The sequence below is a fragment of the Anas acuta genome, chromosome 1 (genome assembly GCF_963932015.1).
Source record: "Anas acuta chromosome 1, bAnaAcu1.1, whole genome shotgun sequence".
Classification (NCBI taxonomy): Eukaryota; Metazoa; Chordata; class Aves; order Anseriformes; family Anatidae; genus Anas; species Anas acuta.
The window spans coordinates 180,777,274-180,902,190 of NC_088979.1; the positions used below are offsets into that span (position 1 = coordinate 180,777,274).

Consider the following 124,917-nt stretch of genomic DNA (forward strand, 5'->3'; position numbering starts at 1 on the left):
TTGTACTGTACAGATAGTGCTGTCATTTATTTCCTTGAAAGTAGTCACAGATATCAAATAGAGACCATTAGAAAATTTTGCAAGCTCTGGGCTTTTTATAACCAGACCTGAGAATATGTTCCTCTCCATTTTGAACACATGTGATTCACTTAACTCTGTGTATTTAGATATCCCATCTAAAGACTCAAATATAAAAATAAAAATAATGCTTCAGTACTCCAAAACCATGATTACATAAAATTAGTGACAGCTATAAGAAAAAATACATTAATATATATATATAATATATATATAATAAAATATATATATGAAAATATACTGAGTTCTCTTTCATATATTTTTGCATCTGAATCACATTTTCAATCTTCCTGTATGTACATGAAAGCTTTCAATTACATATCCATTATATTGTACTTCAAAACATATACTGAATTGCTCTGCAAATTTTTCCAATTGAATCAGCTATACTATCGGCTGGCATACTGTGATATCCTGGACAGCCTGATGGTTAGATAGAGAAATGCATATTTCCTTCCTCTTCTTTACATGAACATATGTAAAAGAAGTTCAGAAAGCATTAGAAAACACAAGATGAGGTGAAGACAGTGATTTCAAGGTCATTTTCAGAAAACAGTCTTATTTTCCCTTCTTTTATTTTTTTATTTGGTGGGCCAGGCCTGTTGCATCTCATCGTGATGTTTGTACATGAATGAACAGAGCCTTTTGCTGCCCTTGCAGATGACACCATGCAGGCTGCAGCAGGTTTCGTGGTTCAGCTGAAGAAAGTTTATGCTCCATTAAACCACAGATAATGGGAAGTCTGACATTGGGAAGCAATTCTGAGTAATTATACACAGTTTACTTTCAAATTTCATTATCCAAAAGCAGTTCCTAATCACTTCTGTAGATACAGCTGCAGATACAAAAAAATCAGGAACTATAATGAAGCACCTGTTAGACTATCACACACAAAAGTACCAAGCACAGCTGGGGCAGATTGATGAGAAACAATAAATTCTAAAGCAACTGGTAAGGATACTTAGGAAATAAAGTAGATTAATATTTACACAAAGTAGAAATTAAAGGACTTGATGGTCATGCCTGTTGTCCTTTACTAGCTAAAGGGCAGGAAAGTTCTGAATTACAACATAATTGAATTTTTTGAGCAGTAATGAGGGTTGAAAGCACTTGCCTTGAGCATATTAGAACTATAAAAATATGCCTAATTTCTAGGCAGAAGTCATTAACTTGGTGTCAAGGTTGTAAATAAATCGTTCATTCAAGAGGGAAACTCAATACTGTGTGCATGATTATAAACAGATATTTATGACGCTGCAGCACTTAGTTTTACAGCTGTGTTTGCGAGTTCCTTTACGCTTCATCTGGGGAATCCTTCGCATACCACAGCCACAGCAGCCAGCAGCAGTTCCCAGCCCTCCAGGCCGCAACTCAGCCTGCAGGACAGGCAAGGAAAGACAGAGGGAGAGGCAAAATGCCCAGCACCCCTGCCAGGGGTCAGGACCTGCCACTTCACATTGCAGGGGCTGAGGTTCTCCATTCAGAGCTCCTGGTGTTTGTGGAGGCCTGGGGGCACCTGGGCCCACAGGACAACATGAGGTCACACTTCGCAGTGTCCCAGTAAAGAGAATCACTCCTGTTCCCACTCCTGAATGGGGCTGGGAAGAGGGTGCCTTGCCCTACACTCCTGGATGAATCCCCAGGGATGTCTACCACTGCCTGTGCTGTGTTTAGGGATTGTCCCCTCCGCTTGCATGAGTAGGGCAAAGTATGTGTTCTCAGACACTGCACTGACCCCATTGTCACTGGTGGTTACTAAAGATTTTTGTAGCTGTTGAATCTCAAAAGATGAGATTCAAAGTAAATTTTCAAATAAATAATTATTAGCACAATAATAAACTACGTGTGTGAAGACCATGAAAAACACACACACACAAAAACAATCCCTAAACAACCTAAGCTATTCCCTTTTTTTTTTTTTTCCCACCAGCCCTTTTACATGGTTTAGGCCTGTGCTATTACAAGGTTGCTGAGATGTCAAACCTCAGCTACTTGATAACTCGCCAGTTTAGCAGAGTTCAATAAGTTGGGGACAGCCTAAACCCTGTAGACTTTGGCATTTTGCCTGTGGCTACACATATTTCAAACCGCAGCCACCATGCCTTATGCAACAGTGTATAAACGCCACAGCTGTAGTGATATAGCAAGAGTAGGGTTTCCAAAGCTGAAAGACCCTATGTAACAATGCTGCTGAAAGGTTTAGGGGGGTTCAAATACTCCAGTGCCCAGTCCAGCCAAAAAAAAAACATGTTAGAAAGAGAGATGGAGTGGATCACTGATGAGATGAAATAAGAAGGCAGTTCAGGAAACAGGTAACATGTTAGCAGATTAAATTTGGTATCAGTGATGTGTTTTAGAGATTGAGACTTGGAATGCACAAGGACTTTATATTATTCTGAGATGCAAATCCAGTGCCTTAGTGTGCTGTTGTGATGTTTTATAAAATAGCTGTATGTCTGAAGAGAGTGTGCTATGTGATGGCTAGAAGAAGACGCGACAAATTTAAAGAGGAATGGACAAAAGAAAGGCTTGCAATGTCACAAGGGTTCCCAGACACGTCCACAAAGAAGAGAAAAAGTAACAAGGAGATGACACAGAAGAGATACCCAAGATCCTGAACCTCATGGGTGTGCACGTATTTCTCAAGATGCAAATGATAAAATAGGAAGTTCAAAACCTTGGAAAAATAATATTTTTTTCTCACACACACACACACACAAAAATGCTCTTTTTTTCACAAATTAGATTTTCCAAGACATAACTAACACTGAATATTTAATGCAATTCAAGGAAAGAGCTGATGTTCATACAGATAACAAGAACATTCAGACTTTCTACAGCTAACCCAAATAAAAATTTTGGAAGTTACATAAAACCTGCTACTTTGAAATGACCTGTAACCATTTGACATTAAAATGAACCTTTATTAATGTATAGATCATCTTCTCACTAGAGAGCTTCTAGCACTTTCATTTTTAACACTTGGTATGCTCACCATCAGTGGAGAGGCACAACTTTATGTGAGCCTTGGGTTACTCAGACCACAGCTGTACAATTTTTTATAATTGTATTTTTGCTGATCAAAAGGTAGAAAGTGGGAACAGGCCAAGGATTATTGATGAACAAAAGGAGAAATGCTGAGACAGAAGAGATGAAGTTAATACACTGAAACAGGTAAGATCACTGAAAATGGGAGAAAGAGTGAGTAAGGAATGATCTGAATCCCATGCTTGGGATGTGTTAACTGTTATCATTAACTTGAAAGACTGTGAACTTGAAAAATTAGGGTATTCTGTCTTTCCTTCCTATCACCACCATGTTACAGGTAGCAAGTGATCACAACCATTCCTGTAGTTGTCAGCACATCGTTCTCTCCTGCTGCTTCCTACGTTTCCTCCTTTAGAAACTGAGCTCATTGTTAAATTCACACCTAAGGCTCAAGGAGGCTGATGACTGGACCAAACACTTCAGAGATCAGGTGCATATCACTACCTAGGTGAATGAAGGTATAATTAATTGAGTGTCTGGTTTGTACCGTAAGAGATGCAGAGTAGATTCTCCTGATTCAATCATTATCCTTACTCAAAAGGTAAGTAACTCAACAGACATGGAATTAGCAAAGAAAAATGGAGGTTCTAATTGTGTTTTTGGTGACGGTGTATTATCTGACACCTGCAAGTTAAATCTCTCTCTGAATATCAGTTCTCTCATCACAGGATGGCAATAGTTCTGTGCATGCCACTCCTGCCACTGTTATGAAACACAACAAAGTTATTGCTATAAAATTAGTGTTGTGTAGAAAATGTTAACACAAATTAGCAATTGGAACAGGAGTATGGACTGGGTTCTGGACAGCATTGCTCCATGGGGAGCAGCTCCTTTATCCACTCTGTACCTAAAATACAGCATCACACATACACGCGAGCACACATACATGTACATGGTATATTATCCTGCTTATCTCAGCAACCTACATGTATGTATAAAGCACACTTTCACAGACAGCAACAAAACAGTTGTGTTACACCCTCAGGGAAGGCTGACACTGATTTAGAAACTACATACGGAGGACTTCTTTTCCCCACTGATGTCACTCAGGTCCTTGAGATACTCCTTCGCTTGCATTCTTCTTCACTTGGACTATTTTTTTCACCAAAATACATCGTTGCCTCCTAGAAGATCTGCAACACTACCAAAAGCACCCCCTTCCTCTGATCTCACAAACGTTGTGTAAAATACACAAATAAATAAATAATGAAAAATTTTAAATATCACTGTTCTAAGTACGATGAAAACATTAAGCAAACTTTCTACCAGCAGTTTCATTTTTCTTAATCCTCACACCTTCTAGGACACGTCTCATCCTCCTCGAAACAGCCAGATAAACTTATGGAGGGCATAAAGGTGCACTGTTACCAACTGCAATTTTATGACTAATTTTAATTTTCAGTAGTAAGTGGGATGTGTGTGAAGTCTTTATTAAAACCTGTATTTCTTTTCCACATCCTTCACACCCTTCTTAGTTATGCTTTGAAGCCTTATCAGCATTCTTGTGGCACATTTTAATTGATATTTTTATGCCAAAAAAAAAATTCTCTCTGGAGTAACTCTAGATAATACCAACACTTACACTGTCCATGTCGGAGAACAGAATTTGTCAGCAGCACTGCAGAAGAAACCTGGATCTGCTTCCAGGATCCCCCAACATGTGAGCAGATCTGAAGAGCTGGTGTGGGTATTGGTAAGTGCAGTCTCCAGACTTTAACCACGGGGAGCAGCAGACGTCAAAGCCAGACTGAGCCTCCTCTTCCCCAGCCCCTGCTCTCTGGCAGCACATCACTGGTAGAAGCAGATTGCCAGGAGATCTGCTCTGCAACTGCTGTAGCAACTGTCATCCAAGTTACTGGCTCCAGGAAACTTTATTGGAGAGTTTAACTTTTTTCTGGATCTCTAATAGGTAATGGAAAGGACTGTGAGAGGTCTGCACTTTCCTGGCCTTCCCAGCCCTGCTTCTCCTTTTTTTTTTTTTTTTTTTTTCATGTCCAATCAAATAGAAAACATGGTTTTGCACACTGTGTTGTGCAGCTATTACAGAGGTGATTTTAAGGGGTGGCTTTGAAATCATTACATGTGTTTATGAGGTCTCTATCTGGCACCACGCAGTGGATGCATTTTAATTGCTGTCACAGTCATTTGTGAGCTCTGCACACCAGGTCTGAATTAGCCATGGACTTGAACACTTTCAGGCTACACATACTAATAAATAAATGAATAAATAAATAAATAAAACAGTGAGAAAAGCATTAATATCAACCCTCTGGGCAAGAAGCAGGTGGGATCTGGGGGTGTTGTATGGGAGAAGGGACACCTCTTTTCCTCTTTAACTTGCCCTTCTACTGCCAGCTGGGTCTTATGGAAGGCTTCAGACTTGTCTGCTGAGACATCACCTCACAGTGAGATGCTATGGTGTAAGGGCACAATGCATCAGGAGCACAAGAACCCTGACATCTCGTGTCTTCCTGCACATTTCTGCTTTCTCCTGCCACCCGAGGAGGAAGGGCTGGAGGCAGAGCAGAAGGCACAGGCAGGCTGGGGTGGGCCTGGCCTCCAGGTTCTGTAAATGCTGTTATATCGATGCCCCCTGATCCTGGCAGCGTGCAGAGCTGGGAGATGGGACCTGAGGCACCATTGAGGTATTGCCCGCACTGGTAAGCAAATGCATGGCAGGTCACAACTACTGACTCAGTGGTCCCTGTGGGTCCCTTCCAACCTGCAGTTGTCTAGCACCCATGACCTTTACACCAGCTTCAATGCTCTGCTCGTACAAGATACTTGGAAGCAGCCTGGGAGCTTCTCTCAGAGGAGCTTGCTGCAGCCAACATACACACACCGTGATGACAGCACCCCATGCTGAAATGGTGCCAGCTTCTTCTGTGCACAGGCTCAGCACCTTCCTGGCTCCCAGCGCTGATGGATGTCATCATGCAGCCAAGTACTGAGATGGACTGAAAACATGTTTGATGATTTAGAGGCATAATTTGTACCACCAGACACAATAAATTTTACTGCTGAAGGAATGATCTGATTTAGTGATTATGGGAGATTTTTCTGTTTGGAAGATGGGCTTCTTTGTTCTCATTTCATTAAGATAAGAGGATAAGACCCCCACTGGTCAATAGGATCCGTATGTATAGGTGGGATAATGCTGTATGCTATATTGTACTCAAATTTTGAAGCCTGTGTGGGGTGTCAGTATTTCCAGGAGAAGGAAAATAATTTGAACCAAAGGTGTTTACCTTTGGAGGTATTTGTGTCCAGTAAACAGGCCAGCAGGCCTTGATTATGATGACAACACTGGCCACTAGCTTTTAAAGAGATATTTGGTCCATCTTCCGAGCACATTGCCTTAGAGTGATCTGCTTATTCACACAAAGTCTGCACAACAGACTATTCTTCTTTATCTAGCAATGAATCAAGAAAAAAAAAAAAAAAAGCTTATCTGTAATTGACTCTGTCAAGAGCACATTCATCATAATTAAGAAGTAGATTAGTAAATGTCCAGTCAGATGAGACATATTTCCTTCTCTCTCATTTTTTTTTTTCTTTTAACAATAGTTTATTGTCTTCTCTTTAAAATCGAAAAATATAGGTGTTTTTTTATGAATAGGCAGAGACAGCCCCACCTTGGACAATAAATGCAAGATAAGCAGCAAACAAAATTTATCTTCCCTGATTTGTAGCAAATTTTGATCACCCAGGCTTGGCAATTGACCTTGTGTTGGACTCTGGCTCATTGTGTCTGTACCAAACACATCGCTGCCTGTGACGGAGGGAATGGTCTTCCAGAACAGAGGGCTCTGAGGGCACCAGAACTGCCATGTGTGCTGCTCCTGGTCAGAGAAGAGGGTTTTGTTGGAGGGAACAAAGGAGAGAGGTGATGCAAACGGCAGACAGGGAGATGGGGGCAGCAGGAGGGAAGAGGCTGGGGGTCCTGCTGGGAGGCCAGGCTGCAAAAGCCAGAGAGGAGATGCAGGGGCTGTGTGCAATGGTGGATGGCTTGAAAGGGAATCATGGCAAGAGAGGCAGGTGGGGGATTAGGGCAAACACACAGAGTAATCCAAACTTCTTTAAATCAGATGTTTGTGGAAAAACGTGGTTTGTTGCCAGCATCCAAGAGAGAAGTTGAACTGGATGATGTCAAGAGGTGGCTCACAATTTGTATTCTTTAGCATCCAGACTGCAACTGTGTCACTTTACACCAGTGTATGATCAAAAGGTTTTCTTAACTACTTCTTGGGTATTGAGGCAAGAAATATAGACAAAATCAGATACCAGCATATGGGATCCCAACAGAGAATATATTTATGATATCATATATAAAATATGACCCAAATAGGATTGGAATTTTTGAAATCAATATTTTTCTAATTTAAATCTTATTTAAATTGTTATTAGAATATAAGATTCTGCAGCTTCTAGACAAAAACTCACATATAGGAATTTAGGATCAAAGGCTTCAGACTAATTAAAAAAAGAGAAATACAGAGGAGAGCCCAGTTAAAAGAACTGGCAAGAAAAAAAAAATCAGAATCGATGATAAATGAACAAAGTAGATCAAGAAGGCAATAAGAAATACACTGCTGTTAGATCAGGGCTTTGAATTAACTTGAGTAGGTGGAGCCAGGAAGCAGCAAGGATAAAATGAACCATGTGTCCTGGAATAATTAGATAATTCTCTGACACAACCCACACAATTTTGGCTGGTTCGGGCCTGTTTCATGGCTGGTCCCTGTGTTGCAGCATGGTCCTCCATCCCTCTCCCTCACTCTGGACTGAGTTTCTGTGCAACCACAAGCAGATGTTCTCCAGACTGAAATTCAGAACAGAGAAACAAGCTGCATCGGAAGGTTTAAATAGCTCATGGGGTCATATGGAACATGCCCAGAGCTGGCGATGCTTTGGAGACTCTTTAAGAGCAGGCAATTGAACCCAAAGTAGGACGGAGATGAGGTTTTATAGATCTGAATGTACCTCAGCCAACACTCTTAAAATATGTCAGCACATCCATGGGGAAAAAGACAGGGGGAACACATTTGTGTGATTATTTCTCTACACGTTGTACTCCTAAAATCATACACATCTGCCAGTCGAGATGATTGATTCTGCTTTTCACTTAGAGCTCTTGTCAGTCAACAAGAGCTATTCTACTAATTTACGACTTGTGTCAAATCCAAGCCTGTACGGAGCTGCCAATTTCACCCGGTTTGTTTGCAGTGCAGGTGTTTCACTCAGAGGGAAGCAGCAATACACCGTGATCAAAGAGGGCTTGAAAGGCCAGAGTGCCAGCGGCAGCCCTGCATCAGGCTGCTGGTGCGAGCCTCACTGGCTTTTAACGTGACAGTCTACGCCAGCAAGTAGCAATTATTGAATTAGGAGTTGATAGGACTCGCACTGAAGCTAAGAGCTAGGACTCATGCTGCTCTAGTGAATAGCGATGCTGGATCTAGAGCCAGCTAGCTAATGCTGCTGAAGCATCAGGCAACATAAATAAAACTTGTGGGAAAAGTTATGGTCTATGAGCATCAGGAATCTGTGCCCCCTCTGCTTTCTGGGGGTGACATCCACGCAGATACCAAGCTTCCTCTGCCGCGCCTGGAGCCCCGCCGGCAGCCCTGGCAGAAGCTTCAGACCCCGGAGGAAGAAGAATCGCCGTCGGGGGGTTCCGGGCAGCCTCCGAGGGGCTCCGGGCAGCACCCCCCGGCCTGACCCCGGTGCGGAGCAGTTGCGGGGAGTTTGCGGGGCGCAGCGCGGCCCCCGCTCTCCCGGCCCGCCCCGACCCGCCCCGGCCCCCCCAGGCGGCCAATGCGCGGCCGGGGGAGGCCGAGCCGGGGCCGGGCGGGGGGAAAGAAGCCACCAAAGGCAACTTTCTCACCTTGCCGGGAATAAAGCTCTGCCAATGCTTCCCCAGCCCACCGCCCGTCCTCCGCGGGAGCGCCCTCCGACGGCCGGGGCTCCCCCCGCGGGGGGCAGAGCCGAGTAGGGGGCTGCCACTCGCCGCCGTCCCCTCGGTCCCTGCAGCCCGGAGCGGAGAGGAGAGGGGCGGAGAGGGGCGGAGAAGGGCTGGCTCGATGCTCCGGCCATGGGGCGCGTTGCCCCCCTCGGACGGTGCCTGCTCCGGGCGGCGCTGCTGCTCGCCCTCTGCCCCGGCGCCGCCGGCGGCACCTGGACGTGAGTAGCGGGGCTCGAGAGGGGGCTCCGCGGCCACGCGTGTCCGCAGGGCCCCCGTGGCTAACCGGGGTGTTTGTGGGGTTGATCCCGCAGGTGGCTGGGCATCGCCGCCTCCGGCGGTCCGGAGAAAATGGGGTGCCCCAGCCCGCCGCTGAGCCCTCGGCAGCAGGAGCTGTGCAGGGAGAAGCCGGAGCTGGTGCCAGCCATCCGGGAGGGAGCGAGCCTCGGCCTCCGCGAGTGCCGCAGCCAGTTCCGACACGAGCGCTGGGACTGCCGCCCCCCGCCCGCAGCCTTCGGGCAGCAGCTCAGCAGCGGTGAGTGGCCCCCGTCTCCCCCCCATGTGTCCCCTTGCATCCCGCAAGGCGACCCCGACCCATCCCGGAGACACCCACGCGGGACTCGATCTGCTGTTGTCCATCCCAAGGTGTCGCGACCTGTCGCGGTGGGTTTTTGCCCATGGCTCCCCGGGGTTGACGGTGCCTTTGGGTAGATCTACCTAGCTGTGTTGAAACGCCGTTCTTCTTGGACTGGCGGCTTGGGTTGTGCCCTTGCGTGTGTCGCGGTTGCTAAATGGCAGTGACACACACGCACACAGCATTTCGGAAAGGTCCCTCGGTTGCAGGTAAAAATCTGCTGGTGGCACCAGACATACCAGGAGTTACCTTAAATCCCACCATGTGCACTCTGCTAGACAGCACTGCTCGACACCATGAGCCTGAAGCTGCTTTCATTGCATGAGCTGATAAGGAAAATACTGAAATTCATGCAGAAATGGGGATGTTCTGTTCATATCGAGTGGTAGGATCAGAGGCTGTGGTTCTGCAAGTTTCTTTTGAGCGCTCTGCTCGCTGATTTCAGCATAGCCATTGATGTGAGCTTCATCAAATATTGCAGTGCCCCATTTTTTTTTTTTTTTATTTTTTTTTGCCATCTCCACTTTATACTACAGCAGTGGGGAAAAAAATCGTATAAACATAAAATAAGCTATAAAAAGTGATGCACATTCCAAAAAAGGAAAAAAAAAAAAAAGATTCAAAGGTTTTTACTCTCCTATATGTAGCCATACACACTGCGTTAATCCTAGCCATTGGGAAGAATTGTTCCTAAAGACCCGCAGCTGAGTGACACTGCTATGCCACAAAGCCTCACTGGAGTGTCCTGGGAAGATTTTATGATGGTACCTGTATCATAGACTGACACGAACAGGAGAAAAGAACAAGAACTTTCTTGTCAGTGAGCAGGAGCTTTGGAGACTGGAAATACCAGGTTGTTTTTACAATGGTGAAATTTTAGCTACAGTTAATGCAGAGGCATTGATTTTAGGTTTGCTTAGAAAGTGAGTTGTGCTCTTTGCCACACTATGCCAGAAGTTGCAGAGAGGCTTGAGGCCCAGACAGGTACACCCATGATTCTTTGGGATTTAACAGGAACAGATGAAGGTTTTTATACTGTAAGCTTTGTCATGTCCAGATTATCGTAGGCAAAGCACATGGCCAAAATATTCTTGTGCCATCCTGATTTCTGCCTGGTTTAAGAATCTGGGGGCTGTTTGCAACATTGTGAATTACTACAACCTCAACATTTACTAAATTTAACATGAAATACATTTTGGCCCTGTACCAAAGTACCCCAGGATCATGGTGGCTTCAAGATTCTCCTTCAAGATCTGAACTAATTTCTTCATCAAAGTAATATGAGCAGTCAAAAGCAGAGTGGAGAGTGAAGGGTTCTAGGTTTGGGTGGGGTTTTGTTTGTTTTGTTTTGATTTGATTTGATTAAAATTTAATTGGCTCAAAAGTTTCTGTGTCAAATAAAGTTCCCAACCAGATTTAGAAAGCAGTTACCAGAAATTGCATAGTACTGGCAGCCAGAAACAGCAAAATTAATAGCATGGTCACATGAATAGTCCCTAAAGTCTTTTTTCAGATGTGAATATCTACAGCTTTAAACAAGTTCACAACGCAGACCAAGCCGTGACGACTTTAAACTCATAACCTTTCCCTTTTAATAATACTCTGGCTAGTAAAATCCATTTCTCCAGCTTGGCCAGGAAGGTGATCTGAGGCGGCTGTGAGGCAACATGTCCCTGTGTTGCTTTGCAGGCACGAAGGAGACGGCGTTCATACATGCGGTGACGGCGGCGGGCCTGGTGCACGCCGTGACACGGTCCTGCAGCGCGGGCAACGTGACCGAGTGCTCCTGCGACACCAGCCTGCAGAGCGGTGGCTCAGCCAGCGAGGGCTGGCATTGGGGCGGCTGCTCAGATGACATCCACTACGGGATGTCATTCAGCAGGAGGTTCCTGGATGTGCCCATGAGGAACATAACGGGCAAGAATGGGAGCGGGCTGGCAGCAATGAACCGGCACAACAACGAGGCTGGGAGGCAGGTACGTGTCGCCACGAGGGCGCGGGAGCCATCGCTTGCTTGGTGTTGGTCATAAAATAGCATCGGCCGAACACGGCCAGTCATTGACCACAGGCACAAGTGGCAAGAACCACACTGACACCTCCAAAGCAGACACATAAAAACACAGAATCAAAGGTGGTTTTGACTGAGTAACTAAACTCCACAGGTTAAAATAAAATCCACAAAGTCCAAGTTAGATCCGGAGTGCTGATCAGGGTAATTGCAAATAGGTGGTTGATATTCCATAGCAAACTTTAGTGAGTCTTCTTCTCATAATAATAATTGAATATTTTTTCTCCTTATTTTCTATAATATCCTGTCATAATCACAACCTGCATTTTTAATTCTCCCTAATGGTGAATGAGCAGACACATTGGACACCCAGTTGGGATCCACAGTTTGGGTCCTCATCTGAGAGTAGAAGTCTAGAATCATTCAAAGAGGAAATCAAGATTTAACCTTTTCTTTTAAAAAGGATGGAAATGACACTCCCAGGTTAAAGTAGCCCGCTGGTTAGGGCACTCATCATAGAAGTGAGAGGAGGCAGGCTTCAGACAGCTTTTCTTCTGCCCAAGAGACTTCAAAGCCTCAGCTACAGAGGAAACGCTCCTGCCATCAAACATTGGGCATGTGTGTGTGACGCTGGGTTCTTCTGTGCTGGTCTGCAGAGGAATAAATGGGGCAGAGAGAGACAACATAGGGGATGTGAGTCCGTAATCTGGTGGCTGAGGCTTACATCTGCAATGGCAGAGACTGGGGTTCTGGTTCTTCCTCTAAAATTAGTTTCTCTGCTTTACCTTGGAGTTTTTAACATTGTACTTGTTTCATGGCTCTCTCTGGCCCCGCAGTTCTTTAAAACTGTTCAGCTCGGTGACAGAGATATAACTAAAAACAAGAAATGGTGACTCTCTGTTTTTGGGCACACATCTTGATCATACTTGCTAGACTCCTCTGTAAATGTAATTTCAGAAAAAAAGCATGGGTGGTTTTTACTGAAAACATCTCTCCTATCAGCCATAGTCTGGGAATAGCCACAGTAAGCCACCATATCCAAGGGAGAGCCTTAGATACCATTGCAACCTGTTTTAAAGTAAATCTGCTTTTACATTTTATGAGGTAATACATATTATTTAATGTATTTATATTAATGGGAAAACAAGATCATTAAGAGACCAGCCCTTCTCAGACCTGAAGGCCTTCTATGCAGACAGGCTGATGGAGCTGGGGTTGTTCAGCCTGGAGAAGAGAAGGCTTCAGGGAGATCTTACAGCAGCCTTCCAGTGCCTAAAGGGGTCCTGCGGGAAAGCTGGGGAGGGACTCTTTGTCAGGGGGTGTAGTGATAGGGCAAGGGGGAATGGCCTTAAACTAAAAGAGGGTAGGTTTGGATTAGATTTTAGGAAGAAATTATTTACTCAGAGGGTGGTGAGGCATTGGCACAGGCTGCCCAGAGAAGCTGTGGATGCCCCATCCCTGGAGGTGCTCAAGGCCAGGCTGGATGGGGCTTTGGGCAACCTGGTCTGGTGGGAGGTGTCCCTGCCCATGGCAGGGGGATTGGAACTGGGTGATCTTTAAGGTCCCTTCCAACCCAAACCATTCTGTGACTCTATGAAATAAACTTTAAAACTGAGTATATGCTGAGAACAGTTACTTTGGGTTTAATTAGATGCCTGTCAGCTAAATCATCTCTAAGGAACAGTGGTTGGTATTGTGTAGTAGGGGACGTTAATAATAGGAACAAGAGATTACGTGGTTATTTCCTTATGGAAAGAGCAGAGTTTTTAATCACATTTGTAGAGAAGAGGTAGCTAAGAGAGGAGAGAATAATGTCCATAAAATAATCTCTCTTCATGTTTTTTTTAATATATGATGCATTTTTATTTTAATAGTCATTTTTATCATTAGAAAGTGGATGAAAAGTCACAGTGACATTTCAGCCCAGTCCTGCCAATCTGCATTTCATATGCACTGAGACTTCATTCGTATCACTCAATCCAGAGACTGATGAAAAACACTGAACTCCTGGAAATAAGTCAAACTAAACTACGAGACTGTTGCCATTTTCTTAGATCAGTGTGACAGTGGAGATGTGGGGAAGCAGTGTGAAGCATCTTCAGAGAAAAAGAGATGTTATTTCAGAGTTCAGGTGGCAGGGACACAGGTCTTTTTGAACCCTGTTGTCTCTTCTGCCTCTAGTTTTAGGTTAGCAGCAGCAATTTGCTGTCATCTTGCCTTCATTGACAACATTTGCTTCTGTTCTCCTGCACCATCTTGTGCTCAGGACTCATTCCTGCACGGGCTGGGCTACAGCTGCCTCCCGCAGGTGTGCCCGCCCCACTGCCTGAGATCATGTTCTGTGGACTCTACCAAGGAACTGTTCATCTTTAATAAACAGGACACTTCCATCCCCCTAGCCTAGAAGAGAAACTTCTCTTTTGGGATTGATTACTTTAAAGTTGGATCAGCTCCCTGGTTTCATCCACTGTAGCCCAACAGGGTCCTTCAGGCCCAGAGGACGCTGTAGGATTTCAGGCTTTTCACAATACTGAACTCTGCAACAAAGCAATCAGAGTACACTGTTTTGGGCTCAGTTGGTGCACACGATGCATATTCTCATTCCTTTTCCATTACACTTTCCTTATTATTATTTATTTTTATTTTTTATTTTTAAAAACACCCACTGCAAGTCTGAAGGATCTTAGCTCCAGTCATTTTCTAGCAATGGTGTATTTACTGTTCATTATCTTGGATGAAAATATGCAGAGTATTTAGTCAGCTTCTGTGCATGAGTATTTTGTAACTTAATAGCAAACTGTAGGATAAAGCAAATATTTTAACCATCTTACAGAGTGAAAGAGAATGTTTATTGCTGGTACTTGGGATTTCCAACAGCGATATCACAGAAGTAAAGTTTAGCAGAACTCTTGATTTTTGTAGATTCAAAATCCTTGACTATGTGATGTTGGAAAATGTTGACTTTCATGTTTTGGGGCTTACAGGAAGGATGTTTTGCAATATATTTTGGTACCTTATGACCTTCTGTAATAAATACTATCATGTTCCTGGTTCTGTGTCTTGCAAGAGCAGTCTTCCAGGGACGATACTTCTGTATTTGTTTGGAGTAACTCATGGAACTGGTATGAAGAGAATTCTCTTGTTCTTTCCCTATTTTCATACTAAATGCTATTTTATACTTCTACATCTCATAGTTAACTCTAAGATAAAACAATTCTAAATGAGTACCGATGCTTTGACTGAGTCGTGCACTGCTTATGGTACTAACCTGAAGCTCAGAAGATCCAGATTTCATTCCTTATTCTGCCAGGAGATGAATGGTCATCATCTTTTGGCATTGTAATAATCAGGGTACTTAGATATGGATATGTGAGCCATCTTATATAAAAGGACAGGTGAGTCAGGCACTAGGGGTTGAGTATTCTTCTAGTAGTACCTACCCTTCCACTCACGGAAGAGTTTCTGTTCAGCTACACACTAGTGGAAATGTATTTGATCTTCAGCACTTGTATTCCCACATGCAAAAGATTGGCTCACCAGAAGGTTTATTTTTATAGGTACTTGTGGGTTGGCACCAGACCCACTAACAGCCTGCAACTGTTCTTAAGTGTTGTACCTCCATTAGGACATGTGCTCATCTTCATGAAGTTCCTGCTCTCTTCTACCAGTGGCTTCAATTAGTCTATGTGATGGCAAGTGTAGGCTTTAACTGCAAAACAAGTAGTGGCAGCTCCTGTCTCACAGCTGAGAACAGTGCCTGCAAACAGAGAGCTTCATTTGGAGTTATTAAGTGGGGATTGGCATTAAGGGGTATACAGACTACTGTTCCACTAACACGGTCCCGAGCTGAAGACAAATCTGTGTTTTCTTCCCATACGCCTGTTGTAGCTGCACCTTCCCACCCCACGCTGCTCCCCCTGTTAATTATATCAGAACAGTGAAAGGAAGTCTGTTAAAAATGATCGTTCTTTCAGATTAATTTTTAACACAGATCAATGCTGACCACTGTGTCCAGTTCATCACTTAACCATACACTCTTGTGCCAGCACCATCACAGCCAGGGGCAGCGAGCAGCAACCAAGGCAAGAAGAACCACTGCTGGTGGACTCAGGGTTGAACCTGATACTTGTAGACCTGGCTCAGTTCAACACTGACCATTATCGCAACCAAAAGTCATTTTAGTTTCATGACCATCCTAAGAAAACTGGAAAACTGTCCCAGCCCGCACTGACAGACACATCTATCCACTGTGTGTGATTAGCAATGTTCCTCCTAACTTCTCTCTGAAGTTTTGCTGTTTAGGGAAACTCCTGTCACAGTATCTCATGAATAACTGAAAAGACTGACCATGTGAATCTAATGGTGTGGAACCAAGCACTTGTTGGGGAGCCAGTTTAGAAGTGTCTCTGTGCACCAGTGAGGCACCAGCGTGTGTTGCAACCACTTCCTAGCAGAAGGCTACACTGGCTCTGTAGGCACTGTCCTATGTTTGTTTCCAAGAACACAGCAAGAGAAGATTGCTGGTCCCTAAATTTTGCCAGATGTTCAATTTGGGATTTTGTTCATTACAGTTCATGGGACAGACTGAGATCCAGGGCTCTCTTCTGTGATCAGCCAAAGCAAGATGTCAGCTCCCAGTGCTGTCAGCAGAGATGACCCACATATGTCCAACCAGAAAATTTGCTTATCCTTGCAGCTGGGAAGCAATAGCCTGGGGTTATGCACATCTGTGATGGCACCATCAATTGTTTTAAAGTGGATTGCATCAAAACTTCATGCAAGGAGCCAAAGGCACACAAAACAGGAATGCAGATGTTTGCAACTGCTGTGGATGTTCCCAGTGACTCTACAGTGCAACCACATTTGTAGTACTTGCACTGGTCCAATCTTCCATACACTGCTACTAAATGCTGTATTTTTATATTTTGACATTAACCTAAGATTCCAACATCATTTTCCACTCCTGTTTAGAAACTAATTCCTTTTAGCTTTCATTATGTTATCCTCAGAAAAAGACTTCTGAGTGTCACCTGCTGGGCTACTTGCCCACATGGAAGTAACTCACTCATAGCACCTAGCAGACATGTCCAGTGCTTCCCCAGACAATTTCTGGATCATTCTGCCTCATCCAGGTTTTACTGTGCCTTATTCTATCAGACCTGAAAGTACTATTTTTTTTTTCTTATTTTTTTTCCCCACAAACCAAACTGTGCGTTTTTCCCCTGTTGTTTCTTCCCTATTTAACACCTTGTCATACCACAGAGAAGGCAAGGGTTGTATCTGAATCTCTGTAAGACTCATAGCACAACATGGTTTCAAGTTACTTTGAGACTCTAATAACTTGCCATGATAGAAATAAATAATCATTATATAATGGAAAATACTATTAAATCCCTTCTGTTTGTAAATTATATGTAATATTTGTGTTTCAATATTGTGTTTCCCTTTTCCTTGATACTTTTTAGGTTATATGTATTCTAACAAAGGTTTTCTGTCTTTGGATGTCAAATTCCCATCTGCCTCAGTCACTGTTATGCCTTAATGATGCGTATTCTGACTACCCAGTGATTTCCTTATTGATAGATTCTGAAGATATGAACACAAAGTCAGGTCTGTCTCTTAAACAGAAACTAGCCTGTGAAGGAGAGGAGATAAGCATCTGCAAAAATTGCTGCTAGTTGATTTGCCACTGAAAGAGTATGTGTGTGCTTTGGGGTGAGGATCTGCTTGTTGCACTGGTCTTCCTTTTCACAGGATAGGGAAAAGTCTCCAGTCTCAAAAACAGTCCACAGCACTTGGAAATATCTCCTGCATCGGTGCATTACTTCACCAGATTTCTTTGCAAGAGCTAATGGCTGTTTTAGGTCAGGGTATACACCTGCTGTTTCTTACTAATGGTTCTTTGAATGCCTCACTTGTTTGGCTTTCATAGTAACCTCTACCAATAAGTAAGTCCTATTCATTCACCAAAGATGTGACTCCAAGCAAACACTTTGGTCATGTGTATTTTTAATAATGTTTGTAGAGTTACATGCAAATACCTACATGGGGTTGTGTCAATATCTCTTGGGCAGAACGCTCTGGGAGGCCTCAATTCCCACTGAAATCCATGGACTTAACCATGTTGGACTCGTCCCAAACTTCAGTGACCACATTTACCTTGATAAAAAAATAAAAAATAAATAATCTTGGCTTAACACGTGGAGCAGAAATAGCTTCTTTGATCTGCTCCATGTCTTGACTTGCTCCAAAACTTGGATGTGCTGCCTGAGCTACAAATAAGCCAACAGAGCCTTGAGTTTATTTCTGGTCATGGGTAACAGCAGAGGGTCAGGAGGCCTCTGTAGACTTGCATGGCTCTGTTCTTACTGCAGGATTGGGACTCAGGAACAGGCACTAATTAAACTTATTTTTCTAGGAAAACTAGAGGAGGGTTTTAGATTTCTTTTTTTCCTCTTTCCTAAAACAGTTTGAGGAAGGCAGATTGATGATGGTTAAAATCCGTGGAGGCTGTGGAGGAAGTGAACGCTTAGGATGAATTTTAATAAACAGCATCAAAAGTTTTTTTATTTTCTCCCCTCTGTGGGAAATACCAGTTCTTTCACAGAGGAATAATTTGAATATGCATTGGCTTTGCTGCATGAAAAGTTTGAAGAAAAACTAAAGTTCACTCCTTCTGCTAAATTACCCAATGGCCTTTATTCTGTAAATGAAATGTGGGGTAGAATGTTAATAAAACAGCATACAGTAACATAGACTCTGCACACCACTAACCAACAGCCCTTATGAGTCTGTGGATGGCCACAAAGGCTACAGTTAATGGAAAGGTAAAACAAAACAAAACAAAATCACGATACCTTCTCCTTTGCTATATCTTGCTTGTGATTATTTTTTTTTTATTTTTTATTTTTCCTAACTGGAATGTGGAATGTGTTACAAATCTAATTGTATAATTTTATATTATGACTATTAGCTATTCCGGAAGGGAGTATTGATTGTCTGCTGACTGACTGAACCATTATGTTATATACTATATAACATAGTCTGATTTTTGGGTGGTCCTTTGTGGAGCCAGAATCTGGACCCAATGACCTTTGTGGGTCCCTTCCAACTCAAGATATTCTTATTCTATGATTATAGTCCCAGATAAAGGAAACTACTGGTTGTTTACAGATTCCAGTTCTTTGAGATTTGCTTTCATATAAACTGTGCCAAAATTCTTGTGTGTTGCAAAAGCTGAATATAGGCTGCAGATTCCCACTGTTAGCTGGACATTCATTGTACAGTCCAGTGCTTGCATCCATCAGGGCATAGTCGTGTAGCCTAAGGGCATTTAAACACTGGAAACCCATGACAGTACCAGTGTGCCTAAATTAAAGGAACAGGGATGGAGACTGTAAGAAGCACGGAGGTGGTTCAGCTGCAGAGGTGATCTGAATCTACCTCTGCAGAGCTATAAGGATAGGTATTCCATGGCCTTTCCCCGCAGCTCAGAGACGTGGGCATCTACCTGCTCTCCCAGCATGAGTCTATTCTCGGGCACCTCAGTGGCTTTGACTGCTGATCCATGCTGGTCACACAGGCACTTCTGAGCAACCTCAAGCCATTCCTGTCACCTCAGCTACAGACTGTGTTGGGACTGTTTAGAGGTCTTAGTGGTAGCCCAAAGGCACCCTTAGAAGATGTCATGGATAAGCACAGTACATCATTTCCATCTTAGGAACAGTGCTGTTACCTATATTTTCCCTACTTCCACTCCCATTATTCAGTGGTCAGAGTGAAAAAAGAACACATTGTTTTGGGTATTTAGGATACTTCGGAAAGAAAATATGGCCAGAAATAAAAGCTTTAATTATTCTGATTACCTATTGCTCAGTTATGGCAAGCAGCATAGTGCACATGCAGAGCACTTCTGGAGATTGATCTTTTGAGCATTGACACAGGTTGCTCAGAGAGGCTGTGGAGTCTCCCTCCTTGAAGATCTTCAGAAGCCACATAGACACAATCAAGCAAGCTGCTTCCAGTGTCCCTGGTTGAACAGGGGTTTGGACCAGATGGCCTCCAGATGTCCCTGCTGGCCTCAGACACCTGTGATCAGGCTTCTCATACTGGAGGTTCAGAGGTGGAAACCTCATTCATAAAACGTATCTTTCTATGGCCTGTCTTCCCAATCAGTGCAATTGCAATGGCAGCAGTAGTATTAAATACTTAGAGACATCTGGATTACTGATATTAACCCATGTTCCTAATGAGAGAAAGACCACATCCAAATGTTGTTCTCCATTTGCTTTCAGGCTGTAGCAAAGCTGATGTCAGTGGACTGCCGCTGTCACGGTGTTTCTGGGTCCTGCGCTGTGAAGACGTGCTGGAAAACCATGTCCTCCTTTGAGAAGATTGGCCGTTTTTTAAAGGATAAGTATGAAAACAGCATACAGATATCAGACAGACTGAAAAAAAAGTTACGCCGGAAAGAGAAAAGCCAGCGAAAAATACCGATCCAGAAGGAAGACCTGCTGTATGTGAACAAATCGCCCAATTACTGTGTAGAAGATCAAAAGCTGGGAATCCCTGGGACTCAGGGGAGGGAATGCAACCGCACATCGGAGGGGCCCGACGGCTGCAACTTGCTGTGCTGTGGGCGTGGGTACAACACCCACGTGGTCAGGCACGTGGAAAGGTGCGACTGCAAGTTCATCTGGTGCTGCTATGTGCGTTGCCGGCGGTGTGAGACCATGACCGACGTACATACCTGCAAATAAGGTTAAGCATGGAAAACGGAGCCGGATCACCCTGCACTGTGTTGTACACAGAACTGTGGCTCAAGCAGCAATTGCTGTTACCATGTGGGATTACAGGGGATCAGCCTCAGGGGGAATGGGAGCTGCCAAACCAGGGGCAGTCCAAAAGTTTGGTGTACTCAGCAACTGAGTGAAGAGCAGTCTGCACGCAGGGACAGCAAAAACAGCAAGAAAAGACTCCTGATGGCACATCTGAACTTCACATTAGAGTTAAAGTCTTTCTAAGTCTTGAATAGCTCCAACAAGAAGCTCAATGTGGTCGGTAGGTACATGGAGAAAACTCAAGGTTGTTAGCTGGAGAATGCAGGGCTTAGAGGCTTGTAAGACACATCAGATAGATCCACTGGACAATTCATTTCTGCAGGCCTTGCAAAAAAAGAGCCAAAACCACAGCTACAGGTTACAGAAAATGTTCAGCTGTTCACCATGAAGCATTTCCTTTGTGACTGTTCAAAAAGCTGTTTGCATCATATACAGAAAAGCATCTGGTACCCAGGAATGTGTGCCTGCAGAGGTGGGCACTGGTGGGATGGGAGAGGAGGGTCCCTTGGCCTGAAGTGGGCTGTGTCTGGAGCAGAGGGGCTAGAGTACAGTTTGGTGAACATTAACAGTGTGCCAAATAGCAACCTCAGGATTTTGTGCAAGTTGTCTTTCAAATGCAAAAAGGACAGGTCTGAGGAGGGACTGAAACAGCTTGGTATCTGAAGGAAATATAGCCCCTCATGGGTATTTCCTCAGTACCTGAATGCACAGTTTGCGAGTCAACCAGTCATCACCCCACTGCTGGACTGACTGCATGTATTAACCTGCCACATTCAACCATCTTGCTGGTGGTTCACCACCATTTTCAGTTAACCATACAAGATTCAGCCCAAATAAATCTGTCAGAAAATGAAAGATTTTAAGAACATTGATTGCTTTCTCTTATAAGAGCTAGAACTTTTCATTAATGTACTAGGTAAGTTCAATGCACAATGTAATTTAAGGATTGGCTCACACCACTAAAATATTTACTGTTATTGATAACATCTTCCATATGTTGGCTTAATTTTATTTTACATCTGTGAAAGGTTGTTTATTTTTATGCAATGGTATACTTTCTGGTTTAAGAAAAAAAAATTCTGTGAAAGGATTTCTGTTGTTTAAATGTGCAAAGACCTATTTTTGATAAGACAAGAAAGTTTATATTTTGTAAATATTTAAATTATGCAAGTTATGTAAAACGTTTCCAAAACAGATGTGATAAGATTACAGCGTTTGACATTTGCTGATTAGATATTTCTTACTATTGTAATAGTTTTTAATTGATTTTTATTTGCATGTGCAGGGGGAACTTAGAGGATTACAGACATGTTCTTTTTCTTACCATCAGGATGGTTATAACTATTGTGGTTAATACTGAAGAGAAGTGACTCACTGAAGAGAAGCACTTATTTGGCGTTTTAAATGATCCTTTAATTACTATTCTGTACAGTTTTTTCTGTTCTTTTAAATCCATTTTGCATACAGTGAAATTCTGACTCCAGTGGTAAGTGGCAGTACTCCCACCGACATCAAGGGAACTGGCTGGGGGTCACAGTTCCACACTAGTGAGCAGTTTTTATAAATAAATCAGCTTAGAGGTTTTGGTTGGGGCTTTAAAAGTCACTTTTTTGCAAAAGATTCCCTGTCACTCTTACTTGGGTGTGTAGGTCAGGAGCGAGCAAATAAAATCTTCTGTTCTGTGGCTCTTTGCTACCTTGTGTGGAGAATCAGGAATAGAAGCCCTTTACCTGCTGGGGACCATCCCTGCACCTTCTGGCCCAATTTCTCTTCATTGACCTAGCCAGATAGGTTAGCTATCTGGCCTAAAGCCTAAAAGCCCCCTGCTATTTATGAGAAGGGTGCCAAGCATGCCTATTGCTGTCACAGGAGGATTTGACAATCTCCCTGTGAAAGCTTGGATGGGGAGGACACATGAGGAGGAAGAACCTGAGGAGGACTCATGAGCCCTTGGTTATGGCTGTCTTCCAGAAAATAACCCCACAGTCACTACAGGCAATTCTGCAATGGGCCTGTGAGCCACGTGGACGTGCTACTGGTCACTGTAGATATGAGGTGTCCTCTCAGCCTGTCCTGCATTGAGCTGCTGGCAGACACAAGTGCCTCAGTGTCCTATGTGAGACTGCTCATAACTGTGCCTTAACAGAGATCAGTACAGAGCTTCAGCATGGACATTGAGATTGTCTCTTGAAGCAGCACTGATCTGTGCCTCAAAATTACCTTAGCTTTTAAAATCTGGCCTAAAGTTTCTTCCATGCCTGATCTCTGAAGAAGGGAAAATCACTTATGTACTTCTTAGTAGGCCTTAACTTCTGGCAGGGAGAGAAAATGGCCATGGACTCCTGGGCATGAGGTCAGCTTCAGGGATTTGCCCAGGAGAACAAATCTCAATAGGCTGTTTTTATGGGTCAGAACAGGAAAGGCTCTCACCTCGGCATTGCACTGAGGAGTCGGGCAGTCACAACTGGGTCAGCGCATTCAGGGTGTCACTCACCTGCTTGGATAGCTCCTATTTGAGGCTGCAGAGCAGTCAACTGGATTAATAATAATAATAATAATAAATGTAATTAATAAAAGTTTGTTGGTTTTTTTTTGTTGTTGTTGTTGTTTTTTTCTGGTTTGAGGGGAGGAAGTTTATTTCTTTTTTCTAAGTGTGATAAAAAGCAACAAAGAGAAGTGGCAACGTGGTTTATAAAACTATACATAGTTTATGAGGGCTACTGTGTCTGGACAAATATGTGTGAGGGATTTGAAGCTTCAGGGGCAACAGAAGGACCCAGCTTGCCCCTGGGGAAGTCAAAGGGAGCTGTTTTGTTGGGGACAGTGTTACCGTTTCTGCATGGAGGGCAGCATGGTGGTGAAAGCAAGTGGGTGCAGTCAGAGGGGCCCTGCTTAGCCCTCAGCTGCACCCACATCATGTGTCTGAAGGTGGGGGGGGGGACCAGAAGCAGGGCTGAGTGCATGAGGAGCATGAGCCCCTCTCTGCCTGTAGCAATTTAAACTGGTGTTTAGGTTAAGCTCCACTGTAACTAACCTAAATTACATCCATAAAACCAGTTCTGTGTGGGCTGGGCCTGTAAAAGTAGTTCTGGGCAGGACCAGGATATGTTGCTCTGTAGTACTGCGTTGCTCTGTAGTAGCACCAGGGCCAAATAAATTATCTGACACTGCAGTATTTATTCCACAAAACTGCCTTCATTCCTTCCACACTCTGGAAAGAGTCTCCCCTGGGTGAGAGCAAGAGGAAGAACTACATATAAGCCAGCAAGGCTCCTGAGCTTTCAATTGGGGGCCTACACAGGACATATGTGGTTCAGCTACTTTTGTGGGCATATGCCACTGAGATGGACTTCAATCACTCCGTTTGATACTGTGTTTTGTTGTTGTTGTTTTTTTTTTTTTTTTCCCAGTGCTAGGAAATGACAGATATATAAAACATAAGTGCAAGGTAAACATCAACAATTCACCTTGGTCATAGGGACATGCCCTTTGGCTGGGATTTCTGAGGAAGCTGGTATGTTTGATTTCATGGGAGGTAGCAAACAATTTTAGGGCAGTTTCCCATAGAGCAAAACTGTCATGGTTACATCACGTAAAGTGCTGAAGTGGTACCAGCTCACTCTCCTGGCTAAAGTTTATTAAACAAACGTGTAAAAGGCTCATACCTCTGTGGCAGACTTTATGCCAAATGAGGCAGTCTTTGTCTGACCCTGTAACATATTGTAGATATCACTTGTTCTCCCACTTCTATAAGTCAGTCATTTTAAACTAGCAGGGTGGAATAAATGTTATTATTATTTTTTCTAGATAACCTGCCAAAGATGCTAACTGTGATTCCTTTCCTAACTGTATCCTGCTGGGTGACCCGGAGTACCCCAGTCCACTAACACTAGCAACAGTGCATGTGGTGTCATGACTGCTTCTTGTTTCACACACAGATTTGCAATAATGATGTTTAGGATTTTAAATAACCTCACATTTTTTTTCACTTTTGGTGAACTAGCACAGTGTATTTCATGGTCAGGTGATAGCTAACACCTAGCTGAGAAGCAGGGCTTTGCACCTCTGCCTCCAATGAGCATACCTAAGGAGGGGAAGTAGTAGCAGTTTTCTGACTCCAAATGGGAATTTGTGGGCAAAGGACTTGTTCATAGTCACTTAAAAAATCAGTGACAGACCTGGGTATTTTTTTTTTTTTAAATAGGTAGGTCTCCTGATTACGAACCTAATGCTTCAGCTATCTGATCATTGCATTTGCTTCTCAACTCATATAGTTTGAAATCTGTGGTTTGCCAGCCAGGACTACACAGAAACCCTCCCAGTAGTGGCTGCTGGGCCAGTGCTGCTGTAGAGCTCAGTGCAGTGTTGAAGGATAGGCAAAAACTACAATAATCAGTTGGATAATTGTGTTTCCTAAACATGGACTCTTGGGGTTTCTGTTTCTGGAAGGTGAATATGCTTTTTTCCCTTCATAAATGATAAATTCATCTGAAGGGAATGACATTTGTGAACTCCATGTTAAATGAATGCTAGAGATAATTAATGTTAAATTACTAACTAATACGAAATACTAATGCTAAAATACATCACACTAAGCACTTAATGCCTGTCCCAGGTTCCTCTGTCACACTGAACTGACAATGATGTAATCCCACAGACAGCTCTGTTAACTAATGGATGGTTTACTCAGCAGAGAATGTGAAATGACAATTAATCCTCTCTGGCCACTCTGTCAGCACTGCAGGGCTGAAAGCGTGGTGGCAGACAGGGCTATGACGCTGCGATTTATTTCAGCCACCAGATAACACTGCCTGGTGAAGCCTCCAGCACAGGCTGGAAGCGGGATGCCAGGGCTGATTTCTGTAGAAGGTAGCTGCCACCTTGTTTGTGCAGCAAAGCAGTGTAATAGAGATAGGGTAGCTAAGATGGACACACACGTGGATTTTAGATGCATTAATTGAACTGGGAAAAGATACAGAGATTCATTACAAGAGTGCCATATACCTTCTGAAATGCCTTGCTGATTCCGAGCCAGCAAACAGGCATGCATCCTCATCTCAGCTAGATGATCAGAGCCTATCTCAGGGTTTGGCCGTGTTATTTTCCTCTCAGCCTTGCTGTTTTTGTGACTATGCAATGTAATTTTAAATGAGCTGCACATTTCCTTTGTTAATTCTTCAAAAATCTTTTCAGCCCTTATTTTGATATTTTATTTTTTAAATATCACATTTTATGTGCACTAGGATGTCCCAATTTAAATGCTGAAACTTCTGACTGGGTAAGACTTCTATTATCATTTTCTCCAAAGTCCTGAAAAAAATACATTAAAAATGTATACGTATTTTGTTGTGGAGCAGAATGACACTTTTCATAAGCACTTTTCTAGACCAAAAGCTTGATACCACACAAGGGGTTTAAAAAAATATAATAAAAGACTAAGTATTATTTATGTGGCTGATCATTTACTGTCTGTGATGAAAGGTCGATTGTGCCTTGTGCTAGTAGCGCAAAACCAGCTGATGGCTAAAACATCTTTCGCACAGACCAATCAGCCCCATAATCCAAGAAATTAACTTGACACTATGGTATCTCTGTGAACTAAAAAATATTTTGACGTTAGCACACTGAGTTTTTAGAGAATCTATAAATCATTAAGAGAACCAACATGCAGAGGACATCAAAGTACAAATCAATGTTAGTTTAAAATGTACTAATGGGATTTAAAACAAAATAAAAAACAATTTTGGCTAGTCATTGCTGATTATGCCAACGGGAGCAAATACAAAAATTGCCTGAAGCTTAGAGAATAAAGTTGTTAACTTTTATACTTGCTGATTTTGGAAAATTGACTGTGGTTTCACAGCTGGTTTGCCTGCTGGGTTGGCTGAGCACGTTCTCACCCTCCTTAACCCCATGCTGCCCCCAGCCCCTGGATCAGTTTAGCAATATGTTTCATGGAAACACACCACAAACAAGAACTTTGGCTGAGCCTGGAGCAGCAAACTCAGCTACAACACACCGATAAGGACTTGGGGAGGTGACCAGGAGCAGTAACTTTTTGAGCTGACTGTGCTAACAAAGTCCCACAGTTGCAATGCTAAGAAACCAATCTAAGCATCTTACATTGTAATGCAAGAGGAATGGTTAATCATCTTTTTTGGGCTGTCTCTTGGGATCAGAAAGTTAATGGAGAGGATGAAGTGATTTATGTACATATTACGTAGTACACAATGTGCCTGGACTATTACAGTGCTCTATGCTGATCCCCACCCCTCTCCATATATATGTAATAAAGCCTTGAAACAAAGTTTTATTTTCTACATGCCCCAAAGGATAATAAACAGGTTATCTGTGTTGTGCCACATGCGTGTCAGGCGCTTTAGAGAAAATATGAGAGTGCAGATATAAAAGCCAGAAATCAAGACATTACCCACTGATTTTTCCACTTGGAAAGGATGATTCAGCTGCCAAGATCTGGAACCTTGAAGGTGTACTGATAAAGAAAATGTTGAAATATAATTAGAAGATAATTAGCCAGAAGGGATTGCTGTATCACAGGAAAAAAAAATGCAGGCTATGCCCCACAGAAGACAGCACTCCCTTCCGCCACCATCCATCAAGCTCACTGAGGAGACGTGATCCCGTTCTAAGCTGGGAGTGCCTTTTTCATGTCAACAATGCTGTGTCCTGCTATGAGCAACACCCTAAGAAATGAACAGACATTTATTTCTGTGGGAACAAAATATTACAAGAATGAGATCTTAAAAGATAAATGCAAGATTAAAGGGACTGGGTTGTATGTCCTAGTACGGAAATGGTAGGGCCTGGAAGAAAATAAAAAGACGATTTCCTACCTAGCAGGACAAAGATCAATTTTTAGTTTGCTAAGAATTAATCATTAATTTTCAGCAAAGAAGGTTTTATAATGATCCAAATCTACCTAGATGGATGCATAAGCAAAGGAAGAATACCTGAGGAACCTGATTTAGCCTGGGTCTATGAAGGATACATTAGATCTTGGTTGTAAGGATGAAAGGGACTACTACAAGAAAAGAGAGGTGAAACTACAAGTGGTTTTAAGCTAGCCTGGTTCTAAGGCCAAAGTTAAGGTCATGAGAAATTTAATGAAACATCTCAAGTAAAGCATGTTCTCTCTCACCATTCTTCATTTTTTTGTCCATGCTGCCATGCAGTTCTTCCTCCACAGAAGGAAGAGGCAGCAGCAGGAGGTGCTTGAGCCCCAGTGTTTGCTCCTTTTTGGTACGCTGGTCAGACGGCAATGAGCAGGGTCCCTCATACCTTCAGTACAGCATTGGAAGCAACTGCCATCTCATGGTATTACATCTGAGACTGAACTAGCTGGGACACTTCCATCTGCAATGGGCTGATAGCCAGGAAAGCTTCCCAGCAGCTTCCAGCCTGGGCTCCACCCCAGACAGTTTCTGTAGGAGCTACAGAGTCCTTCCCATCTGCACACAGGAAAGTCAGTCAACACACACTGGTAGCATTACTTTATTTCCCCTCCCAATTTATCCACCTGGCTTCTAAACTGCAGCTAATCCAAACAGTTTAGGGGCCATTATGTACACATTAAGCATTTACAAGTCTTGTCAGCATCTGAGGGAATCAAATGCCACATTAAGACATCTGGAAAGCACAACATGCCAAGCAAAGAGAAGCCTTTTCTGAACCAGCACTTGGGAAACTAAAGTTGTTAATCCCTCTGCTCTTTCAAGAAAACAATGATCATGAAAGACGCTAGGGAAGATGCAGAGGGTATGTAAAGGCAGAGATCCTCAGCTTCTTTCTTAAGCCTCATCTGTTTCACGTAAAACACTGATAGTAGAGCAGTTGAGAGCTGTAGCTTGCAATGAAGTCTTCAGGAGGCTTGGATCCCAGCTGTGCTCCTTGGGCAAAATGAAGTCACAGTCTTCTCACCCTCTTCTCACAGCTGCATTTTTTGAGGCAGACATGCTCCACATCTTTATTTCCTTCCTTCACTGCTGTCGTAAACATGCTGTAGATGTTCCCATCAACTTGTGTAGGAAAATACATATCCGGGAGCTTTGTCACGCAGATACCTTTGCATGAAGCTATTTGTACAAAATGCCTTCATCCTCACACCTCACAACATCCTCCCACAAACTGTAGAAGACACTAGGGAGGCCATAGAAGTAAGCTTCCTGCTTGGTCAGTTAAATTAAATTTAATTGCAAGGTGCATCCATCAAAATCACAAAAATCAATTGATTTAAGGGAAAATTACAAAAAATAACGTTACCAGTTTATTGTTTTAAAAACTGTTTTTAAATGTTTTGTGGCAGGTCCACCTTCAGCAGGTTAAACAATCAGAATATATTTACTTCCTTCAGATTGCTGGGGGGTAAAAAAAGGCACAAACTTAAAGATGAGGGCTAAAAGAGGTCTGATTTCAGTTCTGTTTCTTACCCATTTCATTTTGCAGAGGAAATCTGAACTTTTTAATTTGATGGATGAAATATGCACTGACATTCAAAATCAAGAATAAAGACAATAGTGCAAAGAAACTATTAATACTTGTTTTTTTGTTGTTTTTCTCTTTCCTTAAGACCCTGCCAACTACCTTCAAATTTTTTTCCATTATTATTTTGGACAGCAGCATAACCAATGTATTTATGTGAAAATCCCAGGACTTAGGAAACCAGTTTTTCACAATACCCTACTGTTATGAAATAAAATTTATTTTCTGATTGATAGAAATGAGGGTTTTACTTTATTTGATGACAAAGATATACATGATTTTGACACATCCTCCTAAACAAGAAAATCTGAAAGATTTAACAAAAACAATTTCACCATAATAAGGTGCTTTTATTGCTGTTCTACATTAAACTTGAGGGAAAACCACATTATTTAACAAGCTAGTTAAACATACAGAACAATTCAGAGTCCAGACTTGCTCTGATATCACAGGTTATTTGACTTGAAAAGCAATTCCCAATATTGCTTGAAATTTTTAGTGCACACATCCATCTCAGAAGACATCAATGGTAACAGTATTCGATCGCCACTGTTTTCAGCTTAGGCTGTGGGTACCTGAAAAATCCTTTGTGGTTTTTGTGCCATGGTACTAGCTAGAAGTTGTTGAAGATTGTACCAGAACTCATGGCATGAAACTTCAAGAGATTATAATCTATTCTGTGACAGCCCCTATTTCTTGAATACCAACACTTTCAGTTACACCATGCTAACTTGGTTTCAGTGAAAGCTCAGGTGGGCCATACTTAAAAGAAACTGAAGTTTCCAACAAAAGCTGCTTTCTGACAGCTCTGATATGAGCTAAAGAATAAGGCCACTTCAACTTGGTCCATTTTTTTGCTTTGAAAAAAAAAAAAAAAAAAAAAGAAAATTGTCAGTTAAGTTTGAATGTTACACATTACATAACCTTAGATACAATGCTTTTGTTAATACCTCACTGTAAGCACAAATTACCTCAGTTTACATTAGATGTAACATAGGCAGTAAAGGTTCATAATGTTGTACCCTGAAAACTGCTGCTAGAAGGCAGACACTATGGATACATTTACTTTTGTTTTCCTCCTAGTAAAAATAATTCATATTGTGCTTTTTGTGGCATATCTGTATTTAAGTATCATGTTTTCTTCCTTTGTTAGAGTATTTGGTTTTGGTGGGGAACTACAAAATAAATTTCTGGAGCACTTGTTATTAGAAAAACCAATTAGCTTCAATAAAAAGTGATGCTGCCACTAAAAAGGCAGAGGATAAAAAAAATTAAAGCTTTTTATTAACTTATGACTAAAATCTACATATTCCACAAAGGTTATATACTCACAGCAATATTAGAAGACAGTACATTTGTCAGGATCTATTTATTATTGGCATATGCAATTTATTAGCCAGTTGACCTACGAGATATTATTTACCATAGGCAAACTAAATACTGTGCTTTTAAGAAACCTGTTTAGAAATGATTTGATGTTTATTTTGAACATATTTACAAAAAGGATTTTTATGTGTTAGCAATAAATAATCCCGATATTCAAAAGGTCAGTGCTCATGCACACACTGACAAGATGGTTGCATGCTTAAAAATATTATTTACAGTACAGTCTCCTTCATAGCCCTCTCTCTAATAACAGCAGAAAGTGCATTTTCTTCCATTTTAATTCTTCTTTCCTTTTGTTTTGATTTAGTCTTGCTTCTGAGGGATACAGCCTTCCATCTCAACAACTTCTGGCCAGCCTTCATATTTGTTTGTATCCTTGTTGTTCTTTATATGCTGTAAATAGAAAATATCAACCTACTGTTAATGTGAAGTCACTTACCCTGTTGCTTTACGCATGGCTTTAAAAGACACTTCTTTGTAATTATTTTCAGGAAACAGACAAAGAGATGATGTTAGTATTAACCTCTTGTGCTTTTTAAGTATCATCAAATACAACAGCCTCTCAGTACTCTCCACGGAAAGTTGAAAGTTGCTTGTTCAGACAAGTATATGCTAAAAACAGGTGAATCTGACTAGTGAAAACATTTTTAAAATTTATCATGGATGTTTATTCAGCAAGAGAAACAAGCAAGGAAAAGATCAACTGCCAAGAAAACATAAACCACTAGGTTTAAGTTAAATAAGAACACTAAACTTACAGGGCAGATTTTATGAAAACTACATAAGGCTGAATTTTATTTATTTATTTATTTTAAATTAAGGCTTTTCCAAGAAGCAATCATCTGCTGCCAGGTAAGACATTACTGCCTCCAAGAGTTTGCCATTGCTCCTACACTAGTTCCCAGTCCCTTGAAAGTTGGCAAAAAAGAAAACAGGCTTGCTCTCCAAGTACAAAGCTACCTTTACTGGTAATTAAAGGCAGCAATGACATATGTTGAATTGCAGCTATTAAAGTATGTGGATATGTTTAGTTTCACAAGTTTTCCTAGGCAGCAGTAATTTCTGACAGAAGAGCAAAGTGAACAGCTGGGAACACGAACACCTTAACTACAACTAATCTGTCAGAGGTTAGCAGGTCTAAAAATGAATGTTATGCAGTAAATTTTGAATTATCAGTTTAATTGAATCCATCAAAATGAATTAATCTAGTTATTGGGTTACTAAAACCCACCCACAGAAGATTTTTTTCTTCTTATTTGTGAATCATGATGGAATTATTCTGCACATTTAAAAGGGGGAGACTAATCAAGGAACAAATTTGAAAATAACACTGTGTGCCACTACTGCAATATCTAATTTGAACAAACTCAAGGCATTTATAAAACATTCTAAGCCTTTATTAATGTAGGCTGTTGAATTCCACTAAGTTATAGAATAACAGACCTGTTCAAATGGACTTTTAGTTTTAATTCCTTTTCCACCACAGAAGACCCAGTTGTCTCTAAAGCCAAGGTTAGTGATGGACGTGCTTCCCAATTCAGCAATCAGTTTCCGTGCTTCCTCATTAAGCCTTGAGCAAAACAGAGAAATTCAATATGTAAATAAAAATACACATTCTCAGAGCTTTCACTGTTCAATGCACCATTTAGCTTCAATCTGGTTAAATATAGTTTAAGTAAGCCAACACCGGGAAAGATCTATCTTTTAAAATCAGATAACGATAGTTTTGAAATAAGCTGATCTTATGAGCTCTGCTCTTTGATATTATTATCTCAAGCAACCAGCACACAAACCTATCAGTACACCAACAAAAGCCAAGAACCCTATATTTTCAAAATTTATACATACAACTCAAGGAATTTTAGCAATTCTCTCGGCAGCTAAAAAAAGTCAACCTTTAAAGTAAACACTGTTTTGCAGACTTAAGTTGAAGCCTAGATAAAACACGAGCTCTCTTAGGTTAAAAGAATGACCTAAATGCACAAAAGAAGTTCTTGTTTGCTCAAGGCAAATAATTTAAAATTCAGAATGCTACCCCACAGCATGGTTCAGTGCCTGTAAGTCTATGTAGGATAATACAGAAGATAAAATTATTCTGTAGGAGACAAAACCTCTAAACAGCAGCTCTTTATTTCTTCCTACCAGTTACTATATTTGCCCGATTACCAAACATCACACACAACTTCTGATTATTACTACTTACTGAGATATAGTTGTGTGACTCACCTTAACAAAAATGATAAAAAAATGATTACTTAATTTACTTTGGAGGTTATTTGTACCACCCACGCTTCAAGTTTCCACAGCATTGGTGCAGCTTATACTTAAATAAAATCCACAACCTCACTTTTTTTTTTTTTTTAATCTTTTAAACATGATTGTTCTTCACATTTTTAGTTACTTCCAAGCACTGGCATTTATGATTAATATCAAGTTTCAATGGCATGGTTTGGGCTATTTTTGCAATATTACTAACGAGTACTTCCTGGCTATCAGGAAGAATGGGTCTTCCTTTTTAGCTTTGAAAAAACACCAGCTGAGACACGATTATTGAAACAAACTTACTGTACTTATCTAAATATTAAAGAACAACAATAGTTGGAGATCCAGCCTTGTGATAAAGAAACATTAAATAGTTTTCTTCTTCCCAAAGTAGTGAATCTACAGACCCTTTCCACCATTTACTGCAAATACCACTCATTTCAAAGTCAGGATTTTGTCATCAGAAAGCTACTCCTACAGCAGAAATAAGTTGTGGATAACAAATTGCATCAAAAGAGGAAAAAGAACGTACAGAACCCATTAAAAAGTTAAATAAGTCTAAAACAGGAGGAAAAGAAAAAAAATCATTTTTCACTACAAAAAGTAATCCTTTTGACAGTATGACTTAAGTATGGAATAAATCTATTCTTTAGATCTGTATTGTAACCCCAATACAAATTTCTACAGTAATTTTACTACCTATTCCAGAAGATCAAAGCTGAGAAGGTTGGAAGATACTGCTGAAAGAGTACTAAAACCTCTTATGATATGTCTATTGTCTAAACTGAAAAGCTTGATAGTTGAACAGTTCCAAACTTTGAGGCCAACAAGCGTGAGGCTCACACCAGTAAAATCTCGGACCTCAAAACAGGAAGGGTACATGTAGACTTTGTAGCAACGGTCTGTGAACATTTTTAACTACCACACTCTGTCCTGGAGTTGTTCTGATAAAAGTGCTGGATGAAACAGACCAATTTCCATCAGAGGGTGTGTTCTCATAGCCATGTCCCATTTGCCCTACACTGTCTTCTTGTTGCATCAACACCTTTTCTCTGAGGGGTTAAAAAAAAAAAATCAGCATTTATGATTTGCAGAAAACGCTTGGGATATTTCTGCTAATATGCCTAATTTTATAGTTTATTGTTTCTCTGTTGTTAGGGATCATGAAAGTATAGAAATAAATCTATGTAAATATCACGTTGGGATCATTAAATGAATCAGCTGAAAACATAGTTTACAATCCCATATCTTGCAAGAACAAAGCTTTATCAGAAGTGGTTGTGTGATAAAGAATGCTTGTTTTTTCTTTTTTTTTTTTTTTCCAGGTACAAAACAGCATTTAAAATGTTAAGCAATATTAACTGCATAAATTTATGACATACTTGGTTGCACCATCATCATATGTTCCCATTAACACTATGGTTCCATCCTGGATGGACTTAAGAAATTCAATAAATGGTGCCACATCTGGAAAGAGAACACAAAAAAACCTCACATAAGCACCAATCATTAGATATATTATAATAACCTGCAACATCTATTTAATTTAGACATTGCTAAATTAATAATTATTATTATTTATAATTGTACATTTATAACAAGATCGTAAGTGTGAGAAAGATAAAATGCACAAGGAAGAACTCTCATTTTATATTAAGGGTTTCATCTATACTGTGTAAAGACATACCTGCTAGTGGGAACTACTCAGGAGAATGAGCAGGTGTGATTAAATGCACCATTCTCCTCTTCTCTCTCCCCATCCCCCTTTGTGTTTCTCTAAAGTGGCATTCTCCTCACAATTATAAAGGCTGAGGTCAAGCTTAAACCACCACAGCAAACAGAGCCTAGAGGGGGCACACACAAGCACATGCACACAGTCAGGTTGCTTCTCTCTAACCAGCTAGGATAACTGCACTTACCTCCTCCCCACATATCAAAGAATTTAGTGTCTAATGGTTCTCCTGTTTTACCTGAAGAAAAAGAAATACGTGGTTTAATGAAATAGCCAAAGGTACTTCACAGACAACATGCCCAATTCCTCTTAATGACTGTCAGAAAAAGTGCTGAAGACACTCTATAAATCAAGTACTTCTATCTTTCATGAAGATTTCTCCTTAAACACTACAGCCATTTGTGAAAAGCTAAGAGGGGGGAAAAAAAGATAGAAGATGCAAACTGATTTTACATCAAGTTAAACATAAAAAAAACAACACAGAACACCCTCAAGAAAGAGCAATAAAGAAAATGCACTTAGCTTTTTTTTTTTTTTAAAAAAAAAAGTTCTTTTTGCAAAAAAAGAGTACAGTTATAGTTTGCTTTTAGTACCACATAGGAAGCAAGAAAGATCAAAATTACACTGCATGTTCTGCTACAAACTGGAATTTCTTAGCCCATGTAAACTTTTAGAATAAACAGAGAAGAAAGTGGGTATTGTATGTTCATCACCATTTTTACTGCACTGTCTACAACGTCAGTATTTGATGGAATGTAGAGTTTTGTTTTTAATAGATACATCACATAAAATCTGTAAGACAAGGAGAAAGACTGGCAGCTATATAATATGGAACTGGGAGGTTTGTTTTTGAACAGACTGAGACAATTTAGGAGGGCAAAATAGGATTAAGTGAGTATTGTTCAAATCATGTGTTAGGTGATATAAACCTAAGTACGATCCAAAAATAATATGAATTTATATTGCTGTGAACTGACAAAGTACTATCTTGCTGCTACAAGAAATTGCTTCCTACATATAAAGGACAAAATTGTCAGTACTGACATTCAGTTTAGCTTTCAAGCTGACACACAGGTAAATTTATTAATGGAAGTTAAGAAACCTGAATATATAACATGGATGTATTTGGGGACAAGATCTCTATATATGGAGTAATAGAATATACTGATTTCAAACTAGGAAATAATGAACTGTCTTTTTCATGTAGTAACACTGTTAAATAGGTTTCACTGAAAACAGTATGAGAAGAATTTGGTGTACAGAATTTTATTAGTGGTGGCAATATACAAATTCAAGAGACACACCATTAGAAAGTTATCTGATGTATCGCTAAAATAATGACAATGGAACTCTGCATTATTACACATTTCCAGAAACAAAAATGCTCTAAGTTTTTCTACTTTCAAACTGTATACTAACAAAAACATGTAAGTACCAAAATTTGACGTTATCTCAGTGTACGTATGCTGAATACTGCCTCTTCTCTTCCTCTTTGTACTTCATCATCCCTTAACAGGGCCTTAAATTTCAGGAAGAATTTTAAAATGAAGACACTGCTCACTTAAACATCACTTACCATTGACCAAGGCCACATTTATTCCTCTGCCAACATTATTTTTAACTCCACTCATTAAACTGAAACAAAATAAACAATTTAATTTGTAATAGGACAATCTTCTGATATGTAGTATTTCAATTTTAAACAGGAACGATTAAATCATAAGATGTGTATCTTAAAGACCATGTGCCCATGAGTACTTAAATGAAGCAAAGTCTCCTACGTGCCTTTACGGAACCACTGAACTGAGAATGATAGATCTAATGTCCCTAATTGTACCCACTTAGCTTGAAAAAAAAGATGATTAAATGCTCAAAGTATGTGTGTATTAAAAATGCCAACAAAAGTAAAGTGCTATCAGTGCAGTTAATGAAATTCCTTGAAGTTAAGGAGCCTGAAACATGAAGAACAATTTGAGGGGCTTAGCACAGTCACGTAACCAACATTTTATGCTTTTTTTAAGCATAGGATGAACATAATCGTTAATGAGTTTAAAAGTTAACTGAACCAAAGTATTTAAAATGAATACTGCAGCATCACAATACTAAACAAGAAAGTCAGTGTAGACATGTTTCCTGTGACAGACAAAAGTAACTAAGCCCAAGGGAAATAGTCAATATATTGATGGGACTTTAAACAAAAAGTGACTATAATCTTGGAGTACCATTAGACATCCCAACAAAACCACCACAGTCTACGACAACAATTACTTGGCCAAACTCAGAGCAGAAAAGGAGCTCAGAAAGTACAGAGACACTGTGAAATGGCAGCTGTTCAGAGCTGTAAAGAAGAGCTAATGGGAATGTTAAGACTGTTAGCTACGGTGCCTTGGGCCATGGTGAGGGTACCACTCCAGTGAGAGGAAGCTCACAGATGATCTCATTATTTTTCACTGGCACTGTATGAAGATCTCCGTTCTACCTACAGGCCCTAAATATTCCAGCAGTTCCACTTTGAAGCTAGGACTAAAAGCATTAACATAAGCAAGGAGAAACAGGAATAAGGGTTAAAACCCTATGAGGACAGTTAAGAAATCTTCAGCTCAGATTTAAGAAAGCATTTCAGCATAAGCATACTGGAGCATATCTCATCAATTCCAAACACACTCTAACAAATGTGTTAATTCCTTCCTGACCAGGGCTGCTTTGACTTCCCTAGCTTGCTCTAAGAAGGGGCTGGCAAGCTTGTACAACCCTTCTATCTTCAAAACTTTTATCAGGTAACTTCTTTTGTGGCCACATGATTTTCAGGTCATGTCTGAGCAACTATTCAATGTTTCACAAGGACTGCATGCTTGCACACACCACTGCAACATCCCATACTAATTCATTACTCATCCCATACTAATTTGTTACTCACCCCATTCTAATTCTTTACTCATGAGCTAGCAACAAGAAATGCTCTGTTACAAAGATGATGATAGAACCTTCCTCTCTGATGGTGTCTGTTGCACTTAGGATGAAGATACAAGCCAAAATTTAGATCAAATTCATACAGACAACACCATATCTGGGACAGACTCAGTATCAGCGATTTCAGAGAGGCAGTGAATGCCCACTAGTTAATGGCAACTCTTTGTATGGTGGCTTCAGTTTTATAGCAGTAGTAATCGGAGATGAAAGATACCATATTCTTTTGTCAGCCCTCTAACATATCATCTGCCAAACATTTGTGATTAGAAGAGGACTTGTAATTTTCTTTTAAAATATGGAATTCAGTTTTGGTCAGTAGGGAGTTACAGAAGCATTTTAGCCGCTGGAAGTCCATTACTTCTGTGATCACATCATTTTCACATCATGTCTAGGCATCAATTCTAAGCAACAGAAACATATGGCAAATAGACTGAAAAGAAATAAAACAAAACCAATGAAGTTCTGAATGCATTCCTTTGGTCATAGAAGATGGATTTTAGTTTACTAAAAAGATTAAGAACTTAGTTTAGTTTTTAACTACGATTCTCAGTAAATAAACTGAAGTCAAAAAACTTCCAATACTGGGTTAATTAGGCACTGAAAAACCACACACACCTAACAGCTATGATGGACTTCAGACACCAAAAAATCCTGCAAATATGAATACCAGAAGTAAAATAATTATTAAAGGTGGATGCTGTAAGATCCTGCTATATGGTTACTGCGGCATAAACATGGAACTGGCTTCTTTACAGAAGAAAAACTGCATGTTGCTAGTAAAGAGGTATAACACTATTGCTCCTTTTAAACCCATCACATAGCAACCACAATATTTAATATTTTGACAATGACTGCAGTATATTATTTTTTAGTTTGGATTACGCCCTTCCAATACAGAAAAGCAAGACCATAACTGAACATCTACAGAGCAGAGCTCCCACCACAGTCCAAAATATCTATACAATAAAAAGGAAACACTGAGCACTTAAACGCACTCCCAATTACACTAGCAGTTTCACTACTGTCAAACTAAATGACACCCTTGTTTAATACAGAGCAAAAGCCTATGCTGTAAATATTACAAACAATTTATGAAACCTTGTTCCTGCTTCTGTGTCTTGGAAGCACAAGGAAGAATATCAAGAAAAATTCAGCAATCCCGACTTAACCAGAAAACAGCGTTTTGCAGGATTGTCAAAAACATCGCTACAAAAAGAGCTACTAAAAATAAAGTAAGTCCCTTCACAGTTCTGAGACACTGCTTTACACACCTGAGATGGCTTGTGTGCTGTCACAAATACTAGTGGGTGTAATGTGAATGCTTTCTCACAGGAGGGCAGTAGTTTACCAGTTTTAGAATTCTTCCGAAAACTCACAATCAAGAAATGATGTCAGCTTTTGAACGAGAAGTCAAATGTATTATGAACAAAGGAGAAGATAATATAAAATTAATCAATCCTGCTGACGGACACTTCAATAGACTTTAAAAATCCTCCTCAGAAGGAATTAGCAAAGCTTTTTGCCAATTGAAACAGAACTTAAGACCCCAATAGTTATGCAGTAAGTTGTACACCAATATTAAAAGAATAGAGGATTTCTTGACAGTCACTATTTTTCATCACTTGCTTCAATGAAATATTCATATTGTTGTTCATGTCTCCCCAAAAAAATCTCTCCTTAGTTAACCAGTAAGCAAGACACTTAAAAAGCCTACAGTCCTGATGTTAAAATATTACTTGCAGTCTCATAACTTTTCATCAGTGAATCACCCTAAATCTTTGCAGATATTAAGCTTCCTAGCAACCAGGCTGAGATGCTGGCAAATTTTGGAACATGAACAAAAAAATCTCTCTGCAGGGAGACTGGATAAGATTTTCCAAGGCTGTAAAAGGAATGAATGCTACGAATGAAGAGAACCAAGCAGCTAGAAATAGTTTTTAGATCACATAAAAATATTTTTTTCATTTTATTTTAATTAGAGAATAAAGTGATAGAAAATATAATCCAGTACTTACAGATTTTACAGACCTAAACACTAACTGATCGCTTATCCTATTTATGAGTTTTGCTGTTCACAGAAATGTTGCCATTTGCTCTAGAATTAGTGCTGACTGCTGTATGTGCTATCTGTACCACCCTGTACTTACATAGCATGGGCTGAGAAACAGCTAAACTGGGGTAGTTTAAATGTAGATGGAAGGCAAAGGCTGATTATTAAAAAAAAATGTATTTATTACTTCTGACAATGCTAACAGCATGTCTTTGCTGCCACATGTCATTCAAAATTGAGTGGATAGATTATATCATACAAAATGGCATGCTGTGGGTGACAATGAGCAGTAGCAACCTAAGAGCAAAGAAACAGAGTCTAAAAATAAACATTAATATTCTAGTTATAAGGATTACCCAAAGTTATTCAGTTAAATACTCTAGACATAATATTGTTAACAATACTGTGTTGAAACTACTGTTATTAGAAATACAGGGCTTGAATATTTTTTCAAACAGTTCCTTTCTTCAACGAGGCTAAGTGCCAGGTCCTGCACCTGGGGCACAACAACCCCATGCAGTGGAACAGGCTTGGGGAAGAGTGACTGGAAAGTTGCCTGGCAGAGTAGGACCTGGGAGCACTGCTCGACAGCCAGCTGAACATGGGCCAGCAGCATGCCCAACCAAGGCCAACAGCATGCTGGCCTGCATCAGAAATGCCAGCAGGACCAGGGAAGTGACTTAGCTCTGGTGAGATCATATCTTGAGTACTGTAGTGAGTGGCCCAACGCAGAACACAAGAAGGATATTGAGTTGTTTAAGTTTGTGCACAGAAGAACAACGAAGCTGGTGAAGGAAGTAGAAAGCAAAGACTTATGAGGAGTGGGCTGAGGGAACTGTGGTTCTTTAGTCTGGAGAAGAGGAGGCCAAGGGGAGACCTCATCACTCCCTGCAACTACTTGAAAAGAGGCTGTAGTAAGGAGGATGTCGGTCTTTTTTTCAGGTGACAAGCAATAAAACACAAGGAAACAGTCATAAGCTCCACCAGAGGAGGTTTGGATTAGATGTTAGAAAGAATTTCTTCAGGGAAAGAATTGCAAGCATTAGAATGGGATGTCCAGAGAAGTGGCAGACTTCCCATCCCTGGAGGTTCTTAAGAGAAATGTGAATACGGCACTACAGTACATGGTTTAGTGATGGGCTTGATTGTTCAGGTTGATGGTTGGATTAGAGGTTGAAAAAGACCTTCAAGATCGTAAATGATTCCAATTCATTTCACAGTTCAATTTTTCAGTTTAATTAATAGTGCTGATGGTAACTAACTACCAATCTTTAAAACATTTTTTCCTTTTGAAGAAATGTGGTAAAGAAAAGTTGAAAATATGTTCTGTCTCCGGTACAACATAAACAGGTAATTTAAAAGATGACTTGCAAAAGACAATCCACAGCAGTTTTAGCTGATTACATTCAATTAGAAGTACAAAGAGTAATTACTTAAAAAGACAGTTGTGCACTGAATTACAATTACAGACACAAGAACAAGTTACTTGGAGGCAACACTGTATCTAACTGCGTGAAGTCTCACTACTCCACCAGTCTCTAAACCTAAAATAAATGGTTAGCTATCTTGCATGTATTAAAATTGCATATATTTCAGCATTTACTGCAGAGTATTAAATGTGTTTCATCAGAGATTATACTTCATTATAACTTAATTTTTTCATGTGGTCATACTGTAGGCAAAACAAGATCTGCAAAGAATCACTTAAATTAACGATTTTGTGCGCAGAGCAATCCAAGGCAAAGGTTGAAAGAGGTATTTTAAGACAACAGGTAAAAATACTTACACATTATCTTCTACACAAATTTTAGGTCCAACTACATTTGCTGCTCCACTTGCCATTTTGAACGCAAAATGCTTTTCAGGACAAGCTTTAGAGATCCCACATTTGTATCTTGGAGGTTTTGTGGCTTTCAAAAGAAAATAAAACAGAATTTTAGAGAAAATCAGGAATTTAGGAAAATCAGGGAAAGAGGAAAATTACTTTCTGATTGCATTTGAAGTGTAATTAAGACTTTCCAAACGGAAAATTCAACATTCTTTCTACTATTAGTGAAAGCAAGTCACAGCAGTAACACATGCACATGAATACTCACAGCGTGCAGCTGCATCCAATGCTGATCTAGCTGAAATGCAAAAGAAAGTTTTACAAGATGTTACTATTAAAATGTCATCTGCTATAAAATATCCTATAAATTTAAAACTTTTCAATGCTTCTATAAAAATAGATTGGTTGAAATGAAGTATCAAATACATATGAACACTATGTTACAATATAAAAGACATTAATCTTTACATGGTAGAAAAATGAAAATAGTCAGGGAACACATTTAGAAGAACTATCTTAATTTATGGATTGCTGATTAAAATAAAAAAACATAGAGATAAAAACTCAGAACAACCAGGGATCTGTGGAGGGTGGGTGCTGAAGTGAAAATAATTCCTGTCTTGCAACAGGATTTGAGCCAGTCAAAATAAGTGCTACAAATCAGAACCTTCACAAGGATGTGATTCTTTTCATTCAACCCTGCAATTCTGCAGTTTAGGTGTATTTGAACCCTATCTTTCATGACTCCCTTTCTCAGGATGGGAAAGGACAGCACACATATCTACAGTTCATCTGTAATACGTAATGACACCTCTCTTCAGTAATTATTAATGATGCCACTGGTGACCGGTTCAGATGTATGTCCACACTTCAGTAAGCCGTGTTAAACAGCATGAACCCTATCCATGTGCCCAAACTGAAAAGTCCCTTTCAAGATTTGGTTCAAAACAAATACCCTTAATTTTACATCATCTAAGCTGGTAATTATTTTCTGCACAGAACTCAGCACATCTGAAATGTTTTGATTATTGTGCATGGCAGTGTAACTACACAAACAAACAAAAAATCCCACCCAAAGCACAGAATTTTGAAGTGCATAAGCAACAGAAAGGCAGAGTACAGAATTCCCGAGATATCATTCAAGTCACAGTTTACAAACCCAGACTGTGACTGTTATTACCAGCAAGAAAAAAAAAAAAAAGGGTGAAAATGTGTGCATACTTGGAAGGTGAGAGAATCAAACTGATTAATGAAGTAGGTTAAGTTCATATGGACAATAGTATTAAAATACTCAAAATTCATAAGAGCTTAATTCAAGCCTACAGTAAAAGAATATGCTATTCTTGATTACAGCTCAAATAACTATTAACAGATGGTAGCAGTAAACAGGGAATTATCACTTACCAAATATGTGTCCTAAGTTTGCTTCCATTTTTATTTCCAACACTTGAGATATGACATAAAATGTCAATAAAAATATTGCTACAACTACCACCAACTTCGCAGCACCTATTCAGAAGTGGAGAAAAAAACAGTTTTTAAAAAAATTATCTGTAAATGACAATAATAAGTTTATCAGAATCAACTACATGTGAAATTTGTATAGTGTGACATCAAGAGGAATTCAGAAACACAATGAGGAACTGTGGACTCACCAAACAGTAATCTGCATAAAAAACAACATCATGATGTAAGATGCAACTGAGCCACTTCACCAGGTTGCTACATCAGATGAACCCTGCTCTCAGCCATGAAAACTCTCCTTGCTCTTTCTCCAATCTTCACGCCTCTCTGACATCATGGTTTACCAACACGCCTCAGCAACCAGGAGAAACCACATACTTCTCTGTGGAAACCCAGCTTAACAAGATGAACTTAGCTGATTTTATTGGCTGCTGTCCAAGTGGAAAGTCCTGCCCTCTCCATCCCACTTCCCTGTTCTTAGCCCTGTGTTTGCTTCTCACTGTTCATGAATACTCCCTTTCTTTTTTCCCCCCTCACATTGAGATACCTCAGTTTTAACAGATAAACCAGAGTGAGGGATTAGGGATCTGCTGATATAACATAGCTTGTCTCCCTTGGTCAGTCAGGCCTGAGCATTACGTAAAAATAATAATAAAAAAAAAATTACAGGCCTTCGACAAGAGTTAGAAAACTTTAACGATCTAATTTAAAAAGTAATAAAAAGCAGTTCCTCACCCCTGCCCCTTTTAATATGTTATGGTCTCAGATGGCTTGAAATTTTAACAAGCTTAACTTACTCCAGTGCTGAGCAGTCAAGCCACCTCCAAGAAAAAGAGCTGGAAGAACACAACCACAGCGATTTAAATCTGAAATGGAACCCTGCCATTTTCTAACATCATTTTCAATATATTTAAAAAAAAAAATCTTAGATTCTTGTAAATTAATGACTGTCAGAGATGTTAGGTGAGGAAGTGTCTGCTTTATCTCACCTTCCTGTCTCACCTCAGTATGTCAAACTGTTTGAAAGAAGCAATACTACGGCACACTTTTATTCTCAGATGGCCATCCAAATAAACTGTTCAGAAAAAAAAATGCACTCCTGCAATCTTAGATGAGGCTGTTCAGAAAAGCTTAAAATAGACAGATTACTCAGCCTTCAGAAGAATTAAAGTTGTTAATCAATCCTTCCAAAGGCTAAAAAAGACAGAATAAGAAAAAGACTTTGTTTGCTTGCAGTTTGGACTTCCTCTCCCATTTCACATGTGTGAGTTTATACATACTACTATGTTGGAAAACACAGATAGAAACTTAATTTAAAAACATTACACTGGAGCTCCAAAGATAAATGCATTTGAAGGGAAACAGATGATTGGAACATAAACTAAGAAGTGGAAAAGAAAGGGCTTCAAAGCAACATTTGCTCAAAAAGACAAGATGGTACCAGATTTTGGAATGAGTCACATAGCGAGTGGTACTTGAAAAGCATGCTGTTTCAGTACATGGTAGGCGAGATGAACAAGTACTCAGTATGAGTATTAACCTTCCTCTCCATCTATAGTCTGACCCTTCCAACTGAATTTTAAGCACTCCCTTTAAGTGGGAGGTAAGAAATCTCCTTGAATATTCGTGTAGTATTTGAACCAAAACAAACCTGTTTGCTACAGGTTAAACATTCTATATGAACCGTCATAACTTTGTCTGTAGGTTTTAGTGACAAAAGTAGTTAGCTGGAAGACAAAAAGAGGTTGGGGAAAGTCAACCATCTTCCAGGTGATTTGGCAGTCTTCTAAAAATCACAGTATTCTCCCAGTTCTTTATCAGCTTTGCTTTAACAGGTTGCTCACAGTTATACTTACTGATATTCTGTAAGTACACTGAGTAACAACAACCTTAAAAATCAGGGCTAGTTTAATTCATCAATAACATTAACACGCAACCCTCTTGGAAAAGAGGATGTCGCTGTTTCCTAGGAAAGCCAAAAGGTGATCCTTCTGCAACACAACCACCACTACCACTTTTGATTAAAGTGCAGTGCATCAGAACGCAAATCCCACTCAACTGCCACACAGATGTAGCAGGCTATTCTACTGCAAGAAAGTGTCTAAAATAATATTTTCTTATAGTATTATCTTTTAATAACAGCTGTACCTTCTGTCAAGTCAAATCAGCTTCTCAAACACTGTACTGAAGTAACACACCTCTACTAAAGGCTTTTTATAGCTTTCAACCTCCTCATCACCATTCAGGAAGCCATTACGTTGTAGAAGTGCACTGAACTTTTGGTTGCAGTGTGGGGCAGAGAAGAAATTGCATAAGCCATCAATTGACCATTTCCTTGCTCCTTCATCATCTTACAGTTAGCAGCCAAGTTAGATCAGATCACGATATCGTAAACTGTCACTGCAGATCAGCTGAAGGAAGTGTTGTAACCAGCTGTTTGCTTTTAAACTATCCCAAATTCCAAAACAGGTTCCGGTTAAATAGAATAGCAATGCTTGTTCTGCCAATTATGCTTACTTTAAAACCTTATATTATCATCACAACTTGTTACTGCTGTCTACAGCTTGTTTCACAAGTGACAAAAGTCTGATTTCAGCATGCATGCTTACCTGCTATTCTCATCTTTAATCTTCAGCCAGGAAATGGTACTAATGCATTAAAAAAGCCACCTATGGGGGGGAAAAAGAAGCACACCATTGCAATTAGAGCCAAATTAGCACTTTTATGAGGAGTTAACTATAAAAACACCGTGGATTTTCTAACCAGTAGTGATGATTGCACAATATAGTTAAATCTTCATACTAACAGTAAAGAAGAGTCATGATGGATCTCTGATGTATCACTTTCATTTGTTACTCCATGAAACAAGCCATCTTAAAACCATTACTTTCGTTTCATCAAATCTACTACAAATTATGTTCACTTTCAAGCCTTTAATCTATGGCATAAGTATTTAACAGAGCTGTATCTAAGCAGTATTTGATTTCTTAAAGCTACACATTAAAAGCCAGCAATTGATCTGCATTGCTCCAAAATCCTATTGACTTTTTGATGTTAAGTTGCTATTTGGTAATCTAACATAACAAACCATACCTTGGAGAGAAAAGATATAAGCACTTGGTTCTCTGGGATAAGGCATTCAATGGAACTGCAAGACCCATGTATTACAGAAATGCAGTAACACATCTGTCACTCACAGCAGCATCCAGGAGATTCACGTTATGGCCAATGGTGGCAGAAGCAACAATGCTAGAATTGACTATTTCAGGGTAAGCTAAAAATCATTGCCTAGAAGCAAAAGCAACATAAGTACTCAAAAGTTTCTTGTTAGAAGAGCTTGCCACCGCATGAAGTCAAAGATGCCACAGCCTACATGGGCTCTCCTCAAAGACTACCACCACCACCTCCTCCTCCTCAGCATCCCTTGTGCTCTGCCTACAAGACTGCTGCTGCTCTCTCTGGATGATAACACTGTCCTCAGCCACACTAGGCCCAAACCTCACTGAGCTGGGATGTCTTCTGTGCCAAGCCTCCCCTTACTCCTGATTCAAGCACAAAGCAAAGCAGCTAACCGCTGGGCACCCGCAGTGCTGACGTGGTATCTGAGCAAAGCACGTATGGCGAACACCATATGGTCTTGTGGTCTGTCACGGTAGCCTACCACAGGGCCACTGGAAACACTGCAAAACCTTTTACAATATTTAGATAGTTTAAGCATGTAAACATTTATTTTTTAATGAACCAAAGTGAGATTTTGGTTGGAAGCAGAACAGTTCAGGTAGCATACTCCATCTCCTCTGTTATTATGATCATAAGCAAGGAGAGCTCTCGGTTACTTTCAGAAATCCATGAGGCATTCAGACACGGAACACTCTGTAATAGTAAAGGAAATCTGTTTCTGAATTTGCATTTTCACAGAATCACAGAATTTCTAGGTTGGAAGAGACCTCAAAATCATCGAGTCCAACCTCTGACCTAACGCTAACAAGTCCTCCACTAAACCATATCCCTAAGCTCTACATCTAAACGTCTTTTAAAGACCTCCAGGGATGGTGACTCCACCACTTCTCTGGGCAGCCCATCCCAATGCCGAACAACCCTTTGGGTAAAGAAGTTCTTCCTAACATCCAACCTAAAACTCCCCTGGCGCAACATTAGCCCATTCCCCCTCGTCCTGTCACCAGGCACATGGGAGAACAGGCCAACCCCCACCTCGCTACAGCCTCCTTTAAGGTATCTGTAAAGAGCAATAAGGTTGCCCCTGAGTCTCCTTTTCTCCAGGCTGAACAAGCCCAGCTCCCTCAGCCGCTCCTCGTAGGACTTGTTCTCCAGACCCCTCACCAGCTTTGTCGCCCTTCTCTGGACTCACTCAAACACCTCGATGTCCTTCTTGTAGCAAGGGGCCCAAAACTGAACACAGTACTCGAGGTGCGGCCTCACCAGAGCCGAGTACAGGGGGACGATCACCTCCCTAGCCCTGCTGGTCACACTGTTTCTTATACAAGCCAGGATGCCCTTGGCCTTCTTGGCCACCCGAGCACACTGCTGGCTCATATTCAGCCGACTATCAACCAATACTCCCAGGCCCTTCTCTGCCTGGCAGCTCTCCAACCACTCCTCTCCCAGCCTGTAGCTCTGCTTGGAGTTATTGCACCCCAGGTGCAGGACCCGGCACCTGGCCTTGTTGAACTTCAGACAGTCAACCTCAGCCCATGGGTCCAGCCTATCCAGATCAGTCCAGATCATTTTACTGCATAAGTGATTGCACTTACTGCAGTAAAAAACTATTGGCATTCACTGATGACGTTGCATCACCTACACTAAGGCTGAACTTGAAAACACGTAAGAAATCATCACTTTAATTGCAGTAGCTGTCCCGCACCCACCTATCACAAAACCTGCAGCATCCCTAATGCTCTGCACTCCTATATTGTGATTCTGAATACCAAAAATACTATCTTTAGAAATTATTTGAAACATGAACAAAAAGTCAGGAAACACAAATCATTTGAGAAGATCACCAAAACCAAATGCAGTAGTTCTCAGAGTCTATGCCAGGGAGGAAAACCTGAGATTATACAAACACTTTTTCCTTCACTTAATCAGAATCTCTAAGTTCAATCATTGGTGCCCAGACCCTCTTCGCCAAAAACACCATCATTATGATTTAGTACTTTAAAAAACAAAACAAACAGCTCAGCAGAGAAAATAAAAAATAAAAAAAACAAGAGATCAAGTATAGAAATATTTATACTCCATGAGAATTTGAAAAATAAGTATCAATGTAAAAACTGAAGAGCAGACAAGTGTCTTTGAATACTAAGGTTATAGTACAAGGGAAATTTCATAGCATACTACGGACGCAGTATATCCATTTTATTTATGCCCACATATATTCTATATTCTACAGACACTGAATCTTCTTCCAGTGGAAGACTTATTGTATAAAAAGGTATAAAGGACCATGGCAGGGCATTTTACACATGATATACAATGCCTTATTTCTATAGGCCTGCACAAGCAGAATCCACAACATTCATCTTGCTTCCATTTCTGCAGTGATGTTACACTGTTAGAGAAACACCTTCAAGCAACAAGACAAATGATTAAAATCAGGGCCCAACTGATATTAGAAACTCATTTAAAAGTTCACATACAGAACTATTCTAAGCTCTCTTCTCTTCTCCCCCCCCCAAAAAAAAAAAAAAAAAAAAAAAAGAACTAGCTCAGACTCAGATGCACAGAACCAGCAGAACCAGCAGCAACAACCTTCTTTCAAATGCTTTAGAAATTAGCTTAAAATCCCACCACCACCAAAACAAACTAAAATAAACTAAAAAACACCACCACTGTTTTTGTCCTTTTTGACACAACATCCAATCAAGCAAGGACAGTAGAATTACAACCGAAATATCTTGTGGCCTTACAAACATCTGATAATGTAAGTAATCACTTTGTTACTATGTTAACAGGGCAGCCAACAGGCCCCTTATTTACCATGTTTAGCACCCAGGAGGTGCAGCCTACATGAGGATGCACAGGCGGGTGAGTAAAGCAGATCCCTTTACAGAAGTGAGAGACAGGGGAGCACCGTGAAACAGGCAACAGAAGGGATCAACAGCTCTAAAAATGGGGGTTTGGGGATGCACTGTAGTACACGACTGTGAAATGTGGAATTTGTTTTTCTTCAGATTTTCCTCAGTGCAGAACTCATCAGTCCATCAGGCAAGGTACAAAACTGGAATGGTGGAAAGATACCAATAAATCCCTCACATGCAGTACCGAGGTTCATGAAATAAAAAGGTATCTGCAGAAGAACGTAAAACCAGTGCTTTCAGATGCTGGTTTTTCTCTGCTTCATGACAAAGGAAGTTATTATTTCCCAGGGTGGTGTATTGGAGTAAGGGGTAAAAACTGCAAGTTTACATCTACCATCCAGGTGTCCCAACAGAATAAACTCTAGTTATAAATAGTGCAGTCACATCTCTGTACTTGGCACTCACCCACAAGATGAGCACCACTGTGATTTCCCCATATTCCACTAAATTTCTAATATTCCTACTTTATCAAAAGGAATCCTGTGCAACTTGTAATGATGCCAGAGGAACACGCTGTCCTCTTCCTATGATCCCACTCAGCACTAACGGTGCGGATGTGTCTTCTCTTCACAACAAACACATCTGTTGAAGACTTTTTCCTCTTGTAGGGTCTAGATGACATTACACTTCAGCCAAAACCAGGCAGTCAGCACAGCTATGAGGATAAAAATCCAGCATGTAAAGGTGAAATACTGAATGGTACAAAACATGAGGGGAATGCTTTGTTAGTTAAAGTGATGCAAAATTTTTCTCTGAACTGACAGAGTATGATGTGCTCACTGAAAAAAAGTAGCAGAGAAACAGCAACTGGGCAGGAAGTTGGTTCTGCCGTATCTGCGAGTTTAGAAACCTCTTCCTTCAGCACAGAGCAGCGCATGGCTAACTCAACCCCTCTAGAGTAGGAACAAGAAGATAGCTCACTGAACTGGAGAAGCCGAGAACTTACAGGTTATAAACATTTTCTGAATGCCGGCATTTCATTGACCAGCACGCCGCATGGAGCTGTGCGTCCGTCATGCAGAAGAGAGCTATTTATTCTGGCTGCAAAGTACTAGGGAGTGGGTATGCAGAAAGACAGTTGGGAGCTGAGGTTACTGGTTGCTTTTTTCTCCTCCACACCCATCCTCGTGGATTGCACTTTGACCCATGGCAGGGGCAGTTTCCAGATGTTGTGATTTCCAGTGCCAAAGCCTTCCCAAGCAGCAAACTCTATGGCAGCAAAAAAAGCCAGACAAAGCTTGACATAACAGAAGAAACAAACATGAAACAGCAGCTTACAGAAAAAAGGAAGAGAGTAAAGCGCTTTCCCCAACTTCATTTTATTTTACCACTCACTTGGTTTCAGCCTTCAGTGGATTTCTGGTTTGCTGCTCCACTGCTTGATTAACTTGGGTGGGGATGACAGACACAACGCAAACCCGATGAGCTGAGGATATGTATTGACTTAGCTACTGCATACGTGCTTTTATATGAGAATGTAGCTTCGTTCAGTGGAGCAGCAGATAGCTGCTTTTAGAAGTAACACACCTCTCTTGAGTAAAGTCTGCCAGATACTCCACACGTGGAGGTTACAATATAACTTCATTTAGGAAAACGATCAGCTTACATTCCTGCCAAACAAATTGTCATCGTGCTTTATTAGCTGATATACAGTTTCCAACATGCAAATTGGATTCTTTCTGTGTTCATGTATTAGATATGGTAATCATATCAAGCAAGCTGTTTGCTTCCAAGAATCAGGGTGTAAAAGGAAACAGTGTCGAGTACAGCAGTCATTAAAATATGAACAAACACATAGAGGCACGCTGACAACGCTGAATGAAGTCCAGGTTTCTGTGCTGAGATGAAAGAATTGACCAGACTGAACTGAATTATCAGCCCTGCTCAATGCTCTTGCCCAGAGACAAGTGCTGTGGAGCGCATGATGCAGGGTACATTTAGGCACAGCCTCTGCCCTACTTACTGTGTTTTAAAGCTTTGGCCACTTGCAGTCTACTGCTGTTTTTAAGTCTTTTTTTTTGTTTGTTTGTTTTTTAAACAGGATTGCAATAAATGTTCTTGATGAATAATACGAAACAAATCAGTCTACTTCATTCCCATTTCCATTAGCAATTTGATAACGGGTGTAGATAATATTTATGAAAGACACAAGAAAATAGAGATGAGAAGCAAGAATTTAGAAGGTCACGATAATTTTGAATTCTGAGCATAGTAGATTAGAAGAAGGTCCAAATAAATCAGCAGTGGTATTTAACAAACCAGAAAGCAACACACTTCAAAAAGGACATCAAGTGCAACTAAAGAGGCAGCAGTAAAGAAAAGGATCTGAAGGAATATAGCAGCTAATATTAGGTTCGATGATGTGGGACTGCTGCAAAAACGGAACTGCTCGTTGCGAACTGCACCAGTAGGACTGCTGTGTGCTAAACAAAAAGCAATTATTGTGCTGTGCCTACGTGCCATCTAGACTTTTCGTTGAGACCCCGTATGTATTTTTGTCTAAATTTATCTTAAAGCATAATCCCCAAATGGCAGAGTCTAGATAACCGTTACGTGACCTAAATAAAACAACTAAAGGGCTAAAAGAACCAGGTTTGCTTTGCAAGGAAGCATGACAGCGAAGAGAGGAACACTGAACAGACACCCTTGCCTCTTACCACCAAGGTAGAATTTAAAAACTGTTTTAAGAGATGCTGAGATGGACTTCTTAATATCCACCCACTGCTGTCTGCCTAATTGTAGACAAAATGATTAAAAAAAAGTCCTAACTACAAGGATAAACAAGGAAAAGAAGATTGTGAATCATCAGACAACTCCAGAGAACTGAGAGAAAGGCTTCCGTAACCGAGGTAGTCCACGAGGCGCGAGTTAATGTCCCATTCACTATCACCCCCATATTTCTATCCGCTTATATGCAAATCTGCGCACAGATTTAAGTAATACTAAATGCTTATCAACTTGAGATGCTTTGAATTAAATTCAGATGGATTTTTTCTCTCCCCTAAACAGTACTTAGAAGATTGTAAATTTTTGAAAATGGTCAAATAACATTATCCCTCTTTTTATCTACTACATCTGTCAATACGCAGAGCATTACCAAGCATATCTCAATGCTATCTATAGTGTTACCAAGTACACTGAATGACAATTAGATAAGCTTTCAAAATTGATTAGTACTAAAGAGAAAAAAAAAAAAAAGGCTTGAGCAGTTTTTGTTTCTGAGCCACAACTAGATTAGGGTAGTGTTTGCTTTCTGCAGCACACACCGCCTTCCTCAGCACTCAGCAGAGGCACGTCTTTTCTGCCAGAAAAAATAGAAGAAAGCCATTTTACTTTTTCATACCTGGCAAAATTCAACCAGTGAAACAATGCTTTGTTTAATCCAGCCTCTGTTAATAGGTATTTCAGTCTGCTGTCTTCGAGCAGTTCTGAACGGTGGTGGTTTTCTACCCAAAATTACAGTGATTTACACAGTGAATCTGATATTTCAGGGATAGCGTTAGCTATTCTTATCTGAGCCCTGGTTTTAAACCAGTGGTTGAGCCAACCTGAATTATACGCTGTGAACCAAACAGCTGAGACTGTAGAAATCATTCCAAGTCTAAATTGGAGAAGGAATCCAAGCTTCCAGTATAAGTTGTATTTAAGTACAAGATGCATTTCCTTACCAAGATGATTGCTTATCCTTCTGCTAGAAAGAGGACAGCTTTTCTGCCACCTTTACAAAATTAAATGAATCTGAAACTGAACTTACAGCACTGAGTGGCAGACATTGAAAAGCATTATATCTTCAATAAGTAACTACTGAGTTTCAATTTTACTGTATAATCATTCACCATTTGTGTCTTCTGATAACACAATCTCTGTTCTGAGACGTGTTGTTTTTTTCCCTACAGTCACTCCTACATTCATAGGAGTTCTTCATGATTATGGCAGAACTCCACACTGGCAAAAGGTTTGTCTACACAGAACACCTTCTGGACTTGTGGATTAATATATTTTTTCTCCTTAGAGACAAAAATTATCACAAAGTGCAGTTATGTACAAAAATAATAGCTTCTCCTACAAAAAAAAAAAAAAGAAAAAAAGACACCATCTTAATTGTATTCTTCCATATACGTGTAAGATTCAACTTGGTTTTCAGACAACACTGAATTAGACCCAAAATGTTTGGTTGTTAGAACAAGATTTTACTTTACTTCTGCCAACAGCAAATGAAACCCAGACAAGTTTAGCACATGAAGCCAGAACTTACTCCAAAATTAAAAACAGGACATGCAAAAGTAGCAGACTTACCTATGTTGCAAATACTGGTGTGTGGTTTCACTTCTAAGAATGGAAATACACATGAGAAGAAATGTGACTCTGCAGGAGTGTTTTGATACCTGATGTGCAAAACAAACACTTCCTAAAGGAGGTACCAAATTACTGACCATGCACGCTTCTTCTGCTAGTGGCATCAATGCAGTACTTCCATCTTAGGCAATGCACAAACCTCAAATCTCAAACAGGAAAAATCTCCTGAACCCTGGGAAGCCTAAGATAAAAGTACTAGGGCACTCTTCCCACTAAGTATGAAAGTCAACCCATGTTCCTCTTGAAATTAAAAGAGCCTCATAAAACAATCTGTTTCCAGAGCACTAAGAACTGACTATTCTCAATCTGTACTTTGAAGTCTCTTCCCAAATATTACACAAAATTTACTGGGCCATATATATGTCTGGTTTTAGTTATGGCCCCTAAAAGCCATACTATTTAAACACAAGAAAGTCAACTGTCCCTGAGCTGCTTCTCTTCATTAAAGAGAATATTAGCTCTTGTATTTCAAAGGGTTAGATAAAATTACATAGAGAAATTCAGATAAAGTTGTCATGGGCAAACTGCTGAGCCTCACTCACTTCCTTTCAAACTTCACCACAGAGAAGTGCGTAAATCTCAAAGGAGTTAAAAGAGAGAAGGCGAATTTTAACATTTTCTTCTCTCAAATGACAAACACACTATTTTGTAACTGAAAAACTGCTGCAATTGCCATTTCAAAAGTCCCAAACTACTGATTTATTGTTTTTGTTGGCTTTGGTTGTTGTTGTTGTTGCTGTTTTTATATATATAAAAAAATCACTACCTTGACTTCATAAGACAACAACATTGGTACAATCTTTCCACAACTGCAATGAGGAAATAAAACTTAGCAATGCTTCTATCAGATCACCACGTCTCACTGGAGACAACATGTTGCCGTAACACATATTTCAAATGTATGGCTTTCACATCTTCCTTTCAATTAAAAATATATATATAATCTCAAGCCTTTTGTCAGAATTCTGCCATGTAGGGGGACTCTCAACAGAACTTCCATACAGAAAGGTTATGGGTCGGAAAAAAAATTCTCATACAAATGAATACTATGAGTTGATATAACCACACAAGACTGCCACAGAAATGCATCTGAGGCTATGGTTACAGCACAACACTTCACGCTGGGGCCTGTTTTGAACAGAGCTACCAAGAAAGCAGAACAGAAAATCATCATCTTATGGGCGAGATTCATATACTGCACAGAATACCACAACAACCTCACCACAGAGCTGCACATCGATGCTGCAGACAGAGCCCTACAGGGAGCTCCTAAATATTTCACGAGGCAGACAGCACCAAGGGTAATGACAGCAGCAAGGGACACTACCACAATGCTGCTGACACAAGAAAAGAAAAAAAAAAAAAAAGATACTACTAATCATTTCAGCTCCTTTAACAAAAGGTCAGCATGATCTGAGGAGGCTGGATGTTGGGGAAGAGTTTTAATAACCTTTGCTCAGTAGAAAGCTGGGATGTGTCTGAGGAAAGCACGCCAAAGTGACTGCCACGGCCCTGAGTGCTGACGGTATCTCTCCTTCCTCTTCCTCTACGGGATAAAGAAACCCCTGCTCCACCATGGAGCCCCTTCTCATCTTCTCACCTGCCAGGTAAGGCTGCACTAGCTTTGGCCCTTTGCCGCTGGTCGAGGGGAGCACCCTGCAGAGAAAGCGTCAGGTGTGGGCTCTGGGGAGAGGGTGCAGCACAGTAGGGCTAACATGCAGAGGCGTTACAGCAGGCCTACAGGCCCCACATGCTGGTATCTCGTATGGGAGATGCCTGACTGCTGCCAGCCACCAACCCGCCCCTGCACGGCATGCTTAGAGCCACAGTACTCCTGCAGTACAGGTGAGCCCTTGCTGCCGGTCCATATTAGCACTGAACAGACCACCACTTGTGAAAGATGAGGTGGAACACGCTTAAAAACAAGAGGAAGTCAGTTATGTGGTCCCTTATGGCTCCATACTGACTCTCTTCTTCCTGTTCAAGATACAAAGAGACAACAAGACTAAGGGACTAGAGCAAGGATCCATGACCTAGATCCTGACTGGGTGAAAGCTTCCACCTACCAGTACCAAGCACACAAGCCATAGGCAAAATGAATTAATTTCACATAAAAATAAATCTAAGGGAACTGTACTCTTTTTACACGATATATACACTGTGTATTTTAATACTTAGTCATCAACAGGTGCACACCACGCAATCAGATTCAACAAGGTCATCATCTACACTTTGAGATTTTAAAATCTAAGGATCATCATCATAGCTTTGAGCAATATGGGAAAAGGTGAAGTTATGTTGGATAGGAATTACTGCATGTCGTCAATTTTTCCAAAGGTGATAACATGAAATAAACATTAGCTCATTTGAGGAAGACTATGCCTAGAGGACAGAAAGGTGCTTACCACTCACTGTGAGCTTACCACTGAGACCCTACACACAGTTTACACAGAGATGTTGATATGCAGTCCATGTATGCTGTAATAACCCTCTGAAATGCAGTGTTGTAAAGAATTTCTTTTAAACACCTCTCTGGAACATACTATTATAAAAGAAGTTCTCCAATTATTACAAAAACTCCTGTAATAAACTTCTGCTTGAAATGACTCAAAAGCAGTTTCAAAAGCATTCAGGTTTCACTGATGTTCAGCTGAGCAACAAACTAAAAGCCACAGCAGCTTCCTGAACTACCTCACCTGGTACTTGCAAAAATATTGGACTGATCTGAAAGCAGAAATAAACGTCTGGGAGCAGGTCAGAAGCTTTCTAATGGCAGTAGTACTAGCTTACACCAGCTTAAATGTTTGTGAAATGATGACAGGTATCTGATGATATCAAACAGATTAAGAAAAAAGCCTTTGCTGCTAGCAGATCATTTCTCTCTCATTGAATAAAAAAAACCCAACAACAACTGTTGAGAGGGTGGGAGAAGCGACGGAAGTCAACCAGCCACAACAAGAGAGTGTCTTACAAATAGAAAGGAAAACTGTAAATGTCACCTACGCTAATTAAGACTTTAACTGGACTCTCATGACATTCTCATGAGAACTACTGTGCTTTTGTACATATAAACACACTCTGCAACTTTCTCTCATTAAAACTGACTCAGCAGCTCTTTGGACTAAATGCAAGAGAGTTTGCTCCAGCGACTCCCTCTGTCCTGGTAGTCCTTCAAAGCTGCTTCACTCTTCCATACCCTCTTGGCACTGAACTGCAACAAGAGTTGGATAAAACTAAGTTGCAGTTCTGTCTGCAAATGAAAATACAAATTAGTTTTGTATGAAAGAAATATGGTGCTATATATTAGGAGTAAAATTACCCAAATTGTACTTATTGATAGCTCACTGTGAAAACTTAAGTGTGACTGAATTTCAATAAACCTGGGTAAATCAATATTCAATACTGGCATTAATAACCTGGGCTACTAAATAGCGGTATGCTTTTTAAATTTGTAGATAAAATTAAGTCACAGGAAGATGCAAAAAAAAAATCAACAAATAAAACAACAAACAATAAATGAATAAAGGGCAGAATTAAAGACACAAGTTATGCAAAACAAGACTTATTTCCTTCAAGAAAAAATAAATCTAAGTCCTCCCAGTATCCATATACCATTAAGAAAACCATGATGAGGCTCTGCTTGGATTCATGGTTAGACACAACTTTTTAGAAGATGAAGTTGGAAGCCAGGAGCACCAAAGCATTGATTGTAAATGTCTGAACATCCATCCAAGTAGAAAGTTCTGGTATTGAAGAAACAAGGTTTCAAGCACCACTAGCAGTTTAAAGTTATTTCCTCCTCTCCACTACCATGTCACTAGGCCTCAGGTCTGAATAGTACTACAAACCACAAAAATTTAAGAGATAAATTGGGTTTGGTTGTCAAGATGCTACAGACCCACTCATCATTTCTCCAGCCCCGGTCATGTCATTTCGCTCACTACGGAAGAAGAAAGCTAACCTAGTAAAAAGAGAATTAATGTATTTCAACCAGTTTAGCAGACAACTTTTTGGAGTGGTAGGGAGCAGAATACATCAGCAACAGGTTGCTAGATTTGCCCAGCCATCTCACAAAGTAAGACAGCAAGATTCTCGACATTATCACTACATTTTTCCTGAAGTAAACCTGAGAATTTATGAAGTCTTGGATTCAGATAAATATGATACTTCCCTGCAAGATCCTTCTAAAACACAAAACAACCAAAATAATTCCAGTGCTGCTGACAGCAAAATGATTGTCACAGGGTTGTACAGCAGGCCACTGGCAGAGAAAACATGCAGCTTTACAATAATTATACCTTAAATCCTAAGCTTCCTTAACAGATTTTTGTGGAAAAAAAATGAACAGACATATCACTTCTATTAGAGCTTACAGAAATACTGATCACTGATGTAAGCAGTAAGACTTGCAGTCCTTACACTCATGCATCAGCTGAATTCACTGGGGCTGCAGATTTAAAAAGTAGAATTTACACAGAATATGAATAGCAACTTCTACTTCAATAACTTGAATTTTAAGGAGAAAATTATCCATTATCCACTAGGATATCCATTTAAAGAGAAAATTATCTCCTTATCCACTAGGGATTCATCTTACAGACACCTAATTTTAGGCTACAAGGAAACCTGTAAGCAAACTGGTATTTTTGCAACTTACACAGTACCAATCTGTTTTGTGCTCTTACAACAAAAAAAAAAAAATCCATCTTCCAATCTTCCATATATTATGCTAATGTTCTGAGTAAAACCACAAACAAATTATCTGGTAGCAACTGCTCACTTTTTAAGCATTAGCTTGCCAGAGTTTCATTAAATTTAAACTTTCTATATTGTCACTCTTTTCTTAAAGCACTGAGAAAATTATCTTTAAATGTAGAGCTTCTATGCCCTAAATCACTCAGGCCGCACCTAGAGAGGCAAGACAGTAATTTGTGGGCAATGTGAGGCCACTTCATTATTTCACTCTATATTCTGCACTCTTCCTGGGTGACAGGGTCAGGGCTGTTGGAAACAGAATGGCCTGCAACAAACCAGGCTTCTCCTCCATCCTTAAGTGATTAGATGTTATTACACAACAATACTAAGCTATTAACTTGTTCAGAGTCTGTATCAGGCTTAAAGCAAGTTACAAAACTTGTTTCGCACACAGACAACCATGCAAGCCAAGAGATCAAGATCCCTTCCTACTGGACAGAACTGCTCTCTGGCTGGCACGGGAGGGGGAGCGTGCTAGAGAGGTTAACTTGTACTTTGAGCACCTTCAAAGGCTTTAAGAAAAGGAAACTGTGGACAAGCGTTAACCAGCTGTTTCTGTAGTGTTCTTTCTTCCTAAATGATTCTATTATTAGGATTTAAAAAAAAAAACGTTAGAAGGATCTGTCAGCTACCTTCACCCACAAAGAACCACTGTGGGTTCTAAGCCTGCGTGGAGTTATGGGGCACACAAAATGCTACAAAGAATGACTTATTGTATATATTTATTAATATATGTATAAACAGTACATTATATAAATATATGTAATATTAAAATATGGGTATTTCACATAAGCCTGGAGTTATTACACTGCCACTTAGCCCCTTTTAAATGTGAGAAAATAGAGAAAGAAGGGAGGGGAGTTACTCATCCTGTCAGCCGCTCAGCAAAAACATGACCGAAAGTATGACAGCATTTACCTACTGAATATGTGTAAGACAACTGTGTTTGCCGACTTTAAAACCTCAGAAGCCAGAAACGAAAGGAATACAGGCTCCCCTCCGCCAACCTGGTCAGTCTGTGCCTGGCTCCTGTAACGCTGCACGTTAACCGAGAGCTGAGCCTTGCAGCTCATCTGCCAACAAAGTCCGCGGCCCGATACTCGAAGGGAGAAAAGAAAAAAGAGAAAAGCGACACCTTCCCAGGCGCTATGCCCTCGGGAGGCTGCCCCGCCGAGACAGCAGCGCCGAGCCCAGGCACCGCGGCTCGGTGCCGGCTCCGAGCCCCCAGTACGGGGCTGAGGGCGGCCGCCAGCGCTGTCACCGTGTCCCGCAGCGACACACACGGCGCTGCCACAGCGGCCACAAGCCCCGAGTCCGGCGGTCCCGCGAGGGGAGGCAGGGAAGGAGGAGAGCGGGGAGCGAAGCAGCCCGGAGCCACGGAGCCGGCAGGGGACGCAGCGCGGAGAGGACGGGGGAAGGGGGCAGGGAGGCTCCGCCAAAGTTGCACCAACGGGGGAAGCGGGCGAGCTACCGGGACCACCACCACCACCACCGCCGCGCCTCGCACAGCCCCGCGGAGGACGCGGGCCCCTACCTGGGCTGGGCGGCCACGGCCACGTCGCGCAGCCTCTCCCCGGTCCCGCTCAGCGGCCGCGCCGCGCAGGCTGCCCCGGCCCGCCCGCCGGCGACGGAGCAGGAAGCCGAGCGCCGCCGCACAGGCTGAGGCTGAGGCTGAGGCAGAGGAAGGCGCCGAGGCGTCGCGCCCGCCCCCTGCCGGTGGCGGACTGGGGCCGCATGGCGCCGCCCCACAGCCGCGCCCCAGGACCGAGAGGGGCAGGTGGTCGGGGAGGCGAGGTGCTGCCCGTCAGGGAGCGAGGCTGCCCGTCCCCACAAGGCCTGCAGGCTGTCCCTACAAGCACTGCTGCCCGTCCCCACAGGGCAGGCTCCTGCGGCAGCCCAGAAGGGTCTCCTCAGGGGGCCAGCGTGGTGAGGCCGAGGCTGCTAGGAGCCAAACCTAGGGCGTGCTTTGGAGTCACATGTGCCATGAGGAGATTTGGAACAGAGAAACCGTAGTTGGTGTGTTGTGGACCATTTTGCATATGCTCAACTCTTCTTGACTACAACGTTTTGGATAATTCAGTGAAATTCTGTATTCAAAAAAAAAAAAAATCCCCTACATCTGTACACCCACAGACATGAATTTACAAGGCCAAGTGAAGAAAATGTGTTAGGCACATCTGAAATATCAGCCCAGTGACACAGTCTAGGAGAGAACAGGGAACAGTCTGGATGTCTGTTTTCCTCTCTGTCCCAAAGCAAACACAGTAATCATATCTTCTGAGATGGAATCATGGAATCACAGAATCACAGAACAGCTTGGGTTGGAAAGGATCTCAAAGATCATCTACTTCCACCCCCCTGCCATGGGCAGGGATGCCACCCACTAGATCAAGTTGCCCAGGGACTCATCCAAACTTGTCTTAACACTTCCAGGGATGACAACTTCTCCTGTCAACCTGTTCCAGTGCCTCACCACCCTCTGAGATAAGACATTCCTTCTAACATCTAACCTAAATCTTTAGTTTAAAGCACTCTTTTAGTTTAAAACTACTCCCCCTTGTCCTGTCATTATCTGTCCAAGCAAAATGTTGCTCTCCGTCTTTTCATAAGACCCCTTTAAGTACTGAAAAGCTGCAATGAGGTCTTCCTGTATTGGAAAGATGTTATAAGGTCACCCTAAAACCTTCTTTCCTCTAGACTGAACAGTCCCAGCTTTCTCGGCCTTCCTTCATAGGAGAGCTGCTCCAGCCCTCTGATCATCTTCGTGGCCCTCCTCTGGACCCACTCTAACAGCTCCACATCCTTCTTGTGCTGGTGACCCCAGACCTAGATGCAGCACTCCAAGCAGGGCCTCACAGTGGCAGGGCAGAGGGTGACAATCCCCTTCCTTCACCTGCTGGCTCCACTCCTCTGTTCATACAGCCCAGGACGCAGTTGGTCTTCTGGGCCGCAAGCATGCACTGCTGGCTCATGTTGAACTTTTTGTCCACCACAACCCCCAAGTCTTTCTCTGTGGGGCTGTTCTCAATGAGTTCTTCCCCCAGTCTGTGCTCATGTCTGGGATTGCCCCGACTCAGGTGCATCATCTTGCAAGACTTGATGAATCTCTTTAGGTTCACGTGGGCCCACTTCTCAAGCCTGTCCAGGTCCCTTTGGATGGCATCCCTTCCTTCTGTTGTATCAACCGTACCACTCAGCTTGGTGTCATCTGCAAACTTACTGAGGGTGCACTCAATCCCACTGTCTATGTCGTTGATAAAGATACTAAACAGTGTTAATCTCAAGACAGACCCCTGCGGGACACCACTCCTCACCAGCCTCCACTTGGATATAGAGACATTGACCACCACTCTCTGAGCGTGGCCTTCAAGTCAACTCTTTATCCACTGAATGGTCCACCCATCAAATCCATGTCTCTCCAATTTGGAGGTCAGGATGTCAAGTGGGACCAAAGTGGGACCATGTCAAAGGACTTACAGAAGTCCACGTAGATGACATCAGTCAGTCTTCCCTTATCAACTGATGCAGTTACTCCATCATAGAAGGCCACTAGACTGGTCAGGCACAATTTGCCCTTGGTGAAGCTGCTGCTGGCTGTTTCAGATCACCTCCTTGTCTTGCATGTGCCTTGACATTGCTTCCAGGAGGATCTGTTCCATGATCTTGCCAGGCACAGAGGTGAGGCTCACCAGTTTGTACTTCCCTGGGTCCTACTTTCTACCCTTTTAAAAATGGGAGTCATGTTTCCCTTTTGTTCAGTCACTGTGGACTTCACCTTACTGCCAGGAATTCTCATATATGGTGGAGAGTGGCCTAGCAACTACATCAGCCAGTTCCCTCAGGACCCTGGGATGCATGTCATCAGGCCCCATAGACTTGTACTTGTTCAATTTCATCAGGTGGTCTCGAAACTGTTCTTCACTTAGAGTGGGAGGGACTTTGCTCCCCCAGCCCTCATGTACAGGCTCAGGGAAATGAGAGACATGAGAAGCCTGACTGGCAGCACAGACTGAAGCACAGAAGTTGTTGAGTATCTCAGCCTTCTCCATGTCTGTCATTACCAGTTCTCCTTTCCCATTTATCAGAAGGAGAGATACCTTCCACCAGACCAGGTTGCTTAAAGCTCCTGCTTTCATCCAGCCTGGCCTTGAACAGCTCCATGGGCAGGGCATCCACAGCTTCTCTGGACAACCTGTTCCAGTACCTCACCCTTATCCATCATGTAAAAATTCTTCCTTATATCCAATACAAATCTACCCCATTTTGGTTTAAAATCATTGTTCCTTGTCCTATCACTACAGGGCTTGGTAAAAAGTCTATCTTTCTTATAAGCCCCCTTGGTATATTGAAAGGCTGCAGTAAGGTCTCCCTGGAAAATTATGATAAATCCAAATTTAGTGTTATAGAACAGAAAATGTATTTTCTACTTTAAAAAACAAATAAACAAAAAAACTGTTAAAATCCTCTGATCAGTAGGACAGACAGAGCAGATCTAACTGAGTTATTTCAAAAGAAGAAAAGGTAAATTCCTTTATCTGTCCTTAGCTATGCTCTGTGGCTGCTGTTTCTTTTTCATTTTCTGTTTCTCTTTCTTTTTCTTTTGGTGCTGTTCTTCATCAGGCCCCACCACGAGCTGTTAGAGGCAAGGAGATAATGCTGGCAGGACACTAACTGCTTTATTTTCTGGAATAAGATTTCTGTTGATGTAACTCCCTCAGCTGGACTGTTGCTGCGGTGTATATAGAAAGTGCTCAGGCAGCAGATAGGCAGACTCAATTACATTATTGTCAAACCACAAGGAGAGCACTTTTACAAAATCAGTGTGATACTTCTCTTCTTTGTAGAGAACAGAGCCTCAGCTAAAATATAAGGCATATCACACATCATCAAAGTTAGGTAGACAAAAGGACATTTCTGTGTCTTATTTTAACCACCTCTGGTCAATATATCTTTCTTTTAACAGGTTTCAAATAACATACTTTGATACCAACTGCTCCTTGGTACAGGATGGTTGTTTGAACATCAGCCAAGTAATTTCTTCAGTAAATTCTCGTAACCATTGAAGTTTCAGTCATGCAGTAATCTCAAAATGAGCAAAGAAATACCCAGTGGGTGGAACATTGCTCAAGAAAATGAGGACTTTATAGGTTTTATTTCTAAATGTTTTAAATAGATATATCTTAATTTGTCTGTTCTTTCAGTGTTTGATATACAAAATCCCACCATGTTCCCCTGACTAGATATTAGGTGGCACTGTCTGCATAACAGACTCCTGAAGTCACCATGTTAAAGGAGATTGGATCCTCTGATAAGTTAATGTTTGCAGTAGGAAGAATCATGCTAAAAAGATAACGTAAATAGCAGTATGAACTTATCAAAAGAAGAAATCATTTTATAAGCACAATAATCAACACCTCTAACTACATCTTTATCATGGTCAAATAAATAAGTAAGACTTGAGAATGGTCGTGATTAAAGAACAGTAATTATCTACCTGACTGGAAAGGTGTCACAACTCACAGAAGGTGGAGAGTCACAGTCTTGCCATTCAGCAGAAATATGTCAGCTGGCAGGAGCCCAAAGAGGAGAGATTGTTCCAGACCCCACAGTGTCTCAGGGAGGCTCTAAGTACAAGTGTCTGTGGATGTGGTTACATGAAACCTAGACTGCTTCATGCACAGTGTTGTGATGAACTGAAGGTAGGCTGCTGTTAATGACTCATTACTGAAGAATCACAATCCCTCACCGGTAAATCAACCCAGCAGCTGAACGTACTGATCTTACAAATGCAGCCTGTGCATGAATGCTTTATATGATTTGGTGTAGAAACAAAGTGCTTCTACATTCAGCTTGTTACCACAACTACTGGCATTAGGGGGTGATTTTTAAGTAGCACATGACCATGATTTGATTCCAGTGAGATGTTCTGGGCATGTACAAGCATCACTGTGCCAGAGATACCATTCCTACTTATCAACAAAGCTTCTGCATGAATATTAGAGGAACTTGTGCCAGGATTAAGCAACAGTATATCTCATTTATGAATTAGGCTGAAAGAAATTTGCTTTCATGGTTTATACTGCTAATCTAATCAAGCCTCTGTTGTATATTGGTTCTGATACAATTTTGCTGGTGTTTATGATTTATATGATTACATTTTCCTTTTTTTTTTTTCTTTTTTCCTAATTTTCCTGATAATAAAATAGCTGTGGCCATTAAGTACAAATAAGGTCTATACCTACAAGGGTTTATTTTGTTTTTTATTATTGTCTGTGGTGAATTAACCATTTTTTGCTCCTGTAGATTGAGAAATTGATTTATAGCAGGGTTACAAAAGCAAACACATTTCATAGCCACATAGGAGGTTCTAAATGCTACAATTTTTAAGATCCACAATGCTTATATATATTAAAAACTATAAAACAACAAAATATCTTATTTTTATAATTTAAATGTTAAATTCCAAGGGGAAAACAACAACAACAACAAAAAAAAACAAACAACCAAACAGCAACAAAACAAAACAAAACAAAAAACCAACAGCTATACTCTAAATATTTATTTTGCAAATGTCAGAAAGTAAGATGTCTTAAGAATTTGGGTACATTGGGTCTGAACAAAGATGAATTTGGTGGCCTGAACTGAAACTCATATCTCTGATGAATTTCTTTGCTAACATATATGGTCTTGCATTTACTTTCTTGCATCTCTGTTAGCTGCTAATTTTTACTAAAAGAAATTATACCGTTGCACTGTGTTTTGTTTTGTTTTAGGAAAATGAGGATGTTGCCTTCATGTAATTACAGAAAGGTTAAGCAACACGTCTTATTTAGCACCTTAAGGCTAATGGGGATAAATGGAAATAAGGTAAAATACAAAAGCAAATCATTTCAGATTCTTTGTCTTCAGGCTGTTGCTTGTTGCCTCTGGCAGTAGATGTTCTGCTAATCCATCATCAGTCTTGATTCTCTGTTCTGGTATGAAGACAGTTCCTGGTGGCTTCTTAAACATTTTACTGTAAGCTTAAACTTTACATTTATGTGCTATAAAACTGATACTTCTGCCTTAGCTGATCTTTCCAAGCAGTTCTGAATGAGCCAACCTTGGACTGCTCTCTGGAGCTTGGAATATCTGTGGCAAAAAGTTACTTTTCTTAACACAGGAGCATGATCATAGGAAACACTTATTTTCACATCTGATAAAATCAGAATAACGGTGCAGTCTTAAATAAATAAGATGGACATCCTAGACAATCTTTTAAATGTTGGGGGTGGGTGAGGGGGGTGGAAGGGGAGTGGAAGAAGAACAAGAAAGCTATGCAGAGAATGCTCCAGGCAGTTTGTCTTGAAGCAACTGGAAAATGTGATTTTCACTAACTTGTGAGTCACTTAACTATAAATAGAAATTAAAAAGCACAACATGAAGCCCACTCCTCTCCTCTCTCCTGCCTCTTACAAACAGACATGAACAAATATGGAAAAATCTTCCTTAAAACAATGTTTTCTTAGCTTTCTAGCTGGCATTGAGTTTCCTGTAAAAATCTGAGTCTAGAGGATGGATTTGAACATCTCCAAAATCGCTCTTGCCACTGATGCATTAATCGTGATCAATATTTCACATCCCCATTTTTTCTGTAATAAGTCAAAATAACTCCATGTCCAAGCATTCCCAAAGTTTCAGAGGAAATGTGGATGTAATTGAGCAAAATTCCACTGGAGTCAATATCATTGCAACTGTTTAAATAATGTCACATTTAGACCACAGGGTTTCTTATTTCATTTTCTTCCCTGTGAGTGCATCTAGTGTTTTAACTATTCTACATAGACAACAGTAGAGACCAAAGTCTTCTGTAAATTATATCTGTAGGATAACGTAAGGGAAACCTCCTGTGCTGTTTGTTAAAGTACCTCAAACATTACAAGAGCTACTTCTTGTATGTGATGACTTATTAACTTATGAAATACAATGTTCTTGTGAAATCAGCCAGTTTGGTGTCAGCAAAAAAAGGATATCCTGTCATTTAGACAGACGATGTGGAAGGTGGTCATTTTTGTGGTCATATGGGACTCATAAATGTTTATCTTGACGTCTGGTACATAGCTTATTAGTGCAGTTGCAGTGAAATATTGCTGACTCGAGGTCTTAGAAGCAGTGTATAATGAGCTGCAGAAGCATGTGAAATGTTCATGTGGTGTTAAAGAGAAAAATTGAAAACTTTTGTAACACCTCCAATGTGCAGATGTGGAGATCTTGTGGTTCCTGCCTACAACATTATCAAATCTTATCAGTCCCCTGAAGAGCTTTGGAAGTCCTAAAAAAGCACTACCCCCATTTTAGATGAGTAGCATCTGAGGAACACTGCAGACTGAGATTGTACCCATTCAGATCAAGAATAAGCATCACCAGTTGGAAATTGTAGATGTCCTGAGAGACACATTACAGATGGTGTTCATGAGTTGCACCATGAAAGGTCATGACCTGCACTGAACTTCTTGCATTAGTATCATTTTCCACACAATGAAACTCCTCCATCTACAACTCTTCCTCAGAGCAAGAATATAAAGTTTGCCTCTAAGTTTATAATGATTTATTTCACCAAGATACTGTTTCTGTGTGTTTGTTTTTGTTTTGTTTTTTTTTTTTTTTTTTTTTTTTAATACTGTTCTGTATTTTCCTTTTTTCTTTTCCCTACAGTCACCTTATTTAAGTATTTGATGCTCGCTCCTTTATTCAAATTTGATATTTGTACAGTAAGAGGTTTTTAGTTCATATGAGTCATTAATAATAAAATGCTGAGAAAGGTGCCATAGTCAGAAAATGAATGAGAAGCTAATAGCATGCTTTACCAATGCAGTAGAATTGCATTCTAAGAGCAGGTGAATGACATGTGCATTTATACTGGTTTAATGTAAAAGATTTTAAAACCCACATTTGAAGATCATAACAGCCACTGCTCTTCCATCTCCCACCAACCTAGTCATCTCTTTGTAGAAGGCAATCAGATTCATCAGACATGATTTTCCCCTTCCTAAATCCAGGCTGGCTGCTCTCAGTTATCTGTTGCCCTTATTATGTGACATTTGCTTTCTACCAGTTCTCAGAAACGTCCCCTGATGACCATGACATTTCAAAGATTATCAAAAGTGGCCTCACACTGGCATTTGCCAGCTACCTTGGCAATTGTGGATGCTTCCTATCAGGTCCCATTGACTTGTTCAATTTGTTTATATATTCCCTACCTGGATCTTTCTCTAATGAGGATAAGCCTTCCTTGCTTAAGACATTTTCACTTGCCGCAGGGGCCTGGCCTTTTCCGCCCAGGTCCTCTGTGTCATTCAGCAGTGGAGCCACATTTTCCCTAACCTCCCCTTTGCTGCCATTGTACCTGCAGAAACCTTTCTTGTTTCCTTTCATATCTCTCATGACATTCAGCTCCAGATGGGCTTTGACTTTCCTGACCCCATCCCTGCACATTAATGTAGTGTCTCTGTATTGCTGTCAGGTCACCTGTCTGATTTCTTTTTACGTTTGAGTTTTGTCAGGTGTTCCTTACTCATTCATGTTGCCTCCTTCTGCTGCCTTTATTTGATTTCCTGCTCACTGAAGTGTGCCATTCTTCAGTTTGGAGAAGGTGATCCTTGGAAATGAACCAGTTTTCCATGTCCCCTCTTCTCTCCAGGGCTGTCTGCTACTGGATTCTTCCAAACAGATCCCTGTACAAGCAGACGTCTCTTCTCATAAAGCACATTGCAATCATGCCTTTTTCTGTTTCCTTTCTCTCACGTTCCTGAACTCCACAATATCATGGTCACTGCAGATGGCTGCCCATGACCTTTAATCCTTGACCAGTTCTTCGTTATTTGTGAGTATTAAGGCCAGTGAAGTGCCTTCTCTTGTTGGCTCCTCGATTACCTCTGTCAGGACATTATGATTATTGCATTCCAGAAGCTTCCTGGGGTTGCTTATGCCCTGCAGTTTTGGCCTTTCAGCAGATACCAGGGTGGTTGAAGTCCCCCATGAGTACCCAGGCCTGCTAACATGATATGTTTCCCAGATTTCTGAAGAAGGCCCCACCTAATGCTTGTTTAGGGGGTCTGTAGTAGACACCCACCACAACATCACACATTTCTCTTCCTATTAGTCCTCACCCATAACTTCTCAATCAGCTCCTGCCTGTCCCGAGGCAGAGCTCCACACATTCACATTGCTCTCTCACACAAAAGGCAGTTCCTCTTCTCCTTCTCAGATTGTTCTTGCTAAATTTCCTGTGTCCATCTCTAGCAGCCTCTTTGGTGTGTGAGCTATCCCACCACATCACTGTGATCCCAGTGAGATATTGTAGCCATGCAACTGTGTTCAGTTCTCTGATTCCTCCTGCTGGTTCTCCATTCTGTATGCATAGATGTACAGATCCTTTAGATGTGCACCTCATCATGTTGATATTCCAGAAAGTTTATGTGAGCTTTCCCCATAATGTCATGCTGTTGGTACTTCCTTATTTAAGGGCATTTGCTTAAGTGGGCCCTATCAGCTTGTTCTGTTGATTACAGGGTTTCTTGTCCACATCATCCTGCACCATTTGTTTGCCAGGTTGGTCCACCACTTCCTTATTTGATTGTGGGTCATCATCTCCCTCCTTTGTCATTTCTAGTTTAAAGTTCTCCTCACCAGGTTGGCCAGCCAGTTGGCACGGTGACTTTTGCCCCACTTTGTCAGGTGGATCCTGTCTCTCCCTAGCAGTTATTGACCCTCAGAGAGGGAGGGTCCCATAGTCATAAAAAAAAACAAATCCCTGTTCTTGATGCCAGCTGCTCAGGCAGCTGGTGATCTGCAGTACCTTTCAGCCCTTTCTCAAACCCTTCCTTTCTCTTCTCTAACAGGATCAAGGAGAAAACCACATCACCCTCCTTGACCTTCACAACCAGTGCCATGTAGTTATGCTTGATATGCTCAGTGCTTTTACCTGGCAAAATCATTGCTGTTCATATGGATGAGCAGCAGAGTATAAAAGTCTAAGGGACCCAAAAGTCTCAACAGCACTTCTTCAGAATCTCAGATTCAAGCCCTGTTAAGCAATTCCCCTTAGCCAGCAGGTGAAGTCATCCATGGGGACCCACAGCAGGGAGTCTCCCTGTACTATGGCTTCCCACTTCCCCTACATGTTGCTGTGGGATCATGCTCTGCTGGCACCAGCACTTTGCTGGACAGAGCTCACAGGAAGAATCTTCCTCCTGTTACCAGAAGTCACAAGCCCCCAGCCTTCATCATCATTTTTTTCCTCCCACCTGTGTAACTGCATGAAAAATGTGCTCTGTTTTTCATGACATAACTTAAATAATGAGAGTGTAATTGATGGACAGTCTCTCCATCTCCTCCCACACCTTAGTGCTTAATCAAGATACTGCCTGTCTTCCCAATGTATGAACAATCATCAGTAATTGATATGTCTATGCTTTTCTGGTGGAAAGGAAAGAATCCCATCTGGTGAACAAACCTTCAGAGTGATGGGCAAAATGACAGGGCAGCTCAGCCTAGAGGATAGAGCCTGTACTAGGTTGGGCCCTTAGGTTCTACTATAATAAAAAACATTAGATCTTATGTATCCAGAAGTAGAAAGCAGCCTCTGTAATTATGTATTCTCTGAGCTCACATAGACACGTCATCAGCATGGAATGACCTGACCCCATCCTTCTGAGCCTCTAATGATGAGTAAGTTAAAAAATGCAGCAGCATTGTTGATCACTTTATCCCTGCTGCTGTGCTTGGCTAGACCACAGAAAAGAAATGGCATCCTTCACTGTATATTAACAGACATATCCCCAAAGAAGGGATTGACAGCCTAGCTCCAACCACAAAGTATGGCCAAACTGGTAATAGGCATCTGACTGGCTTTGAAAGTGAAAAAGAGAAGTTGGACGGCAAACATGCCTTGTTTCTGATGAAAGCATATCCAAATGCAGCTGGTTTCAGGCCAAACGCATTTATCCAGAGACCAGACTAAGCTGCAGCATTGCCCAGCCTAGAAACAGAAAGAATCAGAACTGTGAGAACTTCTGGAATGACTTGGAAGGTGTCAGCTTTTCTGTTAATCCCTGTGCCCTTTGATACTGTTCTCTTGCAACCTTCCTGCTGTTATTATGCCTATACCAATCTCCCTGCTACTGCGGAGAGTCTCAAAGTAGCACAGCAACTTTAGCAGTGAAATGCAATCAGGCTCTGGCTCTGCCTAGAGCTAACGAACTCCTGTCTCAAAAGTTCTTCACAGTCCAGCTGGGGCAAAGGTTCAGCCTTGCTCAACAATGAATCAAATGTAGCAGGGAGTTTCTGTTCATCTGGTGATAAGCATAGAGGTTTTCTGAGCTCTGGAGTTTAGGAGGGAAAAAAAAATCTCATTGATTACTTCCTCCTAACCGTAGAGTTGACACAACCACTGAAAGTCAGATGTTTTTGAAGGAAACTTACCTCAGTAGTCAAAGTAATACCGTATGAGAAGCAGCTCATTTTAACAACCATCTCATTAAAGCAAGATATACTGTCAGAACCGACATCTCTCTTTTTGCAGTAGAGCACTCACTCTTTATACATCAGCACTTTTAACTGTCTCTCATGCTGCTGAATTCAGTACTTTAAGAACCCAATACCACAGATTTTCTGACAAAAGAACAATATACCTTTCAGTAAATTTTAAAAATACATATTCCCACAGTGTGATAACTATGGATATCTTAAATTTTAGTTCAAATAATGGCATTGGGAGAATACTTACTCTGTTTCAAAGTTGTGTTCAAAGTGTTTATAGGAAAGAAAGAACTCATGAAGCACAGGAAGATGCAGTTTCTAAGTAATTCGTGGAAGGCACACACTGATGCCAGGGGTTTTCCTAGTCTCCTTTTTCTGCATCTGTGAACACAGTTTGTTAGGCTTGTATTCATGTCTCAACCTAATGCTGGTCTGTGGTTGTCCAGACAGCTAAATCTCCTCCCCTTGAAAAGCAGTGTCCCACCTTCCCAAGGGAAGCCAGCTGCTTCAAACAGGCACGAACCTCTTTCTCCGTTAGGCCTCTGTGGAGGCCGCACCCTGTGTGGCCTATAGACCTTTAGTCTGTATCTCTGCAGGGAATTTCACTAGTTATAAAGACACGTCTGTACTTGTGCCTGCCTATAGAAGTACACAAAATGGCTCATGCTTCTTAAATCAAGTATTAACAGCTGCTTCTAGCAACACTCCCAGAACACAAGACAGCAATTTCATTATTTGTATTTACCTGAATGTGTTGTTTGGTTTCTTTTCTTTTTACAATACAGCTTGTCAAAAGGAAAGTCTGTTCAGTGCTTTTTTTAAAAAAAAAAATCTAGCCAAGATTTGAATCCTAAATTGTTATTACTTGGAATCAGTATGTTATCCTGCAAATGGAAACAGAATGAAATGAAAGGAAGGGAAAATACTGGAGGAGTGAGAGGCTGTTACACTGTTGCACAGTTAGTTTCTAGACAGGACATATTGAGGCTAAAATCACTTGATTTACATTAGATAGAAGTGTTACTGTAACAGATTTGTGTTATAAAGCATCTTTTTTGATGTACTTTCCTTAAAGTACTACATTTCTCTTAATGCACTGAAGATATTTCCCCTTTATGCTATTTTAAATTATCCCTGAATAATTTCCTTTTAGAACACTCTAAAACTGTTACTGGTAGATCAGATGAAGTCACACATAGTTTTTCATAGAATATTAAGAAAAAGGTGGGAGGGATGTTTAGTGGCCACCTAACCTATCTTTCTACTTTCCAGCAGAATCTGGACAGAACCTTTCTGTCACTTCATATTTGTATTCTCATCATCCAGTGATGGAGATTCCACAGTTTCTTGAAGTGATCTATACAATTACTTGCCAATGCTTATGTGAATGCCTAACCTAAACCTTCTTTGCCATAGTACAATTTCTCCCTCTCATCCACAGTCACAACAAAGAACTATGTACATCCTTTACCTTTGCTATTAGGCTTTTTTTTTTTCTTTTTTTTTTCTTTTTTTTTTTTTTTTTTTTCCTGTTTTCTCTCAGTCTCCCCTAAATAAAATAATTCCACTTTCTCTAATCCTTGTTCACAACAACATGTCTCCATGAGGAGACAACAACATGGAGACATGTTGTTGTGAACAACAGTTTACAGTTTCTTTGAAACATTGTGCCCAAACCTGGCCACAACACTTCTATTTAGGCATTACCAACACATGATTATTTATGGCACACAGTATTCTTGCATGATGCTTTTTTCCATCTTTGCCACAGAAATCTTGTTGACTGACACTAGGCTGTAGCTGTGTACAATCCCTACATCCTAAGGTCTTCGCAGGCTTTTGCATATTGGTTTTATCTGTTTATTTAATAATGAGATATCCCACTATCAGAGAAGCCTTAGTTAAAGTAGTGAGCTGTACCAGAACCAGGACAAACCACTGGGGATAGCCCATCACTAAGGGATTTTGGTGTTATACAATCAACTGCAGCTTTTTCTGTCAGTGCCACACTCATGTCATGGCAGTTTAATCTTGTATAAGATTGCTCATGAAAATTCCATGAAAGGCAGAGAACAAAATGCCACAAACATCAAGGTATATGACTTCCATTGCCTTTCTCCTATCCACATGACCAGTACTGAATTTATGTGGCATGGGCCTGGTAGCAGGGGGGCTGCAGGGGTGGCCTCTGTGAGCGGAGCCCAGCAGCTGCCCCACATCAGATCAGAGCCATCTCCAGATGGCTCCAAAAGGGACCTGCTGCTGGCCAGAGCCGAGCTAGGGAGTGATGCTGGGTGGGCCTCTGTGAGAGCAGATTTAAGAAAGGGGAAAGAAATTGCTGCACAACAGCAGCTGGGGGAGTGAGGAGTGAGAACCAGCCCTGCAGACCCCCAGGTCAATGTAGAAGGGAGGGCAGGAGGTGCTCCAGGCACACAGCAGCAGTTCCCCTGCGGCCTGTGGAGAGGCCCCTGGTTGAGCAGGCTGTCCCCTTGCAGCCCATGGGTCCCGCATGGAGCAGATCTCCACGCTGCAGCCCCCCCCATGGGTGGAGGAGCCCCTGGTGGAGCAGGTGGCTGTGGCCTGGAGGAGGCTGCGGCCCATGGAGAGCCTTTGCAGGAGCAGGCCCCGGGCTGGAGCTGCATCCTGTGGAGAGGAGCCCACGCAGGAGCAGGGGGTCTGGGGGATGCTGATGCCCATGGGGGACCCGTGCTGGAGCAGTTTGCTCCTGGGGGATGGACCCTGTGGTATCGAGCCATGTGGGAGCAGTGCTTGAAGAGCTGCTGCCTGTGGGCAGCCCCTGCAGATCAGTTCGGGAAGGATGGCATCCCGTGGGAGAGACCCCACAGGGAGCAGGGGCAGAGTGACCATGAAGGAGCGGCAGAGATGAAGCATCAGGGTCTGACCGCAGCCCCCGTTCCCTGTTCCCCTGCACCGCCTGAGTGGAGAAGGCGGAAGAGGGTGGATGGGGGGAAGTCCACTATTGATAGGCAATAAATTATATTAATCTCCCTTACTCTGAGTCTGTTTTGCCTATGACAGCAATTGGTGAGTGATCTTCCTGCCATTACCTCAGCCCATGAGCTTTTTTTTCTACCATATTTTCTCCCCCTGTTCTTTTGAGGAGGGGAAGTGAGAACGTGGTGTTGTGGAGCTCAGCTGCCCATCAGTGTTGAACCCCAACACCTGTTACTTTAGTTAGGTTATTCATATGAACAATTTATTCTCCCTTAGTATGAAAGGGCCTCTGATGATTATCTAAGGTTATGGTTTGGTCTCCATGGCATTTGAAGTAATATTGCTCCTGCATTAATAGAACCTTCATTGACTTCACAGCAGCTAGGAGATATCTGTCCACCTAACCTCAATACAGATTTTAGATTACAAAATGATTTTTATTTGCATGTTATTATTTTTTATTTTAAATAACCAAAAAATCTTGCACTTTCTGAAGCTGCTTATTGAGGACTAGATTTTATTTCTTGTAGCACCATTATAATTTCTGTGCATGTGAACACAAACTGCTTACAGAAATATATACTGGGCTTTCCATAGGAAATCTTCTCTTCCTGTGCCTAAGATTAATCTGGTATTAATGTGCATCTTTAAGCAGAAACAAGCCTCTAGTACAATTAATTGTGCATGGACTCTTCTGAAGTTAAGGGCAATTACAGAAGTAAACAAAATGTAGCAATAGAGAGCAATTATCTTTTAGTAGCGTTGTGCTTCACTTGACACAATTTCTCTATAACAGAGGCTTGAATGATGAAAATGGAACCTAAATTTCAGCCAAAGAGAGAGGTTCCTGGAGTAAAACCTCAGAACTAAATGTCAGAGTGTTTAGAGTGCTTTTCTTATTAATCTGATTCTACCAAACCATGTGGGAGTAAAATAAATAAATAAACAAAATCCACGAAATAGCTTTATCTACTTCCAGCAGCGAACAATCTGGCTAGAAAATTTCTGATGAAACATTTTCTCATCAGGATATGCCATTCATTGAAATCAAAATGTTCCACAGGAGAATTTCCATTTTTGACCAATTTCCAATGGAATCCAGGCAGGTTTCCAAGACAACAGAGCCTGCCAGTTTGTGTGTCTGTCTTCTCAACAGCCCTTCTGGCTGGTGCCAGGGGATCTTGGGCTTACAGATTCCTTGGCTTTGGGGCTGATGGAGTGCTGAGAGCTGGGAAGGAAGGATCCTCCAGTTTCTGGCATCTTGGCAATCCCAGTTCCCCAGACGTGCAGGGTGCAAAGCTGACAGTCTGCCCCAGAGCTGAGGCACCATGCCATGAAAAGTCTCAACACTCCTTGGTTTCATTCCAAATTTTGAAATATTAAAGTCTTCCACTGGGGAAAAAAAAATAAAAATATATTTATTCGTGTTGCTTTTAATTCCTGAGCACAGACTAATTCTGCAAGAGAGTGCTCATTCTACAAATGGATGCATAAGTGATAAAGGTTATGCTTGAACATAAGACAAGGCAGGAATGCCCATGGTGATGTATTGACATACCCCTGCTACCATTAATATTTTCTTAATAGTTCTTAACAACTGATTAGTTCTTCTAATATATCCTTTAGGTAATAATAACTAATACTCCATTTTGACAGGTAGAAAGCTGACGTCATTGGTTTTCTCCAAACCACAAAACATAATCAGTGTCATCAGGCTCAGTAGACCATCATATTCTGTTAAAATTCTTAAATTCTAAGTTAACATAAAGTATTAAAGTATCTATTTTTCTTTTTTCTTTTTCTTTTATTTTTTTTTTTCTTTTTCCTGCCTTGGACAAATAATCTAGTTTTGTCTTTAGGCAAGGCAAACAATACCTTTCTTGCCCTTTCTTTTTACTTCTCACATCACAGTCTTACAACTAATGGACTTACTGCTCTTACAGCTCAGCTCACAGAGGGGTGTGTGTGCGTGTTTCTTCTCTGTTTCTGTGTAACAGCACTGACTTTGTATCCAACTTAGCATATCATGGTAACGTGACCCTATGCACTGATTCTGATGTTGGCTTGGGGATGTGTGGAAAAAGGATGGTAGGAAAATGTTACGGAGGCAGTACTGACTTTAGAACCACATCATATTTTTCTAAAAAGGGTACTTGCTATTCATGTTGTTCGTGGTTATTTGGCATTCACACTCAAAAACATTCTGGGAAAAGTTCCAATATCCCTTTCATGATGTGTAATGCCAAATATGGAAAAATATACAAATACTATATGTATATATCATACTACATACTATGTATATACTAAATGTAATGAAAGCTACTAACAACCTGCTAAACTGTGGTGGTTCATGGCACACCAAATAGCAGAATTTCAGTTCAGAAAGACTTGAAAACTTGAGGATCAGGCCAACAGAAACCTCATAAAGTTGTAAGAGGAGAGGTGCAAAGCTCTGCACCTGGAGCAGGGTGAGCTCTGGGGCTCATCCATAACTGGCTGAGCAGCTCCACTGATGAACAGGGCTCGTGGTGGGGATCACAGCAGATGCCAAGTTGAATATGATGAGAGGGTTTGAGCACATGATGTATAACTAGCCTAAGGGAGTTTGTTCAGCCTGAAGAGAAAGCCAAGAGGGTAATCTAATTGCTTTTTTAACCTGTCTAATAGAGAGTGGCAGGATGAAGGTTAAAGGATAAGACAATCTCCTGAGAAGTGCAGAGCAAATGGAAGTGAGCCCACATTCAAAACTAGCAGCAAGGATGCTTTCAACCAGCTAGACAGACAAGAAGCCCATGGTGAGAGAGGTTAAGCACTGGAGTTCTTATCCTACTAACCCAGCACTGGTGAGCCTGTACCTGGAGATGCCATATCCAGGTTAAGTTTCATCAACTCAAAAAGGATGTCAAGAACTAGATAGGATCTATTGCACAGCCAAGGGACAGGGACACTTCAATAATATGTCTTGTAAGAATTCATTGGATTTAAGGTTGTTTACTCTGGAGAAGAGTGTGATCTCAGAGCAGTCAACAACTGCTCAGAGGAGCTGCTAAGACAGCAGATTTGAACTCTTCTCAGTAGTGGCACACAGTTTAAGAAGGGGTGACAGACACAAGATGCCAATTGGGAAGTTCAGACTGGATGTGTTTCTCTAGGAGAATGCCTCATCACAGAAACCGGTCAAACAGAAACACTGTGGAATCTAGACACAGTTATGGCTTAGCAAAAAATGAGGTGACCTGATTTAATGTTGACTATAATCGTGCTTTAAGTGTTAGGATGGACCATCCAACCTCTGTAAGTCCTTTCTAGCCAAAATTTCTGTGATACTGTTTGAATTCTATTTTCTGAAATTCTAACTTAATTAAAATTAAGCACAAATGTCTAGCTGAAACTGAGATGTCTGGAAATTCCTTTACTGCAAAGGAACAAGATATCAAGGCAGGGCAGAACATGAAAACTCTGTTATATTGTACTCATGATTTTTCTTAACTCTTTTTCCTCAAGTGTATAGTACCAATAGTACCAACCACTGTCAAATACCATTATACTAAAGGGACCATTAGACTGACCCATCCATCAAGGAGAGCATCAGTTCTGGATTCATAAACAAACATATTTGCTTTTTACATTTCTTTTGCCTTCCTATTTAATTCGTTCTTTTGCATTAAAAAAAAAAAAAAAAAAAAAAAAAAAGTCTAGAGTATGGAGTTACTTTCACCACTAAAATAACTTGTCCTGATAAAACACTAAACCACTAGCACATTTTGTCAAAATGTAAGAAAATGCCATATATTTAAATTCTATGAGTCATCGCTCCAGTTCAGCATTATCTTTCAGTGTATAGATGCAAATCTGACACACACACGTGCATGTGTGCTCAGAAGCCATGTTGCTTTGTCTCTGGTCTTCACTAGTGGTATTTTGAAAATGGTCTAGAGGATTGAAATTTTAGCTTGTTGTAAATATGAAAGTATGTTTTTAAGATAATTCTTAGTATAGTTAAACATTATTTTATTTTATTTTTCCCGGGCTTGTCAGTAAGATTATGTCTCACAGGTTCCCTTCCTGAAACATAGCTTCTAATTTACTGGGTATGCAAAAAGTTCCATTCCTCTTGCATCGTGTAAAGAAAACATGATGCTTGAATTTAATTAATATATAAGTTGTACTTACATAAGATTGAAATACTGATTCTGAGCTGAGAACTCTGTTCTTGTTACAGAAATAGCATAAACAAAAATCAACCATTTTTGTATCAGAGCTGGAGATAATAAAAAGCCCAAATCCCTTCCAATCAACCGTCACAGCCAGTAGACACAGTATGGCCAGATACCGCCTCTGAAGGAGCATGAAATCCTGGTGCTTTGCAACATCCGTGAAAGTTGTGCTATGGTTGGTTGCAGTGGAGCAGCATTTCAAGAAGACAGTATTAAATCTCTCCCTTTTAAGACTGTGGGATAGACAAGCCAATTTACCACTCACTTGACTAAAATTGAGAAGTATGTGTATTTCAGAAAGTAAATTAAGCAAAGGGTATGCCTTGTGTAAGTATACATTGGCAAAGATGAGGCGTTGGATGGATTCACCTTCAGCTACTTACCTAATACTCTTTGCACTTAATGAATGAGTTTAAATATATCCTTAATTATTTTGCTATAATGCCAAATATACAGCTATATGAAGAACATGGGGGAAATCCCAACTCCTTTGAAGTCATGGCAAATCTCCCATTGCCTTATATTGGCCAGCACCTTGTATGGACATGACTGTGTGAGGCACATGAAATGAAATTTTAACAAATGTGAGCAAGAGTTGCTGGCAGGGTTGGATCTGAGACCAAATTATCTGTTATATAGCAATTAAATTTTATTTCATGCTCAGTCAAACATCCAGTCATGTTACCGTATAACAATTACAATGCCATAGATGGGAAAAACAGAGCAATGGGCAGCAGATGAAAGGGCTGTGTCTGAGCCTATCTCAAAGCTCAGGCTCCTGTTTCTGTCTGTTACAAGCATTCTTAGGCTAACCCACACTCAAGTTTGTTGCCTTAAGGTTGATCCTATTTCCTTCCAAAATAGTGGGGTCTGAATTTTACTCTCATTGACATCAAAGAGAGCAGGTTCACTCCTTCTCTGGATATACTTTCATCTACTGCATTGGAATACTTCGTGTTTAATAGGCTATTTTTAAATGAAATTCCAAATGATTAGTTATACAAAACTTCTGGGTGGTTTTCACTCAGTCTGAAATTTATGTGTCATTGGGCTCCTGTTAGTATTTGGTTTGGCTTGCTTTGACAGTTCTCATTTCTCTGTGTGTTGCAGTGCTTTAGAACTCAATTAGTAACTACTCTGGCTCTTGGATAAGATATTCAGTCTTATAATTAGAATCATAAAATCATAAAATGGTTTGGGTTGGAAGGGACCTTAAAGATCACCCAGTTTCAAACCCCCTGCCATGGGCAGGGACACCTACCACTAGCCAAGTTGCTCAAAGCTCCATGCAGCCTGGCCTTGAACACTTCCAGGGATGGGGCATCTACAGCTTCTCTGGGCAACATGTTCCAGTGCCTCTGAGCACTGGAACTCATCCTCTGAGTAAAGAATTTCTTCCTAATATCCAGTCTAAATCTACCCTCTTTTAGTTCAAAGCCATTTTCCCCTGTCCCATCACTACATTCCCTGACAAAGAGTCCCTCTCCAGCTTTTCTGTAGGCCCCCTTTAGGTACTGGAAGGCAGCTGTAAGGTCTCCCTGGAGCCTTCTTTTCTCCAGGCTGACCATCTCCAACTCTCTCAGCCTGTCTCCATAGGAGTGGTGCTCCAGCCCCTTGATCATCTTTGTGGCCCTCCTCTGCACTTGACTAATGAACTAATGTCATTCTTGTGCTGGGGGCCTCAGAGCTGCACACAATGCTCCACGTGGGGTCTGATGAGAGCAGAGTAGAGAGGGAGAATCACCTCCCTCACCCTGATGGTTACACTTCTTTTGATGCAGCCCAGGATATAGTTGACTTTCTGGGCTGCAAGTGGACAATGCCAGCATATATCACTTCTACAGGAGACAAAAAAGAAACGTTGGATACAAGACCAAGAGGAGGATTTAATTTTCTAAAGTCTTCTGCTTCACTCCATTGAGTACCCAACCAGTCAGAAAAACAGAGCTGAAAAGACATTTCAAACAAATTAAATAAGATAATGGTAGATTTGAGCACTGCCCAGAGAAGTCTGAAATACCAATGCAAGATTAGTTACAAACCATGTTCGTAATTTCTTGCATGGGTTTCCAGTTCAGTATGTCCCCTCAGACTTTCTATTCACAGTTTAGTTTATACACTAAATATTTTCCTAGCTATTTGAAATACTCTAAGAACCTAAATCAGATTATTTGTGTTGCAAATGTACATCATTTCTCAATTACATTGAGGTCTGGCATTAAGACTGAACTGGAATAATAGCCACATTGGAAAATTAGTCTGTTCTGCCAGGCGTACACATGTTTCCTTTGCCGATTTTAGCATTAGGCTACTACTTTTATAAACAATCTTCTGAACTGCTGCTTTTCTGCCCCTTGTCAAGGATTCTTAAATGTCTGAGAGTCTGCATGTTCACAAATCCAGGACAAGTAGGCACTTTCTACACATTTCTGTGTTCTACACACAGAAGGATATAGGCACATAAGCCTACAGGAACGGAATTAGACATTTATAGCATATGGAGTCCACTATGCAACTGCACGTGCACAGAAAGTATAACACTGGGCTTGGACACTGATTTTTCAGCACTTGCTCTGAAAAATAAGGCACATGGAAAGAAGATGAGGGTCTCTCTCTGACTTCATTGGCTTCCCTGGGAAACTGTCTAACTCATGCCGGTAGCATTGCTGGGTTCAGACAACACATGTCCTTTTCCAAAGGCTTCCAGATAGCTTGAAATCAGAGGGTCATAAGACTCACAGATAGGGAAAAAAGTTGGGTGCATTCTGATCTCAGCCTCATATCGGGTAAAGCCTAGATAAAAACTTCACAATTACAGATTCAGAATTTGTGGCTACGTGTGAAGTTCAATCATCACAACCTACGGCATGACCTCCCCTCAACGTGTCTGGCTGAGATGGACATCTGCTGTCTGATCATCAGCTGAATGAATACAGTATGGTGTACAAAGAAACACAGTTGAGGCTACCTGCCTTGCAGACTTAATGGAAAACATGTAGGAAACTTTCTCTGAAGTAGAACGCTGCTTTTAATAAGGACATGGCTTTTTTTATCCCAGAGCTTTGGGAGCTCTCTCATGTAGCACAAAGTAGGGAACAAAATGTAAACTTGCAAATCATGTTCCAGTCCAATAAACCCCAACAAAAAAAAAGCTATATTTCATTGCTGAATGAAGAAAGAAAGACAGCTAGTACAGCAGTAGCTGCTAAAAAAAGAAAAGTAATTTTGCTTTCTTCATATACAAGCAAACCACCAAACTTACCCACTGAGTAGCTGTACCACATTTGCCACACCTATACACAGAGATAAAACACTGTGCTGTAAGACATAGCAATTGCAACATCAGTAGATATTATATTTATTTAATGATTATCTCATAAAGCAAACTATGAAGCAATATCCAATCTACTCTGTCTATAGTGGTTTGAGGTGTACAAATCTGTACAGGTACAGGTTTTTCTGCATTGTTTCTCAAAAGTACTTAAGCCATGGTATAGAGGATGTAAGCTGTTCTGATCCCAAGTCTGAGCTGAACTGCCACTGTCAGTTGTGATGGTATTTATGATGTAAATGCAGTCCTTCACTGACATAACTGGATTAATTTTCACTTTAAACTGCAGATTAAAAAATGTGTTCAAATGCTATTGTAGCTTTAAGATCTTCAAACTAAGGTCTTGAGAAAAGAAAGATATCTAATTAATATGTTGAAATTGATTCTTGAAGAAAAGACCATTAATACAATGGTAACAGGTAACAGCATTTAACGCTTTGACATTTCTTATTAAATGTTCAACTGCTGGCAACTGTGTACTTTGCAAACACCTGTGAAAATAAAACCTCCATTTTCAAGAGCACAAGGTTGATACTCATAAAATGAAGAGAAATATTATAAAGTTGTCACGTGACTTGTTTGCTCTAAGAGGATATTCAAGATTTTTTTTTTTTCATATTTATTTGAATGCATATTTTCTTTGGAAGACAAAAGCTTACAGATTCACGGGAATAAGTACATTTAATTCACAATCTGGTACTTTCATGATTGCATAGAAAATGCTCCCTTCCATGTATTTTTAAAGGAGACTATTTTTGAAATGGTGATTAAAATAAAGAAAACAGGTGAAAAGATGGAGAACTTCAAATAAATAACAACACTGTTCCCCTTTGTACCCAGCTGCAATATAATTTATTTTGCAATAGGAAACATCTGAGTTATTTTGCTCTTGAGAGCTAAAAGTTGGTGTTGATCTAAGTCTCCATAGGAATTTTACCCTGACAAGTAGATGCAGCTAGATGCAAATTAATAATTATTTCTCTAGTTTTTGCATCAAAGTGATGTTTTTACAAGTATAATAAGAAATGTGGTATATCTAGCAAATTGTCTAAGCATCTACACAACAGATTATTTTTTTTTTTATGATTTATTATTCATACTGCATTTCTTTATCTATATTTTGCAATATCACATGGGAGCATTTAAATTTAGTTTGTCAGTTGGGCCTAGTAAGGTCTAGTTAAAACAAGGAATACCCTAAGCTTCTAAGGAATAATGTTGGCAAAGGTTGATTCTCACAGATACCCTATACAAGTCCATCTCTATTTATTTCTGAGGGTAGTAATTTACTCTTTTCTCTTTGGTCACTCTCTATTTGGTCACTTGAATTTCTGAGCACTTGAATGGTCCTGTTAAGGGCAGAAATACCAGCTGATGAAACTGATTGTAGTCATCTTCAATGAAATCTTAAAATAATAAAACAAACAAAGCACTGATCACATGTAATACCAATGTACTGTATTTGATATTGTCACATTTAAGCAATAGGATGGGTTTCCTGCCTACACACCTAGGATATACTAAGCAATTTGTATTCTATCTTATTCTTTCTTAAAAAATAATATCCTGTTAAGTATATCACATCAACAGGCCTGGAAGTTGAAGACCTTTGCTAACTCAAAGTAAAAGGCAACCATTCCTGTAACAATCCTCAGGAAACCAACTTTGTGCCCAGGGACTGCCATGGGAATGAGATAAACATTTTGCATTTGCTGATAAGCCATTTAGTATTCTCAACTCTGTTCTTCATCCTTCTAAAAAATATTTTTAAAAATAAAATTAAAAAAAAAAAAAAAGAGGAAGAAACATTTCAGTGTTTCAAAAGACTTACTGGGTGTGTGGTGTGGTGTTACTGCCCAAGTAATTGAGGGATGAAAGCTTTATAAGGGCTATAAGTGCTGTAAGTGACCAAAACTGGTAGGCGAAGGAGGATGAGTATCCCTTGCAGAACAGGGGGAGCTGCAGACCCCCAGGAAGTACATTGAGAAGCTCTCTGCTTTCTGCTCCAGTGAGTGTGTCTCAGGCCTGACCTGAGTGACAATCCCCAACAAGCGAAGCAGATTTCGTTTTCTATCCTCTGGCAGTTCTTTCAGCTCTTCTGTTGAGATTGCCAATGCAGATGCCAATTAGTAGGAAGAGCAGTGATGGTTTTATGACAAAGATGTGTCTCTCTTGGGAGCTGGATGAAATCCACCTAACTTATTTTGCAGGACTTATTTCAGTCTCCAACTCTATTACAACCTCTTTCAGTCACCACAAGCCTCACTGGATTCAGATCAGCGACAGATTCAGAAACTGAAGAGGAGTTTAACCGCACCTTTGAAATGACATTACCATATCTTTTCCTGTTCCTATATGTAGTCATATTTTCTTAGCACTGTTTTTGAGCCGTAGTGATTTTTGACAGCTTGTTGCCTAATTTGATTCCCCAAGAAGAGATACAAAACTGGATGACAGCTGAGATGCTTTTATTAGACACACTCATGTCCATCAGCATTCTGTGAAGGACCCAGCAATCAAACTGCTTCACCCTTGCTCTTCTAGTGTCTATTGATCATGGCTACAGTCACAGAGCAGCCCAGTGTAAGTCACTGGTTATTTTGTCCATCTCCCCATTGCTATTTGGATGAGCCTGTGTGTTCTCCTTATGTTCCTTCACATGCAAGCATCACAGAAATCTTTAGTTTGTGGTGAGCACTTTTGTTTCACATCAAGGTTGATGTGAGGTTCTGTGTAAATGCATTAATTTATTGTAGTAGTGTTGCCTACTATTACTTCCTAATAGCTTCATTACTACAATGATTTAGGCTTTAGGCTTCCCAAGCAATCCACAGTAGACAAGGAAATCTACAAGTTGGCTAAAGGTTTCTCTGTCACCCAGTTCACAAGTGGAAAACAATATGAAGTTCAGAATAAAGAAGACCTGATTTGTGCATTAGGTATCACAGCACTTAATTGCTTGAAATACAGGGAGTAGTTGTGTTACCCAAGGTGATATTGAACAGAAACTATGGGCCAAAATAACTTGCTAGTGACGACTATTTTTTTATCTAAAATAAACTGTGAACATATAAAGGAATGTCATAACGGCGTTACTGAAATATTCACACTGTCATAGATGATAAGGGTAGAAGATAGTATGTATTCATGCTTTGCTGTGCTGGTGCTCTCTTAAACTTTTGAAATTCCTTGGCTATATTTACTATTTTGCAAGAAAATGGAGTTGATGCCTTTGAAACAAATGGAACTGGACATTCTTGTACCAGTGAGGTATTTGGCCTTGTACAGATGGTCAGAAAGTATCAAGACACTTTCTAAAGGTTCAAAACAGTGCGTGATGCTAGAGTGTAATTGAGATAATTAACTTAACACAGGAGTTTCTGTATTTAGTTTAAAGCAATTTCTGTGTATGTGACTTGCAATGTAGAAGTACCATAACTCATAGAATATTGTGTCATCTAGAAGAATAACAATAACACGATGAGATTGGCTGAAATAGCATAGAATAGCATAGTTATATTCAATCTGTTTTTAAGAGAATAACATTTGCTTGTAAAATTGCTTCAAAAGCAAGAAAAGTCATTTGTAGTTGTTTTGGCTGAGGAGCTCTCTAAAGGTATCTCTGTTTCCACCCGCTGCAAAGGAATATCTCAAGCAACAAATTAGGGACTTAATTTAAGAGCCTTAAAGAACTTAATGGATCTGGGCAAATGGCTGTCCAAATTTTGCAACATCCAAAAAAACCCACTGGCACTGTTATACTAGGAAAGGATATTTTTTTCTTTCTATTCTGTGTCCTTCTCTTGTTGCAGAGGTGTCATTAGCCAGTCCTTCCTGTACTGCTAGAATAGAGTTGACTGTTCTCTTATGGAATAACAAACACTAGAACTGTAACAACTTCCCATGTCAGAGTACAAGAGGATGTTGTCCAACACCATTTCACCATCTTGGAAATCTACAGGAAAAAAAAAAAAAAAGTAATAATAATCTGATCTTGCTCTTTATTATTGCTCCTTAATTGATTTCAACAACAAAAAGTACTCCGGGCAAAGCATTTCTAAAGGCTAATTCCGTGTCTCTAGCAGTCAATCACAACTTGCAAAATTCACTACCTGAAGTGTGATAATAATTACTCAGAAATAGATTTGTTTATTTGCCTTAGAGGAAGCCTTTACTCTTCAAGTTGTCTTGATAGGTATGTCAACAAAAGCCACAGGCTTCCAAGGATAGACTGAATTTATTTATTTATTTATTTATTTTCATATCTGTATGAACAAGCTCTGCATAATTCAAATTCTAATTGAATTGTTCATCTCAGTCATAGATGGTTGGCTAATTACTCTGGAAAATTGATTTTAGTTATCTGACTGGCTTTTAAAAATTATTACTTCTGTGATACTGCAACGTAAGGGTAATTATCTGGGAGTTATTAGCTGAGGTGTCTTTGTGATCTAATCCCTATAAGAAAGGTGAAATCTCCATGCTAGCAGAGTTTATTTTTAGTATTGTGATTTCTACTTTTGCCATAAGATAAATGCAAGCTTGGCACATCAGATTTTGAAACTTTTTAGATAGCTTATGCTAATTTATGTGATGTGCCAGATTCATCTCTGTCAACCAGTCAAAACCACTGTGTCTGTCATCAGTTTTAGTTATTGGAATGGAAAAATCTGACTGCATCAAGCAGAAAGAGCTTTATCTGGGTGCTATCTGTAGAAGACAGATTGGTGGAGTTGAAAACATTCAAGAGGAAGACTATGGTGGAATAACGAAGTTGACAGAGGCCAAAGGTTGACCCCACAACTGGGGCATGCCCTTAGCTAAAGATGGATGAATGGTTTTTTAAAGGTTAGTATAGACTAAATAAAAAATCAAACTGAATGACTAATCTATATTTATTTCTTTCCTCTTCCTGAGTGCAAAGATATGGAGCCTGGTACATGTTTGAAAACAAAAAGAACATTATTAACACTGTCAACCACTTTTGCTTCTATATGGTGTAGCCAACAACGTCAACATTTTTTTTGGTTATCTGCTTAGGATGAAGAGAAGTAATATATAAAAATGTTGTCTTCTCTAGAATACCTTGAGTCTTATTATGTTAGAACAACATTATGGTTTCACAAATTACCACTCCCAAAGGAAGTCCAAAGCAAAGGTTGCTTGTGTCAAACTTCCCTAACTGTATTCTACAGAGTAAACTCTTTCAGATGCTTTTAGTACAACATGACAAATGGGAAGATAGGCATAAGCATATCAGTAGATCAGTAAATATACAAGTGCAGATTTCTGGTGGGAATTCTCCTCTGAAACATGTGGGGACAGAAGCATAACAGAACGCTGCATCCTCTACCCCTATAGATTCTGATGAGAAGAGCTCCTCCAGGCACTCATGAAGTCCTTTGTGGCTTCATGCATGGCTGTGGTACTAGTCATTAAGATAACACATTTTTTAAGGTCTCACTTTTTTTTAATATCTGTTTTTTGTTTTTTGTTTTTTTTTTTCTCTCTAAATTTTAGTTGCTCAGACCTCATTATGGTTGAATTTGTGGAGAAACACAGCTAAATGAGTGAAGAATCTAGTAAGTTATTTAGAGTTGGGAAAGCCCCATTTGTTATGCTTCCAAAGCTTGACTCCATTTTACTTATACAAATGTTCTCAGCTCTGGAGGTGAAGAATGACTTCTGTCATGCAGCAGAATGGAATACTGCTGTCTGTGTTTAAGTTCACTGAGGGCCTACGGAAAATAGGAAAGAATTACAGAGGTAAAAGACTTATAATCTGAACAGTAGAAGAGCAACAGGCAAAGGCAAATGGAAGGAAGGAGGTTATAATTAGCATATATATCTTGGTATAGGAAAACAACTTCCAAATTTATTGTAAGGTTTGTGACCTTTCTCTTACTAGCACAGCATCTTATTATTACTATCTGCTATTCCATAAGTTCGAGTGATTAAGTGGGCACTGGGAATTAAAGTTAAATGTTAAAAACTGCATACAAAATTGACATACTAAAATAGAGAGAAGATTTTAAATTCATGTTTACAACCTAGAAGATGACAGAATTTGGTATTTCTTTGGAATTTTAATTTGCTCCTTTGATTCACAGATATTGTGATTGTCTTTAATAATACGAAACTGCCCTGCCATTTTCAGTAGTTTCCTACATCATCCAGTGATTTGAGTTAAAAAGAAATCATTTTTTTTTTTTTTTTTAACTGAGGTTTCAGAGGTGCCTTTAACAGAATAAGCTAAGCAATTCAAAGCTATTATAGTTATCTACACAATGCAGCTGTTACATTATGTGGTGTCATTACACTTATTCTACAGGTAGAGGCAGAGAAACGAAAGCCAAAATTATCAACACAAAGTATATGCCAATTTCTAATGCTCAAAAAGAAATTTCAGGACCCTGAGTTTTCAAAGTCCAAGGCTTTTATTGGTGAAGGAAGCAGGATAAATGTAAAAAATGGGTCTAGAATCACAGAAGCAATCCATAACTGAGGGAAGGTTAGAATTTATCCCACAGGAAAGCACTCAACTATCTAGTCTTAAGGTCAAAACTTGCTATTCTGTTTTTCCCTGGCTTACACCCTACATGCCTATTTATGTCTTTAAAGGAACCAACCTACAGTCACTACCCTTATAGGTTCCAGATTTGTCCCGGAGTGACACCCATTCCTTTTGCAAAGTAGGAATATATTGTAATTAACTTAGAATTAAATATGATATCATAAAACATGCACAGGGAGAACAAATTTAAAGGTTGGGCTCGGTGATCTTGGAGGTCTCTTGCAACCTAGATGATTCTGTGAAATTAACGGTTCATGAATGGGCATTTACTGGAACATTTTACAGGCTTGTGAATTCTTGGCTTTTCTATCCTATTTTTCCAAGGTTTGTACTATGAGGGAGGAAGCTGATTTCAAACATGGTTTCCAGTGAGGGCATAATCATCAGAATGCTAGAGTAGTTGTACTGGTCTTCAGTATTAGTAATGAAGCAGCTGTGCAAATAATCTACAATAACTATTGTGTACTAAACTGTTCATTTCAACTCAACTGCAAATCCCCCCCCCCTTTTTTTTTTTTTTTCCCAGAATGGTCCAGGACAATTTACTGCAGATTCACTCTTTTGCAGTGTATCTGTGTATCTTATGTATCTGACTCCTTTGAAATGGCAGAGTCTGATTCAACTCATATTGAACATGTGTGAGAATCTCTCCACTGAGTTCAGTGAGCACACAAATGGCTCTGGATGGTTGTAAGATTTGTGAGAATAAGACCTGAACTAGACAGTTTTAGCACCTCCATTTTTGCATTACTTTTTTTAGTTCTTTTCTCCAGAACACTGTGGTTTTACAGAACTTAATCATTCACTTATCTGTTTGGAGTGATGTTTTCTGATAGTTGTATTGCCATGTATTTTTAAACATATGCCCTATAGTGGCTGAAACTTGTAACAAACTCCGCAGAATCATAATGAGAATGTGAATACCTAAACACAGTTTTTAAGGAGCTCATTAATGTTCTGATTACAGCTGTACAAAAAGAAAGCTAGTAACAGAGGGAAATAGTAAAGGTTTACAATCAGGCCCTATCATACCCATGAGTATAATGAAAGTAAAATTGCAACAACCTCTCCTGCTGGAATAATGCCACGTATGACTTGGACTGAATCCAGGATTTCTTCCAGCTATAGGCAAATAAAGTTATCGCATGAATAAACAACTCAGTAAGGTCCAAAACCACCTTTTAGGCAAACACTCCTACTCTGTGCTATCAGGGGCGCATGGACTACTGCTGGTACGCTCTTCCCTGAACACACTCACAGAGGGACTGCATTAACACACAGTGACGTGGCAGTATGGCATCCTGGGGCTCCTGTCAGTAACCAGGCCACCTGGGCACCTGTGAACCTACCAGCCCATCCTTGTCTCTCCCTGGGATCCCCGGGGCAAGTGCTCCAGCAGGTGAGGCTGACCACAGCTGTGAACATAAGGAGGGATAAGAGGGATAACACCTGCACACAGGGCAGGTGTTTCCCGTGGCCACGGCTGGGGAAGACACCTCACACCACCTTCTGTAGATCAACTTTTACCTTTTCTTGTTTGTTATTTGGTACAGGCTGGCCAACGCTATCATTTCTTGTAATCATTTGCTGTTTTTTTCCTATGCTTTTCACATCACCACCACATTTTTTGCCTGGATTTTGAGGTGTCTAACAACACAATTGTACTGCTCTGATGAGGTTCTCGGGTACTGCATGGCCTTGAGGAATGAGCACTTCCACTTCGCGTGTGCAATGAGTCAGCTGTACTTTGGATACTCCATATGTTACAAATTATGGTGGGTTGACCTTGGCTGACTGCACAGCACCCACGCAGCTGCTCCCTTGCTCCCATCCTCACCACGACCGGGAAAACAGACGAAACTGAGATGCTCGTGGACAAAGATAAGGACAGCCACAAGTTTCTTCTTACAGAGGCCACCCCTGCAGCCCCCCCAGTGCCAACACTTTGCCATGTAATCCCACTACACAGAACTGCTGTTGCCATGTGCAGTAACCAACCTGCCCTGAATGTGTTGGGTTGCAGCACACATCCAGCTCGGCTCTGCACCAACCTACAGCTGCATCCAGCCCACCCTGGGGAGTCAGCAAGCAGCTAGGGTGCAAATGGCCACCCACATGGCTCATTGCTGCCTGGAAGACTGATCACGCCCTTTCTTCCCATGCTCTCGGCCACATAACTCCTCTAGCACTCCTCACACCACATTATTTGCTAATTCAATATGTTAATCCAATGAAAAATGACTCCCTCTTAATTCGCAGTTACTTTTCTGACAAATTTTATTTCCTGACAGATGGTGAACGTCTACCTAACTAAGCTCAGCTGTAAGGTTTAACCATGTGCAAACAGCGTGACGACCACTCTCCTTGGTGTGCGTGCACATTTTTATTCACAGAAATCCCAGCTGAATATATAGGAGGCATTGCTTTTAGATTGTGAATTGTGGACAGGTATATATGATTAAAAAGATTTGTGAATCCCTATGGCAGGGTTTGTTACCCATTTGGTGCTGTGGGGAAGGGAATGAACAAGCCTGAGGGATAACTTACTTTGCTCATTTTCCTCCAGACAAAAAAAAAAAAAATCCAATTTGCAAAAATAAAATAAAATAAACCAGGCAAAAGACTGGTAGAAGTTAATGAAAGCAAAAATCTTTCACTGAAGGTCAAGAGAAGGACAAAGATGATCAAAGTATGGAAGAGAAAGGAAAGGATTTGTTTAATAGACATGGCTATTCAGCCAGGACTGTTCCCCTAAGAGACAATATGACAGATGAGTATAAAATCACGAGTGTCATAAAGAAAATGAATAATGAACAATTGTTCACCATTTCTTTGAACCACAACTTGTTACCAACTGGGGAAGTACTCTGTTGCTGTGCTAGTCTGTCAGCGTGAGAATGCTAGGCTGGATGGATATTTAATCTGATGTACAAATATGCATTTTTACTATCGACTATAGTTTAAGTCAAGAGATACCAAAAAAATAACATTTTTTATTAACCATTTGAAAATAATCTTTAATTAATATGCTATGATCTTTCATGTCATGCATCTTCTCATCAAACACGGCAGGTAAGCATGCATGTTAATTGTGACCCTGGTCAAGGTGACAAAACCTATGCTTTCCACACCTCAAACATTTACAGGTGAGAGCACTCCAGAAGGAGCCACATACTTCTTGTTGCCGGAGGTCAAGCAGCCCTATCCAGGCAGGCAGAAAGCCTGGGTGAGAAATGGTGGGAACGCCTGAGGACAGTAAATAAGGGGCATTTGTGGACAAAAGCAAGATAGCTGAAAAACTCGGTTGATCCTTTGCTTCAGTCTTTCCTGCTGAAGGTGTTGGGAAGGCTCAGGTAACCCATATATACTTTACAGCACAGAGGTCAGAGGAGGTAGGTCAGTTTGGAGCAAACATACTGAAAGTATTTAGACCAACCAGGTGCTTTAAATGTTAATAAGTCACCAGGATGAGATGGCATTTACCTAAGAATTGAGAAAGAAATCAGACATAAAATTGAAGAACTGCTGGCCGTCAACAAGTGCTCAAGGGGTGAACCTGGAAGCTACTGAGCCGTGAGTCTGACTCATGGGAAAATGGTAGATAATGCCTACAATAAAGAAAGATATTGCCAAATACATGAATAAACAGACTATTGAGAAAGAGCCAGCATGGCTCAGGTGAACGGTTATCCTGTCTCGCTGAACTCCTGCTGGAGTTCAATAGCACTGTTAATCAAAGCATGGACAAAGCTGGAAATACATTTGACTTTCAAAAAAAATCTTTGACCAGATTACATGAAAAGGTTACAAAAAACAAACAAACAAGCAAACAAACAAACAAAACACGTAAACTGCCACAGTACTGCAGGAAATGACCTCTTATTCTGGAAGGTAGATAAAGGGTAGGTAAAAGAGTAGTGTTTTTTAGGATGGTGAAACATCAGCAGCGAGGTTCTACAGGGACTGGTGTTGGGACCAGGTTTATTCAACATCTTCACCAGTGATTAGGAAATGAAAACACAGCAAAATCCTCAAATCTGAAGATGATAACAAGCTCTTCTAGTAGACAGTGAGGAACTCCATAAGTTTACAAAACTGACTGAATAAAAATGCAGCAAATTAGTTTTGCTGTATCTAAATTAAAAGTAATGCATCTAGAGAAAAATAACATGAAGTGCACCTACATGCAGAATTCAGTATTGGCCATTTCACCACAAGAAAATGATCTTGAAACATTACTGTTTACTGAAATCTTTCACCTAGTGTCTGGTGGGAGACAAAAAAGGAGTCAACAAAACATAAAGCATAATCAGAAAAGGTATTGAAAATAAGACAAGTATCATTTTACCACCAGGTAAACCCACATCTTGAGAACTTCAGATTTCTGGGTCCTCAGGAAGAGAACAGTGGAGTTAGACATGTCACAAAAGAAGGCAGCTGAAATGACTGAGGTGATGTCATGACAGTCTTATTAGAAAGATTAAAAAGGCTGAAGCTGTCCAATATAGAAATAAGAAGGCTGAAAGGAAAAAGAAGTAAGATTAACAACAAAAAAAATAATTGTAGAAAATATCAACACAAAAGTGAAATTCATTAAAACTTTCTGTTCTAGAACCAGAAAGCACTTGATTGGTGAAATTAGTTTAAAATAGACAAAAATTAGATACTTTCACAGGCTTGAAATGTATTAGGCAAATTAATTAAAAGGACCAGCAGTGATGTGTGTTGCCTTCTACTATCTTTCCACCAAGACTTGTGGATGCTGGGGAAAGATAAGTGGAAATGGGCACTAGACAGTGATCTTGTCCAAATAGCTCTCTCCAAATAGCTCTTTGGATTGCCATAGTAAGAGACAGTATTTGGACTGGTGTTCTGACTGATAGGGTGCTTCATGTATTCTTATCCACAGACTAAATGTAAATAAGTTTTGAGGACACACTTTTTTTTCTCATAGTGAACAAAAGCTACTGCTTTAATTTCTTCAAACCCCTTTCAAAAAAAAAAAAAAAAAGAGTACTTTTTCTCTGATTTCTTCCTCTTCCTTAAATAAGTATTCTGTTTCTGTTCCTTTCTCTAGAATCAGCTAATTAAACATGAACCGCAATACAAATCTTGCAATATGCTATAATTCCATTTTAATAGTATATAAATAAACAAATTACAATAAATGCAAATACATAATATTGGCAAATACCACACTTCTTTCTAAAAACTTCTCAGACAATCAAATGGAAGATTTTCATTTTTATGCCTGCTAATGACCAAAAGAAGTGAGACTGGATTTCAAGTTTTCACAGCTCACTTCATATCAGAATCCTACCAAAAGTTTTACTGTCCTCCCACTCTACTCACCCCTCCTCCAACTGACATGAAAATAAAACCTGCTTTCCTCCCTTGCCAGATGCCTTCCTCCCACCAGAACCAATGGAGAACAAAACAAGAGTTGCTTTCCTGACTCAGTCTATAGATGGGCATGCTTGAAACTTATCTTCTCACTTCTCTCTCCCATTCATAGCCAAAAAGAAAAGAAAATAATACTATATTATTTCCTTATGATACCTATTAAACAAGTCAAAGCTTCTCTTTCTTCCCACACTCTTGCTTATCCTGCTTTACTTGCTGTTCTCCTATTAACCCCCCAAAAGATGGCACATTTTATGTTCAGATGTTTCATCTGAAACAGGGAGACCTTATAGCAGCCTTCCAGTACCTAAAGTACGCCTGGAGCAGGTTGCCCAGAGAATCTGTGGATGCCCCATCCCTGAAGGTGTTCAAGGCCAGGCTGGATGGGGCTTTGGGCAACCTGGTCTGGTGGGAGGTGTCCCTGCCCATGGCAGGGTGTTGGAACTAGATGATCTTTAAGATCCCTTCCATCCCAAACCATTCCTTGATCCTCTGACCTTTAGATGTCTTTGCAGTTTCTTATTCTCCTGTTATTCTTGTCTATTCAGTGCATTCTGATCATTATACCTCACGCTTAGTTGCCCTTGAATCTGTGATGCATGCCTCACATGCTTCTTACCAACATTGCTACCCTGAGCAATATACTGTATATTAATAATATAAATACTATAAGGTATTATATATGAATATACTATATTAATATATATATAAATATATATATGAATATACTATATTATATACTATATACTAAAAATACTATGAAATACTATATACTAATATATACTGTATGCTAAAAATAATATACTATACACTAATAACTATACAGCAAAATACTCCACAAGCATGGCCCCTAGTATCACTACCCTGCTGCTGGTCTCAGACATGTATGGTGCAAGTGAGATGGTAAGATCCTTCGTCCACAGTGAGTATTCAATGCTAATTTATCTTAATTTAAACTGAATAAAGGTAAGTAACTAAAAATCAAAATCCTACAACCCCACAACCCCACAATCCTACAACCTACAAACCGCAATAGCATTGAAAGATTTCACTTCTGCCACAGAATCAGTCACAGAACTTCCATCTAGTATATCCCTTAAACAACTAAGGCAGCCATGGCAACAAATGTCTCATCTGGAGGGACACTGTTCTACAAACAAAGCAAAACTATGTTATATTTTTAAAAAATGAATGTTAAAATCATTTTTGCATGCAAATTTGAGATTTTTATTCACATTCCTTATTTTAATAATATTTTATACTATTTTTTATTGAAAAATTAATAGACTGAGTGATAACTGAACAGATGTTATCTTTTTGTTATGAAGACTATATACATTCTAAGCAGTAAGATAAAATACTAGGGCAGCTTGGAAGGGGCAGATTTTCTTCAAAAAAATATCTATATTTTAAGGAGACGTACTATAGCATTTCTCATTCTCTCTCTCTCTCATAAAATTCAGACTAGATATAGGTCTGAGAGTGACATAAATAACAAATGTTTCCAGGATCAAGAATTTCACTGTGAAGTTTCAACGCCTCAGTGCAGGCACCTTCAGACATTCCTGTATTCAGTGTTTCACATTCAGTTCTGCATCTCCAGTTTGTGCTCTGTGGATTTGCATCAATTTATGACAGGTACCAATTATCATAATAGAACTAAACAGAATTGGTCTTGATAGCAGTCCCAGCATGTCAAAAGTGTGGGAAATGTCTTTTTCATGTATTGCTCCTGGTGAGCAAACTAACCCTCCTTTTTTTAATGAGCATTGAACTGCATATTTCAAAAAGAGAATGCTCAGTAAGTATGGTCGCACTCTTTAAACAAATAATCTCTGTGCTGATGAGGAAAATACCTGGGCAACTTGTAACAAACTAGTGATAAAGCTGCTAAATCTGGAATTGTTCTCTAACTCTCAAGTCAGTATGGTACTGCACACTGTTGAAACAGCCTACAGATCTTGTCCAACAGATAACAGAAAAGCAATTTCCTTTGTATCTACAAACAAAATACTTGTGGCAAATGAAGTATCTACTGAAATTTTCAACTATTTTCTCATAATACATTCTGATGCACAGCACTGACATAAGCACAAAATTGCAATAGAATTAAATAATAGATTGTAGACTGTAGATTGTAGCTCCTGTTCTTTCTTTCTTTCTTTATTTATTTTATTTTTTTCTTCCCCCCAGAGGAGGCTTCTAAACTTGTTAATTTCTCCTTTTTTTTGAAGAAAATCCATAATTTCTGTTTTCTTCCAGTTCAAATACCATACAATGTTAAGAATAAGCAGAATGAAACCTCAAAATTCTGCATTGCTAAAATAGCTGTGAAACTTAGGTCTTCTCTTGTCCATGTGTCTTAGACCCTATCTTGCGAACTTCGGTCATGAGCAGTGTACCTAAACAACATTAATAATTATGCAATTAAGAAATTTAATTCCTTAGCAGAAAACCAGATGATACGTAGTGGCACCCCTAAGAAACAGAAAGAATATGTCAGAATTCTCTTGGTTAGAGGGACTGTGTAATGGACTGAATTTGTGGCATTTTGGAGACAAGAGGCTTAGAAAATCATTACTAGAGTCAGAAATGTAGCTGAAGTTTTGATTGTCTGGGCAAAAAAACCTTTGACAAGTATTTGGCATGTATGTTAGACACAAAATACCTTCTGTGCACTTGTCAGAAATGCATGAAGGGACAAGAGAGATGGAAATAGCAACAAAAATGCATGTGACTAAGAGTGGAGGACAGTAACCGGGGGAAAAACAAACAAACAAACAAACAACAACAAAAAAAAACAACCACCTGTGAGTAAGTCCTGCATGCAATCATTGCAATCATAAAACTGCATATCAGATAATTCTTGCCTGTTCTTGGTTCTTCAATATGTTAAGGTCTGGAATAGCAACTGCAAGTGCAGGAGTCCAGGGAACTACTGTTCAAAAGAAGAATAAACCCTACTTCCAGGTTTAGCCAATTCATAAAAGAGTTGAAATAGGTAAAGGATTTAGTATGTGAGATTTTGATCTAATTCTTTGTAATATGGCATGCAGTTACTTATACATACATATTATTACATTTCTATATACCAGTTTTTAACTAATGTGTAAGAATATCGTTATAATCTCAGCTGGCACCCCTAGGAGTCTGACAACATTCACAGTTCTCTGATAAATCCAGATAGCCAAGAGTGAAGCACAAAGATTAAACAGCTAAGTACAAAGGGATTTCTCATTCTAAAACAGAATTTACAACTGATGCATCAAGCCCACAACTGTTATAAGAGGTTGGCAGCTTGGAGAGGTGCTTACCACCTCCAGGTGTTAGACAAGCTGTTCAGCACCTTGAAGAATGAGGCTTTATTCCGAGTTGCATGTAAAGCTCCAATTAATGTGCATTAGAGTTACAGGCATGACAAAGAAACAGTAATTATCTGCCTGCTTAGATATTGCTGACTTCTTATGGTGCTAAAGAGCTCCTAGCTTGTGGAAAAGAAAACTTGTTAGTTTAAGTAAAAGGGATTTAATGTCGTTTATAATTCATAAAATCTAGAGGGAATACAGAACTTGTCTGTGAATTATGTTTTAAATAAAAACTGAAGCAAGAGTACAAAGCAATGATTCATTTAATACGAACGATCTTCATAAAGAAAAACATTTCTTGAAGAGTGCAAGTAATTAAAGAGATTAAGGAAAGACACTGCTTAACCTAAGGACAACATATAATCAGTTTACAAAATCCATGCTATTTTCTTTGTCAATTCCCCAAACCCATGGTATTAAGATCAATTTTCATTCTAATTTGTCCCAGGCCTATTTTTTCAGACTACTCATTGCATCAGTTTGTAAAATCTGGGAGATCCCGACACAGTGAAAAATGGAAGGATGTATTGTCCATGTCTCTGACAGTCCATATTTTTATAAACGATCTGGATGTAGGAATAGAAGGCATTTTGAGCAAGTTTGCTGATGACACCAAACTTGGAGGAGTTGTGGACTCGAATGAGGGTGGAAAGGCCTTGCAGAGGGATCTGGATAGGTTGGAGAGCTGGGCGATCGCCAACCGCATGAAGTTCAATAAGAGCAAGTGCCGGGTCCTGCACCTGGGACGGGGAAACCCTGGCTGCACGTACAGACTGGGAGATGAGACGCTGGAGAGCAGCCTAGAAGAGAGGGATCTGGGGGTCGTGGTAGACAACAAGTTGAATATGAGCCGGCAGTGTGCCCTGGCAGCCAGGAGGGCCAACCGTGTCCTGGGGTGCATCAAGCACGGCATCGCTAGTAGGTCAAGGGAGGTGATTGTCCCGCTCTACTCTGCGCTGGTGCGGCCTCACCTCGAGTACTGTGTGCAGTTCTGGGCACCACAGTATAAAAAGGACATGAAACTGTTGGAGAGTGTCCAGAGGAGGGCTACGAAGATGGTGAAAGGCCTGGAGGGGAAGACATACGAGGAACGGCTGAGGGCACTGGGCCTGTTCAGCCTGGAGAAGAGGAGGCTGAGGGGAGACCTCATCGCAGTCTACAACTTCCTCGTAAGGGGGTGTCGAGAGGCAGGAGACCTTTTCTCCATTAACACCAGCGACAGGACCCGCGGGAATGGAGTTAAGCTGAGGCAGGGGAAGTTTAGGCTGGACATCAGGAAGGGGTTCTTCACAGAGAGAGTGGTTGCACACTGGAACAGGCTCCCCAGGGAAGTGGTCACTGCACCGAGCCTGACTGAATTTAAGAAGAGATTGGACTGTGCACTTAGTCACATGGTCTGAACTTGGGTAGACCTGTGCGGTGTCAAGAGTTGGACTTGATGATCCTTAAGGGTCCCTTCCAACTCAGGATATTCTATGATTCTATGATTCTATGATCTGCAGTTCTTTTTAATGTAAAAAAAAGTCTTATTCAGTACTGTTGGCAACTGATGCAAGACATATGAGAATGTCAAGAATAAAACCTGTTGAATCTACTCATTTTAAGAGAAATTAAGTCTTTCCTCAGAAGCACAGAGGACCTGTGACTCCTCAAATATGGCCCACATTCACTAAGATTCTGGTAAACCTTAAATTGGCAGTTTGTGGCTAAATTAAAAGCCAAGTTCTTACCTCTTCTTCCTAAGATACAATCTGTGATGTGCACGTCTACCTGAGAGGAAGTGAGGTTTCAGTAGAGTCTAATTAATTTAACCTGTTAAAGAGAAGTTTCAGTCACATCTCAGATTTTCTCTTTTGTGTTGGATTCACTGCTTCTGTTCATTTCGCTCTAGTTATTTTTCTTGTGTGTGAAATGAATGTGAATTGATTTGCTAGCAGTCAACTGCATTAGTATAAATGATGGTCTAAGATGCAAAAGAAGGGTGATTCAAATATGCTGCATGTGTCTAGGGTAGACAGGACAGAGCTGCCTTCCATCTCGTTAGAGTGATGGCTTTAGCAGTCCATTATACTACACTGCACCAAGCTGCTTCATTTGTTCCAGCCATAGTGAGCAATGTAGGTTCAGTGTCCTCAGCAAAGCACGGAAATACGTTTTTCTGCACCACTGATGAAGATTAAATTGTTTTGTCCTCATCCTGTGTCATAAAAATCAATTTCATGGCATCAGCAAAGCTGTCATTGTGGCAGCAGCAAAGTGTCATCTTCCACGAACAGCTTGGAGCCCTGAGGCTGAACAAATCCCATTTTCGGGAGGAGCTGTCATTGATCTGCTACCTCCACATCCAGATCCAGCAAGTGTCCACCTCTCTTTTCCCTCCAATCTCCTGTGCCCAGATGTATTCAGGTGATACCATGCCAATGACCAGGCAAGGCTGGGTTGCCCACCACTGAGTTTTTTTTGCTCTTACCCCAGCACTTTATGAAGCCTGCTGCTAGCGTGGCAGCTCACCCCAACCTGCAAAGGCAGGCACTGAACAAGGCTGGGAGAGCAAGCAGCAGCAGAGACACTTAGAAAATTTCTGAGGCTCTATTTTCCCTTCTTGTATTTTTTGTCATGAAATACGCTGTGTAAAAAATAAATATTTACTAGACCATCTTTACCCCAGTGACTGCTAGAAAAGGAACTGACAGTGGACAGAAGATTTGATGTCAGAAATAAAAATACCTTGCTGACTACTGTGAATGTTGCTATAGTATACTTACATTTTATGGTTTCTTTTCATAATTGTCTAGAAATCTGATCTAACATTCAGTGGAGAGATGTAATGATCAGCAATGGACATCCCATTTCAGATCAGCACTAACTTCCATGGTGAGATGTTGATACCTGCAAGGCTAAGTGGCAGACAGGTTACAGTTTCTTCTATATCAGTGGTGTCAAGCTAGCCCTTGGGAATTTAGCTCTAGTGCATTAATAAAAACAGAGGGCGCTTCTGCATAGTAACTGATTTTCCTATGTCTAAAGTGTTCCATAAGTCAATTCTGTAAGCTAATGGGATGGTAACAGATCAATAGCAATAGCGTGAGAAAATGTCCCTCTAACACAAAGGCCATCGGATAAGCTGATTAATGCTCCATCGGTCATCTGGTACAATAGAAACTGCCATTATGAAAGAACACCAGTACTCTATGGAAAATAAACACCATGAACTCTATGGAAAATAAACACTTCAACCTGACATTTTTTCTGCAAATGCAGTAATGTTCCCTAAAAGCATTAAGGAAGGTGGCCAAAAGTGTGGACCTTATGTAGTGCTAGAAAAATAGTTCTCCAGCCATAATTGTTTTTAAGCCATAAAATAATAATAATAATAATAATAATAATAATAATAATAATAATAATAATAATAATAATAATGCTCTTCAGCTCCTGAAAAACACAAAAAGCGATCCTTGCATGCTTCCAATATCCCTTTGGTGTCAATAAGTCAACTGAAACACACTTACAGCAATTTACAAGTAAGAAATAGGTTTGCTTGTTGCTTGGGAATGTACGAACAAGCCTATTATATACCTTACTTTATGACCCACTGACTAATCTGCTACACTGAAACTGGGAATGTGGAGAACACAAGGCATATAAGGACATGAGTATTTTTTTCATAGAAATGCTGTTATCTCATGTTGTTCTGAAACAACCTCAGACTTTGAACACCACAAATGACAGCAGGATTCAAAGCCCCAGTAAACATATAATCTGAGACCAGCTTCACCCTGAAACTTGAGAAAGGCAAATGGCTCTCTAACCAGGTTTAATGGAAGGCACATTATCACTGACAAGTGCTGAATACTTTGCCAAGGAGGCAGGTAAACCTTCTTTACTGGAGGAAAGCTTAGAAAGAATTTAAACAATTAGTATATGTGAATAGTAAATTCCACATTCCTACCTACAAGGTTTCTTTTGACCCTTAAACTTTTCTTCCCTTTGCCCTCAGATGGCTGACAGTGGTTAGTAAAGTCCTAGGCCTAGGGTTATTTTCAGGCAGATGCATTTTCAGCAGAGCACCTTTTGTAATGGAGCCTTAGAGATGCTCCCGGCATGGTGCCATCCCCAGGTGCTACAGTATTGCCTGCAGCAGTGATGGTGCTTCTGCCTTGTCATTTACCTGTCGGTGTCATGCTTCTTCTGTGGTCACTCAGCTCAGTACAAAGACTCTTATATTCACTCCAGTAATTTCGGCTTAGTGGATGGTGTTCTCTCTGCTTCTTGTCACAGATTGTGAGGAGGCCTTGCTGTTTCCCAAAGCAATGTCTGGCTTAGGCAGGTTGGTGCTGCCCAGTCGGGCTGGTTTCTTTTTGGCAGTCTGGACCAAGGGGAGAGTGGAGAACAAGTCCTCGGCCCAAAGCCTGAGTTTCAGCTCAGTGAGGACATGAGAAATGTCTGAACACCCTGGGTACTCTTCCCCTTGAGAAGAAATCTTAAACCTTGCCCTAGCCCAAGTCCCTGAACTGAGACAGTGTTCCCTCAGGGCATGTTCACTCAGGCAAGGGAATGACTCACCAGATTTTGGCATCCTTCTCTTGTTCCACCAGTCACTCTCACCTCCTGTCAAAATAGGTGTCAGATGCAGCCCATCTCTGGCTCAGGGAGCTCTGCTGCTGCTGTAGTCAGTGAGGAGGAGGAAAGGAGTGAAGGCAGCGATGGCTGGAAAGCTGTGCTGTGGCAGCTCATTCACAGAAGAGGCATTTGTCTGTTGAAGCATCATTCGTACTTGATTGGCTATACCATTTCTTCCAGGGAAGACACCAGATGGAAGTGTCCAATATGCCATATTTGACTACACGTTGCCAGTTAGACCACACTGGGTCAGACAAAACAGCTTATTAGCTTTATACAGAAATTCAGGAGATTTCTGGCCAAACCCCATGATGCTTGCCCTGGAGCCTGAAGTCATGCAGCAGTCATACAGAAGCATTTTGTTCCTTCCTGTTTGTCCTCTGTAGGTGGAATCAGAAAGCTCACTATCCGTGATCTTTAGCCTCTAGGGCTAATGATGCTTTTGTCTTTTTCTGTCTTGAATAATTCTCATTTGTGGCATTTTTTTTGTGATTATCACAGACCTGTTCACCTCTCCCTCTTTTTTTTTTTTTTTTTTTTTTTTTTTCAGTCAAACTGGTTGGTTCACACAGCAACAAACAGAGGACGTCACTGGTGTGAAATACTAGTTGTCAGGACACTCCTACAGTCTAGATGCTGCAAGGGTGACCAATGGCAGGAGGCACATTACCTCCTGTGCAACACAAAAGTTAATCACACAGTTAATGACTACAAAATAAGAACTGTAAAAAGATGCTGTGAACTTAGACTTAAGCATGAGGAAAAATTCTGCTCACAGAATGAAAAAATATTAACTGATATCACTGTGCCATTTGGTGTTCTCACTGCAGAAGAGGGTGAGGAATTATTATTTTATTAACTCATTCCTGGTTTTATGAAAGTTAACTCCCATTAAAAAATCTTTCAAGGGCATGACCTACTAAACCACTTTCTCTAATTCAGTCTGAAGTATTATCTGTACAATAACAATCCTGCCATTTGAATGTCCGACACCACATTATTTTTAGCAGATTAGTTTCCCAAATTATTCAACCACAAGCCAAAGGATCCCTTCTGAGAAAAATCATGAACTTGATCATCCATTTATTGCCAACTAAAACATTCACATTTACCTTCCCTTTGCAAAATTTGGCCCTCTGTACTCAAAAGGATTCAACTTCAGAAAATAATACTCCTCTGGATTGTGTGAGTTGGAAGGCAATAAACCTCCAGGACAGACTAGCTCAATTATCTATTTGATTATGGCAGAGCTGTGGCAGAAGTTAGAACAAAATAAACCCACTGTTGTAGTGTGTTGCAAACACATTTAATCAGTAAATACAGACCTTCCTGGGCAGGGAGCAAAGGCAGCTCTATGGAGTGCCCAGCTGAAAATACTTTCTGCAGGTGTGAGCAATTGACATATCAGTGCATTTATATAAGTGGGTGAATGAGGGCAAGGAGACACCTTTCCAACTACATACTTTTAAAATGGAAATAAATAATAATCCCTGCCAACTGTCATGGGACTAGTGGTGGCAAAACTGTGAGCTAATATATTTGCTTACTTAGGGTGGCACATCCCAGTCAAAGAATCTCTGTGTCTTGTAGGCATACAGCAACCTGGGAATGTGACTGCCCTGCAGGGGAGAAGAGCTGAGCATGGCATCACCTTCGGGGCCTCTTCCCAGAGAAGTACTCTAGCTCATGCATTTTCCAGAAGGAACAGATTGGCTGCTCCAAACATGGCTTAGGGCAAAGCCATGTCCTAATGCTGCAAATCAGGCCAGATTTGTTTTGGAAACCTGCTTTTCCAGAGTGGTCTGGCTTACATACTAATTATTCCCTTTTTTGGCAATTGCTTGCTCTGACTGAATGTCCTTTTGAAAACTGTTGACAAGACCTACGTACCACCCAGAAGAGCCTGCTCTACACGCAGCCTTATCCACATACACAAAGTATTCTTTGCTGAAGTTCACAGTTAGCAAGGGGGTGATAGACAAAAACTAGCTGCAAATATGGATAAAAAATAACTGTGGTAAACACTGCTGCAGATACCAGGATGAAAATCATATTGCAGACCATCCACAAAGAGATGAAGCCAGAACATACCTGAGAATTTTTATTTGCAAATAATACCCTGTCTTCTCATCATTTCAGGCTGTGTGACCTTATTGAAAACTCTTGATTCTCATCAAAAGAGGTTACCCTCTGGATTTGTCAAATGCTGTTGTACTTGATACCTGGCCTTCACTTTTCATTAAGACACATTCCTCAGCAACCAATGTTATTGCTGCCCGTAGTCTGAATTAAAAGTAAAGTAACTCCTTATGCAGGGAAAGGCAGGCACTGCTGTGCTGATGTTATATTCAGTGGCAATGCAAGAACTCCTGAGAGAAGCAGCGATTTTGAAATGGAAGGCAGTTGCCTTCACAGGACGGCTCTTTTCTTGTTTCTGTGCCTTTATTTCTCTTTCTTTCCACATATGAAAAATTTATTTGATCTACTTTCTGTTTTAGTGATTTGTTCACATAAAATGAATGTGTGATGATCTGAGATAAAGAGTATTCCTTTAAATTCAGAGTGTATTTCAGTATCTCATTTGCTTCTTCTTGCTTCTAGTCCAAGGATGCTTCTGAAATCCATTAAAATATGTTCACCTTTTTGCTGTTCCCTGTGAGTCCTAATGATATACCTTCTGAGTATTATAACAGTCAACAGAGAAGGGGAAATAGATGAATGAAGCAAGGTAGTGACTTACTATGCTAATTTTGCCTCAAGAGAAAGGAGTTCCAGCAACTGCTGGTTTTAGTCTGTTGCTGGGTTCTTAGATTACTTTGTTTATCAGTTGGAAACCAAACACTAAATGAAGCAGATTTCTGTCAGAAACTCCTGAATGAATGATTATTGATCCCTGAAGTAACACTTTACTTAAAAAAAAAAAAAAAAAAAAAAACATAAAAATGCCACTACAGAGCAAAACACCATGTCCAGCAATAGAAAATCCCCCCAAAGAAGAAAATATATAGGCTGAAGAAGGAGGTTTTACAAAGTGTGGTGGATTTTTTGGGCTCCTGTCTACTTCTGGTTGTACAATTCCCTGAGAATCAGTCTAGGATGAAGCCTGCCCTCTCTAGTACCTGTCCTGTTAGCACAGGGACCAAAAGGCTGGTGCTTGTGCAGCACAAGACTACTTTGAGATTGGTTTTCATTTGTGAGGCTGCAATTCCTCAAGATGTTCTGCTTCTCCCTGGCTATAAATACAGACTGGGGGACGAGAGGCTGGAGAGTAACCCTGCAGAAAGGAATCTGGGGGTTTTGATTGACAGCAGGTTAAGTGTGACTCAGCAGTGCGCCCTGGCAGCCAGCAGAGCCAAGTGTACCCTGGGGTGCATCAGGCCCAGCACTGCCAGCCGGGCGAGGGAAGGGATTGTCCTGCTCTGCTCTGCGCTGGTGTGGGCTCACCTCTGTCATGGTTCCGCTTGAGTGGGCAGCCAAGCTCCACCACAACCGCTCTCTCACTCCCCCTCCTCAAAGAGGAATGGGGAGAAAATATGATGAAAAGGGCTCAAAGGTTGAGATAAGGAGGAGAAGATCACGCAGTAATTATTGTAATGGGCAAAACAGACTCGGCGTAAGGAGATAGTAAGATTTATTGCTTATTACTAGCAAGCTAGAGAAGTGAGAAACAAAGGAAGGAAACCAAAAGCACCTTGCCCCCCCCCACCCTCTTCCACCTCCTCCTCCCGAGCGGTGCAGGGGAACGGGGGAATGGGGGCTATGGTCAGTCTATAGTGCTTCTTCTCTGCCGCTCCTTCTCGGTCACTCTCATCCCCTGTGCTATGGGGTCCCACCCACGGGATGCAGTCCTTGATGAACTGATCCGGCGTGGGCTTCCCACAGGCAGCAGCTCTTCCAGAACTGCTCCAGATATGGGTCCGTACCACGGGGTCCATCCCTCAGGAGAAAACTGCTCCAACCTGGCTCCCCCACGGGCAGCAGCTCCTGCCAGGTCACCTGCTCCTGCATGGTCTCCTCCACGGGCTGCAGCGTGGAACCCTGCTCCACCGTGGTACTCCATGGGCTGCAGGGGGACATCCTGCTTCACCATGGTCCTCACCACAGGCTGCACAGGACTTCTGCTCCAGCACCTGGAGCACCTCTCCCCCTCCTTCTTCACTGACCTTGGCTCCTGCAAGGCTGTTCCTCACTCCTCTCACTCTCCAAGCTGCTGTGTGGTGCAGCATTTTTTTTTCCCCTGTCTTAAATATGCTCTTGCAGAGGCGCAAAACAACATCACTTACTGGCTCAGCTTTGGTCAGCAGTGGGGCCCTTACCAAACATGGGGCAGCTTCTAGATCCTTCTCACAGAAACCACCCCTATGGCCCCCTGCTACCAAAACCTTGCCACGTAAACCCACTACAACCTCTAGCACTGTGTGCAGTTCTGGGCACCTCAATATAAGAAGAACATAAAACTATTAGAGTGCCCAATGTACAGCTACAAAGATGGTGAAGGGTCGGGAGGGGAAGATGTATGAGGATCGGCTGAGGTCCCTGGGTTTGTTCAGCCCAGAGCAGAGCAGGCTGAGGGGAGGCCTCATGGCGGCCTGCAGCTCCCTCACGAGGGGAGCGGAGGGGCAGGCGCTGAGCTCTGCTCTCTGGGGACAGCGACAGGACCCGAGGGAACGGCATGGAGCTGGGACAGGGGAGGGTCAGGCTGGGGGTTAGGGAAAGGTTCTGCACCCAGAGGGTGGTCGGGCACTGGGACAGGCTGCCCAGGGCAGTGGGCATGGCACTGAGCCTGCCAGAGTTCAAGAAGCGTTTGGTCAACGTTCTCAGACACAGGGTCAGATTTTTTGGATGTTCCTGTGTAGAGACAAGAATTGAACTCAATGATTCTTGTGGGTCCCTTCCAACACGGGATATTCAGATTCTCAGAAGTTGCCTGATCCCCTCATGCCTCCTTAGGACAATTTCTGTACATCTATGCATGAGAAAGAACTTGAAAAGGAGCTGTTATTTCTTCTTCACTGTAGTGTTTTTCTTTGCACTCTAGTTTATTATGCACATATTCATAGCACGTTCCAAAATAAAGTTTCTTTCACCTTTCACTTTCTAGAAATCAAAGCAAAATGGAGGGGAGACTGAAGTCCTCTTTCACCCTGATGACCAGTTCAGTGTGGGAATGTTTGCAAACCAGGATAACAGGTCACAGCAGCTAAGAAGAAAGCACAGTGCATGGAGGGTTGTGCAGATTCAACTCAGGTTCCTCAGCCGTGTGAGAAAAACTGAATTTTTCTACCCCAGAATGAGGCAGCAGACCTTGGCTGTTTCTTCCACAAAGAAGGTGAAGAAGGTCATTGTATAGGATGGATAGCTGAGGGAAGAGCCCAGTGAAGCTGGGCTTGCAGTCCATGCGCATCTGGGCTGATCGAGGGACAGAGGGGTGATTACAGCATGTACTGTGGCCATGCGTCCTACAGCAGGTATTACTTCACAACCTCCTGCCCTCCTGCCCTACCCAGCTGCCCATTCACCTGTGCCTCAAAGCAGTCCCAAAACGAGGTCGCACCCAGGGGATATACCCACTACCAACCAAATACCAGGGCTTATTTTCTGAAGAAAAGGACAATTACAAAATAAATGTGATATAGCTTCTTGTGATGAATTGTAGTAGGTACAGCTTAATGCAGAAAGACATAAAAAATACCTACTAAAAACAAACCCTTTTAGTACGTAACAAGCCTTTACTCAGCACTGACAATATAATCTCCTATCCTACAAGGAAAGGTTTGCACATGCTTCTCTGTTTCCAAGAGCCCCTTCATTAATATTACTTCTTCGTCTGCAAAGTGAACTCATGACTCTGCATAATCACTCTCCTTTCTGCAGGAAACAGAACGGAGCCAACACTGCACATGCCATTACTCCTGAAGGGCAGCCTCCAGAGCTGCATTTTAATGAGAGTGAGATGCTGTTTTGTCTCTAATGGCTCTGGCACTCTAGTGGGTTTCTGAACATTAATAAGTGAACGTTCTGAACATTAATAAGCATGTCAGAGGAGGCAGGTGACTGCCTAGGTGCTTGCTCCTTTCCTGGCAAATGCCAGAGAAAACATTTTTTTTTTCTTTTATTAGCCTAGACTGAAGTCTGAGCTGACACATTTTACATCACATTTGCAGTGAGAGTCTCCAATCAGTTACCAACAACTTGTTAAAGTGCAAGTGAAATAATCTTGTATCTTAGTGAGGAGTGCTTAGGCACAGCTGCGACACCATCCTTTGTATCTTCCCTAGGACAGCTTGGTTAATGTGAAAGAGGAAAGCTCATCTTCTCTGCCTTCTGTTTCTTAAAAATGTATGATAAATGAACTCCAGGTTAATTATACAGGTGCGCTGTCTATAGGAGGCAACATTGCTCTGTATGTTAATGATGAAACCACAGACAGGTCAGTTCATATGTTTTGACTTTAAAAAAGCATTCGGATTTTCTGACGTGAGCCCTTTCTTCCAGTGGTGCAGCTACTGCAGTAATTTAGAGCTGAAGCTTTCCCATGTTACTGGGTGTCATTTAACCTTGCTTGAGCTTGTTTATTTATACAGAAAGTGGGGAAAGTAGTGTTTGTTTCTCTCACAAGGCTGTGAGAAAGCTTATCAATAATATCTGCAAAGAGCACTGGGAACCTTGGCTAGAAGAAATAATATAATTTGTTACTGTGATCACATCAGTGCAAGATTTTTTTAGTGTCAATCTGTTGGAGTAGAATTTCTGGGATCATTTAGTCTTTCCAAAAAGACACCAAGATATTTTTCTTTTGGTGACAGAAATACTGATTTGCTATCCAAAATAAAGCCTTTTTTATTAATATATTTTTATATGCTCATTTATAACCACACAGCCAAACAATTCCACATCTGTAAAGTAAACAAGTAAGAAAAGACTACTTTACTTATACATACATACATATATATACATATATACGTGTATTATTTTTTTCCCTAAGGAATAAATATGATTTAGAAAGGGCCATTGGGTTGGATTGCAGAGCTTGAGAAGAAAAGGTGGGAGTGTTTTAGTTGGAAGTGTTGCATATATTTTTCTTGTAGTAAAGTAAAACAAAAATATTTTACATTTCTTATGGTGAAGTTCTAGAAACAGAGGTGATAGCCCTGTTCAGGTGATGATTCAGTGCGTGACTCACCGTCTGAAGCTGTGTTTGTCTCATGGAAAGGATGCCAGATGCATGTGCTGTTATCTGCTCTCTTTGGAGATGTGTCTGCACATGTGCTGGACGGGGGTGTGAAAGCTCACAGCTCTGATGAGAGCATTTCTGCATCTGCTTGGGAGCCTATATTTAGTCTGCAAGGATAAGGTTCGGAGAACCATCAGGATTACAAGGTAGACACTCAATAAATGTAAATGCCACACAGACTTTACAGATACAGAAGGCAGGCTGTCTTAGTCACTTCGTTCCAAACCACCTTCATAGTTAGACATCCAAAAGCCAGCTCTTAAAAAAAATTGCCATCTAATCTTCAAGACTCTTTAAGTCCACACAAAGTTTTTCCCCTCTGTGTTTTGACACTTAGAAAACCTCATAAACTATTGAAGCTTAAACCAGATAATGATTTGTAAAGTGGTGTTTCTGAGCCTGGGACTCAAACCAGTAAGTACTTATAATAACGAGATAGATTTCTCCCAAATGCATGATGAGATAGTGTGCTGGCAAGTACTACTTTTCTTCCTTTTGTGTAGCTGTTCAAGGGTTAGCATTCAAGATGAAAGAATTTAAGTTTCACCTTTTCTTCTGCTGAAGAGGGTTGGAAGCTGCAAGACTAAACTCTCAGAAGAGCATCCAGACTTGCAGTGAGTACAGCTGTGCGTGTTGTGCTGGAGAATGTGGGCTCATCAAAGCAGCAGCACAATACGTAGAGGTTACAAACTTGGGAAAGTGATCTTATGATTTGTGCACCTGGAAGGAGACCTGGCTTCTGATTAGGGCTCAAAGTATTGATGAGATCCAGGACTGTCCTGCTTGTCTAAAGGTCTGATGGCACCAGGTGTAAAACCCAGCATAGCCATGGTGCCAAGAGACACAGGTTTCCCCTGCGCAACAGTAAGACCATTGACTGATACTCACCTCAGACAAGTGCACAAGTGGTTTCTGTGCAAAGCAGGAATTTTAGGTTATGTGATTTGAGGATTACCTCCATAAATGTGATGGAGCAGTCCAGAGAAGGGCGACAAAGCTGGTGAGGGGTCTGGAGAACAAGTCCTACGAGGAGCGGCTGAGGGAGCTGGGCTTGTTCAGCCTGAAGAAAAGGAGGCTCAGGGGCGACCTTATTGCTCTCTACAGGTACCTTAAAGGAGGCTGTAGCGAGGTGGGGGTTGGCCTGTTCTCCCACGTGCCTGGTGACAGGACGAGGGGGAATGTGCTACAGTTGTGCTAAAGTTGCACCAGGGGAGTTTTAGGTTGGATGTTATGAAGAACTTCTTTACCGAAAGGGTTGTTAGACATTGGAACGGGCTGCCCAGGGAAGTGGTGGAGTCACCATTTCTGGAGGTCTTTAAAAGACGTTTAGATGTAGAGCTTAGGGATATGGTTTAGTGGAGGACTGTTAGTGTTAGGTCAGAGGTTGGACTCGATGATTTTGAGGTCTCTTCCAACCTAGAAATTCTGTGATTCTGTGATTCTGTAATACAGCAACCTAATCAGTGCCAGCTGAGGACCCCAACTCCCTGGCCTACCACAGGAAGGCCATCAGCTCCACTGCCCAGGCTCTAGGAGAGACTCTCACAAGATCACTTTAAGACTGGGCAGAGGGATTCCAGCCAACAAGGATATGGGAACTATTACAGTAGGTTGGAAAGAGTATTTGGGGTATGTGAAAGAGTTATGGGATATTTAGAGGAGGACCTGAAAGCGGGCAAAGGAAGAGATTGAGGTTGTTTGAGAAGGAGCAAGAGTGGAAAAAATAGAAAAAAAAGGAAAAAAGTGGGGGGGGAAGGGGATAAAAAGGGTCTATTCATATGCAAACATGTTGCTGGTTTGTACACTTGTCTGGTCATGCCCTTCATCTGATCCACACAGTCTATCCTATCTTCTTGATGAGTCCAAACTCTTTTCCTGGGTGCTGAGATCTCTACTATGTGTGTGTCTGGGGCCTGAGGGCAGCTGCTGGAGGGGGACCAGCAGTCTCAGGAGCCTGTGTGTCTGTCTGGGCCACCCTGAAGAAAACAGGGGCTCTGAGAGTTGGTTACTGCAGGGACTACAAGGTCTCATATTGGCTACTCAAGAGATTGTGGGGTCTGTGAGTTGCTACTGGAGGGGCCATAGGTCTGAACCAGCTACTGGACAAACCCATTTGTATGTGTGTATCTGTGCATGAGGCCAGGAGGTCCAGGGCCAGCTACTGAAAAGACCAAATGTGCACGGATGACTGCTGGGGTGTGTGTGTGTGTGTGTGCAGGTCAGAGCAACTGCAGTGGGGCTGTGGCTTCAGGGGCTCCATGTCCGGGCACCACCAACTGAGAGGGTTGGGGTCCAAGGGAAGCTACTGGGAGTATGCATGTACAAATTTTCTACTAACAGTCTTTCAATGCAATCAGCCCCAGAGGGAAGCAGGATCAGTCCGTTTGTGCTGTATTAGCTTACTGTTGCATTTTCTGTCTGTGTTAATCTGTGTGGCCAGCTATGCATGTATGTAGATAAATCTATGTCTGTACACATCCATGTATACATGCATTGAAAGTGTGTGTGTCTGTGCCTACTGGGGGTACACACTCAGGCTTACTACTGGCTGGATGTGAGGAGATGAAGTTGTGGCGGCCTTGCCTCTATTGGTGTACTAGATTTGGTAACTTCTAGCAGGTACAGTACAAAGTTATGAATTTCAGCACCCTCGAGGCAGAACGAATCCCTTAAGAGAGAAGGAAAATGAAGATATCTCATTTACAGTCAAGGCTGCCTCCTAAAGAAGGCTATGAAGCTAGGGCAGGTTGAGGGACATTATTGATACCCTGAACAAGGCATCTGCATTTGAGAAGGGAGGTCTCTTAAGAACTAGCCTAGGTGGCTACCTGATCATTGAGCCCGTTTCTCCAGATCATATACTGCTCCCTTACATTGAGGCAATGGATTCAGTCTGCAGAAAGCTTTTACTGTTTGGCTGACATAATAATACATGGTGTTATGGTAGTTTTTCTAAACACTTCTCTTGATTATGAAAAGTTCAGACTTGTTTAGTCATGTGAAAACAGGAAAGGAAAGGAGTGACACATATGCTGCTCATTTTTTTGAGTGGGAGAACTGGATGGCACAGAAGTAGAAACTACTGTTTCTCAGGACTGTAAATAGCATTCTAGCTCATACAAATGTCCAAATACAAATATATGAGCAGATAAAAAGATAAAAGAAAGCTCAGCATTAACAACGAAAAGAAACAGATTCTTGTGTTTATTGGCTGCTGTCATCTTTGCAAGTCTGGTCCTGGGAAAAAGCCTACTATACAAAAAATAAACACATCTGCTAATGTCCTGTCCCCACAGAAATCATGTGGAATTTTGCAACTTACTTCAGTGAAACAATAATTCATCAAAAGTTTTTTAAAAGCATGCAAGAATGCAAAACATACTGCATAGTATCTTAGTCTGGCCAAAGGTACTGGGAAAAGTTCCACCAAACTCTACTGGAGAAGAATTTCTTAGTGAACCGAATGAGCCTTTGACATAGAAAAGGACAAAAAACAAACAACAAACAACACAAACAAACAAAAACTCTTGGGAGCAGCTGTTAGTCCTTAATATTGCATCAATGGTATTGTACATGTATTTTGTTCATAATGAAGTATAATTAGAAATATCATGTGGTTTCTAGGGATTAGCTGAATCATAAATGGGCACTGGGAATAGTTGTGAGGGGATCCACAGAGAAGAAAAAAAAAATCCTAAATTTTCACAAGCTGACTTCTTATTGTACTATTACAGTTCTCCAAAATACACTGGTCAGACTTTGTCCATGTGTGCAACATTTGCAACTTATAATAAAACTGATAAGACTCAAATAAGCATTTGTTTATTTGTTTATTTATTTATTTATTTATTTTTGACAACAGCAGGAACCTCCATCTTGGGCAATGAGTGGAATCTCAAGTTTCCAGCAAAGCCTATCAGCAGGATTTAATAATTATTAAAGAAGAAGAGAAACAATAACCAATAACTCCTAGCATCTGTGAAAACCTTTATGTTTTATTGCTGGTTTATGTCTGTGGTGATTTGTGGTTCTTAATATAAACTCTTTAACAAAAGTCACTTGAATATTTCCACAAAAGTTTAATTATGGAAGAGAAAGGCTGATGGGGAAAAATTTCCCAAAGGAAGGCTTAAGATTTAAGATTTCCCTATGATTGTGTATATAATTTCCTTTTAATTCAGACAATTGCTATGACTTCAGTAATGTAATTTAACTAAAGGTTAGTGCAGCAAGTCTGGCTCAAGAATTGCACAATGCACATTCCAGTCTGATTACATCCACTTGCATCTTTTCAAATTACCCACACTTTAGGTGATAAGATCTAGATACAATGGAAAACAGTATTTCTCTTCAGAGATTACAATCACTGGTGATTTTGTCTATTCACATGGAGTATCAGGCTCAGCAAGGTGCTACCCTGAAACATGCTGAGCACTTCAAAATGCCAAATTCATTCAGCTCCTGCAGGAGTCAGCACTGTGCAGCTGACAGGTGTTTGGCATGCTATAGGACAAGTAATGAAATTACTTTTTAGGACTTTTCCTTATAATTACTTTGCTTCGTGGGAACTTGAAATTCTTTTTTCTTTTTCCTCTTGAAGATGTTACAGACATTTGAGAGTTACATGTAAATGGACTATTCTCGTTTTATGAATGTTTCATTTGTAACTCATAATGTGATACCTGTGGTTACATACGTGGCTGTATATCTAGTACATATTGCAACTCTTCTAATTGTGAACTGAATTTAAACTTAAAAGAAAGCTCTACAATTCCCTCTGCAAGGAATGTACAACAGGGAAAGTTAATTAATTCATCCTCTAAAGCTAGAGGGAAGTAAGCACCGTCTATTCAAAGTGCTGAGAATTACCTCCATTCCACTCTGCACTTCAAATCATACCCTTTATGATTTAAAGACCGAAAGCTTATTAGACACTGTCATATTCAAAACATAGTGGAATATTTCCTGTTGCAGGTCTATGCAGTGTCTTCTAGTGCAAAGTCACTTTCCTGTCTCAGTAATGCTGATTATTTTAGTAAAATAAACGTAAATAACTTCATATAGTTTTCCCTAGATGCCTGTTAGGAGCTTTGAATTAATTTAACTTTTCCACCAAACTGATTTTGTAATCAGTTTTTAATTTTTTTTTCCATATATAGTTGTGTTTTTTTTTTTTTTTTTGCTGGTATGTACTGAAATCCTTATTAACATAATAATGACATCTCATCCTGTCCCTTCTGCTCACAGCCCCTTCTCTCCCCACAGGAGCCTGTGACAGAGGTTTCTCAGCTTGCCTAGCGCCTGTGACCTGATGGGTCTGACTCTGCCCATGGGGAAAGGGATCCTGAATTCAGTTACACCACTGAAGCACCAATGCTATGTGCTCGTTTGCATTTACACACACTGGAAGTAAAGCCAAATTTTATAAAATAACAATAAAGATGCTACATTTTAAGTAAAACTACTTCTGTTTAAAGTAAGAAAACCTGCATTGTGAATTTTCTCTCTCTCCCCTCATCCCAGTCAAGATGTTGTGGTGATCTCTGAGTCATAGTTTAGCCATCCCTGTTTAGGGGATGTGGGGATTGTGAGTTTTTAGCAACAAGGAGTAGTGTGTCATTTCTGAGGGAGAAATTATTATTATTTTTTATTAACAACAGCTCCTAGTGTTGCAGTATAATAATTTCATATTGTTATCTGTAGTAAGTGAAAGTAGGAGCAGAGATTTAAAAGGAATCTTCAGAAGATTGTGCCTTGCAATTGCAGGTTATCATTCAGTGGCAACATTCAGAAGTTCCCAGGCAATCACCACAGGTTCACAACTGGTCAGGAATAACCCCCCCCACACACCTAGGTGTATTAGAAACAACACAGGACTTCCTGCAACAATCAGATTTTAAATATTTAATGCAATAAGACAGAAGCATAAGAAATACACAGGAAAGACCGAGGCTATGAAAACATCAGGGAGGTTGTTAGGATTTCAGGAAATGCTCCCAGTTTCCATCACGTAGAGGAAGAAACATTCCTCGTGACCTTGTTTAAGGGAAATCTTTTCCTATTCTGAAGTCTCATGATTGTTTAAACTGTGAGAATGCTCCTCGGACATACTTATTAGTTACCTATTCAAAAAATAATTAAAAACTAAGTATTGAAAAATGTCTGCTCTCACCATTCTATTTATACTAGCCCCTAGATCTTTCTCCAAAGAGTGTTTCTTGCTATATAATGCACAAAAGATCATCCTGAATTTCTTATATCAAGTCAACAAAATTCTGGGGAATAATTTGATAGAGATGAGCAAAAAATAAGTGAACTTGTGGCCTAGGAAAATCAAAAGAAAAAAAAGCAGAGGGTACCTTAATTTCAGTTTATCTGAACACTGCAACCACAAAGAGATTTAGATAAAAGACTCCAAGGTCACATCATCACCTTATGTGGTGACTGCATGTGGATCAGAGATAAAAAAGCCTGGATCTGTTTTCTGATCAGAGTACTCTATCTGGTTCCTTGGCAGTGAGCACACCAAGTGCAGGAAAAGATTTGAAAGATACCATTTAGATCTGTGCTCAGCTTTTTATTTGCTTCTGTTTAAACTTTTATATGAATCCATCCACCACACTGCCACATATCAGAACTTATATTGGGACAAAACCCACTTATAATCGGAGATACCAGGGGATGCACTTGAAAACTATAGCCACTTCACTAAGTGCAAGGATGATATGTATCCTTTCAATGTATAAATAATTTATTTACTGTATTGATGTTTGAGAAAATCACATATTGGTATCCATCAGAGGTGCATATGTGGCATGGTATGATAAACGAGTGCTCAGAAGCACTTTGCTTTCGTAAAGAATTCTCATAAATCTTAAGGAAACGTAAACACGATATAGCCTAAAGCACTGGGTTTAGTGTCCCGTGACCAAGAATTGCTGAGGCTCTTATTGCCATCTAGCGATGCTTTTTTGGAATAGCAATGGTAGCTCTTTTTGGGTATTACAGACCCATTATGAATACATACAATAAAAACTCTCCTAGATTAGAAGTACTATCATTTTATTTTTCGTATAGGTAACTCTCACTCTTTCTCTCTCTATATACATATATTTATCACCGACAGTATCAGAAACTACATGTATATCAATCAGATTTACTTCTAAAATGCAAAAAAAAAAAAAAAAAAAAAAAAAAAAGTTCTAAAAATATATAGAACTTCAAAATGTAGGCACTTCTGGTGGGAAAACAAGTTTATAATTACAACAGGTTGAAAAAAATAGTGACTCCAATTTAAAGTAAATGCAAAAATCAAAGTTACTGATCCTGCTAGATTTGAACTAACTAAAATGCAAGCTCGTGATATATATAATTGATGGCCTGATAAAGCAGGAGGCAACAGCTTCCTGCTGACCTTATGTCCTGCAGTTCTGGCCCTGCATCTTTTCTACAATGAAGCATATATGTATTTCTTTGTTATTGCAGACAAAGGATCAGTTTATTTAGCTGAAGAAAAAGTCCTCAGATAAATTTTTAATGCTTGAAATACAGCTAGAGAATTTCTATCCACATGCAGTCCCAGAATTAGCTTGAGGTCACAGCCTTTATCTGCAGCATTCATGTGTATTGTTCAAGGCCTGTCTATAAAGCATATAATGGATGGTTTTGCTGTATATTCCTCTCTGTGCCTCTCCATGGATTTTTATCTGAATTGCTGAAAACCCTTAATTTTAGAATGGAAAAAAATATTTCAAAATGTTCTGCAGAATATGAAAGTACTTCATATTCATATTCAGTTCCAGTGTCTGAATATAAACCAGACCTTTTCTGAAATACTAATAGTTTCGTGGTCTTATCTTCAAATCTTAATTTGATATAAATAATCCTTCACTATCTGATAATGAAATACATATGAGGAGGAAATTCCTCTCTCAGCAGTGCACACAATCCAAATCCAGAGTGCAACTGCACTCAGGCGGCTGCCCTAAGCACAAAGAAAAAAAATGGTGTTTGGAAGAATGATAAATGTGGATAGTGGGTACTGGTTTGTTCTGACCCTATTTGGAATTGATGGAGCTCTTGCTCAAAAAGCCTGGGAACTCAGCCATGCTGACCTGCCTTATCACCACCTTATGACTGCTTGAGTACCTGACTTCTGCAGAGTAGGTAGACATTTGAGGGTGTCTGAATGCTTTTGTGTAGACACACCTTCCATAAAATCTGTGCAACCTACAAAGTTTGGCATTGTGGGCAAAAAGGAAAAAAATATATAGAAGGAAGAGCGTACTTACATTTCTGCTGCATTTTAGCCCAATCGGCTTAAATGTGGCCATGCAGATGAATTCATTTCATAAATATTGCATAGGAAAGGGTCAGCTTAACATAGAAAAAATACTGGAAATGTGAATATCACCAATCCCCCTAGGTCACCGAACCCTCATTGGTGGGCAAAGGTCACAGTACTGAAGAGAGCAAACTGGGAGCAGGATGAATTTACCTGATGTTTATGCATCATTCCTCTACCACATGAAATCATGAGAAAAGCAGAGCCACAGCCTAAGTTGATGCTCAGCATTAACTCAAGGCAAGTTTGTACTGGTATTTTTGTAAAAAATTGTACTAAGTGATGAACACTGCAACATCATCATTCATATTTTGCCTTTGGAGAGACTCCCTTTGACAGGCATGTGCATTGTGATTTAGAAGAATTATTCATGTTGTAGTTCTATATTTTATCTACATCATCAGACGCTAAGGCTAGCTGAATATTAGATAAATTGGGGCTCAGAGTCCCAAAGCACATAGGAGAAGCATTTCAGGTCATTCAGCAAATCTCCCCATGACAACAGAACAACCACCAAAAAAAACAACAACCTGATGACTTTCTATTTCTAGTTCCAAGACAATCGTGACTCAGAAGAGCCTCTTTTATCCCTGATTTGACTGCATTCCTCCCTCTCAGATGTGGTCTTTCTCATTCCAATATAAGTTAAATTACCAAAATTCCCAGCTGATAATAAAGACCAAGTGGAAATTGAAACACAATTTATTGCTTGAATTGCACAGCCTTGAGGCCTTGCAGCCTGGCAGCAGTATGGACATGAGATGGCTCTGGTCCTATATCAGTGTCAAAGTGTCTGTCTTGGCCTTTAAAGCTAGTAAAAATCTAGGTCAAGCTTTCAGAAGGACTGACTCATCTCTCATGACCTTTGAAGCAAGTGCAATATCTAGGATTGAAGAAGACAGAAAAGGGAAGGGGAGAAGGGGAAGGAGGGAAATTTCAGGCTCCTTCCTAAAATGTGATCAGCAACAAACTGTACCTGCAGGTGTGACAGCTGGTGTCATCAGGATCTGTGACACCAAATGACACTGAAGTGGATCATGCTCACTGCTAGGTACAACAGAACTGATAGCACTTTTGTAGAAAGAGCCTGGGGGATTTCTTGGGGCTGTGGATAGGGAGCGAGTGCGTCTCCTGCCCTGCTAATCTCCCTGCTGTCACCAGGTCCCCCTGGGTGGTTGGGGTGTTGGGAGGGTGTGAGGACTGCTTCCTTCTCCAGCCCTCTGGGGCAAGGGAGGCTGTCCTCTCTCCTTACCCCTCCAGGGCCCAAAGTGCTCTGTTCACAGCTTACTCATGGGAACTCTGTGCTACCCTTGTAGCTCAGAAGATTGTGAAAACCATGGCATGAGTCTGGTTATGGGGGCCATGATACCACGACAGCACCAGTGCCCAGTTCCTCTGGTGTTGTTCAATGCTGGTTTAGCATTGTGACAGTATGGTAACATTTCTTTTTTGCCTTTCTGTACTTCAGGGTGTGTCCTGTGTAGTGTAACACTGATACGAGCTTTATACAAATATGCCACAATAGCGAGGACTGCAAATGTGGCTTTCTCTTGTCACAGCTGATGATCTCCAAGGAGGATAAGTGTGAGCACCGAGGGCTCATTTAATCTCCGGAGCATCCACAGACACCTGAGACACGTGCCTGAAATGAGATTGTTAAATAGAGGTTATTTCTGAGAACATGTGTGCAGGTGAGGGTTGTTACTGTCCTTTCATCTGCGTGAGTAGGTACTAGACTTGGTCTGAGTGTCAGTATTTCACCCGGATTAACATTGGTGAAGCTTAGGAATTTATCAAATGCAGTTAAGCTTTCTAATTAACTTTCAACCTGTCACAGGCAATCACAGCAGCCAATATAAGCCCTGTATCACTCACATTAGGTAGATTTTTTTTTTCCAGTGGTTCAAGAAGAAGTCGGCATTTCAGAAGTGATTTTGGAGGGAAACTCATTAAACTCAGTCACATTGAATCTGGTTGCTTTCTGAAGTGACGGGCATGTCAAGTAAGCAAGCCTTTGTGAGTCCATTGCTTAAGATGTAAATTTCGTTATTCTGCTTCTTGTTCTTTTTCTGAAGTACCTGATAAATGCCCATCAGGTTCGTATTCAGAATATGGCAATAGCTATGTTGGGTCAGAATTTCCTGTTAATCCAGTAGCCTGTCACTGATACTGATCTGAAGTGGATACCTAGGAAAGACTGCAAGAGCAGGACAAGCGTAAGCATTACGTTCCTGAAGTACTCTTTGACCTCTAACCAAACGCAGAGACTTTCTGAACTATACCGCCAATATTCTTGTTAATACTCAGTACATTTGTTGTCCAGAACCCTATCAAACCTTGAATCAATGCAAACTTTTAACATCCACATTCTTAAGCAAGGTGGATTACAGATTAACTACCTGAAAGAAAAACATTCCATGACAGTAAAAAGGTGCCATTTTTCTCTTGCAGAAGGAAATCTAGAAGACAGAGAACCTAATAGGAACCTCATCTAAAATTCCTAGTATTTAAATAATAAGAAACCCTCCGATAATCACCGTATGTTGAGTCTGTCCTGAAATATTTAATAGATTCATTTTGACAATAGGAAGGACAGCCACCATTTCTGTATGTAAAATTCAATGCAACGTAGATCTCTTGTAGGTTGTCACAAGAAAAAAAATGTATTTGAAAAGCAGATGTCTTTATAAATCCTCATTGAGAAGCTGAGGGCATTTTGGGTTATAAGTTATAGGAGCAGGTAAGACATGTCTGCTGACAAATCTTTCCACTAATCAGAGCAGAAATGAGGCATCCACCAGCAGTGAGTTTCAGCCAAACCTATGCCTTCTGCACTTGATTTAATAACTTTCTGCCTGGCAAGGTTCCTGCGGTACAGTGATTCGCTTCATATTTTAATGAAGAATAACTCAAGACAGACAATTGAATATTGGATGGTAATGCAAAGTAGGGTGTTTTGATGGCCTACTAATACAGTGAATTGAGCTTAAGTGGTTTGTGAATGACAAGAAACATCTGATATTAGATTATAGCAGAGCATAAGTTTTCAATCATGCACTCTTTACTGTAATTTATAGCTAGAAAAGAAAATCCAAAACACAAATAGTACACTAAAACATGGATTCCTCTGCACAGTGCTACACCAGGTAGTAGCACTGCAATGGTGATAACAGAGAATCTTATCTTTGGTCTATTAAAATGAAAATAAACACGTGAGTAACTTGATCTGTTCCGCTTGGAGCTGCTCTGGTAGATATGCAATGTGTACTGTGGAGTTAAACGTACACCACAGCTGAAGGACAGCTTCTTCATGCTAGACATGAAGTGGGTGGGGGAAGGAAGTTGTGTCCTAGCAACACCAGCTGTGTTTTGGTATCTGATGCAGAAGTAGGATTATATTTGATAAAGTGAAAGAGGGATTACTGTGCATCTGACAGTAGAGGGGGCTTGCAGGAAAATTGTTTGCCATGGATTATGGGGACATAATCTTTTAACATATCCTGTAAATGTTGATTTTGGAGGAAAAATAGATAAAGCATATACTAAACTTTAGGGGGGAAAGACTGTGTATGTTTGTTTCCATAACAACGTGATTGTGATTTGCTTACTATTAAGAAGGACAGTTCCATTTCACAATGTTATTATAGGTAGAGCATGATACATGTATCTTATCTGTAAATAGCAGACAGAGAAACAATCAAGAGTACTACATCTCCTTATCTAATATATTATTGATGCAGACTTCCTACCTGGAAGCCTTTTTTTTGAAATCATTCTGTAATATCTTTCAAGAAAAAAAAAATCATGTTGTCTTTTTTTTCTTGTTTTTCAATTTAAGCCTTGCAATCATCAGAAAACCAAACAAAATAACGAATAAACAAACAAAAACACAAAAACAAACAAACAAAAAACACAATGGGTGTGTGAGTAATCTGATAATGTTTCATAATTCCTAGTCTTTAAAGAAAAATAAAGCAGAACTGTATTTAAATAACCAGTATTGTTACTCTTCTTCACTTCTGGGAACTCACTTTTCCCTTAAAGATTGTGTGAACAAGCTTTTGTTGTGGGGATACAGCATATTATACATCAAATCCAATATAAGAAGGTGAAAATCCCATAGAAAATCCTGCAATTTCTCTCTTGCCTCCACTTTCTCAAGCATCAACTTCATAAGCATCAACTGAGAAGGAACTCTGGCAGCCCTGATGTGCAGGTCTAAGTACCTACCAGATCGCTGGGTGAGTCTCACACCTGCATAGCAAAATTTGGCTTACATTCATTTATTGCTTGATGCTGGTGAAGATAGAAACTACTATTTAGATATAGTATTTAGATATAGTATTTAGATGTTCAAAGCATATCTAAACACAGGCCAGAGTCTCAGGGCTTAGGCAGTTTTTACTCATCTCTTTGACAGTAAAGACAAATGACCTAATTTTTGCAAGTGAAATCCATGGGACCAGGATTTTGTTCTGGAATTATCTATGAGTATGTAATTACACACAGGAGGATTGTAGGGAAAGTGTCTGAGGCTTAGCTATGAACATCAGAACAAGTAAATAAATAAATAGAGAACAAAGCACTTGGTAAAACTGTGGCACCTACCACAGAAATTTAATTAATGCCTGCTAGGCACAATCTACTTATCCATATTTTGGTACTCAGAAAATGTGGGAATCACATCTGTTGCCCAGTAGCCTGGCATCCTTTTCATCTTCAGCAGCAAAAATCCTCCTCATGAGGATCAGGAACAAATAGCAATGATTAGAGAGAAACAGTGTGTCACGATGCCCTGTGCAAGCACTCAAGGACATACAAGTCGTCCAAGGTAGCTTCTACTGCTCAACCACAATGCTTTTTGTGGTGAACAGAAAATGGTATTTGTGGAATTGTACAGGACCATCCTTACAGACTAGACTGTAGGAAGGGTTGGATAGTTCCCATGAGGCAGATATACCCTTAGACACCATCCAGGGATTTCACTTCCTGAGAAAAGCTGAGGACAACTAGCCTTTGAGCTCATTTCTGTGGTCTAAACTCCAAACAAATGCTGCTATCTTCAGTTTCTTCCTTATTTCCACTTATTTCCAATAGCAAACTTCATGCTGACTTCTGGAAAAACAACAACAACAACAAACTTCATTTTTCAGTCTTTGGATGTATTTAATGTTAGTTTTGAGTCAAGAGTGTCATTCGGAAAACCAGCTGAAATGCATATGTGGCTGAATGTCAATCCTAGTACTTAGGTTCTCCTCTAAAAGGTTGAACCTGTCACCTTCCAACATATTCCTGTACCTAATTAACCTACAAAATTTTAAAATCTTCAAGCATATGTATTCTATTAGTATCCAAAATTTCTAAGAAATATTTATGCTGATAACAAAGAATGCAGGCAACATTTCACTTTTCAGGGCATTTTTACTAAATTATTTAGACCATGATTAAAAAACAGTGGCAGTTTAAAGTGGATTCTTCTTAAACAAGCACAATATAAGTGATATTGATTGTCACAGTGTTTTATATGGCAACATGTATATGATTAAAATTAGTATGTGAAACAAAGCATTCAGTTTTCCTCTGGCAAAAACAAAAAACAAACAAACAAAAAAAAGTCCTTATGCTATTGCACAAGAGGCCAGGGTGGTCTGCATCTTGAGCAAATGTGATCTTCAGAACTGAAAAATCCTGTTTAATATAATAATGTGTGTAGATGCAGAAACTTCCTCTCTTTTCATTGACCACATTCTATTTCTGGTATGCAAAGGATCTTCTGCATGCTCAGTGTGAGCTACCTGTTCCTGTTTACCTGGAAAAATTATGGGCTTTGGTATAAAATTAATAGAAATATTTTTAAGTAGAAACTGCACTAAAATTACAATTTACTAATGTAACATAAAATTCTAGTAGTACGTCATCCTAATGTAGTAGTAACAAGACACTAAAACAGACAAACATTAAAAGAATTATAATACTAAATTGCAATTTTATTTTATAACTGAATCTTGTTTGCTTGTTTTCTTTAGAAAAGGTATGAAGGTAAAAGTATGAAGACTAACTGGAATTAGCTGGAAGATTAGTGATTAACCTCAGACTACAGACCCAAAGAAAATTGTTTGCCGTATGTAACCCAATGCACATGTGATCACACAGGCATCTTTCATAACAACACACTGTTCAGTTAATTTAAAATATGAAAAAACAAAAAGCAGGTAGATGTCTTATGAGCCTTCAAGTAGTGCTGCAATTATCATTGACAACTAAAAGACTACGAATGTTAAAGACTATGAATGTTTATTTTCAAAAACTAAAACATATTTTGTAGTTTGTTTTATGAAGTAAATTGGATGGTAAGTAAAACATAAAACCAAAATGCAGACAAGTACTAAAAATGTGTTTCTGTGTAAGCACACGTGGAACGCAGCTTGGTGATATTTACTGGTTTTGCACATGGTGGCACAGAATTACAACCAAATTAAAAGTGTATGAAAAAAAAAAAAAGTTTATTTTCCATATAATGCTGCTATGTTTTTGAGAGAAATGTAAAAATAAACCACCATTCAATTTCACGTAAATGCTGTTGGGTGTGATAAGAATACTAGATTCAATGTCCACAGCAATAAGAAATACATCCGGGAATGACCACTGTTACAAGAAACTATCCATTTTCCTTATCACACTTTTAAACTCTAAATTAGGCCATGAATTAATTCTTAGTGTGAATAAAAGACCTGTCAGACTATTACAGAAGCAAATGGAAGTTTAATATGTAAGGCAAGACTGCAGAGTACCGTATCTTTGGTACAAATAAAACGCAAAAAGGAAAAAGAAGGAAAAAATGTGTGTATGTAGATGTGGACTGGGAGATTGCATATAGAAAATTAATATCTCCAGGCAGTGAATAAATGAAGTGTTTGGTTAGCAGACCAGATGGAGGTCTGAAGTTCTTGCTATCAGTACATCTCACAGTTTAAGAATAATCTGCAAAAAGTTTTTCAGTGAAAATTGTTTTCTTGAAGAAGGTAGTACTTCTGGTACTTCTGCTGAGCTACGAAATTCACTTTTAGATTTATTCTAGAAGGATCTGATTGTAAATCACATTATCCGGGTTTGTCAACCTGTCAAGGTCATGTCAAGAATGTACAAACATCTGCCACCAGTGAGGCCCTTCTGCCTCGTCAGGACGTATTCATTTCATTTAAACCTCTGTCATGTGGACCTTCCTGAGATTTGATACCAAAAAAATGTTACAGTCAGTCCAACAGGTAATTTACCTGTGGCTTGGTGTTAAGGGATACATGCTGAGAGGTATTACAATACAGTTTTGTTGCAGTTTGTTTGTTTGTTTTCTCTGAGTGTCTTTGTGTATGAATCCTCGCTCATGATGTTGTGTGATAAGAAATTGTGCTACTCCAGCTATGATCTCAGGAATTATTAGTAATTTTCTGTTCCTAGAGATAGAGGATGAAAAGAAAACCTGAGAAAAAGCAGGGCAGCTCCATAAATTCTGTGTGCCACCTGTCAAAAAACTGAAGCTATTGGAAAGGTATGATTTGCCTGCTCTGGCAGAGCAGGAGAAAGACTGGCTGCCATAATGTCACCTTGTTACAGTGGTATCAGCAGCATTTAGTCACAGAAGTGACTGGCTCAGCAGCAGCACCCAAACATATTCTGCCTTTGCTAGCAAGAGAAATGCAAAAGTGAGAGATTTGATCTCCGAAGGGAGTCCTGATTTAGTGCATCACTTCTGATGCACTGTTAGATGTCACTGAATCAGGAATCAAGGAGACAGCACAAGGTCTTGGCCACCACTGGTATCTATATGAGGGAGGAAGCAAGCAAAGTGCTTGGTATGAGAGGGCACTGCCAGATGTCCGTGATTATGGCGGGGCTGACTGCACTGTGCATTTTATCCCAGCAGGTCCTTTTATGAGATAAATTCAGTCGTGAGGCTATTTCCCTGACTTTCACAGATTTTTGACTTTACACAATATTTATGTCGGAGAATGGCAACCAAAGGAGCCAGAGAAATCAAACCACTCACGGGAAATGACACCTGAAGATACAGCTAAAGGAGTGGGGTATGAAACGAGGCACATTAAAAGCATAAAGGATGCTAAGAGAAACAAAATCACACATTTAAAGACAGAAGAATCATAGAGTAAGTGAAGTAAACCCACTGGATTATATTTGTGTTTTGAGCTCTAGGCAAAAGCAAGATTAACTTTATTGAGGTCAATAAATAAACCTCCCCTTCAGAAACAAATTACTTAATTTAGATCTGTGGTGAGACAGGACCATCTGCAGTGCCCACCCATTGCTAAAGTGGTTCTATAAATAACCACCGCCATTACACTAAAGCAGAAGAGGATTAAAGCTCTCATTTAG

General features: G+C 40.5%; 2 protein-coding genes across 3 annotated transcripts; one reads left to right on the forward strand and one right to left on the reverse strand.

The window, feature by feature from the left end:
* The first annotated feature begins 8,956 nt into the window (after window positions 1-8,956).
* Window positions 8,957-23,143, forward strand: WNT16 (Wnt family member 16). Its single transcript, XM_068669588.1, has 4 exons — window positions 8,957-9,306; window positions 9,400-9,620; window positions 11,409-11,695; window positions 20,022-23,143. Exons 1-4 carry the CDS (start codon window positions 9,218-9,220, stop codon window positions 20,484-20,486), a joined length of 1,062 nt encoding a protein of 353 aa, XP_068525689.1. The 5' UTR covers window positions 8,957-9,217; the 3' UTR covers window positions 20,487-23,143.
* Window positions 23,144-29,295: 6,152 nt separating this feature from the next.
* Window positions 29,296-63,486, reverse strand: FAM3C (FAM3 metabolism regulating signaling molecule C). Of its 2 annotated transcripts, none has more exons than XM_068669590.1 (10): window positions 63,462-63,486; window positions 45,368-45,427; window positions 42,699-42,803; window positions 41,563-41,592; window positions 41,253-41,376; window positions 36,023-36,081; window positions 34,634-34,684; window positions 34,097-34,181; window positions 31,896-32,022; window positions 29,296-30,845 (listed from the first exon to the last, which is right to left on the reverse strand). In XM_068669590.1, the coding sequence occupies exons 2-10, from the start codon at window positions 45,378-45,380 to the stop codon at window positions 30,756-30,758; spliced, it is 684 nt and encodes a 227-aa protein (XP_068525691.1). In that variant the 5' UTR covers window positions 45,381-45,427; window positions 63,462-63,486; the 3' UTR covers window positions 29,296-30,755. The 2 variants fall into 2 exon arrangements, with proteins under 2 accessions (XP_068525691.1, XP_068525690.1); XM_068669589.1 differs by lacking the exon at window positions 63,462-63,486 and adding an exon at window positions 59,502-59,655.
* Between the last annotated feature and the right edge of the window lie 61,431 nt (window positions 63,487-124,917).

Bases quoted from the DNA above. Each gene is read 5' to 3' on its own strand.
- WNT16 (XM_068669588.1), top strand. From the start codon at position 9,218: ATGGGGCGCGTTGCCCCCCTCGGACGGTGCCTGCTCCGGGCGGCGCTG. The intron at 9,621-11,408 runs GTGAGTGGCCCC...GTTGCTTTGCAG, and splicing joins CGGGCAGCAGCTCAGCAGCG to GCACGAAGGAGACGGCGTTC. The intron at 11,696-20,021 runs GTACGTGTCGCC...ATTTGCTTTCAG, and splicing joins ACAACGAGGCTGGGAGGCAG to GCTGTAGCAAAGCTGATGTC.
- FAM3C (XM_068669590.1), bottom strand. The intron at 34,685-36,022 runs GTAAGTGATGTT...CTTTTTCTTCAG, and splicing joins AAATGTGGCCTTGGTCAATG to GTAAAACAGGAGAACCATTA. The intron at 34,182-34,633 runs GTAAGTGCAGTT...TTCTCTTTCCAG, and splicing joins CTTTGATATGTGGGGAGGAG to ATGTGGCACCATTTATTGAA.